The sequence below is a fragment of the Pyrgilauda ruficollis genome, unplaced genomic scaffold (genome assembly GCF_017590135.1).
Source record: "Pyrgilauda ruficollis isolate IOZ18807 unplaced genomic scaffold, ASM1759013v1 scaffold22, whole genome shotgun sequence".
Classification (NCBI taxonomy): Eukaryota; Metazoa; Chordata; class Aves; order Passeriformes; family Passeridae; genus Pyrgilauda; species Pyrgilauda ruficollis.
In genome coordinates, this window is record NW_024521428.1 from 7,652,205 (window position 1) to 7,772,978 (window position 120,774).

The 120,774-nt window shown below is 39.2% G+C and overlaps 5 protein-coding genes across 12 annotated transcripts; 2 read left to right on the forward strand and 3 right to left on the reverse strand.

Annotated features, from left to right (window-relative positions):
- Positions 1-4,941: 4,941 nt before the first annotated feature.
- LOC121354082 (interleukin-5 receptor subunit alpha-like) lies at positions 4,942-63,329 on the reverse strand. Of its 4 annotated transcripts, XM_041468435.1 has the most exons (14): positions 63,156-63,329; positions 49,749-49,844; positions 35,080-35,171; positions 22,570-22,663; positions 20,882-20,978; positions 18,548-18,702; positions 18,272-18,419; positions 17,609-17,717; positions 17,313-17,500; positions 15,161-15,297; positions 13,518-13,662; positions 9,646-9,733; positions 8,384-8,471; positions 4,942-6,165 (listed from the first exon to the last, which is right to left on the reverse strand). In XM_041468435.1, the coding sequence occupies exons 1-14, from the start codon at positions 63,327-63,329 to the stop codon at positions 6,043-6,045; spliced, it is 1,734 nt and encodes a 577-aa protein (XP_041324369.1). In that variant the 3' UTR covers positions 4,942-6,042. The 4 variants fall into 4 exon arrangements, with proteins under 4 accessions (XP_041324369.1, XP_041324371.1, XP_041324370.1 ...); XM_041468437.1 differs by lacking the exons at positions 20,882-20,978; positions 35,080-35,171; positions 63,156-63,329 and adding an exon at positions 19,040-19,239 and having other exon boundaries at positions 49,749-50,305; XM_041468436.1 differs by lacking the exons at positions 20,882-20,978; positions 35,080-35,171; positions 49,749-49,844; positions 63,156-63,329 and adding exons at positions 19,040-19,239; positions 48,836-48,948.
- LOC121354085 (granulocyte-macrophage colony-stimulating factor receptor subunit alpha-like) lies at positions 37,336-59,044 on the forward strand. Its single transcript, XM_041468444.1, has 13 exons — positions 37,336-37,463; positions 37,556-37,731; positions 38,456-38,595; positions 39,171-39,209; positions 39,948-40,089; positions 48,913-49,042; positions 49,134-49,309; positions 50,661-50,800; positions 53,677-53,715; positions 54,689-54,818; positions 56,033-56,129; positions 56,634-56,715; positions 57,505-59,044. Exons 1-13 carry the CDS (start codon positions 37,336-37,338, stop codon positions 57,577-57,579), a joined length of 1,494 nt encoding a protein of 497 aa, XP_041324378.1. The 3' UTR covers positions 57,580-59,044.
- Positions 59,165-77,944, forward strand: LOC121354083 (granulocyte-macrophage colony-stimulating factor receptor subunit alpha-like). 4 transcript variants are annotated; one of them, XM_041468441.1, is made up of 12 exons: positions 60,847-60,979; positions 65,370-65,467; positions 65,639-65,775; positions 66,731-66,851; positions 68,001-68,130; positions 68,222-68,400; positions 69,273-69,412; positions 71,093-71,125; positions 71,999-72,128; positions 72,772-72,865; positions 73,498-73,579; positions 76,311-77,944. In XM_041468441.1, the coding sequence occupies exons 2-12, from the start codon at positions 65,380-65,382 to the stop codon at positions 76,371-76,373; spliced, it is 1,197 nt and encodes a 398-aa protein (XP_041324375.1). In that variant the 5' UTR covers positions 60,847-60,979; positions 65,370-65,379; the 3' UTR covers positions 76,374-77,944. The 4 variants fall into 4 exon arrangements, 3 of the variants coding, with proteins under 3 accessions (XP_041324374.1, XP_041324375.1, XP_041324376.1); XM_041468440.1 differs by lacking the exon at positions 65,370-65,467 and having other exon boundaries at positions 59,165-60,979; XM_041468442.1 differs by lacking the exon at positions 60,847-60,979 and having other exon boundaries at positions 65,348-65,467; positions 65,642-65,775.
- Positions 77,945-78,986: 1,042 nt separating this feature from the next.
- SLC25A6 (solute carrier family 25 member 6) lies at positions 78,987-82,718 on the reverse strand. The gene is made up of 4 exons (XM_041468443.1): positions 82,533-82,718; positions 80,865-81,351; positions 80,039-80,179; positions 78,987-79,630 (listed from the first exon to the last, which is right to left on the reverse strand). Exons 1-4 carry the CDS (start codon positions 82,641-82,643, stop codon positions 79,473-79,475), a joined length of 897 nt encoding a protein of 298 aa, XP_041324377.1. The 5' UTR covers positions 82,644-82,718; the 3' UTR covers positions 78,987-79,472.
- Positions 82,719-85,237: 2,519 nt separating this feature from the next.
- Positions 85,238-111,376, reverse strand: ASMTL (acetylserotonin O-methyltransferase like). 2 transcript variants are annotated; one of them, XM_041468447.1, is made up of 13 exons: positions 111,227-111,375; positions 110,110-110,241; positions 108,338-108,385; positions 107,643-107,707; positions 106,594-106,655; positions 104,433-104,541; positions 100,223-100,649; positions 97,082-97,244; positions 95,163-95,347; positions 93,279-93,408; positions 92,044-92,187; positions 91,413-91,535; positions 85,238-86,149 (listed from the first exon to the last, which is right to left on the reverse strand). In XM_041468447.1, the coding sequence occupies exons 1-13, from the start codon at positions 111,317-111,319 to the stop codon at positions 85,935-85,937; spliced, it is 1,896 nt and encodes a 631-aa protein (XP_041324381.1). In that variant the 5' UTR covers positions 111,320-111,375; the 3' UTR covers positions 85,238-85,934. The 2 variants fall into 2 exon arrangements, with proteins under 2 accessions (XP_041324381.1, XP_041324379.1); XM_041468445.1 differs by lacking the exon at positions 85,238-86,149 and adding an exon at positions 88,247-89,278 and having other exon boundaries at positions 111,227-111,376.
- Positions 111,377-120,774: the final 9,398 nt, after the last annotated feature.

Sequence of the window (120,774 nt, forward strand, 5' to 3'; positions counted from 1 at the left end):
CAGTATAATGGGTATATGTTACTGTAAATTCTCCCCAGCCTGCAGAAAGTGGGCACAATTTTGCTTGTGTCCATCTCTTTCTATTGTTGCCAGATGTTGAAACAGTCCATGATATATATATATATCACTATTTTTTTTTTAATTTAATGTCCAAAAGGGATCAGGGATAAAGCTTTTCCATCCTCTGTGTTTTAAATAAAACTTTTTTTTCCTATAAAAACCACCTTGTGAATCAAGATGCTACTGAAATTATGGAAGTGGATAAAGACCCTTGCCAAACTATCACTGAGTCTGGGCAAATAAAGTTTTCCTGGAAGATGAAGTTCATTAGTGAAGATGAACTGGAAGACTTTATGAAGCCACACAGTTCTGCTGGTTTTGGGGTTTAGGTGTTAGCTGAGGGTTAAGTTTTGCTATTCTCCTGAAGACAGAGGTTGCATACTTGGTTTCAACATTAGCAGTGAGCTCCTTAATCCCTCAGTCTGGAAGCACACACAGTGCCTCAGCCATTCCTCCAACTGCTCCAAAAATATGTCTGACCTTGACCAGTGGTCCGTTTTCTCCCAGGTAGTGCCTGTAGCAGAAGCCCGATGAGAAGGCAACAAGAAGACAGCAGTATGCTCCCTGTGTCTTGCAACTTTTGAACAAATAACCACATGAGTCAGAAGAGTTGACATTGTATCTAAAAAGCCTTTGATGGATATTTTTTCATGGTTTTGTCAAGTTTTCTTTTGAGTGCATGTGCATTTTCAATATCCTGTAGCAAGTAGTCTAAAAACTGAAGAACAGCTTCCCCGCATAGTAGCCTTCTGCACAAAATCAAGGATGAAATGAATATTTGTTAGCTATTGTGGTCTAGAATATTTACATAATCATCCTATTTCTCATTTTTGCCATTGCTTAAAAAACCAAATGAAAGCCAGAAGCCAAAACAAGCTTTAAAATGTAATTATTTTTCATCCATATGAATGCGAAGTGACAGCTTGCTGAATCCAAACTTATTTTGTGAGTTAATGAATACATAATAATAGTGCTGTATGTTCTGGAATACTAATTCTTTTCATTCTTCCCCCCTACTTTCCTCTGTTCTTTCCTTCTTTATGAATGTCTTGCTTTGCCTATATATTGCACTTAGTATTTTTTAATCCTTGCATGTTTTGATTTCACTGGAGCTAGATACATATGATAGTGGTTTCTTTAGAAACTTTTACGAAATTAGAGAATATTAAGAGGAAAGCTGAGTAAAGCTATGGTAGTTTTTACTTGAAGATGTCAATTACTTTGCTGGTTCTGTGTCTCTCTAAGTGTCTTTCTGGACTAAATACCAATATCATATTCTCTAACTATTTATCCAATTGGTAGGGGTTTGATCACCTGCTAAGTTTCAGGAGAACCAGAGCATGGTGACAGGCTTTATATGCAATTGGCATTCAAAGCTGTGACCTGGAATTTTTTCTGAGATTAGCAAAAATAGGCTGATGTATATACTCTGACAAGATGCAGTATTGTAACTCTAAGAACAGCCCTGTGCTGCATCAGTCACCAAAATATTTTTATCTTCCAATGTCACCTTTATCTTTAAAGTTATTTTGTAGGAGCCATCTGGTTCCTTTCAATACAAGTAGACCAAGTTGTATCAGTCAGCTGGCACTGCCTAATGAAATGCCAACAGATAACTTGCACATCTGCAATGCAGAAATACAGGGCAGAATGGTAAGAACACCACACGGACCATAGACTTAGTCCTAAGGAATATTGGTGCTGTTTTCCATACAAACAACATTTCCTTGGCTATGCGTGTGTATCCACATACACACCCGCACATTCCCGTGCTCTTCATGTGATTGACACATTTAAGTTTTGCATCCTCCAGCTTCTCTACTTGATAATGATAAGAATAAAATTGTGAGCCCAGGCTTCAGACAAAACACTGTGGCCCAAGTTTCTCTGTCTTTGCTCTTGAGCATGGGTGTTTCTGATCAAAACTGCTATTGCTGGCTAAATAATGCTGGTCTGAAACATTATGAGATATGAACTATGACATCTTTAACTGTACTGGGAAGACTCCCAAATGCAAAGGCTGTAAATGCCAAGCTCTTCTTTGATCAAAATATCTCCTTTCACTAGGGCAGAGAAAGGCAGAATAACTTGGTCAAGAAAAGTGGGCATGTATTCTGAATCTGATCATCATCTAGTGTCTAATAAGAGGTGGTCATTCTGTCTTGGACACCTGTTCTAGACTGAGATTGCTGGAGATCTTCTCTCAAGATCCCAGAGCCATGGCTGGATCTGTTTGATTAGATATCCAAACCTGAGGAAGGAAAAATTAGAATCTTATATCTTGTGACGTGTCTTATCCCTAATAAAGGACATGTCTTCAAGTTAGAGCAGGAGGTGTATTTCTTCAATTCTTTCAGTGCAGTTAAAGCAACAGACTTGCTCCAAATTAAACCAATTGGAAAACTTGAGGAACATTTCTGACTGGAAGTAGGTTGTTTGTAGAGCAGGTAGCAGCTTTGGACAACCAGACAAGCCTTTGTGCTGAGTCCCAAGGTTGAAGGCTAATTTGATGACTCCCATCATCCTCTTGAAACTATTCTCCTTTAAAAACAAAGAGAATGGGCTATTTTTCCTTCAGGAGCTTCGGTAAGGTAAGTCTGATATCTACATAGTCACTGATGTTCAAGGAGAAACACGAGCACCAAATAATGCTCCTAGCCCTGAGTTCCTGTGTGCTATGTGTCCTTTACTGAAGTGGGGACGTGGAGTTGAAAGCATAAAACCAGACAGCCATGACATATAACTATATTTGATGACCTCAGCAAAGGGGTTGTGACTCTGTGCATGCATAAGTAGAGATGAAGAGCAATCTATGCGCAATGCACTGCCCAGTGTCTCATCAGGTCCCACTTCAGTACCAGAAGGTGAAATCTTATATATGAGAGTGTCATTCACTTGGAGAAAGAGCTTCATTGACAGGAGAAAGCAAGCCAAGCTGAGTAGGGGTTGGAAGGGACCCTTAAAGACCATCTACTTCCAACCCCCCCACCATGGACAAGGACACATTCCACTAGACCAGGTTGCTCAAAGCCCCATCTCACCTGGACTTGAACACCCCTAGGGATGAGGCATCCACAACCTCTCTGGGCAGCCTGTTCCACTGCCCCACCATACTCACAGTGATTTCGTCCTAATTGCTAATCTAAATCTGCCTCCATTCCCCCTTGTCCTACCACAGCATGCTCTTGTGAAAAGTCCCTCCTCAGCTCTCTGGTCAGCCCCCTTTAGGTATTGGAAAGTGCTATAAGGTCTCTCTGAAATCATCTCTTCTCCAGGCTGAACAACCCAAACCCTCTCAGCTTGTCTTCTTGGGAGAGGTTCTTCAGCTCCCTGATAATTCTGGTGGCACTCTTCTGGGCCTGCTCCAACAGGTCTGTGTCTTTCCTGTGCCAAGGACTTCAGAAGTGGACACGGGACTTCAGATAGGGTCTCATAGGAATGGAGTAGAGGGGGAAAATCCCATCCCTGCTGTAGTTTGCCTTCTTAATTCCCATAGGCCGGGTGCTAGAGCTTGACCAAGTCCTTCTGGATGGCATCCTGTCCCTCAGACGTGTCAACCATACCACTTCTCTTAGTCTTGTCAGCAAACTTGCTGAGTATTTTGTATAGACTGAGGTGTTTAATGCCAGCAATATATAAATTTTGCTCTCAGATCATTACCTTTCTTTATGCATGTATTGCAGATTAATCCACTATTGGAGAAGAAGTGTTGGATAGGTTTAGAATATTATTTTATTTTAAGGAAAAGTTATACCATTTGGGAATACACTGGTCAAATATTTCTTAGAAGGTTCCAGATCATGGGTTTTGTTTTATCAAATTTACACTTTAGAATTCATTTTCAATACAACTGATATTATCATAATGTTTTATGTGATGTGTCTCTGGAGGCTGTCATGTTCATGCGGGCAAGCTCTTTGTATTGACCAAGGCCTCTTGTAAAAAGAGCAATTTTAATCTGAAAGAATTCTATTTAGTTCTTCTATTTTCAGATAAAATAATAAAATTCCTTTAATCTTTATATTCCCTGTCTTATTTTAAATCCTGGCACTGCTTTAGGACTTCAAGCACTGCAAGACAAAACGATATAAAATATATGTATAAAAATATATATTTTAATGAACAATATAATATTCCCTGTGGCCTGATTTCACTCTATGAAGTCTGTGTTCCAGATGTGAGTGGCCAGTGTAGCTCTCCCCTGCCCCTCTTACCTCACTTATATTGTGATTTTTTTAATTTTATCCATTCTATATCCTCACCAAGAAAGGAATCTTTAAGTTCATGATGCTTTGTAAGTGTCTCCTCTAATGATTTTTATCAGAAAGAAGGAATCCTTTCCCCTCTTCTTGAGAAAACATGTCTGAACGTTGGACCATGGGATAAATCGTATCGTCTACCCACAGAGATGGTGTCTGATCATCCAAAAGAAAAGTTGCTATGTTGACTGAGGGTTTTCCCCTCAGCACACAAAACCGAGGAGATACTACAGGATTTGTCTCACTGAAACTTGACTCATTACCTGATATCTACAATTTACATCTGCCTGATGGTTTGTGTGAGCATCAGACTGACAGGTGTGGAGGGGGGAGCACTGATGTCCAAAGGTAAGAACACCCTTACCTTCTGTGAAAAGTACAGTGCAAGAGGAAATGTCACATTACCTACTAAAGCTGATTTTTCCTTTGAGGTCATTACCTGATCTTACAGCAAACAAGTAATTTATAGTCCTCTTATCGTTCAGACATTTCTAAATTGAGCTTTCCACGTGTCACCAGCCATTCTTAATAATAAAGGAGAAACAATGTAATCTTCTCTATTGTGAACCTTTTACCAAAACAAAACGCACATCTAGGTAAATGAAGGGTCAGCAACAAAGTGTATCTTAGAAACTTTATATTTCAAATGCACAATCAAAATATTTATATTGTTATTTCTTCCAATCCATATTATTCTGACATGGAAAAATATTACTAGTAATGAAAGCAAGTAATTTTTAAGTATCTTCCAAACCTTCCAGAAAATTATGTCCATCATTGATTTGGATTTCCCACTTTCAGAAAATAAACGCCTTCCTTGCAAAATCAATTAATTTTCTTCTAGTCAAATAAACACACTCCTAGCTAAGAGTTAGAATAATCTGCCCTGATTGTATACATGAAAGTGAACTAGCATAGCTCATCACCTCATGGAATCAGTAGGAAAGATTCTTTAATAGGATAGGAAAAAATAAATAGCAAAAATTTGTCAGTTCTGAACTTATAACTTCTCTGAATTAAACTTACTTTAAAAAATCACAATACAGCAGAAAACTTTGTTTTCTTTACCTCGTCTGAAGTTTTCTCTTCAAGTTTTACTTATTTTACTTATTTTACCAACTGCAAAGTCTACAACATTAAAAGACCTTGTCTTCACACGTGTCTCTCCTTTCTGGTTGATGTGTATTTACACAATTCAGTGACTCAGAAGGGGATTTTTTTTTGTTTGTTTTCAGTTTTAGAGAATACTTGTAAGTTTCTCTTGCTGTTTCCAGAAACATTTATTGCTTCTACCATTTCTCATGACCACTTCAATCAGATGTTGAATAGCAAGTATGAGATTTGTATGAACAGCCAGTCTTCAAAAGGTCTTGATCTATCAGACATTGCTTGGAAGCTATTGTAGCATCATGAAATATTCATTTCATTTTAACCCAAGTGGACCTCAATATTATGTGAACCCAAGTGGACCTCAATAACATGACCTCTCATGTTTTCTGAGATGCTCTAATTTTAGTGGTCTGAAGATCAGTTTTTTTGAGACAAACTGCAAAATACTGCTTTGTGTCTGTGATGCAAAGCAAATTTTAAGAGTTGCATGTTGTCAGAGCACAAGTTATTTGGCTCAGACAAACTCTCATATCAGGTGTTCTTTGATCTGTTAGAATATTTTCCACCTCATGGAAAGGTACACTTGCATGCAGATAAAAAAGGCATGTCATCTCTATAGATCTTCTAACACAAATTCCTTCAAATATTTCTGAAGTTGAATGTTCTCATCTCTGTTCTCTTCTGGTGTTTCCAGAGTAATCTCTGAGTTCATCTCCATTTGCATTGAAATATGTTGCTGTTGGATAAAAATTACATTATACACAAAATTTAAAAATTCTGTGCATTTTTACAAGCACTCAATTTATTGGGCATATATCTGGGATTAGTACAGATTACTTACTCTGTTGCAACTCTAATACAAAGGGTATATTAATTACTCCTTCAAACTAAGGTTGCTCACAGGAAAATTGGTTTAGTTTTTCTGAGCCTTAATGTTATTTCTTGGCACTCTCCAGGCCGATATGACCATTGTACCATCAACAATCTCTTGAATCAAAAGATCACAGTGTCATCCCAGTAACTTGTTGCTATCATGTAGACAATGACTCCCCAGCTATGCTGAAGTCTTCTGTCAAAGGTTTTGTAATAGTTTGGGGACAGAAAATGCTTCTTTCTCTGTCAGCAGCATTAAATATAGGGGGTTTTGTGTGATTATATATTGAATACAAAGACCCCTACACAGCAGTTTACACAGTATTAACGTGAAGGGAGATACAGAATATAAAGCTAATGGTGATGATTCTTTATTCTGCAGCCCATATTCATAGCCACAATGGGAATTATCTATAACTATATATTAAATTATAGTTAATTTGTTCACAATTACTGGTAAAAAAATGGGTGAGAAGGACTTTAGCATAGAAGATGTGATAAATACACTCTTTAACCAGCTGAGTTCAGGGTCAATATGTCACCTTTAGCACCAAATTTGGTCAAATTATATTGACCAGAAGTGTCATAGAAATTATTCTGAATCTTGAGAATAAGAGATTTGGCCTCAAGCCAGTTCTGAAGCTCTTGAGCTTTTCTGGGAATATGAGTGTAGTGAAGAAGAGGAGCACAGTCTGCTCTGGGACCCAGACAAAGGCTTGTGGAATGAGCTCCAGGTGCAAGTTCAAAACATTTCAATCTCTTAATTTGTCATTTGATTATGTAGAATATGCACATCATTTCCCTGATAAATTTGTTTTGAGAAAAAATAAACAAAACAACACATTCCTCTTGCCTCACAACTCAAATTATGATTCCTGGACTGAGATGATCTGTGGTTTCTGTCAGAGTTTGCAATCATTTAGATATATTATTAAGAAAATCCCCAAAACACAATATTGGAATGCATACATCTTTCTCTTGGGAAAGAAAACAGCAGAAAACAGCATAAGGGAACACAATGGAAATTCCTAGTTAAATTGCTGAATGCTTTACTAGAAGATATTTTGATATTGCAGCGTAAGTACAATAATATGGCAGGATAGAGTAAAATTTACAGAAATCCTGCAGAAGCTCTGAACAAATATTTTGAGCACACAAACCAGAGAAAATCCTCATTACAGTTTTCTATTTCAATGGTATTTTCCACCAAAAAACCCCTAATTTGGGCACACCTGTGCCTTCTCCTCCTGTGTTGCAGAACTAGGTAAGAAGCAATCTTACTGTGCCTTCTACCACACAGTTCTCTGTGTAGCTTTTCTGAAGTTACACAGGTCTAAACTACTGCCTGACTAGCACATTTTTCCCTGCAACTCACACAAGGACAGCAATAAGAAACGCTGAATGTGCAAGCCAAGGAGCTCCATTAACAACAGTCACTAAATACTGTAAATATTTAGTCCTTGTTTTGCCAAGCTGACTAAAGACTTGTAATCCGGCGTGAGATAAGCAAGCACCTGAGCTCATAGTGCATCAGCTCTTCCAAAGTAAACACCTCTGCTTGTGGCTTTGTCCTGAAGCAGGGGCACAGCTGGGGTAGGTTTTATTGCATGCATTGTGCAGCCTCCTCCTTCCTGCTATTAGAATGTGCACACTTACTGCTGCATAGCCAGTGACTTGCAGATCGCCACAGAAAATTCCCCTTGATAACTGGCTGACATGCTTACATTTACAACATCCCATAACTGACTATTCCTCAGAGACTCAGGGTGATCACTCCTTAAAATGTTGGCCCACTGAGTGTGGATACGCTGAAACACCTTGGAGCACACTAGGCATTTTAGTGGGGATTTAGTGAGGATTTTTTACTCCATCCTGTGTACTGACACCATTGGGCTGTAACCTCCACAAGGTATTCTGTTCTCTTCTGGCTTCACTACAAATGTTGTACACACCTTTTGTTTTTTGCTTTTTGTTTTGTTTTGTTTTGTTTTAATTACATGCTGCTCTAAATGCAATGTTGTACCGTTGATTGCAAGTAACATCATGCGTGTCAATGTGGTGAGAGAAAAAAGACACACTACCTGGTGGTGAGTCTCATCTGCTAACCACGTTTTGATATTATTTGAAGGATGTGGAACAGGTGTGGTTAAAACTTCCAGGCATCTGTACCTGCAAGACAGTGATACAGGCACGCGACTATTCTTGTCTGCAGGAACAGATCACACATTAATGCTTTGTAATATATATTCCAGTTCTAAGACAGGCATCTACTATTTCTAAAGCCATTTAAACTTTTTTTTTTGTTTCTTTTCACTGTAGACACTTTTCTCAACATTTTCCCTAGCTCTTCTTTAGTCTAACTGGTTTCTAACCTGCAAGAGATTTAAAAGGACTGGTTGTATATAAAAAACCCTATGATTTCTACTCAAATAATATTTCCAAGCAAAGTGATAACTTGTGGCATGCTACTGTGTCTATAGCTTAAAGAATTATTCCTATGCACTCTTTCCATAATTAAAAATTGATAATTTCTTTAATACAAATCAGGAATCATGATTAATTTCTAATTAAATAATAAGTTTACTTTTAATAGAGGCTCTACTTACATACTGCACCTTCCAAATATTAAGGTATCTTGAGTTATCATTCTATCCTGGACAAGTTTATTTCTCAGTTCAAGAAAGCCTTTGCTTCCATATGCAGATGTCAATAGGAAAGCTATGTTGCCAGACAAAAAAGTAGTAGCATAGAGAGAGTTAGCAGCATTAACTCTTCGTGGGTGTGGGGCCACTACTGTCACTTTGCTATACTGATGGTATTAATAGTACAGCAAAGGAAATTCATTCCACTAGCCTGACTTCCCTCTTTTATTTCTAGTAAACTCTCCAGCTTAGAGTGAAAGACTGCTTTCCTAACACCCGTGGATTATGAAATGAAATTGGGCAGCATGACACGCAGTTCATCTCTGGTCTGATTAATATAGGTGGCCTTGAATGCAGAACCTGTGAAAGCATGGGGTAAAGTCACACTGAAGATAGAAAGTCAGCTGTCAGAATAAGATTAAAAAATTTCATTTATAGTGGCAGAAATGCATCAGAGAGTAAGGTGTGAGACTGCATCTGTGGGGGACTGCGGTAGGAGCTGTAAGAGAAGAATTACAAGTGCCGGTGTCTTACACTAGGTCATAACATCAAGCACTAGTTTGTTAGAACAATAGTTGGAAAAGCACAATTAACTGCTTCCTGAGAAAATCTGTGTTTGAATTTTATCCATTTTATGGTTTGCTCTCATCCTGACCCCTCTTCCACCAGAATTTTATGCAATCATCAGAAATGTACACTACCTTCTACATGCATGTATCAGCAGACCTCCAAGGAAAGCCAGAGCACAAAACAACACGAGACTTAGCAGTAGGATATCCATTGTCTTTTCTTAAAAAAAAAAAAAAAAAAAAAAAAAAAAAAAAAAAGGAAAAAGAAGAGGGAAAAGTAATGTTAATTATATGGGAGAGACAAGGATAGTTAATAAATTGATGAAATTGATGAATTACATATGGACTCATAAATATTGCTCTATTCCTGAACTGTCACAGATTTAAAGAAACATTTCCTGGACATTTTTTAGAGGAAAAGGGCTTCAGCACTTTTCCTTCCTCCCCTTCTGCCTTTTAGCCCTCAGCCTTGCTGTCTTTGTCCAACACTTCCTCTTGCTTCATTCTGTTCCCTCCTTTTTCCTGGAATTCTGGTCTCATATCCTGGGCATGGCCTGTCCTGCCACTGGATGTTTCCACACAGCCTTGATTCCTCTGGATATGAAACCCTCTGTCTGTCTGCTATTGGTACTTCTGCTGCTGCTCCAGCTGCTCCTGAGTCCCTACTGCTGCCACCTCCCATCTCCACACACCATGGGTCCCCCATTTCTGCCTCCTCACCACTTCACACCTGTAACTGATTGAAGGCAAAATGAAAATAAAAGCATTTTGTCAAGCAAAATATTCTTTTTGATTCAAGAAGCAGCATTTGTTTTCTATTATACTTACCTTTTTAGCCCTGCTTGGCATAGTGCTAAAGAAATGCCATCAATACATATTTATATTGTTCAACAAATACTACTACTCTGTACCTTCCATTTCTTCCTCCAAAATACCCAAAATAGCAATGTATTTGGTTGACTCAGAAATGGTTTTCTGGGAAATTTTATTTCTTGTTTAATATCTAGCTTCAGAACCACAACTAGTTTGGACTGGTTTTAACTAAGTATTTTGAAGAAAACCAGGCAAGGACAGCTCTTAAAATATTTAAAGTCTGAGGCCAGTTAAACAATGGTTTTAGGATCAATCTAGATTAAAAATCCAAGTATAAAAAAGTTCTGAGTTTGAACCCATTTATTTCCACAATTTTCATAGGAAACCAAGAAAAAACTCAGAAACTTGTGGGCAGAACTTATAAGAATATGCCTTATTTAAAGTACAAAACCACTCTTTATTCACTTTAAGATCAAAAGGAAGTTACTTTCTTCTTGCTGTCTGAGATGAGGGCTCAGAAAACTTACTCTGAACCACCTCTGGACTGTGTAGTAGATTTTTTTTTTAGTTTGTGGTAATTTCTCTGCATCATTCTGCTAACCCTCTATCATGCACACACCCAGGAGAAGAGGAAGTCCTGTTCTTATCATCAGCTGAACCACAAAGAGGTTTGCTTCTCCTGCTTTCTTACTTCTTGCATTTTGGAAAGCAGCAAGAAAAAGAAGCACACATATTCTTTTGGGTAGACCATTTCATGGTGGGGTTTGTTCAGGTGTTTTTTTCAGATGCAAATGCTTTAAGTTTGACAGAAATAACAGAACTTTGAAACCAAAACAAGCGGCTTGGTTTGCAAAAATGCAGAACACTTCTGAATTACTACAAACTTCAAAGTGATCTATGAATGCTCATCAGCTCTAAAAATTAGACCAATTATTTCAAGTTTCTACATATGAATAAGCTGATTAAACATTTCTTTTTTTAGCAGAAAGTTTCTCTAGCAAACAGCTCAGTTCAGGTTAAATTGTGAAGGTTTTTTTTTGAGGGCATATGCTAATTCCAAAGGAGAATTAATGTTTTCCTCATGAGAAAATTAGCAAATTCTTTTCATGTCAAAGGAACATTTCAGAACAAATATTTTAGTTATGTTTTGAATTATGTTATTTCATTTTGATGTTTCAGCTTTTTTTAAATGAAGGCTAAAATGCCTTTTTAAAATGCCCTATTAAAGAAATGCTGCACATTTCCTAGATGAAACAATAGAATGTCAAGGAGATGCAAACAGAAAGCAGGTCATGCCATGCTTCTTCAAGACTTTCAGTAGAAAGAGATCCTGTAACACCAGAAAAATCGACACATTCCAAAACAAAAATATAGAATGGATGTTTTTCTTTTCCAGTTACGTGCACAATATCCATTTATACATGTTTCCAATTAGAAGCAAATAGAATAATTTCCACAGAATACAGAGTAAAATTGACAGAAAAATTTGTCTCAGAATGAAAGGAGGTATGTAAAGAGATTTAGCTGAGCACCTGACCCTCCAATGGAATATGTCCACAGATTCATTTTATAAAAACCACTGATCCTTCCTGAGTAGGAAGGAGGGAAATTGCTGCACCACATGTGCAGTATGCTCCTGGGTAAATCATCCTGCTGCACTGAACACATGCAGATATTACAGCTTATGTGCCATGGGGGTCTTGTTCATCATAAACTTTTCTGAAGTGGAGGAAACATGCTGTGATTCTGAAACCTCAACAACAGCTGTAAAGGAAGCTGGGAAGGCAGTAGTGTTGGAAACAGCTAAAGGAGACTGGCAGATGCTGAGAGCAAGGTTTGGTAGGCTGGAACCAGAGTGGGTGACTGCTTAACGCCATTTCCTTCTTCTGCTGAAAGGCTGGTTGGGAATGAGTAAATCTACATACCTCCTCCCAGAGGATCTCTTCTGATTTCCCCTGTCTACACATCAGATGTGTCTGGCCTGTTGCCAGGCACACAGACCAGGCAGCCCCCTTCCAGGCCATGCAGTGGTCCTAGGCTCTCTCAGTCTTTAGTGAGAAGAAAGGGAAATCTCTAAAGAGGAATTCAAGACTCTTATGGCCTGAAAATTTCTCTCCTTCAGCACAATGAAAATGAAGGGCAATTTCTTCAGATATTTCACAAGTGGAATGCTTTTGAAATTAAATGAATGAATTTAGGCCAAGAAAGGTTCCAGCAGACCAGTGGGATTCAATGAGGCATCTGACAGAGCAGGCATCCAGTATCCAGTAAACTCTATAAGTGAATTTACATTCAATCCATTCAAACATAATAATGTCTCGCCTGGTATTTCCTGTCCTCAGAAAAATATGTATTTGAAGCTCAAAGATCAAGAGGACATATTCCAAAATACAGTCTGTTGTATTAAATAATGAAACTCACCTTGTTTTGTTTTACCATCCATAGTATTATAGTTTGTTTTTTGGGGTTTTTTTTGTGTGTCGACACTCACTCACGACACACACTGTACTACTTCCCCTCTCCCTAATCTGATGGCAGGAAGCTTCTGCATGTGGAGGCTTTTTTCTCATCATGGAAAGCACACCAATGTTAGGGGTTTTCTTCATAGAGGTTGAAGGAAAAGTATTGCAAGGTTCTTGTTTACTTTGTGCTTGTGTGAGCTGTTGGGGCCAGAGCACATATATTTAAATGAGAGCTAAACCATTTCCCATCTCTGTCAGATATGAAATTATTCCATGGGTGTAATAAGGGACATTCTGGACTTAGTCCTTAAAGGCTGTATGGTTTGATGAATGGTAGGACTTTTGTGGATTTCTTGGCTTACTAACTCCAGTTGAAAGTATTTTTAGAGATGTGTGGGCTATCCTTTGCAGGGCAAGGCAACAGGGTGGAGGGATGATGGGGTTAGGACCTAGTCAGCTGCTGACCATTATTATTTCCTAAAGGCTGTCGAGAGTTGGGTGTAACTTAACTCAGGACAGCAGTTCTGTAAAGACCACAGAAGTAGAATTCAGACTAAGGACTCTCCTTACAGCAGAGCCGCGTGAGCCTGGTGTGTGCCATGGACCCCTAGGTACAGTTATGCCCCAATACCAGCCTGGAGAAGAAGAGAGGCAATAATGAAGTAAATACAGGGAATGGTAATAACATAAACCATGAAAACAGTTATGAGTAGTAAGTACATAACTTACCATCGTGAATAATTACTGGTTCACTCCATTCACTCCAGATCTTGTTTGCTATGCAAATCTCTTTCTTTACCCTCACTTGTGCTGCACATCTTTTTGCTGGTTTATGAAATGGATACTTATAGTTCTCTGCAGTGACATTTGCAATCTATCAAGAGAGGTTTAGGGGATTACTTTAAAATATTTTGCATTGCAGTTCAAACAGACATAAACTAGGGATGTCAAATACCACTATTTACATCTCTAACTAGTAGGAAGAGATTTTTCAGAACAAGTTCTTTTGTCCAGATACAATTTGACTCTCATCTGATGTGTGTTAAAACTCAGAACTGAACATGAAGAGAGACTGGAACTGATAAGATGCAAGGCGGTATCATTTATGGCAGGACATTAGGAATTTGAAAACACTGATTCCCCTTTCATTTTTTATCACACTACATATAGGATGAACACAGTAACTATGGAACTGCAAGTTTCAAGATTTTTGTGTGGGTAGTGTGCTACACTTGCTTCTTTGTTAGAATGAAATTCTTCTTTCAGCTGAAGAATCTCCACTGTTTTTGTGGCTATCCTGAAACATCTTTAATTGTCCTTATGAAAAAAAAGCACATCACTTCAAAAGATCAAGTCCAAACATGAAATGGTGGAATTTAAAGCAGAGGGATCTTTAAATAATCCCTAATCACTTTTAAATATTGAAGCAAACTTCTATAAATAAACAGTGTTAAAAAAAATTTTAGAGGTAACAAGAAAGAGAGAAAGTTCTTGCTTGTAGAAGTTAAAAGTGATGCTAGAAGGCTGCAAAGAAGTAGAAAGTATGAATCTCATACATGGAGAAGCATGGAATCTTTGCTTCTTTGGTGTTAGGAAAGTATGATCTGTTCTCTTCATACTGACTGATGTGGTGTGGATTTGACTCTGTGCACCATGTCACTTCTTTCTCTTCCCTTTAAGGCTTTTCCAGTTCTGGTGTCTATTAATATTTTGTGGTACCCAAAGCACAATATGAAACTTCAGGGGAAACAGCATCTAGATGGGCAACTTAGTCACAACCTGCATCTTACATGTGACATGCTGGTCATATACACTTGAATAACATTTGACCTTTGCCTAACACAGAATGATTGACTCAGTCTGTGGTTCCATGCAGTCCACAACCTTCTTTCTTCTGTGATGACTCCTATATTTTAATTCCTTATTTTGTGTTGACATATTTGACCTGTATTTCCTAATCATAGGATTTTCCTTATTACTGAGTTTTGCCTTGTTGATTTCAGACTTAACCAGAATTTCAAATTCTAATCTTGTTTTCCATGGTACTTGACAACCATTCCTAGCTTTCTGATGATACTTCTTTTTCTGTAAAAAAAAGTCAATACGATCTATATGATAATAATATACAATTCAAATTTAATATAGGAGACAAAAACTTCAAATTCACTTCAATGCAAGCCTGACTCTGAAAGATTTTATAAAATGTACTGATTTTTCATTTTTATCAGGAAGACAAATTGGATTATTCATTAAAGACAATGGGATTTCTTTAAAGTTTTTTTGAGATTAAATTCTGTTTAATTCGAAGGATGCCTTGTTTTTGTGGAAGTTATGTCGTATAGACTAAGTGTACTACCAGGGAAACTGATTACCTTGTGATCTGTTATTTTCACTTGGTACAAAAAACACTTTTTCCTTGCTGAACCAATAGTAGGTGGAGGTTTCCAATGAATTTTAATACTTGTGTTTTCAGTCAAAACTGAGACGTTGATTGGTGGGTTCAGCTTCTCTGAAAAATAAAGAGCACAGAGACCTTCTGTACCTCATGCTCTTTCTCCTATTTAAACAGATGTAAAACAAATGAAAGTACATCAGTTCTTAAAATACACAGCTGAGTGTTTCAGAGTTTGCCCCACCCAAAGAAGACATTCTAGTGAGTGACACATTTTCTTTGAAGTTGCTGCTCAGTAAGTGCCTCAAAACAAAGGGATGTAGTTGGGGTTTTTCACATATCTTTCTAGGAAAGGCAGAAAGAGTGGGAAGGAGAAGAAGACGCTCTCCAGAGCCAGTGTTGGTGTTGAGGAGACCTTGAGTCTGCTATTGGCTCCATGTCATGTAGGATACGTGGGTTTTGTCTACCCACAGTACTGGTATTATTACTTTAAAAAAATGGAATTTAATCTCTCACAAAGGGGTTACAGAAGGGGCACTTAGAAATTCTTCATAGAATCTTAGAAGGGTTTGGGAATGGACCTTAAGGACCATCTAGCTCCAAATCCCCTGCCCAGGGCAGGGCCGCCTCTCACTAGAGCAGGTTGCTCAAACCTCCATTGAACCTGTCCTTGAACACTTCCAGGGATGGGGCGTCCACAATTTCTCAGAACAACCTGTTGCCCAGAGAATTTCTCTGATTCAATACATGAAGATTTCTGCAGACACTTAAGAAATATCTCTCTCTCTCCTGTAGAGGAGCAAGCAAGCACTTGCTCTGGAGGAAATACAGTATTGGAAATAAGGGACGTTTGGGTTCCCAGGATTTCAGCCTTGGATTAATATAATAAAATCTATAGTTATTTTTTGCAATGGCAAGTTTTAGAGCACTGCTCCTGAGTGTGTGCTCAGTACTCAGGCCCCCTCAGTCTTTCTCAGCTGCTGCTGCATTTCTGTGAAAGGAGGAACTCCAGCTGGAGTTCTCTGAAAAATCCCTCCCAGCATAGGCAGAATTGCATGGCAAGTTTCTGCAGACAGGGTCAGTGAGGTCTGGGGGTGACAGGGCTGCAATATGAGAAAAGCCAGAGAGAGGCAGAGAGGGTGAGTGTCAGCACGACGGGTCCATGCAGCTGCTGTGCTTGCTCTAGCAGCCTTTGAGGGTGGGGACACACCACAGACCCTGAGGAGACATGAGCCATGAGAAGAGGAAGAAGCAGGGGTTTTGTTTAGTCTCTAAAAGACTGCTGCCAGACCATTCTCCCTTCTGTAAGGATGTCAAGTATAGGCAGCAATTTCATTTCATCCTTCTCTCATATGTCAGATTATAGCTGGCTCTGATTTCAGTGTAAAGATTTAGGTAAGCAAACAACTCTAATGTCTTAGAAAATGTTAGATGAGATCTAACTCAGAATAAATATTTAGAGTTTAAAATTATATTTTTGCAATCCCTTGAGCTATGACTAATTCCCAGGTTACAGGTCTGGAAGACGATCAACATGTTAAAGACTTAAAAGGCATTTAAATTTGCAATCTTTGCTAAATTTCAGGTGAATTTCTTACCCATGAGATTAATTCAAACTTACCAGAGAAGTTAGGAAAAGTAATTTTATATGATCATTCAAAACTCTCAATAATTAAAAATAACTGCCAAGTTATTTTTAACTTAAAAAATAAATAAAAATGCTACTAATGTTTGAGAATATTCATATTCTTAAATTCAGGTTATAAACGAGACTTGTAACTATTTATGTTCTTTTTCTTAATCACACTTGCTCAGCACTATAAAAAAAAGGATAGAAAAGAAAAAAAATGGAGAAACAAGGGTGCAATGCTTATAAATATTGTTTCCTCACATTAGCCTATATTTTTTAATTAAAATTATAGATAAACAATGTTATTAAATCAGGAAAAAAAATTAAAAATATTTCAGCCCTAATCCATTTTGTTTCATCTTTGTGCAAATTCACACTAAGATGAATGGCAAAATAGTTAGAATTAATATCATGATTTTGTCATGCCTATTTCCTTTTTTGCTTTTCATGAAGTAACCAATAAACAAACTTTTAATAATATAGAATAATAGACAATATTTACCTATTGTCTGAGGTGTGAAAGATTTGTAATAAGATGGTCCTCTTGAACTATTTGTCAGATTCCTCACAGTTATATTTAAATTTATTTTCCTTGATGGTTGGAAATGCATTTGTGTCATATAGCATCCAATATTTTTCTTCCTTGCATTTTTTATATATTGCTGGCATGCAAAAACCTTTCCTACATGTCTGTGAGAAGGAAATATATATATATATATATATATATTTTTTTTTTTTTTTAATCAAAGACTTAGTTCAAAATCATGGTTTCATATTTATTTTGCTAAACATCCTTACTTGTATGAGAAAAAGATCTGGATATCTTCAGGAGCTTCTGCTTTGATGTGCCAGGTGCAATTGAAAAATGAAATGTTATATATGATGCACGAAAGATTCTGAATGTAAACTGCAACAAAGAAATGGTAAAAAGAAAGTCATGTTTACTGTAAATTGATTTCCGAGTAACAACCTGATGGTTGCCTTTACAAATCCATTATATTGGCTTATTTCTAGAAGCATGAAAAATTACTATGTGAGAAAAAATAGGTATTTTTGCTTTTTAGACAGTGAAGACTGGGAAGCATATCAGCTACTAACGTCAAAACCTTACTAACCCACTTAAAAATAAATTAAAATCTCTGATCATTTAAGAATTGCTGAAATAATGGGATACAGAAGGCAATCTTTATGATACATTAGTTGCTAGGGAAAATGAAAGGAGTGTTTGGGTCATACTGACATCTTGCTCAGCAGAGCTGGAGTTTTCTGAATCTGAAGACATTTAATAAAGGAAATAATTCTGTAATACCTCAAGGTATTATGAATCATATTCTTAACATATCAGTACAAAAAAAAAAAAAGTAGCAGAAGATAATAATGAGATTTCAGAAATTCTCCAAGTAAGACAGGAAATTATCATAAGTGCTTGAATGTCCTAACAACAAGCAGGAAATAGCTGACCTGGAGGTGCCTTGTAAGTAAATTCTGTCCAGTCACTCTCCTCAATTGTGTCTTCTGTTTCTTTTGCAAAAAGTTGTGTCTTAACTTTAGCATTAAAACCAGAGTGTAATTGAAGACGTATTATCTTTTCCTTCTCCTGCAGTCTTTCCTAAGAGGAGGAAGAAGAAATTCCAGGAAGGCAGACAGTCCCAAGTATTGAAAGAGAAATTATGCAAACTCATCTACTGAATAATACAATATATTATTTTACTTTACTCTTTACTCTGAAGAACTTACTTTCCTTTCCTTAGCGGTATTGAAGAACTTATAACTCAAAATATACTTCACAGTGTATTTCTTGATTTCTTCATTTGTCAGGTTATTGTTCCAGGACAAAATAACTCTTGAATCATCCTTGGTGGCCCACAGAACATTACGTAGCCTAAGTGCATCTGCAATTACAATGATATTACATAGAGAGAGGATCCTCCACTGTGTACACTAAGGAATTGTCTCTCAGCAAGGCTTGCATGCCCGGTAGCTCTACCATGACCTCTGTTCGTGCATGAAGGAGGAATTTCTGAGCTTTGCTGAATATGACTTTCAGTGATGGGAATCATGCTGCTCTTTGCAGCTCTCAAAATTCATTGATTCACTTTGGCCTGTCTTGGACACCTGTCCTACTGCAGGTCTCTGTTTCTCTGTCTGGGCTGTAGAAAGTGCCTTGACAAGTTCAGATTAGACATCTGGGAAGGTTAGCATAGGGTGAACTGTTAATAGTCTACTTACCCTTTATGTCTTCTTTTCCACTTGCCAGGATTGTGGAAAACAGTGTCTTATGTTGGAAAAAGCTTAATATCAGCAGGACAGGAATGACTGCAACGCGTGCCATAGCAAATGTTTTGGGCCGCAGGTCTGAGGAAACTGAGACTCTTTACTTCCAAGTTTGGTTGAAAATGTACTTAGAACATGATGTTTTCATTTTGCATCTGTGAAATATTAGGAAACTGTCACCTAGATGCTTAAAAGGTGTCTAAAGTACAAAAGGTAAATATGAAATGACATCTATTTGACAGGTCTTGTTGACTGGTGCCTACTGTTGCCAGAATGTTTGTATTCAAGCCCACTCTTTGACTGGGTGCCAGGGCCAGAGAGAACATGTGCCACAGAGCACTGGCTCTGAGTGACAGCACAGCTTTGATTGCAAGCCAACAGCACAGATATGACACCACTGACACTGCAAGTGCTTAGGCAGTTCCCACCTGACATAACCATGACAAAACTTAAGCCCAGTTGCTCTACTTGTATGTGTTATCTGGCCTCTTGTGACCGTAGAGAACTGTCATTTCTAGATTGTGACCTGGTTTAGGAGGATATGAACCTTAAGAGATGAATCCTGCCATTTGAAAAAGTATCAGCAAGAGAATTTCAGGTGTTTGCTAAATTTGGAATACAGTAAGCAAACAGATTCAGACTGATCAAAGTTGGTTTTAGCAAGACAACATTGTTATTTCTCTGAAGAGTCTCATTCAGAGGTTGCTTTAATGTAAAACAATATTTGATATCTTCTGTGTTTATATGCCTCCATGTTCAGAGACTTTCACTAACTGATTTATCTTGGCTGTGATTGTTTTCACTTTTAAACTCTCAGACACAGTGTATCCAGGGATCAGCACCTGGAGCCATATCAAAAGGGTCACAATACATTGGCTAATAAGTGGCACTGGTCATGTAGAGGAAAATATGTGCATGTTCAGCACATCAGAAAAATCTACAATGAGGTTTCCTGGAGAAAAGAAATACACATACACCTAAAATTACATACATATACAGATTAATTTATAATGCTGTTTTATCACAATGCAGTGAAAAAGAGGCCACTTAACGAATGCTGCCTTTGTTTATGAAATGCTGTGAAAAAATCATAGCAGAAAGCTGTAAGGCAGAGGTTTCCCCATGCTGTTCATTCTGGAGTGATCTCAGCTATAGCACCTGCAGCAGCTAGAGTGTGCAAATCACACTACGCACATGGCCAGCCAAAAAAAGAGTAAATTCTCCTGCTTGGTGTGCCCTGGTAAGAAGACAGTTCTAATTGTCTGGAGAGGGAAGGGGTGAGCTGTGCCATTATTGCTGTGCTCCTAGAACAGTATGGTGTGTGGCAAGAGGAAAACGTCAGGAAAAATATAAAATAAAAACAAAAAAAATTTTGATAGTGGCTCATCCCTCTCCATGGAATGCAGCAATCAAAAACAGTCCTAGGAACACATAAGTACTTTATTTAAATAAGCAGAAATGGAAAAATGAGGATGGAAAACACTAAGCAAGTTAAGATACCTGTGGCTAATATTAACATGAATTTTTTGAAAAAACAAGTCAAAAGGGGATGTGGAACAGGAAAAGGAACAAAATAAATCTTACAGTAGTAACGTCTTTTGGTGTTAGAAACAAAAATTGACATAATTTGTGCAGCAGTATTAATGCATTTATAGTTGGACACACAGGGGCAGACAAGGAAGCCTTTTAAAGCAAGTCTGAACAAGCTTAGAAAAAAGCCAACCAAACTGAGTCAAAGAAAGGCATTTCAGGTGAGAGCAGTGCTGTTTCCCCAAGGTGAGTTGCTCCTAGGAGTACCTTTTGTGCAGGACTGAGGGGCACTTCTCCACTCAGTGTGCAGTGAGCACGTGCGCCTTCTCCCACCGACGCCGTGATGCTGGACAGTGTGAGCAGGCTGCAAATAGGAGCAGGCAAATGCATGGAAAGCAGGTATGTGGAAAACTACCAAAAAAACTATTAGAGGTGCATGCACAAGGTCTCATCCCTAATTCAGCAGCTGTAGGTGCTGGGGGAATACTTAGGGAATGGGCTGCAGGAGGTGGCCAGAGTTGGGGATTATTTCTGAGTAACATCTCCTGTTCTCACTGCTGCAGGCAGAACAGCAGAAGGACAGCTGGGCTGACCCCACAGGGTATTCCTTATGTTTATATACAATTAATTAGTCCACAAAAAACAGTAAAGTGAAAGCACTGCAGCATAATTACACCCAAAGTGACCAGGAGGGAACAAAACCTGTCTATACATAAAAAGCTTTTGATTCACAACTTGTCAAAGAACACATATTTTCATTTATGCCAGCATAGATGAGTTGAAAGACAGAACATTTCTTCTCAGATGTATGCAGACAGGACTTTGTGTTCCTCATCCTGTGCTACAAAGAGGTTTGAGTTAGTATTTGGTGCTGAAATTCAGTCCATGATGTGCAAAATAAAATTCATTGTCTGACAATTTTTTTCTAATAAGATTCTCTGGCTCTTTTGTCTCTGAAAAAATGCACACTGGCCAAATATACTTGCAGACAGTCCAGTTAATCTAGTGAGAAAGAAATTATCTCAACAATCTAAATCATATAAAAAATAACAATAATGCAAAACAACAAACAAACAAAAAACCCCAAATTCTATCCAAGCTGTGTCCTGTCAAAAATGGGGCTTTAAAAAATACTGCACATATTTTCCACTTTTTTTTAATTTTTTTTTTTAATTTGTCCCATCTCTTTCATTCCCGAGCTTCAACTACAGCTGATACCTGTTGGTTGGTGCCCAGCAATGTCTGGTTTACAGTAGTTCATTGCTGGAGTGAAAGAAAGGGAATAGAACTGACAGGAGCTGCCAGCTCATCCACCACTGCAGCTGCAGATGTTGTTTGTACAAAACCCACCTGGTTAATTTGGGAAGTAGACAGAGAAAGAAAAATGAAAATAACTAAACTAGCTTCATAAAACTTAAAAGCTGTTAATTCAGTGACAGACTATTAAACTATTTATTTTTAAATCTGCATTATACGTGTTTGAATAAAGCTATTTTTGAAAAGTTTCTGGGGCTGATTATTATATCATCCTAAATGCAAAAGTTTTTCTTTTTAAGAAATAGCTTTTATATACATTTTTTAAAATAAATAGTAAAATTGTCAAAAAAGACAATTTGAGGTGGTCTTGAAAATTACATTATGTCAAATTTGGAAAGTAAATGCAACCATTAAACAATGAAATCTTTTATTCATTGTTCTAATGCACAGTCTTAAGTGAAGTGAATCACTGGGACTGTTTGTCTGATTAAGACTACCTAAAACTTAGACTTCATTTAAGGATGTCAGGGCATACTTTTCAACACTTCCCAACCCAAACCCATATTTAGTAGCAGAAAATGTAGAAATTTGTCAATAAATTATTAAATAAGCAATATAGGTCAAATGAAGTTTAAGTGTCTTGGTAGCTGAAGAGTCAAAAGAGGAGTACCATTTACATTCTTTTTTTCAAAACTTACCTTGGTCTTAATGCTTGTTAAACCGTGGGCACCTCTGCATCGTTTGGCCTGAGAAGGGGGACAGATCAGCACTGGAGAGTGTCTTGATGTAGGACTACAATGAGAAATCGATTCAAGAGACTTCCCTTTTTTCAAGGCACTCCCTCAGAAAAGCCCATTGCAAGGGCCACTTCCCACTGAGGGGCTGAAACACTCAATAAAACAAACACTGCCTGGAACCTCACCCAAGGTCTTTAGACCTCTAAGGAGACATATCTCTGCATCACTAACTCAGAAGTCAGAGCTGTTACTATTTTCCCCTTTTTATGTATATGGAAGAGAAAGATTTCAAAACTTTTAATGTACTTTAATAAGCTTTTCTATTTTAAGAAGAAGTCAGATTAAAGAAGAAATTAAGTCACACAAGTTCAAGTGTGACCTATGAAATTAAAATCCCAGAAAGATCCTACCCTGCTTGCCATTGTTCTGCTGGTTTTTAGTGGCTAATATGCATCTTTCAGTGTGCACCAAATTAGACCAAAAAAAAAAAAAAGTCACAGAACTAATAAGGAAAAAGAACAAATAAATCTTGCATCTTGAACAGGTTAAACTGTCTGTTTAACTCTTCTTATCTGAAGGCTTGCCCGGCCTAGTCTCTGAAATTGTCCTTTTAACTGGCTTGCTTTATAAAGTAAGTTAATTTCCAGTTATCACAAATGCAATTGCGAGACACAATGACAACTTACAAATGTCATTCTGGGCGGAGTTGACTGACGATAATAAGTGGGCTTGAAATCAACAACTTTGTCCAGACACACTGATATTTTGCATTCCAGCTTTCCATGTTAAGTTGGATTTGGACGGGCAATAATGGATAAAAATTGTAGTGGTTTTTTGGGGTTTTTTTGTTTGGTTGGTTTTTTTGGGTTTTTTTTTTGTTTTTTTTTGTTTTTGTTGGAACAAATATGACTTGGAACAGATATGACTCATTGTTCACATTAAAAAGTTTATTCACTAAGGGTCTGACCCCAGGTTTTGGTGCAAAAATGAACTTAAGATGTCAAGACTGCATTATTTATTGCCTTTTCAAAAAACGCCAAATTTAGACAAAATATTTCACAATCCCTACTATAAACGGCTGAGAGATCAAGTAATATAGTTTTTATTATTTGCTAGCTGGTGTGAACTTTTCCAGAGCATAGAAACTAGCCCTTCTTTGCTTTTCCCCATCTATGGGTACTGGACACACAGCAGAGAAATGCTGAAAAAGGAAGAATTCCATAAAACACCTTTGGGGCTTATTCAGTGAAGTGCTAAAAACCTAAAGATCTTCACTCTCATCTCAGGCAGAGGCTGTTACAGTTATGTATGGAAACAGTTTTATCCTTTCAGTATGTGTGTTAAAAATACATGTTTCAAAGAAAACACAAACAAATAAACAAATAAACAAAAAATCTAACTATAGAAATGTTAAAGAGAAGATCAATTAAATGTTTTGCTTGTTAATAGTAAAATCTTAAAAACAGCTGCTTTGTCTTTTGGGTGCCTCTTTCTTTAAATAAAATATTTTTGACAATGATTACTCTGACTGACTTATATCTAGATTTTCCTGATACATGGGTCCAATAAGTTACTCTTGATCTTAGATTAGAAGAGGATATGTTTAGGTCCATGTGTTTTTTCATTTTTTTGTTAAAGCTAGATAGTACAATTCAAGGTAAGGCTAAACCAACTTTACCTCAAGTGCTTGAAGCCAATTGCTTGCTTGTTCTGGTGTTAATCAGACATGATCTTATGGTGGGGATGTACAAAACCCACATTTTTCTAATGATGAACTAAGATAAAGGAAGGTAAATGCTTCTGGAGAACTCTGACTATATTTAGAAGTATGTCTTATTTAAGTGAGAAGAGTGTGACTTGGAATTTCAAATCCAATGGTAATAGTGGCAAACCTGACCAAAAGTCCAGTACTCAAATTTTTAAATGTAGAAAACTTCATTTCCCTTTGTGTCTTCTGTTTATTAGAAAAACATGAAAATTTTGTCTGGTTAAGGCGTGGTTTGTACTTTGAATTAATGGTAGCACCTCCACAATTGCAGTATGTTTCTTCCTCTTCTCTTACACCATAACTCACTGCCATTACTGACTTCAGAGAAAATAAGTTAATTACCTTACACACATTTTCTGCAGCTCTCTTAAAATTTTAAATAATTAAAGATTTTTATTTTATTTTTGAAATCTTCATATGTTGTTGATTTATTCAGGAAAGTAGGAATGGTAGTAATTTAACACTTTTTTTCCATCCGTGATAGACTCTTACACTGAGTTGTGTTAGGGTTTCAGTCTATCAAAGCGATGCATTGGAACCACGTGTGGATTTGGGCTGATCAAAACAGCAAGTCTTGTAATGAAAAATATCCCTAAAGCCAGTGCACTCTGCAGTTACTTCAGCAGGGTTTAGGTGCCTGTGGAAAGGAATGACTGCAGTGTTTAGTACTTGATAGCCCTTTCTGTCTCAGTCCTCTGAGCCCTGTGTGGGGCCAGTGAAGTCCCATGCTTGTGACTAAAGGACAAGGTCTTTCCCTTCTCACAGTCCCTGCAGTCTAGTTTGTTCTGTCAACACAGCTAGTGCTTGCAATCACATGCTGGGGATATTTGGGGTGCTCTTGAGTTCCACCTCTGTTTACACCAAGGGAGGAAGAGGGGGAAAACTCATCTTTTGCTTTGTACTGAAGTGAAAATGAAGTTTCAGAAATTTGGGCTGTTAGTAACACATTTCACTGCAAAGGAGTAGTGAGGAAGGCTTGAAGGATAGCAATAAGATAGAGGGAGTTTCCTGAAAGTGATACGTGCTTATTAACAGAAGGGAATTTTGAAATCACAGTTTTCTACTGCAGTGACTAGATTTCCACCATCTGGGTCTGTTAGTTCTGTTTTAAATCTGATCTCATGTTTGTGTTTCATATAATAAGGATGGCAGTTTTCATGCAGCCTTCTGCTCTGCATCTGCAGTCTCAAAATGTAACATTTCTTTTGTCATGGATTATTTTGTAATGCTTGTCAAACTATGTGTATGTACATACACCAGTGCCAGGCTTGAGAAGAGATCTCCTGGAGGAGACATCTCTTTATTTTCTGAAAATTATCAGCTGCAAGAAATAGCCAGCTGTTGACAGTGAAAGCCAGCCCTAGAGACAATGCCTCTGTTCCAGTTTCTTCCAAATCCTACAGGCAGAGATTTATGAGAGAGCAATGTTCAGGTTTCGGGTACAATGTAGGGTGTGGTGGTCTTCCATCAGGGTGAGAAAGAGTCCTATAAAGGAGTGCAATATATAGCCATGTTTGGCCTTGGCTAATCAAGAGGAATCAGTGAAAGATTTCAACTATAAGAACAGTGCTGTTAGTGTTGTGAGTACAAAACCATTAGACTAGATCAGACCCATTTAACACCTGCCTTAGGATATCCATTGCATTTAATGGGAGAGATGGAGGAGGGCATGAATGCATTAAAAAAGATCCCTAATCTTTCCTGGATGAGGAACTGAAGCACAGAGAGATTATACAAGTTTTCGAAATCACACCAGCTATATCTGAAATAGCTGATTGCTACTATTCTTTCATTTCCATTTTAAATTTAATGAACTACATAAAAAAACCTCCTAACACTGGTCAGAAGCTGATGCCTCATTACGCACACAAATTTCCTCCGGGATGATGGTCAGACTACTGATGCATCACAATAGTTGTGACTACAAGCAGCCTAAGAGAATAAGGCTTGAAAGAATGATTTATCCTTTATCATTAAAAAAATAGCCATGAATCCTCAATATTTCTAGAAATATATCCTTCTGTATTATTTCAAGGGAACTGGTGAAACATAGCCTAATACAGAGAAAATTCCTACGCCCTTCAGAATATATATATCATCACCTGATTATTAATTTGTGCAACTATTCCTGATCAGATATTCAGGTGCTGACAGCAGAATAGTTAATGTCTGCTCCCCCTGTTAGGATAAAGCCTTTAAAATAAGAAAAATTTTCTCCATTCTACTCCTTTCATGAATTATTGTTAAATTATCTCCATGTTGCTTCTATACAATTAATATAAGGATGTCCTTCAGAATTATTAATTCTATTTTTGTCCCTTGTTGGTATGCAGAAAACATTTCAGGTACTCAAAAACACTCCCTACAACATTTTTAAGCTTTGGGTCCTAATTTTCCTAATAATGCCACCATCAAGAAGTAGGACTGGCACTGGCAAAACATCTATTGATTTACAAGTAGTTACCAAAAATCTGCTTCCTGTCTAGATTTCTGATATTAAATAAAACATGTTGTAGTGCTCATATAAGGTGCTTGTGGCCTAACCAAAGATGACAACATATATGAGCAGATGGCATTCTCAATGAAGACAAATATGTCAATGTTCATTATAGAACCAAACATGGAGACAAAAAAAAGTCTATCCACCTGCTATAGCCATCATTCTAGGAAAAATTTTCTTTCCCTTGTAACACTCCTCCCAACCAAACTCTATCTGCCCAAGAGCACAACAGTGAACACTTTGTTCAACATTTAACACTCAGTTGATAGAAAAACAGACTCTCAGCCAAACAGTCTGGTGATATAAAATTTATCAGAGTCAGGCAGAGGGAAAATGTCCATCCATCTGCCAAGTGAAAGTAAATAAACTACTTGTTTGTGGAACAACTTTTGCTCAGTTTCAAAATATGTCAGCTTCTTCACAACTGAACCATCTAAGAAAATAATTTCTCTTGGTCACTTCACCCAGAGATATTCAGAAATTCATTCTGTATTAGAGAAAGACACATTTCTAGGCACTCTGCTCATCAATATTAATTATTGGTCAACACTGATAGTTGTGCTTGTTCAAACTCCTTATTGCTAACCTGGAGCTCATTAATACAAATTCTTCCATTGAGGTCTGTAGTTATGATATTTTATGAAAAATCTTTTGTTAATATTTTTCCCTCTTGGGAAGCTGAAGAGCTTCAGGAAAGAAATGTAAACAATAACTATCTGCTGCTGTGGAATGCAACAGGTGCATCTGTGATTGGTGGATGTTAGTTGTTTCTAATTAAGGGCCAATCACAGATGCAGCTGGCTCAGACTCTAGAGGAGTCACAAGTCTTTGTTATTCATTTTATTCTTGTTCTTTCTAGCTTTCTAATGAATTTTTTTTCTGTCTGTTCTTTTAGTATAGTTTTAATGTATTATTTTAATATAATATATATAATAATGTAATAAACCAGCCTTCTGAAACATGGAGTCAGAGCTCACATCTCCACACATGGGGCACCAAGAACGACAGAGGTCTTGTGTTGTCTCAGCCTCTGCTCAGGCCAATACACTGAGAAAGAAAGCCCCGTGAAAGGCAGTTTTGAGAGACTCGAATATTAAAATGGTTGATGACTCAAAACAACAGGTCATTTGCAAAATCTTCAGGTGCTTTGACTACCTTGACCATGCCCAAGGTAATCATCCTGGTGCAGAGAATGTGAGCCACCACCCCCAGAGGCTACAAGCTGGGGTTTGAGCCAGGTAAGGGAAGAGGCCTGTAAGAAGCAGATGGTGTGAGGTGAGATAGTGCTTTTACCATGTCATGTGTCCTCCCTTACACAAAGGACTCCGTGAAAACTCCCTCCCAGGTACTGGGGCATTCAGATGTGGCCTGAAGATATTTATCCCATCTGATGGGCCATAATTGGCTCAACTAAGGTGAGACAGAGGCAGCTGAAATAAACCACCGAAGACCCCTTACTGCCTCCTGATCCACAGTCTTGCATCAGACAGTGGAAGACTCTGCCCCATGGGTGGTGTCTGAGCATTCTAACTGAGCCTGAGCATATATTGATGCACTGAGTTTTGTGGTTTTTGGGTTTCCACCATCCCCAATGGATCAAGACTGTGACCATCACTTTGAAAAATGCGCATGAGGGATATCAAAATTGCAACCATCAAGTCTTGTTTTGGGGTCCATAGGTGGTGATATCTTTCTACTCTTATCCTTTCTTTCTTTGCCCTTATACATTTTCTTAAGCGTTATTTTTATGCTTTTATATTACTATGGATAATAACCAAAACCTGCTTTCCATTGCAACCAAGAGAAAGAATAAACCCTGCCTATTTATATTTCTATTATTTATATTTCTGTTATTTATATTTCTATTATTTCTATTATTTATATTTATATTCACCTATCAGTCAATGTCATTTCACTCTAATCTCCCTGGATTGGATTGTAACAGCAGTGAGATTTGAAACAACTATATTCTCACCCAAAAGATTGACCTATCTACAGATGCTGTTGTTTGTCATCAGTAAAATAAAAAATAGCCAGGAAATATTTTGATAAAGTCCTAAAATGTTACATCATTAATAAATATGTTTTATTCTAAATTTTAGAAAGATTTGTAATGAGAGCCATTCTGCACCTGTGCCTCAAAATAGCTTGCGAGTGCAAAGTGGGAGTTATTTTTCAGTATCCCAGTGGAGGGAACTTGACTTTTCTGACTAAAATATAATTTTTTGCTTGAGGATTGATAAAAAGCAATGAGGGTGGAGGAGAAGCTGGGTTTAAATCTGTCAGACAGAGAAAGGCTGCTCCAGCACAGAGAAATGAGGGAGGGCTCCTGCCTCTGGAAACTTGAGAGAAGGGAGTGAATTGTGCTGACATTCTAAAAAGGAATGTTGTTAGGACTTACCTTTGGCAGAGGTTCACAGCGGTTTCAGTCCATCCATGGTTTTCAGTGCCCCAAGAAGGACACATGCTTTTCTGATGGAGAAGATGAGAGGATGCAGCCCTCTATGACGCTACTTCAACTGTGAAGCTTATATAATTCCCCATTTAGAGTTCTGGGAAGTCCCGATAAGACATACTTTTCATTCTGAGATGATTCCTCAAACCCACTATGGATCAAGCTTGCCTTAACATTTTCAAATCCTTTTCGGCATTCTGTCCAGTGTTACTTCCCTTTTCCCATAGATCAACTTACTCACCTCCTTGTGTGCAATCAGATCAGCCAATTGGTAAATCAGTCAGATCTCTGCCCTTTCAGTCACAGACGTTACTTTCTTTTCCCCCAGCCCTTGCCAGTGCACTTTATCATGCAAGCACTACCACCAGCTCTATTGACATCAGAGTTCGCACGTTTCCCCTGCTGATTCAGGATGGTCATCACTCTTTTAAACTGTTCCCTGCACTAGGCTGAGTCACACTAATTTAGCCACTTCCACTTAATTTTTATCTGGCAAGCGTGTGTGGCTAAACGTTTATCTTCCTTTTAAACCATTGCTCCTTAGTTTAACAAGATATTGTTTCTGAGGAAACATAGAATCATAGAATGGTTTGGGTTGGAAGGGCCCTCAAAGATCATCTCATTCCTCCCCCTGCCATGGGCAGGGACATCTTCCCCTAGACCAGGTTTCTTCAAACTCCAACAGAACCAGCCTTTAACACTTCCAGGGGTGGTGAGTCCATAACCTCTAAGGACAACACGTTACAGTGATTCACCACTCCCTCAGGAAAGAATTTCTTCAAACCTATCCATCTAAGTCTACCATCTTTCAATTTAAAGCCATTGCTTTGTCTCAGGTAGGTTTACCAATACCTTCAGGAGAACTTTCTAAAGAGGTGTTTTTCTCTTAGAGCCATCCCTTCTGCTGGGTGAAATACTAACATTGATTATCTCCCATTAGATCAGACCTATGATTATATGGCTGAGTTTTGTACGTGTCCTTTGAACAAAAATATTAGCCAAATCGGGAAAAATTGTGGTCAACAGGTCAGTAAATAAGGCTGCCAAACTTGAAAAGCACATGCCAATGTAGCAAAGATGGACTGCAGTCAGGGATCTTTTCTGCTTCCTTTACAGCTAAAAACTGAGATACTTTAATAGAGTGACTGCCCTCAATATGGGTGGAAAGCACACTAAGAGCTATTCAATATTTAGGGTTTTAAGAGCACTGTATCTTTTCTAAAAATCTCAGGAAAAATTAGATCAATTAGATCAATTAGAAAAATTAAGGGAAAATAGTTGTTTAAAAGACTTGGAAAAAAAAGAAAAGCAGAATTTGCTTGGATAGTGTATCTCACAAACTTCAACGATGAATCAACGAATGAGGTGCATCTAAGAATAAAAATAGCTCAAATGCAGAACATCACTACTAGAACATGATAAGCCCAAGTCTTCTACGAAATACAGAAAGGCAGAGGAAGCACATAATTGATTTACTTCCTTAATATTTTCTCACACAAAACTCAGAGTAGCCTAGACTGGAAGTGACTTTAGCAAAATTCTCTATGAGAAAGAGTACAATACGGAGTGGAAAAAAAATGCAAGTACCTATGTGCTGTAGAACCACAATTTCAGACTGATGCATATCATCTTTCTAGGAATAATCAGGTAAATGTCACTGTAACTTGAAAGGCAAAGGAATTCTGTAATAAAGAATTTTCAATCTTTTCTGTCAAGATATTTTTATCTACACAAATCAAATTCAGCTATCATTATTTTCAATTAAAATAAATACACTCTGATAAAACAGCACCCTCCTCACCCTGTTCATTTTCACCCAGAAAGAATACATTTCTGTTCACAGAGTTTAAAATTAGCACAGAATCTCGTAACTAAATTATAGGTGAATACAATATGCAGTTTTAATCTACACTTTAGAAATTAATCCCATCTTTGAAGTCTGCTGCTTTGAAGTCCATACAGCCACTGTACGGAGATTTAATTCTGGAAAAAAAATACTTAATATTAAAATAAAATCTAGGACTAGGAAATAATGATATTGGTAGCTCAAAACCTTTATTTATTCTGATACAGAAATTGGCTGGATAGAAACCTTCTAGTACAGTTTTGAGTAGTAGAAAACAGGAATTTTTATTGCAGCGTGCTGGTCACTGCGAGGATATTTCCTCTAATCAAATGTGCTGAGCATCAGATGGACAGAGATTGTACTGATTACATATTCATTAGCTATCCCCACCTCCTTGATTTTATTTTACATAATCACACCCCTTATGGGAAGCCCTTAGGCTGTTCTTTGGGCTATCTTCAATTCCTGGTGTCCTTTTTAGGTGGCTGTTCCTCAATCCCTGCATTTGAGTAAGCACAATATCATTGTTTTGCATAACTACTGCTCTGTCAGGCTTGCAGAGCTGAGCTGGCATCCTGCCTGCATTTTGCATGATTTCTGTCTGCCTAAGTTACATCCTTTATCTATTTCTTCAAGGCTGTGTTTTTCTGTTCTACTATCCTTGATAAGAGTAAGATGTTATTCTGTTCTACTGTCCTTATCAAGTGAGGAAAATGCTGTTCTGCCTCACTGTCCTTATCAAAACTATTTCAAATTTTCCACTTTTTAAACAATTTGTTGTACATCAAGAGGAAGCCTAAGGTGAAATGTTAACACCACAATAAATATCCACTTTGGCTGGAGGCTGGATTTAGGTTTCAAATTGTGGTAGACTCCAACTCCAGTGTGGATTATTGCCTGATAACAAATAAACCAGTTTGGTTCTGCAATGAATATATCAACCCTGTAGTTTCTTTCAAACTACTGTTCAATTACTATTTCTATCATTGCATGAATAAAAATGAGTCTACTATAAGTACCTTTACTTGGTGCAAAGTTTTCCTTCACAGTATAACCTTGTGTGACCTGGAGATCTCTGTTCCTACCCAGACAACTGCAAATATATAGAAATGGATGTTTCCATATCTGAGTCACAATCTGAAATACTAGTTCAGATGCATGAGCTTTGGAGAGTGTTTACTGCAATCACATTTTATAAAATACCAAAATCCAACACTGGTTTTGATTAGACGGGATATTCAAACATTGTCTAGTCCAACTCTGCACCCAACCTGATCTTGAACACTTCCAGTGAGGGAGCATCCACAGCTTCTCTGAGCAATTTGCTCACAGATGTTAGGGATTGCCCAAACCTGGGACAAGGACCTTGTTAATTCCATGAAGTTTACATGAGCCCGCTCCTCCAGGCTCCAAGCTGCCAGGCCTCAAGCCTCCCTCTGGATGACATCCCCTCCCTCTAATGCAACAACGGCACCACTCAGCCTGGTGCCATCCACAAACTCACTGAAGGGTGCCCGTGACCCCACTGCCTGTGGCACTGCTGAAGAGGTAATATGGTGCTCAACCAGGCATGGACCTTTGTGGGACACCACTTGTTACTGGTTTCCACTTGGGCATTGAGGCACTGACTCTAAGTCTTTGGATAAACCCATCCAGCCCATCCAGATCTAACCATCCATCTGTCAAACTGAAGTCTCTCCAACCTAGAGGCAAGGCTGTTGAGGGGGACAATATCAGAGGACTTACAGAAGGGATTTACTTCGGGGTGATTTGAAACTGAGTTTGAAATGTGTGGATAGAAACGTGTTTTAGACCCAAGGCTGCTACTTACAGAAAAATTTTCCTTCTGAAATAGGGTGTGTTTTTTCAGTATTTGTAGGGGGGAGAATAAAAGCAGAATAAAACAGACACGAACCAAAGAACAGAATGTCTAAATAAGGGATGACCGAGTACCACCAAGAAGGAAAATTATGCCCTCAGAAATCTCCAAGTGGCCTTCATCTTGTATGCAGGGAGTGCCTTGCTGCTTTCCAGGCTCAGTGAGTAATCAGCCTTTTTTTCTGTTACTAGGGGAGATTCTCAAAGTGGCCACATGATGGTAGCCTAGGATCAGGTACAAACAAGCTAAATCAAGAAAGTAAAGGAAATAAGGAGGAAAACTAATACTTGTAAACTAAAACAAATATCTGGATGCATCATCCCCACACAGTGAGAACCTAAGCTTTAATTCAGCTTTCAGGTATTGTAATATCCAGAATAGAACTGCCAAGTGTACCTACAGTGATAGCCCTGTACTGAGACCTGCTGTGTTTGGTGCTCTTTGGTCCTCTTACAGACAAATATATATCTAGCAAACTTCTGCTTACACTTTCCTTCCTGCTTCTACATACCTCACATAAAAGGTGACTAGTTTAAAATAGATTAAACCAGAGCAAAGAAATCAGAAATGAAGCAAAGATTCTATTTTGATTATTAACCTCTTCATTACTATAACTGCAATGTTCACACTTGGCATTACCTATGAAAAAGACTAAATTAAAATTGTGGAATTCTTATGTTTTAAATTAAAGGATACAAAACTATTCATATAAAAGTTGTACACTTATTCTGGTTTTAAAAAGAATACAGATTGACCCAAAAAGCCTGTGGTAAAATGTGCTGGTCTTGAAAAGGATGCCATTAGACTGCTCTGGCATGCAACTCCCCTCCCTTTCATTAAGCAAATCAAATCAAATCAAATCAAATCAAATCAAATCAAATCATCCTTCAGACTGCATAGCAGCTAAGAAGAACTTCATCATCAGGTTGCCTGGCTTAGTGAAGTCATCCATGTCTAGGTCAAACACTGCTATGAAACTCTAACTGACAAGACTGGGATGCTTGTGTTGTACCCCAAATCCTCTGCAGAGGTGAATTTGGGTATAACCATGAAGTCTTACATTCCATACAATTAATTAAATTGCCTACACTGAAGCTGATAGAATGTTGTTTACTGTGTATAAATATTGAAGATTCCACCTTTTCCAATCTATATTAAAAAATTTATTAAGAAAAATTACTTGAAAATAAATTAAGTCTTTTATTCCAGCTCAGCTCCTGGTAACCTCATTCCCTGTTGCAGTTACACCATCACCCAACTTCTCTAGTACTGGGACTCAGGGTTCCAAGAATAATACTGTTCTGAGAACAGAACAGCGTCCAGTTTCAAGAATTACAGAAACTGAGTAGTTACAAAAGTCTCGGCATTATCACGGTCCTCCAGCAGACCTCTTTCAATTCCTCTACAGAGCAGCAATCAGAAGTCTTTACTTCTGCAGGTCCTGAAATGAAATGTCATAGCAGGGTACATGATAGTGTCTTGCCGTTTACTCTATGAATAAAATTGAGGAATTGAGACCTAAAGAAGAGGAAATATCTCAAGAACCATCCCCTACCTATTCCTTCTCTGCCCAGTATAACAGCAAGAACAAAGACTGATGGGAATTAAGATGTACAACACACAGACAAACAGAAGGAAGACAGATTTTATATAGTTTACCTCTCTTCCAGTGAGATATAACACCAAAGAGTAGTACACTCAGTGAACATTATGAATAATGAGATTTAAATGCTGTTGTCTACTTTAATGACTTCATTTTTCTGTTAAAAATATTTAAAGATGAAGAAGGACAGAGGGCTCTGTACTCAGACTGTACTATGGAGTATATGAAAAGGCAGGTCCTGTGCTTCTCAGTTCTAGGACACCAGCACAGACAAGTGACATACTGTTGGTTTGGTACACTCAGGACATTTCATACATACAGAAGCTTTTCCTGATCTGTGCATTGAATTTACCCAACCCAGAAAAATGTGGACACAAAGCAGGAAGGCTGTTGAGACTGGTGACATGGTCTTTTACCCACCTCCAGGGAACGAAGCTGGCTAGTGCAAAGCTGGGAGCAGCTCTTCTGCAGGCCAGAGCAGTGGGCTGATACTCTTGTACATGGCAGTATCCCTAAGCAATAAGCAGAAAACAGTGGAATGGATTGAAGCAATGATAACTGGCCTTCACCCGAGCCAGAAGGAAGACCCATGTTCACCTGTCCTTCAGGTGGTGGTGCCCTGTACAAACATTTATATGAAAAATGTGTGACAGAAAAGACTGAAAATTATGTGAATGCAGTAATGAAGAGGCTGTCCCTCTATTCCGACCTTTGTCCCAAGGCCGGGAGGGACCCTGCTTCTCCCCATGGTTTAACGGAAGTAAGGATAAGGGAAATGAGTCAATGAAATCACATTGTCAAAACATGCAAAAATACACCAAGGCAAACTCATAGTTTCTATCCTTCTTGTTCTCCATTCCTGTAAACACCACAGGGAAACAGATCTCAAGGACAAGGTAGGTTTAATATTGTCTGGTTTTCTTTTCTATTTTCTTTTCTGTTTCTCCTTTATTTTACTCCAAAGAAGCTAGGAAGGAAATATTGAGTTTTGTCATTTCTGCTAGTCTTAATGTTAAAATAACTGTGAGGGTTGGATAGACACTACCTGATGGCAAATGCCTGCTTTCCTCTGATGAATGTCTTAGCCAATATTTTGATGGCGTATTTTTTCTACAATCTGAAAATAATAGTATAATTATATTTTAAAATTTGCAGTTTCCAATGTTACTGGTCTCATCCACATAGCAGTATTTTGTTTGTTAAGTTAAACATGAATTACAGAATTAGAGAGCCTGTGTTACTGTCTCTTGAAAACACAGTCAAATTGGAAATTTTGGATTTTAGGTCTTTGCATCCATAGAGCAAAATTACTAAATGGAGTGAACTCTTTTAGAAGTACTGCATTTAGGCACCAGTAGAATGTCAGTGTCTTTTCTCTTTCATGATTTTAATACTTTAGAAGATTTCATATACACAAATTCCCTGAAAATCCTGCAGGAACGCAGACATAATGTTAGCACATCCAACGTAGCACACCCTCATAGCACACCCAACATGGAAACAGTAATTCAGTTTCATATTTTCCAACTGACAATAATGTCTTTCAAAATCTTTCAGGAGCAAAGCTGGGAAATTAATCTCAGAGGTCTAGTTTAATGTACTATATTCAAAACAGACTTTCCCTTAACAAAAAAAATAGTCATATTAAAAACAAAGTATAAGTTTTGGGTTTGTTTTTTTTTTTCAGTTACAAACCTTCCTTTTCATTGGCTATAAAAATCATAGTGGGATGAAAATATGAAAAAATATATGGCTTTGTGTTACTTATATCAGCAGGTTACCGGACAGTTTTTATTCTCATCTAATCACCTCTAGAATCAACATAGATGAGACTGGACACTGCAGCAGCATTTCAGCTTTTGAATTCCTAACACAACTACCCCCTGTGCAAGGGTTCAGGCTTCTCTGAGAAATAACTTGTGCTGTAGCACAGAGTCTAGCAGTAGCCAATTTTCATAGAAAATTTATAAACTACGGTACAGGAAGGAAACAACTTCACACAGAAATACTTTGATTTTCCTAAAGATTTTCATCAATAATCTGCACAGGAACTATTTGAGATGTGGAAGGAAGTTTGAAATGTCTCTGAGGAAAATAGTACTGTTCTCCTGCAACTGTTTTCCTAAAGAGAAGCAGCACGTGATACTTGCATAGGTATAAGAATGAGGAGAAAAAGACATTTTCAATAATAAATTTTCAGTTGAGAAAATAATAGTGGCAGTATTTTTGTTTAGTAATTACATGTGAATTTCAGATGAGGTAAGAATGGAAAGGAACGAATCCTCTTGGATTTAGCTGATAGAGGTGGATAGCTCAGAATTAGAGAGATTCCTCTGAGCTATATTTTCAGTGAATGGAAAAAAGTAAATATGGTAAAGTCCTTATTCATCTTGTCCTAGAATGGATTGAATAAACTGGTCTAAAGTAGCTGGGTTTATTTTCCAGGCAGTGTTAAGGCAGTATAGAATTACTGGTTCCCTTATGAGCATCTGTACAGTTTTTTGGTAGGTTTAAGACAAACTCCACCTCACACCTAACAGCATCTTCAGAGTTAGGTTGAAAGGTTAAAGGTAGCTAAAAAATTGCTAAAAAAACTTGCAAAGACCTGTATTATTTGAGCAGTTATTCAGTCTTTCTGCAGAGTGGACATGGGGTATTATTTCTGTTTTTGCAGGCATGAATGGGACAGCCATTGAAAACTTTGCTTGTGTCATTTTTAATGTTTCCTTCATGAACTGCACCTGGCATGTGGGCAGGACTGCTACAGAAGACACCCAATATTTCCTGTACTGGAGGTCCTGGAAGTAAGTAGATCTGCTTGAATACTGGGAATTTTGATTTGTGGTTGAACATGTGACTTTGTCAATGTTTTATTGATACAATATTTCATGTGAAGGAAAGAAGATGTCACAGAATGCCAAAATTATATCAAAGATATCTATGGAAGGCACACAGGATGTCAATTTCAAAATGTGACAATAGAAAATAACAATGCTTATTTCCTGGTAAATGGATCCCGAAGTGGACAAAGCATTCAGTCATATGAGAAGAAGATACTGCTATACAAAATTGGTAAGCATTTTTTGTTGATTTAATTTCCAGTTATATGCTAAAAGAATGAAGATTTCATCCCTGGGAAAAAGTATGCATTTAAAAAATATTTCTCCCCATAATAGCTTCGGAGTTTTTTTCACTTTTTCTCAGCCCTAAAGTACAAGAATGGATAAAAACTAATGAATACAGAAACAACCCGGAATCATAGGTCAGAAAATTTTGAACGTTTCAGTTAAATATTTATTCTTTGAGAGAAAGGTGTCATTTTTATAATTAACTAGCTAAGAAGTCCTGAGTGGGGCTATCTAGATCTTGGTCTTATTATCTCATAATACTGTTCATCCACATAATGAAAAGAACCAGTTACCTTAATGCTGTGAGCAAAAACTCCCATTTTTTAAATGGAAGAATGTTAATTAAAAAAAAACTGTTTAATTTGAATACAAAAATACTTAAATCCAAGAAATAAAACCAAACCTGCAGAAATCATATGCTGAATACAGTAAAATGTAATAAACGTCTTGTGTTTTTTGTTTTCCTTACTGTTGCAGCTGGTGCTCCAGGCTCCTCAACTGAAATGTTAAATCAGGGGGTCCTGCTTCAGAATATGGGGACAATATAGAAATTCTGCTAAAGTTGCATCTTTTTAGATCAGTTGCTTGAACACCTATCTATATTTTTAAAATGGCAGAGTGAAGAGAGCTATTACTAATCAATAGTATTTCTGGTTATGTTATTGTAGAAAAACTCACCCCTCCATTAAATGTCACAGTGAACTGCACAGAAGCTTCTCATAGATGCAGTATTTGGTGGCAACCACCTCGTACAAGTCATGTGAAAAAAAAGAGTTGTTTCAAATATGAAATTGTCATAGAAAACAAGGTAAGAATAATTATGACATTTAACATCATTTTGTTTGTCTCTATTTCCACACATAACACCATAAACCCTGTTCTCATCCCCTCCTTTTGAAATCTTGAATGAATATGGAAAGTAATACTGTATCTTTCAAAAATAAAGTTCAAAATATTTGTGAGGTTATTGTTGTTCCAACAGTGAAAAATTAAAAAAAAAGAGACATAACTTAGCTAAATTAAATGTTTAAGACAAACAAACAACGGAAAAAACATTTTCCGAGTTGATTTATAAATTTTAGGTACTTTGTTTTAACAATTAAAATGTAAAGATTTTTGTCAACCTGAGCCTTCTTTTTCTTTTGTTTTGTGCTTTGATGTGCTCAATTCTGCAACCAAATTTAAATGGTGCAATATTTCAGAGCATCAGTGGAGAGGAAAAGCCACTTAGTGGAAGAACACCTTAAATTTCACAGTTTAAATGGCTTCTTTAAAAGAAGGCATTTAAAATATTACATACATCAAACATCCATGAGAGAAGACCCTTTATCATATAGTAACAAAAGAATAATTCTAAAAATTAAACTTTTCTCTTGCTGTTAGGCTGATGCTGAGAAAAACACCAAAACTACATCTCAAACAGTAAGTCTGTATTAATCTAAGATTTATGCTATATTGAAATTTCTTCTATCAGAGTGTCTTCCAAACTAATTGGTTTGGTTTCACACTACCTGTTTCAATGTACTGCACATGCCTTATTTTTGATAAGTTTTCTAAATCTGAAGTTTTAAACTGTTGTTTATAAAACTTGGTAGAAAAACACCTGCACATGTAAACATTGATATTACTTCACAAAATCTTCCATTTTACATTCTTTTTTATTTCCTAACAGACTCATATATATGTAAAACTATGGATCATGATTCTGTGTAACACAAAAAATGTGGGGATTTTTTTCTTTTTTAATACTCTCTGGAAAGGATTGAGATGTAAGAGGCCAGAAAATATTACCTCTAAGATTAGGCCAGTATAAAGATGGAAGAAAAAAAAAAATCTGGCTATCGAACTCTACTCTGATTCTGAAAATATCCACTGTAACAAAGTGCCAGATCTTTAAAGAATTTTTTCCTTTAAATCCCATTGCTTAGCAGAGTCTAAGGAGCCAGGGAAACATGTAGCAAATTTCATCTTCATATTACCCAATAATAAAAATATTCTAACAAGAGGAACTAAGATGAAACAAACTAACTAAGGGATAATTTTCTAATTATTTCACTCTAGTCTGTTCTTAGAAAGATTATATAAATATAAAATATAAAATTCTATCATAATTATATTAAAACAATGCAAAAATTCTCATTCTACTTATTTTGCATTTAGGCAGCAATCATTGAAAATAACTCCTACCTATATGAAAGCTTCAGCTCAGAAAAAAGGTACAGCATCAAAATCAGAGCAACAGATGCAGGCTTTTGTTTAGTAAGCCCAAACTGGGGAGAGTGGAGTACGCCTGTGGAGTTTGGTAAGAATAAAAATCCCTTCCTTGACCTTGTACAGTTATTATCTGTCTGCCTTATTTTTCCCTCATGCTTACAGATGGAACCACATTGGTAATTGCCCATTAATTTGCTAGGACAAAGAGAGTCGAAGAATGGCTGTGTCTCTTATTATTAGGGGGTTCTCCAATCATTTTTGGGAGACAGTGCTTCCTGCACAGGGATAATGAATGAAGCAGATCTTTTTGAAGTCTATTGCCAGCTGTTTTACTTCTTCTCTCTCTGCTCCTGATTTATAATCTCCTTTTTCCTGCTGTTGCTGTCTGCCACCTTGGATATTTAAATACTCAGTAGGACTCAGTTCCTCAGGTTTCAAGTTCCTGTGGACAGCCCATGTACTGTTCAGTAGTTCTATTTTTTTTGCATGCCACAGGGCAAAGAGGTGCTGTGCTAAAAATTTCATCCCTTCATACAGTGTTTGACACCCTGATGCAATGCACATAGCTGTGCAATCATTTGTGTCTTGTGATGCTAACCAACACTTTGATGATTGCTTGATTTTCAGGAACACAACAGCTTACATCTACTTCATCATATATGCTATTTCTCATACCAAGCCTGGCAGCAGGTCTCACACTTCTCCTTTGCATGACAGTGTAAGCCTTATTTCTTGTGCAAAATTTTTATTCTATAGTTAAAATAACACTTCCCCCAACAGAAAATTTCTGGCTTCTTTTTAAAGGAGACGAGGGGGGGAGAAAATTGACACTGAGCTATACTAGGAATCATCTCCTGGATGTTCCTCAAGTATGCTCTATACTTCTGATTCCCAACTTTCTTATGCACTTGATTAATATAACACAATGTTTTCCAATACTGGCCAATATTAATATTAATACCTTATATCAGTACCTCTTTCCTACCATCAGACCCTGCAATGTAGACAGGTGGTACATGAAATGTTTTCCATGTTTTGACAACATTTTCTTTTCACATACTTAAAAAAACCAACTTCTTATAAGGTCTTAGGAAGTCATAAAATAAATAACTGTCATCTAAATTCTGAACAACAAAATTATAACATTGTATTCAGCCTATGCAATTTTTAGCTACTTTTGAATTAGAAGAATACTGCTTATGTCTTAGAGAAATAAAATAGTAAGTCAGGAGCATTGTTATATAGTAAGTGTTCATGTGTTTGCAAACTGTCTTTTCTTCACCAAACCTTTTTGTCACTGTAGAAGGGCTTATTTGAAAAAAACATCTGCTACAGTACCACAGCCAAGAGACCCATTCCATGAGCTCTCTCCAATGGACTTCCAGGTACACTTTCTTTCCATTTGCCTGAAATTTAAAAATTTATTCTCAAAGGTATGACCTAACTGTCAGAAAGATGCACACAAGTAAGAATCAAATTTCTTTCTTTTTCTTGTTCTTGGGATATGGACAGAGAAAGTCCACACACAAATAACTGGTCTGTTTTACCTTTTCCATTATGAAATAATTGTCATCTGTCTACCTGGAGCATTGCAGAAAACCCTGCTCTCCCTATAAGCCATATGCTATCGCTAAAATAATGCTGAGCATAAGTTTCTCAGCACAATAATAATGCAGAATCAGGCAGGGAGAGAAGGGACAAAGAAATGTTCAGTAATTTTAGCATGCTAGTAGTTGGCAATGATGCTAAAGGAGGTAAAAGTTTCTACGGTACGGTAAGCAAGAAACTAGAGCAGAATGTTAGCAGAGGTGCTAACTTATGTGGAATGCTGGAATGACTCATGAGAAGGAACAGACACACAGACACTGCAGGAACTGCCCTTCTGGAGAGCATGTTGCAGTTTGCTGCAATTTGCAAAGTCTTTAGGTTGGCTTCAGGCAAGTCTGGAAGACAAAATTTGTCTGCAGAGATATGCTGAATCTTTATAGAGTGAGCCTTTATAAATACTTTTATTTTCTCTTCCTTGATCATGTTAACTTTTCTATGTTTTAAAAGATTATTTTCCCAGCTTTTTACTTGAAAAGTCTTTGCTCCTCTTTGGTAGCTATGTGGAGTGATCATCTAGACATGTCTACCTCGGTCTTCTAATTGACAGAGTCCTCCTACAGGCTTTATACAATAAATAACAAATTTGAATGACAGGAGATTCATAAATCATGACCATGTGACTAATCTCTAGCATGAAGCACTAACAAAATGTTATATTCTTTCTTTAATAGACAGAATATATGAATCTATTAAAAGAAAAAGAAACTGAAGAAATAACAGATATTGAAGAAGTGATGGAATGCAAGTGAAATGAGCAACTTGATTTTTTTCAAGCTCATATACCTCATTGGCAAAAATTAAGAGGTTTTTCATATTCTCTCACTCCTGGAAGGAGGGAGAAGAGCATTGGCTGTAAAGAGAATTCCCCAAGATCTTATCTCTAAAAGTCTCCTTGTATTTGGTTGCATTTTCTATGAACAGTTTGGACTATTTCTGGTTTTTATTATGATGAATACTGCAGTATTTCAGAAAAAAATATTTCAGTATTGCTTTGGAAGCTGTTTTACTGTTTTCAACAACATGCAAAAGAATAAGTAAGAACAACTAAACTTAAGGGGTTTATTCAGGATCTCCATTGGTTCAGTGTATCAAAAAAGGTGCAGCCATACGGAGATTGTAGATTTTAGGAATGAAATTTGACATCTGTATGAAAGCTCACTGTATGAAGACCATCCAAGATCAATCCTCTTAAGAAAGATCACTTGCTCATACAAAGTGAGTACTATTCAAGAGCTCTGGATGCCATCTTCCCGTAAGTCTATTTGTTGCCTTCCTTTATTCATCCCTTCCTATCTCTGTTAGATGAAAAAATTACTTAATATATTATTGCTAACAGGTAGCAGATGTACATATGTATATGTATTGAGTGGGAAATGTCATAAATTGAGCATTTGAACTCTCCAGCAGAAGCCTGTCACTTGCTAATTGTGGTACAGGCAAGTTGTGTGTTTTTATAACACTTGGAAGAAACAGAAGCATAGCAGCCTGAATCCTCCAACTAATAAGGAGATGTGAGAGAAAGCCCTCAATTTGGGTGCTAATCACATATTTTGACCTTCCATTTGCATGAAATTGAATATGAGTCAGTCCTGCCCTGGCAGCCAGGAGGGCCAACCTTGTTCTGGGCTATATCAGACATGGCATGGCCAGCCGGGCAAGGGAGGGGACTGTCCTGCTCTGCTCTGCTCTGCTCTGCTCTGCTCTGCTCTGCTCTGCTCTGGGGTGGCCTCACCTCGAGTGCTGGGGGCCACAACATAATAAAGATATAAAGCCATTAGAGGGGGTCCAAAGAAGGTCTACAGAGATGATGAGGGGCCTTGAGGAGAAGCTTCATGAGGAGTGGCTGAGGCCATTTGGTCTGCTCAGCCTGGAGCAGACTGAGGGGAGACCTCATTGCAGTTACAATTTCCTTGTGAGGGAAAGTAGAAGAGCAGGCACTGATGTCTTCTCTTTGATGACCAGTGACAGGACCCAGGGAATGGCCTGAAGCTGTGTCAAGAGAGGCTTATGTAGGGTATCAGGAAAATGTTCCTCACCCAGAAGGTGTTTAGGTACTGGAACAGGTTCCCCAGGGAAGTGGTGACAGCACCAGCCTGACAGAGTTTAAGAATTTGGAAAACACTCTCAGGCACATGGTGTGACTCTTGGGGCTCTCCTGAGCAGGGCCAAGAGTTGAACTCAATGACTTTTGTGGGTCATTTCCTACTCAGGGTATTCTATGATTCTATAATTCCAACAAGTCTCAAGATGGTTAAAGTCGTCTCAAGTAGCTGAAATCCTATCATGGAAAATAAAGTCCTCTCAGTGATAAAACTCCACTAGACTGGGTTACTGTCAAGAGATCATCTTTGGAAGTAAATTTCTAAATGAGCTTTCAATAAAAATTTTTTTAATGACTTTTTAAAACAGAACCAGAGAAGGATCTTTCTACTTAAGTTAAAATTGCCAAAAGATAAAAACACCTGCATTAAATGGGAAAACTAAAGCAAACACTCACTGTAACCTAAGGACAATTATACAGATACAGTCTGCTGGATCCTCTCCATCTTGCTTCACACAGAGTTGATCATGGCCATTGGTGCACCCCTTACATCCCCACTGCTTTCACTGTGAAAGCTGCTGAGACAGAAAAGTCATTAAGAAAACTTGTTCACTACCAGCACATTAGCAAGAAAACTATAAACCATGAAACAGTGGCAGTGGTAGTAGGTGTGGGACTAAGGTATCACTTTACCATCCCTGGGCAAAGACCCCAAAATCAGTGGGAAAGGATGGTCAGGCTTTAGAATCTTTTAACTAAGTGCCTTGGATGGTCTCCTATGGCTATTTCTCTCTTCTGTGCTAAAAACTAGAAAGTTCTTGCTGCAAGGAAAAAATTAATGGTCTTGTCTATCATTTGCATTTTTGTGACATATGCAAAAGCTGCAACACACCAGTACAGTGAAACACCAGACAGCTCTTGAGAACACTGCTGGTTTTGTTGGAGCCATAAATTATTCTTCAAGCTTTTGTGAGTTTTGAGAAACATTTGGTTTGATACTCTTTCTGCAATGATTTCGCTCCCTGTAGAGCCAAAAGTCTCTAAACAGCCCTAGTGTCTCTGCCCAGTTTTCTCTTCTCTCCTTTATTCTTTTTTGTCTTTTTCTCCTTCTCATTTTGCTTCCAATTCCTGGGTGATATCAAGGCCACTCAAGTTGTCTTTGACAGACTTTGGTAGCACCCTTAGTAGCACCCTCTTTGCTTGGGAATTTTTAAAATGTGTTTAATTTGTTTGCATTTTTGAAAGCCTTAGGTAAGGAGTTTGCTTAAATATAGACAAGAAAAGAAATCCCCTGGGTAGAACAGTTCCCTTTTCTGCAAAAACACCACTGTCCTTCTGGGTTGTTTGGATTGTTCTGCTGCAGTAATTCCAGTTTAAAGACAAAGTAGCCAAATCAAAACCTCAAACTCCACTCTTCCTCACTGTGTTTCAGAGATACATAATCTGAGAGAGCACACAAAAACACACTGCTTCCCTGCTGCCTTCTCTGCAGGCTCAAGAGATCTGCAGAGTGGGAGCATGGAAAAGCAGGCAAACAAAAATTCTGACTTCCTTAATTTTCCAGAGTCCCATTTGACTCTCCATGACATTTCTTACTGCTCTGATTTTATTACTTGGTTACTCGTCACTCCCTTTCTCCATGAAATGCAATAGGTTACCACCTCAAAATTGAGTGCTTTCTTCCAAAGATGAGGACACAATAAACTGTGGGGTTTTGCATTTTTTGAGATCAGAAGTCCTTTCTTCTCTCTTTACAGCACAGTCAGTGTTCAAAAAAAAAAAAAAAAAAAAAAAGTACATGGTTATGTTTGGAATTTATTTAATCTAGAAGTACAGCGAACCTTCTGAAAATGGACTTCTTTTTTCTCTGAACAACTATAATGGGCTCAGACCTGATGTCCAAGGTTTCATTTACTTTGTCTGTTGACATCTATAATGTGATAGGAGCAGTCATAGTGATTCTCACCAAAATGAGCCACTTATTTGACTAAATCTGCTTTTTGGTAGAATATCCATCAATACATACAATCTTGTCATTCCCACCCTTTGTCTCTTAGATATGCTTCAGAAAAACTTTGCCACATTTTTATTCTGTACTAGCATGAATAGAGTGAGTGCCCATGAATTGGTCCCTATAGAGCCAACATTGTTTTAGGTCTTTCCCTCTGAAACCACAAAAGACCAGGCAAAGCTCTGTCGATTCTCTCATGGTTCTTGATTCTACGGATGACTGGAGTTTTTGAAGGTCTGGATGCTCAAAGTGAGTTGTTCATCTCCTCAGTTAACACCGAGTTACTAACAGATGCGATTAAATGCATGAACACAACCATAGAGTGCCACTTAATACTTCAGTTCCTTTTTCATGCCTTGCTCTGTGCTTTTAGTACTGCATGTGAGCAGAAGTGAGGTAGTGAGGTAGGGGTTTTTTGGGGTTTTTTTTTTTGGTGGTTTTTTGTTTGTTCGTTTTTTTTTGTTTGTTTTTTGGTAGAAAATAATTTTGCAGTTAAAAATTTCCAATATGATGAATAGACTTGCTTCACTACACCTGTTCACTTTAAACCACACGTGTTGAGGAGAAGAAAACATGTCAGATATCCTCTTTGTGGTGTTGGCTGGCCTCAGCAACAACTCAGTATGACTAATATTTACAATCAACATGCGATAATGAATCCAGAAAATGACTGCCCACTTCTAGCTCATCAGTCAACAATCTCACACTCTAGCCAGAATCCAGAAAGAAGAAATACTCATGAGCCTGGGCATTTCTGGATCTCTAGAAGGTAAGCCCTCTTTGTCTCCAAGGAAAGACAGCACTGAGCTACCCTTGGCTTCCACTCTTGGACATAATTTTATCCCAGTCATCTGTGAATAGCTGGTACGTAAGAACTACTGCTGATAAGGTTAAATCATTCCAATAAAGAATAAAGAAGCTTTAGGATTGGAATGACTTTGGCATTTTGATAAAGGCAATTCCTGGACTGCCCTGGAAAACTGTTGAGCAACAGGTGAATTTTTCCATATATAGTAGCCAAGAAACGGGAGTGTTAGAGAAGTACATGGACTGTATTCTTTCCTACAAGTTTTTAACTCCAAGCAGAAAGGATCTGCATGTTTTTAAGAGGAAAATGTTGACATATCTTGATGTTTGAAGAATGTCATATTTTCTAGTGATGCTTCAATTTCAATGTGAAGAAATTAAATTACTTTACATGCATTTTAAATCTCCATATTAAACAAATTATATTGCCTTCTGTGAAACAAAACCTTTCATGGTTTAAAGGAGCTTTTGATGTCTTATACTGTTTATAATAACTCTCTTCTTTAGAAAATGCATGGCTGTGACCCAAAAAGGTAATAAATGCTCAACAGCGGGGCCTGGAGCCACTGATTGTAGTTGGATGCTTACTACCTGCAATTTTTTTCTGTTTTAGTGGCAGTTTGTAGTTTGGCTATTTTCACATGGGGAGGAATGAAATGCGGACAAACACACATGACACTTTCTAGTAGTGATATATCTTATCTGAAGACATCATATCCAAGATTTGAAATCCCCTGTTCCCATCTGCTTAAAGAACATTTACAGTTTACATTGTCACTTCCCTGGGAACCCCCACAGACCTGGTTATCCCTGCCCAGTCCCTGGAGCTTTCCCCATCATGCCTAGAGCCCAGGACCCCACATCAGCCCCCCAGACCCATCAGCCCCTGCCCATTGGTACCACAGCAGAGCCATTCTCCAGGTTCCCACAGCCCTGCCCTGCCTGGACATGCTTGGTGGTCAGGGCTGGGGCTGCCCTGGGTCCACAGCTGCCCTGATCTGGGCTGGAGGTGCCAGCTGGGACTGCCAGGCCTCACCCTGATGGTAAGGACCATGGAGAACCCCCATCTTCCGTCCCCCAGAGGTGGTTTGTATGGAGAGATGGTTTGTACTTGTCAGTATTGTTTAGAGCTAGAGAGAAATACCTGTAAAAGTAAATTTAAGCACATTCTGGAGTCCCAAACCGCCATACTCTGGTGCAACAAAAGGGGAAATTTAACCAGCTAACTTCTTGTTCATGTTATAAGAAATCCTGAGTTGGGCAATTACAAAATTTGCTATGAATCAGGGGGGAAGTGATGAACATTTATTTTGCAACACTTCCGACACTAAGATGGTTCCCCAAAACACAAGCAGCGAGGGAAACAGCCCTATTTATAGATATACAGTCTTTTAAAATACAGTCTTTCCATCTTCTCTGAACCTGAAGATTATAACAGAAAAATAAACAAGGTAAAGACATTTTGAAATAAAAGGTAGGTCCATCTTTTTCTTTCCAGCTGTTTTGTTTGCTGAGGTATTTACTGAGTCTCTAGACTGGAGGGGTGTCTGGATGTCTGAGACAAAACCTAAAAAGTTGTCAGAGGAATATATGGTACTAAGTTGAATGAAGGTTTTTTTACAAGTAAAGTACCTGCTGCATGCTAAGAAAGATCCTGGACACAATTTTGGTTTTTTTTACTGGGTTTGATACTGAATTTTTAGAAGTGAGTGTTCCTCTGTTATAGAATCATATTTACAGAATTATTTGGGTTGGAAAGGACCTTGAAGGTCACTTAGTTCAAACTCCTTCAGGGAGGTATTCCCTGAAGTACACCTGGTTGCTCAATGCCCCAACAAAACAGCCTCGAATACTTCCAAGGATGGTGCATCCAAGCTTCTCTGGGCAACGTGTTCCATTGCCTCACTGCCCACACAGTAAAAGTTTTCTTCCTTCTGTCTGATCGACATCCTTGAAAACACGTGAGCTAACACCCTCAGCAAACTTACCACATTCACATTGGGTAACTTGAGTTGATGGATATTACTGTGACCTATTTTGATATTTTCTCCTCACAGCTATTTACCCACTGCCTTACATCTACTCATCCTTAACTTTATACATAGCAGGTAGAAAAACAATCTTTAGACCTTAAAATAGCAGCCATCCAAGGTATGTCTATAACGTTTATGCAGTGCTCCTGACATCACCAGCTTTTTTTTCTACACAAATTGTTTTGTTGCAGCTATAATCACATCTTTGGGGGATTTATCCATAAAAAAATTCTTCATTGAATCTATCAGGGCAAATATCTTTCAGTGTTAGCAAAAAAAAAAATAAAATAAGTCATTCCTAAACCAAGCAATAACCACTTGGAGTCTAACATACCTAAGTGTGTGCCATGATCCTCCAGCTTGTAGGAGTCACATGATTTTTCCTCATCATGGATATTCCTGTGTTTGCAGGCATGAAGGGGTCAGCCATTGGAAACTTCTCCTGTGTGCTTTATAACATCTTCCTCATGAACTGCACTTGGCAAGCAGGCAGGGATGCTCCAGCAGACACACAGTATTTTCTCTACTGGCAGAAATCAAGGTAAGTAAGTCTGCTTGAGACAGAGAAGTCTGAATTCTCATTCAACACATCACAGTGCCCATGTTTAACTGAAATATTTTGCTGTATGCAGAGTGGACAATCAGATGGAATGTGAGCTTTACATTAAAGATGAAAATTGCAGAAATGTGGGATGTATCTTCCAAAACGTGAGCATAGGGATTGAAAAAGCTTACTTCCTGGTGAATGGGTCTAGCAAAGACTCTCTGATCCAGTTCTATGATGAGTACATTGATCTGTATAAAATTGGTAAGTAACTAATTTATTTTAGCTTTATTTCAATTATTGTATGAAAATAGTAGGGCATTTATCCCTGAGGAGGAACCATGTATCTTGTCTCACCTAGAGTTGAGAGTGAGAGACTGTGGCTTCCTCAAGAAAACCTATTCCTCAAGCAAAAGACAAAGAGGGGAATTAAACAGGAAAGCTCCACAGCTGCATTCTATCTCAGATTCTGTAGCAATCTACCCTTATGAGTTTTAGGTTTTTCTCAAGCAAGGTCCACAAGACTTTAAAAACTACTTTCTCCTGCTGCCCTTTCAGTGGTGGCCAAAAACCTCTCAATAGAAGAGAGAGGAGACTTTTTAGAAGTTTATCTGAGCACTAATTTCTGCTTTTCTTTGCCAGTGGGGATGACATACCGGACACCATACCCTGTAGTAAATGAATTAAGACATGTACAACATACCTTAGGCATGTGGTGCTGTACTTGAAAGCATCCTGTGCATTTTCTGTTACTGCAGCAAAGTCTCACTGGAAATGTCACACTGCTTCTGGTATTGTGCTAAAAGATTGAACAGAAAAGGTTTTGTTCTATAAGAAGAATCTGAGCTGTAATGTCACTCATGGCAGATAAAATAAGATTGTTCTTTGACCAAGTAAGCCCATCACAAGCAGGTCAGTCCTGTCCCTAAAGACTGATGTAAAGTAGTATTCTAGCTGGTACTAAACTTTCCTCTATCAGCCTTTTGTCACCCTTTCTGCCATAAGTGACTGTCTTCTGCTTCTGCTGTTCCAATAATCAAGTCATTGGCAATGATCAAAATATAAAGATCCTCATACTTTTGCTTACATCTATGAAGTGGGGGGCAACACATGAAGAGGTTGGCTAGACTATTAAAAATTTAGTGTCTTGTGTGAATTTTGTATGGCTATTTCTTTTGCAAGGAGGGAATAAGCTGCATAGTTCACAACAGATTGAAAGCAAAACCTTCATGCCGCAGAAGCATCATGAGGAGGCTTAGAGAAAAAAAAAAAATAATTTTTACTTCAGGGATAGCAACAGCTAGTTCATGCACAGTAATAAATTCTCTTAAAAAGAAGACAGTGTTTTACCTTACTCCTCTAGAAAAACAAATGGAGGGGATTATTTCTTTGTATGCTCCTATATCATGCTTCCTGTCTTAGTCCCTTTTCTTTTGTTTTGTGATCCTGTGTACATGATTTAGAAAACTTTGGTCTTTAAACTATTTCTAATAGGTCCTAAGAAAAACAGGTGTCTTTCTTCATAGAGGTGTTACTTGCAATTTCACTCTCTTTCATCAAATAAAAAAGAGATCAAGTGATTTTAATTAATGAATTCTTGGTTATATCATTTCAGAAAAGCTCATGTCTCCATCAAATATCACAGTCAACTGTGATGAAATTAAAAATTATTGCATAATTCAATGGCAACGACCCCAGATAAGTCATTCTAACAAGGACATGTGCTTTAAATATGAAATTAGCATAAAGTATAAGGTAAGAATGTCTTCATTTACACTTAACATTAATTCATATATTTGCAATTACCAATACACATGAGTGAAAAATAAATAAGCCTCTCTTCTATGGTGCAGCCTTCCCCATACATAGCACCTTATTCCTTTGTGACTGCATTTTTCCAGCCCATAACAAATCCTGCTCTGTCATACTGCCCCATTTTTATTTTTTTTAATCCCTGCCTTCTTGAGTAAGACACTGCTGGAGATACACTAGATGTCTGGGACAGTCCCAGAGAAGAAGCATGGTAAATCAAGATTCAAATACAACACATCTTTTTCTCTGACAGCACTTAGAAAAAGTAGTTCTTTCACTGAAACTTGTTGGAGTTGCCCTGGATTGGGAGTATTTCCAATGGAACTGGATCTCTGTGGAAGGCCATAGCTGGGCTATAAAAGTGAAAATAGAAATGGGCATTCACTTAACAATTGAATTAATAGAAATTAATTAATTTCTCCATGTATTAAATGCTTACTCAGATATAAGCATCACACCTGTTGGTCCAAAAGTTGAAGATTTAAAATGATAAACAAAAGGAAAATAAATGTGAGAGAAAGCAGAAAGGCAGCGTGATTAAGGACGGGTTAGTGGTGGGTGACCTTGGCTTTACAAGTCATTTGGCAGCAAGAGGGAAGGAATGGGATTGCTGCGCTCCACTGCGGCAGAGCTGCACCTAAAGGCCACAGGGTGGCAGACAGAGACTGCAAAGGAAATATCTTCCCGAGCTACAACCAGATTTGGACACCCACTTAGTGACTGATTGAAGGCATTCAGGAGTTTGGAATTTCTTAGTCTGGGTTGGGTTTACTATTTCACAGACGAGGCTTTTTGCAAAGCCCAGCTAACTGCCGTGAAACAGCATTACTTCTCTGAATCACTTGGCTGTTGTAACAAAGAAGCATTATTGAAAACTCTGTCTGACATTGGAATAAAATCTATTGCAGTAATGCAATACCTACTTTCTAATAACTTTTAATATATGTAATATTCATTTTATAAAGAATACTCAATTCATACTTTGTCTGAAATTTCTAGCTATTTTTTCATCATCATTAGCAGTTTTCACCAAGCTAATTATGTCAAGGTACAGCAATTATTCCAGCAATTGAGCGGTGTAGGCTCCTTTGACACTTATCAGATGCAGCTATAATCATATCTTTGGAAGATTTACCCATAAAAATGTCTTCGGTAAATGCCAAATGTATTGCTTTATCACTGACAACTCTGCTGGTCTGTCCCGTCATGCCTACGCACAAGTTCTCTTACTGGTCCATTATTTATCCCAAGACAGAGCTCTGTGCACACAAGGCACTCCTTCATACACAGTAGAAGGCCCAGTTGCCCAAACCTGTTTGCAGGGATGCAATCACCCTCCTTGGTGAGATGTATCCCATTCCTGCCCAGTAGCCCCTCTTTCTCGGAAAGGATCCCAAGGTCATAGAAGACGAAGCCCTGCCTGTGGCAGCAGTTATTCAGCCAGGTGTTGACCTGCTGGATGACTACAGTTCTGCTCAAGCCTTTCCCTCTCACTGGAAGGCCTGAGGAGACACCATCTGGACTTCCTGCCCTTCACCATCTCCCCCAGTGCTCTGTAATCACTTCACTGAAAACTTTCAGGTTACTCCTGCATCAATAAAGAACAAGGGGTTCATTGGCCAGATATTTCTCCTAGATTGATCCCTGTGCATAATTTAGCTTGACAGCAGACACTAGAAGGTGTCCTGGACAGCAGCTTGCTTTATAAGATCTTAGAATGGTTTGGGGTGGAAGTGACCTCAAAGGCCATCTAATTCAATCCCCCTGCCATGGCAGGAACACCTTTCACTAGACAAGTTACCCAGAGTCCCATCCAGTCTGTCCTTGAACACTTCCAGACACATCCACAACTTCTCTGTAGTCTATCCCAGTGCCTCACCACCAGTGCAGTAATGAATTTCTTTCTAACATCTAATCTAAACCTACCCTCCTTCATCTTAAGGCCATCCCCCCATGTGCTATCAGCACATACCCTTGTGAAAAATCCCTCTCCAGCCTTCTTGTCGGACCCTTTAGGTGCTGGAATGTGCTGGAAGCTCTCCCAAGTGCCTTTTCTTCTCCAGGCTGAACAGCCTCCTGTTCAGATGCCACATGAGCAGGCATGCAGTTATTTGAAAAAATAAGTCTGGATTAATTGAGTTTTGTTCTAAAATGGTGTATCGCAAAATAATTACAAAAATACCTAACTAGTTGTCTAATGGAGAGGATATATTCTGCAGTCATCAGTTGTGTGTGGTCAGTACATTATGTGGTAGTTATTATGGCTATTCAAATAAGATGAACAAATTTTATTCTATCTATCAAAAATGTAGTGGAGGGCAACCTAAAATATCTGTCAGTCCATGCTAGTGGCAAATATTTTCATCTAAAAGAAAACAAAATATTATTTACATAATATTTGCAATTACATACAGTGACATTTATTGCAATATTAAAACATTAGATGTAAATGAAAAATTTTATTTCACAGATTATTTCTTTCTTTTTTTCTTTTTTTCTAGTGTGTATAAGATTAAGTTTATAATTTTCATTTAGGCCTGGTTTGCTTTGTGTTTCAATCTGAAATAAAATTTATATCTCAGCTGTGATGACAAGGAAAACAAATATCTTTCCATAGCAGAATTAATTACTATATAAACTTGGATGAATTACTATATAAACTGTAGATGAATTAGATATTAGATACTAAGTGTTATACAAATCACTAATTTGAGAATGCAGAAAAATGGAACAGGAGATAAAATTAATTATTATTGAAACATAAAACAAGGAATGATAAAAATAAAGTCAATTACTTTTCTTTTTCATTCAATTTACAGGATAATCCTAAAGGAAAACCCATATATACTTCCATACAAGTGAGTCTGTTTGTTTATTATTCAGCAATACATGTTCATTTCATTGTCAGCTGTGAATAGTATTTGTATGCAAATACCTTTAAATCAGTATGTGCTCAGTGTCCTATGCTTTATGGGAACCTTATTTATGGATTTCATGAATGCATCAAACTGCTGAATCATCATGGCATGTTTACTTATGTAATTTACCATACATTCAGGGGCAGAACTTTATTGCTTTTCTGCAAGTATTTTGAAAAATCTCCCAATTTTTCATTATATTGTCCACTCTCCTTCTCAAATACTTGGAACAGACTTTGAACTTACACATCACTGACTACAGAGAAAAGATAAAGTATCTCCTAGGAATTCAATTCTGTTTATGAAAAACATAGACCAAAAAAGTCCTTTTGGGATGGAGGTTGTCATCCAGGCATGCTGCACCTCCTTTTAACCAGTGCAGCTTGCACAACCCACCTCTATGCAAAAACCACGAATAGAAAAAGTATTACATTAAATTCTGGTGACACTGAGTATTGCAGTCATCTACTTATTTTACAGGTTTGTCTGGAAAGTTATGCTTTTTCTGAAAATTCATAATGCAGACACTGAGGCAGGTTCACAGACACCTTATTCCTCAAATCACTCAGTTCTAGCAGTACTAAAATGAATGTTAAATATGTTTTTATACCTCTCTGTGTGCTTAGGGAAGTTATCAATAACACAAGAAATCACAGGTTATACTTTTATAGTGTAAAAAATTAAATGCTTCTAAATGTAAAAAGTTACATGAGTGTCAGGTTATTTTTGAGATACATATTTGTGTATATATTATATAAATAATAATAATGATTTTTTTCTCTATTAAAGCAGTCTTCTTTAATAAGCAATGCTTTCACAGCCTCTTAAAAGTTTCACTGGTGAACAGCACATGCATATTGTCAACACAGGCATGGAACAAAGAAAAGCAACTCATTTTTTGGGTTTTTTTTAGGAAGGGGAAAATAGTAACATATTTCTAAGATCAAACACAAGAAAGAAATACGTCTTGAAAATGAGAGCAGCTGGCAGTGCCTGCTTTGTGAACCCAGCCTGGGGGGAATGGAGTGCACCTGTTGAGTTTGGTAAGAACAAACCCATGCCCTGGGCTACAGACAGGGATGTCCTTTCTGCCTCACACATTGTCACACACCTATGGACACACACAGGTAAAAAGGATTGGCAAATGTTTTGTTTCACACCACACTACAGAGAAGAGTGGGAAGAGACTTAATCGATTTCTTAACTTTCTAACACTGGAAATAACATTAAAAATTACACCTTTGCAGCTGTAGTGAGCTCCTGCTTACTCCAGGGGGTGGACAAACAGGATCAATGTTAATTCTTCCCATCAGACATTTCTGCTAAAGAGATAAATGACAGAATTCATCTTTATACCGAGTGAAACCTTTCAGGCATTCACCACAGTCAGTCACCACAGCAGATGTTTGACACAGCATGAAGTTCAACAAGACTGAGTTCAAGGTGCTGCACCTGGGTCAGGGCAGCTGCTGATACAGTCTGGGGAATGAAGGAATTGACAGGAGCTTTGCTGAGAAGGACTTGGAGGTGCTGGTGGGTGAGAGGCTGGACATGACCCAGCCATGGGCACTCACAGCCCAGAAAGCCAAACGTGTCCTGGGCTGCATCCAAAGCAGCGTGGGCAGCAGGACCAGGGAGGGGATTCTGCCCCTCTGCTCTGCTGAGACCCCACCTGCAGTGCTGCATCCAGCTCTGGGGTCCCCAGCACAGGAGGGACATTGACTTGCTGGAGCAAGTCCAGAGGAGGGTCACAAGAAGGATCAGAGGGCTGGAGCACCTCTCACAGTCTGAGAAAGTTTGGGTTTTTCTACCTGGAAAAGAGAAGGCTCCAGAGACACCCTGTTGCACTCATCTAGTACCTAAAGGGGCTACAAGAGAGCTGCAGAGGGGCTTGGTGCAAGGACAGGTAGTTATAGTTCAAGAGGGAATGGCTTGAAACTGAAAGAGTGTAAATTTAGGTTAGATTTTAGGAAGAAATTCGTCCTTTGAGGGTGATGAGGCACTGGTTACCCAGATAGGTTGTGGATGCCCCATCCCTTAAAGTGCTCCAAGCCAGGCTGGGGCTCTAAGCAATCTGCTTTAGTGGAAGGCATCCCTGCCTATGGCAGAGTGGCTGGAATTAGATGATCTCTAAAGGTCACTTCCAACCCAAACTATTCCATGTTCTGTAACTATTCCTCATATGACTACTACTACTACTACTCCTACTACTACTACTACTACTACTACTTTTAATTTATTAATGTTCCGCTTCCAGGAAATGAGGAAATTATATCTTCTTCACTATGGATTTTACTTGGGGTAGCAGTTGCAACACCCTTAATGGCAATCATCACATTTTTTTTCTGCAAGAGGTAATATTTAATTTATGCATTTATTTTATTTTCTCTGTGTGTGTGTGTGTAACACCTAAAGTTTTTAAACAAATAAGGTGGAGGTGTCTGTAGGGTAGGTAAACACCATAAGTGAAACAGAAATGGAAAGAAAAAGTATATTCTCCTGTATCATGCACTTTACATAGAAATATACAGTAATTCAGAGAAGATACAGCTCTCTCAACTTGTTAAGACTTTTACCCCCACTTTTCACTGTTTGTAGTGACGTAGCAGGAGAAATTTCTTTCTCTGTCAAAGAAGGAAATTTACTACTAGTAAATCTTCAATCAGAAATTAATCTATTACCTTCTAAATTATTAATGTTTTCCTGATATATGTTCATTCTGTGTTGAGATTATGTATATTTTTCAGTTTACTTCTAAGAGTGGAGAGGAAGATAAGAGCTAGTTCAAGGATGCAATAGTGTTGTCACATTATGGTTATTCAATTTTAATTTTTTATTCAATACATTTTGATTCCCAGGACTGGCTGTTGGAAGGCAGCATTTCCACAGATCCCAGGACCAAAACCTGCTTTTTTTACACTGGCTGATACAAATCCAGAGGTATGCTCTCTTTCTATTTTTATATTAAATGTGTGAAATAAATACAAGGCTCTACTGGCTGAATTTTTAAATGATAAGTAACTTATTACTGAGGATCATTCTTCTCTTTGCCATATTCTGAAGAAAAAGAAAAGAAAATCAGCAGGAGAATTTTTTAAGGGAAATCAAATGCAGTGCTCTTTCAGAACCACGGGGTTTCTCCCATTCCAGTCTCACAGGTGCACAGGCTGATGCTCCCATTGGTAGATCCGGGCAGCAGGAAGGGCTGTTCACTGTCCCAACACAAGGACATGGACAATGACACAACAGAGTGAGGCAGTCAGAAACAAAACCAGCACAGCTGCTTCTACCAGCACCTCATCAACACCAGCAGCAGTCTCTAAAATAGGGTTCTAGACATCACAGTCCTCCTGCTACTCCCCAGCCGAGCAGGGCTGAATTTGCCAGTGAGATTAGCACATCTCCTTGCTCTCTTCATCTACAACCACCATAAAGTTCCTCACACCTGACCCCAGTGTCTGAGCCCTGTGTCCCCCCAGGTCCCCCCCTCCAGGCCTGAATCCCTCCAGGTGCACACCTTGCCTACTTACCCACTTGCAAGTTACACACGCAGGAAAGAAAAGAAGGTGACACAGAAAACAGTTCAAAATAGGATTTTGTAAGGAAACAGGACAGACTGTGGTGGTCACACACAGCAAAAATAGGTGAAATACTCTCAGAATTGTGCATTAGTAGAGACTGACCAAACATTATGTATAAAACTGATGGAAGTTTTTATTTTCCTTTCAGCTGATGGAGAGCAAAATACAGTCAATAACATCTGAAAATGAAGAGATATTATTAGTTGCTGACATCGTGAGTTAACCAAGAAAAATGAAGGAGTCTGAAAGTGCATTTCTCAGACAACTGTGTATCCCTGTGGAAAGTCTTTATTTCTTTACTTTGTTTACTTTCTTTACTTTCTTTAATTTCTTTACTTTGTTCTTTTTCTCACATATAAGCATGTTGGAGCCAAGAGAGAATGATACCTCATATGCAATCTTTTTAAATGCCATTGTATTTGCTTTTATTTTTAGCTAATTTTAACTGTTTGGGTAAGTTGTCCTTATTGGATATCTTCTATTTTGTAAATATGTTTGGAATATTTTATTCAAGAAGTTTTAGTTACGTTTTAATCTTAAGGAAAAATAACTGTCTTTCTATTTCATATTAAAAAGATTAATTATTAATTTATTGAGTTTAATAAAATTTTTAAAATTCTAATGCCTGAATTTCACTGTTCTACTGCCAAAAATGGGTCATCTCATACTAGAAGTTTCTTTGGAGCTCTTCAAGTACACATGGGCAACTAGAAAAATGAGATTCGCTCAGATTTTTACACTAGACATTTGAACATCGCTATTTGATTATTAGACTAATTTTAAAATGGTACTAGATGTTTTATTATTAGACTAAATATTCCTGGGACTCTTTTCTTGCACAGGCGCCAATTCACATACAAGAGTCCAGACACACTTTCTTAAACCCCTAAATAAAGTGGACACATGCAAACTACCTTTAGAAATTAGCCCTGGCCTGAGCTAACCTCTGGACTATGTCCAGGAGCTGTTCAGGACATTACTTGTAAATCCTGGCTGAACTAATGCTGGGAACAGTTGTTCCTGGACATGTTCCAGTGCTGGGGCGCCTTCCAGTGCTGTACTTTCTGCAGCTTATACCGTGGCTGAACACAAACAGCTCTTGGCACACCTATTGCCTTTGACACAGTTAATGATTACCTTTTGGTCAAAGACTCACCTGGGAAGCTTTTTGCAGCAGGTCAGAACAAAAAAGCAAATTTCTAAAAGAGGCTGAATTCATGCTGGACACAATTGTAAACCATCTTTGTATTTTTCCCAGTATGCAGCAGTGGTCAGAATGGAAATGCTCACAATAACTTGCTAAAAGGCTGGTGGGGTTCTAACAGACTGGTTTACATAACCTTGCACAGTAACTCTCCTCTTGGGCAAAATTGCCAGAGTGAGGCATAGTTTGGCTCCAGTCCACCAAAACCTAACCATGAGCTATGAACAACCATCCAGTGGCTCAACCTGATGAAGGGAATAGTAAAATATAATAAAGACAGTATCGAGACAATCAAGAGATGGCATGGGGGTCTTGTTAAGTAGAACTTAAACAAACTGTTCCTTTGTTTTCTGTTTTCTCCTGGAGAGGGATAACATATTCAACTGATGCAGGAAAGGTGTTACAGACAGAACCCTGATGAAGGGTTCCAGGATACAATGTAAAATCATTGAATCACAGAATGATCAAGGTTGAAATATACCTCCAAGATCATGGAGTCCAACCCTTGACCTAGCACCACCACCTTTCCAACAAAGCCATGCAATTCAGTGCCACATACTGAGTGCCAAAGTGTCATTTCCTGAACACTTTCAGGGATGGTGAGCCACTCCTCATATGGCTTACAAATGGATCAGTTAAAACTAATTCAACCACTGTTTGGCCAGCCTGAAGGTCAGGTGATACTGTAATACCACCTTCACATCACCTAGAGCCTCCCCAGACATGCCATCACAGCAGCATGCAAATCCCTCATCAAAATTAATCAGGCACCCTGACACACACCTTGCATCACAAATATGTGTGACATGGAAGGTCAAGGTGGCAGTGGTGGCACCCATGCAGAGCACATTTGATGAATAAACAATTTCAGATCACACTGAACTGGGACTACACATGTACTGGACGTGTTTCTTTTAGGCTAAAATAAGTAAATTAAGTCCTTTAGTGAGTAGAAGATTTGAAACACTCATGTCTTGTTCCCAAGGTACTGAAAAGCTGACAAAGACCAAGCCAATGCCAGTATGTGGTTATCTAGACAAAATTCTGCAGCTGAGCTCTGCCTCACACATGCTGTGACTAAACTGTTACTCATTTCACTTACCTAGTTTTTTCACTCAAGGATTTGAAAAGGAAAATAATGTTAACATGTCCTTTTAGTGGGAATCACTGGGTAAAGGTGGGCAAGACGAGCAATGTGAACTGAAAGGCAAAGAGGTTTAATATTTGAAGTCTCTAGTTTGCTGTTGGTGGATCTGGGTACATACACTAGGAAAACAAACAAACAAACAATCAAACCCGCCTACAATTTTTGTTCAATTATAGCAGGGTTAAGAACAGTTCTTCCTTTAGCAGACTGACTACTAAGGATCTTCCCTCACTCCTTAGAAAGCTGGGGAATTCTTCACCTTCCTGCTATTGTGCCTCTGTTGGGAGTGGAAGGCAGGGGTTAAATGAACTCCTGTTTGCTAAAAGCATCCAAGAACAACAGAAAATAATAATAAAAAACCCCATTACATGCAGATTATATAACTACATGTCAGATGTCATGCAAAACAAATGGGGAAGTGACTAACAGTCAGAGCCACATCTGAAGCTGCTGAAAGTTAAAGCAAATAAATTGGATTATGCCTCTCATGGCTGCAAAGATTTTTGCAAATGTAACATTATGATATTCAGTAAATGCTTTGGAAATTTAATTTCTGCAGTCAGACACTTTTTCACCTAACATGATATTGCAGCCTAAGATGAACCAAAAAAAACCAGCCCATAGTTGGCAGTGAGAAAGTTCAGAAATTTGAGTCTGGTATTTTCCTTGGTATTTCTTTGCCTGCAAATTTGCAATACAGAAATTTCTCGGCTGTTTGTATATACCTGCTAAGGACTGATCTGCCTAGAAATAGAACCTGAGCTTGTGCAGGGACCATAACCAACACAGGAAGGCAGTCACTTTAAACATGGACTAGTGACACAACACTGCTGTTATTTCCAGAACATACTATTTATGAAAATCTGATTATTTACAGAGGTGGAATTTCTATGAGCATGTTGATATACTGTGACCCTACTGAGTACTTATGTATTTTTGGGTAATGTGTTTGCATATTGTGACATTAATGCTTAGTTCATCTGACATAACAGGAAGGAAGAGTTATTTGCATGATCTCTTCACGTGAAGTTGTTAACATCTGCCAATCAGGAAACTTAAGGAAGCTCAAAAGCAGTAAGGGAAATGATAAAGTAAGCAGCTTTCTAACTTGCAGCATTTTTTACTTAGTACTGTCATGCAGTAAAACAAAGCTAACTGGCAGAGCAAAACATTTTCAGATTTCTGCATGTGACTACTACTACACGTTAAAGCGTCCTTGTTGCTGCAAACCAAAACCAAACAAGGTAAAAGAGGAGAGTTTTCCAAGAGGAGGTACGTCTCTCTGTGTTGTGTGTTGATTTTTTTGTGCCACAGAAGATCTTTTGCAGGATACAAATATTTTCCAGGGATTAAGTTAGGTACAGTCATATTTTCACATGTACAAAATATGGATTAGTGTCCTTTGAGTTTAAGGAATTCTAGATAATATTTTCAGGATTCTTTTACCTATTTGATTAAAAGTAGAAATGTGTAAATACAAAATTTCTAAAGATTTCTGCAAGATCCAAGGAAAACTATGAAATGTCTGTGATATCTATTGCACTATTTGACATTTTTTGTCTGACATCTATTTTTCAATAACTGAAAGAAATGCTATTTTCTGTACCCTTTCTATGAATTAACCAGAAATATGTAGATTTCTATTTCTTGGGGGAGGGAAAGCAGATCACAAAATCATGGGAGGATTGAGGCTGGAAGGCACTTCTGGAAATTGTCCTATCCTGAGCCTTGCTTAGAGCAGGGGCAGCTACAGCAGGTTGCTCAGGGCTTTGTCCAGTCAGTATCTCCAACACTGGAGACTTCAAAGCTTTCCTGGAAAACCTGTTCAAGTAGTTGACTACCTCACAGTAAAAGGTGATTTCTTGTGTTTAAATTGAATTTCCATTGTTTCAGTTTTTGCCCATTGCTTCTTGTCCAGTCAGTTGTCACCACTGAGCAGAGCCTGGCTCTTTCTCATTCCCCACAGCTGCTGGGTCTTCGTCTCCCCAGGATGAACAACCCCAGATTTCTCAGCCTATTCTCATGTGTCAGAGCCCTTTTGTTGGATTCCCTCCAGTAGCTCCGTATCTTTCTTCTTCTGAGGATCCCAGAACAAGACCTAGCACTTCAGGAACACCCCCCTTGACCTGCTGGCAACACTCTGCCTCATGCAGCCCAGGGTGCTTTGATCTTCTGTTCTGCAAGGGCACATCACTGGCCCGTGGTCAGCCTGTGCTCTTTGCTTTCCAGGTGGATCTCAGCCTCTGCTGGTTGTTCCTCCCCAAGCAGAGGACTCAGCATCTTCCTTTGCTAAATTCCAAAAGATTCTTGTCATCCCATTTCTCCAGCTTCTCCAGGTCCCTCTGAAGCAAAAATAGTTGCATGGCACCCACTTCTCCCAGTTTTGTATCAGCTACTGGAAGCAGAATACTGATCTAAAAACTGAAATAGTTGTATTTAGGCAGCAGCTTGACAATAATATGTCATTGCTTGGTATGCATTGTAAGGTTTCTATTCCTATTTCAATGATTCCAGGAAGGCTTAGCCAGGGTATGATATTCTCCATATCTCAGCAATGTATAAGTGTCAGTTTATCCTCATGTGACCCTATAAGAAAAATACAAAGTCTCATTTCTGGAAGTGTGTCAAGGGCAGGAGTAATTTTCCCGGAGACACTGAAGCAAATAAGTGACTGGTCTCAGGTGACATTTTCTGGTACCATCCTGCACTCGCAGCCTAAGAGCAAAGACAATAGACTAAAAGGGTAAGAATTGACAGTGCTTAAGTCAGTATTTAGTGCATGCTTTCTGTAGAAACCACTACAGGCTACCTGACAGTATTTTACTTCTGACACATTGATAAGGCGGATAGACTGGGCTTATAACAAACTGCCCTGGAGAGAGCTAGGGAGTGAGCTAAGAGTTGAGGTTTCTGGAAAACAGGTGCTTGAGTACCCCCTGGGGCTCTTCCCTGTGTAGCAGGATAGACACACACTTCTGAGGCTGGCCAGGGGAGAAAGAGGAAAGAAGAAAGGCAGAAAAAATAATCCAGTTTGGGCATTTTCATCCCAATAAATTGTATTTTGATGAAATACGAGGAAATACTGCTTACACCAGAATATGTATGGTTCTTCTGGTCTGATCCTCCAAATAACACCCACAATCATTTTGACACAAGTGTTCTTTCTGGCACCTTCAAAACTGAGGTGACTTCAGACCAGAGGGACCACACCTCTCTGAAGAAGATCAGTCTGGGAGAGGGTAGAGGTCCTGAAGACAGAAAATTCCTAAAAATATGATGCTGGAGCCACTTGTTTGGCCACTGTACAGAAGGTCTGGATTGCTCAGCTGAATGGCTCAGGGCTCACCACAGCTCCTACGTCGCCTATGCTGCCTGTGGGCAGAGAAAAAACAGAACCTGGGGAATTCAGCTGGAATGGTCATTTCTTATGAGGAAAGGGAATGCTTACAGGCCCTGCTATTCCCACTGCATGTCCAATGAAATGTCTAGAGAGTGGAGACAATGATGCCAGCAAACACTTCTCTAAGCAGACAGGGCTGTGGATGATTCCTATGGCAGTGTCCCAGATGAGCATTTCCATGAAAAAGCATGAAGGGCACTTGCAGCATGGGGCTGCAGTCATGTGTAGGAAACCTGAGGGAGATTTTGAGAGAACAGGAGTAATCAGAACAGAGTGAGGGAGATCTCAAGAAAAATGAAAAAAAAGAAAATAAAGGAAAGGTGAGCAGACAGTTGCCAAAGAATAGGAAAACAAATGCCTAGAAAAGGAACATGGGGAAAGGAAGGGGGAAGTGCTGAGTGACTGAACAGAAGGGACAAAACAGAGAAAACATTATTAAGAGGCTAACTAGAAGGACAACAGGTCTCAAGGTTCTCATGTGCATTACCGGGGAGGTCCCTGAGACCATGGGAAAGTGGAAATAACTCTTGAGACAATATCTCATAGAAAATTCAATGGCCAGTCCTCCATACTGTTTGTACTTGAGATTCTTCAGTATCACTTCCCAGCAGCCTTGGCCACATCCTTACTGTAGTATGGTGATTTACAAATATGGATGCTGCAAGAGATAAGCAGGTTGCAGTGAAGAGTCTGTGTCTGTTGCAACCCCAGGGTGGTGTCCTGGCCCAGCTTGAATCTTGGGGATCATGATGGAAATGTCACATCAAGCCAATTTCCAGGAAATGTGACATGCCTTCTGAAAATATTCAAGATTACAGAATGACTTACTTGGAACAGCAGGGTGGGTTTTTGCTTTCGCCACAAGTGGAGTCAGTTTGAAATCAGCATTCTGAGATGACCATAAAAATTAATATAAAAGGGCTGACTAGTAATAAAATATTACCACGTTTCTCTTTTTTCCTGAGCTTGTATGAATTTAATTCAGTTTTAGAATTGTCCTTAGTATTATCTGTAATCAAGAAAATTGCTGCTATGAAGTTGCACTGCTAGACAATGCTAAAGCAAACAAAAATTTAACCAGAGTTGCTTCTTTATGTAGGGAAAAAAACAAAAAAAAAAAAAAAAAACTGGAAATAGAGAAATATTTTCTAAAATGTTTTCACCTCCTTGGAGAAAAAGAAAATTGTACATAAGATGAGAAATGTTTGACAAGACCTGTTGCCAGTGTTTGACTAGCTTTGCTCAGCCCTCCATACAACATGAATGAATGTGGAGTCGTCCTTTGCAGGTGCTCACACTTCCTTAGTAATTTCAATTGCCTACAGTGATCTGGAACTCATTTGACTCCTTGGTTTCTGACACTGAAGCAAGAAAAATTTGAAGGAGACTCTTCTGTATGGATGCAAACCTCTAAGAACAGTGAGAGTTATGTAGTTTGAAAGTGGAGACCCATTTGTGACAGCAAACAGGAAGAAATACTGTGGTGCCCTGGCCTTGGCTGGCCACCAGCTGCCTACCAAGCTGCTCTCTCATTCCCCCTCTTCCTTATTTTCTACTTCCTCTCAGCAGACAATATTCAGCCACTCCCTGAGACAGGGGGCTGCAGTACACATAGCAGCTGCTTTGGAAGTCAAACATCTGGACAAGAAATGCCTCATCCTTCCATCTCCCTGGTTTTATTGCTGAATATGCTGCCGTATGATATGGGCTACCTCTATCAGTTGGGGTTAGCTGTCCTGGCCGTGTTCCCTCCCAGCCTCTGGCTCATGCCTGTCCCACTGGCCTCTGCAGAGTTGTTGGGATGGGGCTGGAGAGACAGCCCTGATGCTGTGCCAGCACTGCTCAGCAGCAGCCAAAACACTGGTGGGTTATCAACACCATTCTAGCTGCTAGTACAAAGCATTGTGGTGTTCACAGGATCAGAAAGCAAGAAAGCCTGACTCTCTGATGGTACAGTTAGGATAGATATGTGGGAAAAAGTAACTCTCAGTCATGGTCTCTGCACTGAATACAGTGAGTGTGTTTATCATCATGAGAGTCTGTGGCTTCTTTATCTCAAGCTACGTTGTTTTAGGCAGTATCATGGCTATTCAGTTAGTTCAAAGAAGAGGTGCCTGAAGCTCATCCTCTGATTGGCTTTTCTAAAGAACATTTTTTAAAAATTAAGTTTTGCAAAACCAAAATACTCCTCAACATGATTTTCCTTTCATTTTTAAAAATATTTTCCTTTTTCTTACTGAAGGTTTAATTATCTCTTTCCAGAGAAGGAAATATGTTTGATACTCTTGGACTCATTTGTATGATTTTGTGGTATATGATGCTATTTCATCCCTTGCATGCTGACATCCAGTGTATGGAGTGTAAGTATGTTTTTGCAAATATAATCTGAGAAACAAGGTTTAACTCTTCATTTATCAGAGATGCTTGCAATGAAACTGGCAATTGCTATCTTAAGCCTGACAGATACTATCCTCTGTATTCAACAAAAGCAATAGCATATCCTTACTGAACTTATGCTGCTACATTTTCAGCAGATGCACAGGAATCACCTATTACAAATGTGAATGTGGACTGGAGAAAAATTGAACTGTCCTGGGAGAGCAGCAGGAATTTCTCTGAGTACAAATGTATCATCATGGGCAGAGACATGGACTATATGGACACAGAGGTAAACTTGCTATTCATTGAGATAAAAAATTGTACCTTTTATCAGCTTCACTTATTTTGAAAAAAATGAATGTCGCAGATAACATCTGACTTGTGGCTGTTTGCAGCCCACAGCTTGATCTCTTAGGGGCTGTGGAAAATCATCAGCAATGCCAGGGTGCATTTACTGTGAGATGAGCACCCAATGCTTACTAAAGAATTGAAATTCTGACACCAAAGTAGAAAGAAAAGTGATAGCCTGAACTGCAGCTATGTTGAGTCGTAAGTAGGGATGTAGCTGCTAAAAAATGGGGGGCTGTGAGATTAAGTGAGACTTCTAGAGACTTTAAAGAGACATAGGAAGAGACCCCCCCACATACAAAAACCCCAGAAACACTGCTATGGATTATGGTTATCTCAAGTTCTTCACTTGTTTCCCAGTAAACCATGTCTGTTGCACAGGCTATGCTATAAACCCACATTATCCAAAGAGGAAAATAGGAAGCTCGACAAATAGAGATAGGAAGCTCGACAAATAGAGATGGCTTGTTTAGCCTGGCAAAACAGGTGCCCTAGAAATACACAGTACAAAATAGATCACACCTTTTGACATTTATGTGTATAACACCATAGACACTTTTTAACCTCTGGGCAGGTCAGCAGAGGACTTTTGCTTAATCCTTTGGTTAAACTCCTTTGTGGCTCCCCTATGTATTTGCCATCTTCTGTTGTGCCGTTGGGCTACTATTAGTCTCATAAAATAGTGGCACATTAGTCTAGCATCCAACTCCTGAGCTGCAAAGCTTTTTATGTAGTTATGTTTTTGATTGCTTGAGTGTTAAAGGAGAGAGATATTTTTTGAACCAAAAACATACATATACATGGAATTGCATTCCTGAGTTGCACTTCCATAGCCAGCCTCATCTAAAATCAGAAGAACAAAAGCAGAGAAATAAAATATCAGGTTCTCTTTACAGGTGGATAGTCCACTATGCAGCTTTCCAGTGGAGCTACACATGCCTATGCACAAAGGGGTAACCTTTATCATTGAAGTGCCAAACACAAACATCTCAAAACAATGCAGCTTTCTTCCTGGAGGTAATGTATCTGGTCTAAAGTTTTATGCTTTTGCAATCTTTTAAAGGTAAACATTGCCTTAGAAAACAGTTACTTACACAGTAGGTAACTGCTATATTTTCTATTAAAAGCTTTTTATTTTCAGATCTGTTAAAATTATTTGCTCTGTAATAAATGTCTCCATCATTCTGCAAGAGAAGTATTACAACAAATGTATCAAAAATTGGATTATTCTCCTTTATACTAAGGCTCAAAAATGCTAATAAATCACAGTAGTTTAAAGGTGGATACAAATAACTCTTCTGGCTGTCACAAATTAAGATGTTAGTACTTATTTATTGAATGCTTTTCTACTGGGCCGTTGGGGAGTTTGTTGTGACCCATTTTTCCCTTCCTTCTCAGCTCAGACTTCTCCATTAAAATTCCCCAGCCACCAGGGGTGCAGCAGCTGTGTGTAACTGGGGTATTTCAGATATGACAGAGGTGATGGATTAGCAGATTTCTCATGTCTGAGCAGAGAAAATGCACGCTGCTCTTCTCTTCCTGTAGACTTGCCAGCAGAAACATTCATGGTGACCCTCAAAATATAAGCCAGAATGCACAAAACTTTGTTGCATCTCCCCTGCTGGCGTTACCTTCCATGTGTGAAGCTTCCCCAGAGGATTCCCCTGTTCTTCCATAAGGTTGCCCTCTTTATTGGGCACTGGAGAGGGCTGGGGTCAGTAGCAGAGGAAACCTCCATGCATTCACTGAATTTAGGGCATAGCACAGTAAGAAGCAGAAAACTGGTTGAAGAAGAGAGGAAGAGGCTGAGCATGCCTGCACAGCCCAGCCATGAGGGACCTTGCAAAGAAACGAGGTTCCCATTTCAATGTGCTCCAGAAAAGCAAAAGAACAAGTTGCTGTCACCCACATGAAGGTAGAAAGATCTAAAGAGGAGCCTGCTTGATTGGAGAGCAGGAAAAAGTCCAACCTTAAAAAAAAAGTATCTGCTTTTTTAATCCTCTGTGTAAACCTGTCAGGAGTGGTTTCTTGGGCATTAATCGGAAAAGGAGAAATACTTATCTTTGTAGCAGCATGGACGGTATTAAACGGCAATGTGCCTTCCTTTACTTGTGGAATGCTTCACTGACATGATTTTCCTCATCATGGATATTCCTGTGTTTGCAGGCATGAAGGGGTCAGCCATTGAAAACTTCTCCTGTGTGCTTTATAACATCTTCCTCATGAACTGCACTTGGCAAGCAGGCAGGGATGCTCCAGCAGACACACAGTATTTTCTCTACTGGCAGAAATCAAGGTAAGTAAGTCTGCTTGAGACAGAGAAGTCTGAATTCTCATTCAACACATCACAGTGCCCATGTTTAACTGAAATATTTTGCTGTATGCAGAGTGGACAATCAGATGGAATGTGAGCTTTACATTAAAGATGAAAATTGCAGAAATGTGGGATGTATCTTCCAAAACGTGAGCATAGGGATTGAAAAAGCTTACTACTTCCTGGTGAATGGGTCCAGCAAAGACTCTCTGATCCAGTTCTATGATGAGTACATTGACCTGTATGAAATTGGTAAGTAATTTAATATTTTATTTTATTACTGTTTTATTAAATAAGGAAGTGGGGATTTTTTTTCTCTGAAAAGCATATTAAAAAAAACCAAAGTCTGTAGCTGTTGCAGCATGCTGCACTGCAGGGCATTCTTTGCTTCCAACAGCTGGCAGAATACAGCTCCAAAACTTGACCAAAACAAGCAGAGGCAGAGGCAGCCTGAAAAAAACTGCTAAGACAAGAGGTGTGGATATAGTCATGGATTCCAAGTAATGAAACACAATGGTTAGATTTTCAAGGCCACCTTTCTTAAGGGCCTATTTTACCATGCCTTAATTTCACACCTGAGAGCCACAAGAGCTACATGTCCTAAAACCAGAGTTTGGGCTCAGTTTCCAAATTAGTACTGTGTTAGTTAAATATGTGGGTACCTCTGTGAGTTAGGTGTTTAAGCCCCAAGAGAAATCAGGTCTCACTGAGTCAGCTATATTATAGGCACTCCAATGCAGATGTCTCGAATGCATCATGAATAATACTACATATACAAAAACTTCCTTCCTTTTTCCTACGGAAACTAGCACTGTCCATGTGAGGTTGGAAAACAGATGTAGAAGAAAATGGCACTCTGCTGATTGCACTGCTGAATTACACAAAATCTTTCATACCTTTTCTTTACATGAACTTCATTTACTTCAGATGTCCAAAAACTTCAGTGATATATTCTCAAGTTTTGGTTAGGTATTTTATTGCTCTTTGCCGGATAACTTCAGTTAGCACCAGCAGCACACAGTTGTACATCAGCTGCCTCACCTTCACATGCATTTTGCTGTGAAGGCATGAATTGTAGCTGTTTACTAACTATGCCTATATTAATTATTCCATTTTTTCCCCAGAAATACTCACTGCTCCATTAAATGTCACTGCCCATTGTACCAGAGATCCAACGGGCTGCATAATTACATGGCATCCACCCCTTACAAGTCATGTAGAAAATACAAAGTGTTTTCAGTATGAAATTAGCATACAAAATAAGGTAAAAACAATTTCTTGGTTTGTGTTTGGCACAGTACCTATGCTCATTAAAATCTATAATATGTACATTTCTGATTTCTTTATTTGTTAATTTTTCTCTCATAAGCTGTAGTAACCTCCTGTAACAGTTTTCCTGGTTGCATATCCCATGTGTCATGAACTTCCGCAGCTCAGAGGCTCACCATGGTAGCAATTGCTCAGCCACAAGACCATTATAGGAAAGATCAGCTAAGGGTTAAACATAAATATACAACTGCAATAAAGCAACACATCATTAAATGTCGTTTGTTTATTAAAACTGAGATCAGCGCCTTGCAAGCTGATTGGAATATCTGGATTTTGGATCTTTCATGCATTAATAGTATCTACCTTGGTACCTACTGGTACAAGGAGCAATTGCAGCAATGTAGCTTTCCAGCTGGTTGGTATAATTTGACAATAATATCTTGTGTGAAATACTTACAAAGTTCTACATAAAGATGTAGATCACAATATAGCAATATTGTGAAAACATTTATTTGAAAAAAATACGTGTTAAATCTTGTTTCCTGTGCCACAGTCAGAATTGGGTGGGGGTCAGTGTAGATTTCTACATTTGGGTAGGAAATTCATCTCCTAGACTGAGACACCTTAATGTAGGTGTCTGCACAGGAGCACAAATATCTCCTAAGGGTCAGTGCACATCAGGGCTCCCTGCTGTGGAGCAGTAGGTGCCTCACAGCTCTTGAGGTGCTGAAGGTACCAGCAGTACTGACACGGAGAGGGCAGCTAGAACCTTTCAGGAGGGGCCAACAGAGGTAAGAGAGCTGAAGCAGCACTACACATCTGTTCAAGCAACTCTTTTACACCCTGCTCATTCCCAGCACAGGCTGATGACTTCCATCATGTCCTAAGCAAGTGCATTGAAAGCACTCAGCTGACAATGAGTGATGGGGACAGTCTGCTTTACAGTAAAAGACACACTGTGGGTGCGTTTTCTGTAATGAGACATTCCTTCCAGTTATACCTTTCTGACTTTTCCATAATGCTGGCTATCCTGATATTACATGTGATAGATGTTTCCAGGACCTCAGCTTTTCAATCCTTTCTGAGATCATTGCTAAAAGTCACTGCTGTTGAATTTGTTCACTCATTTTTGAAACTATCCTTTTCTTCGAAATTTTCAGGTTCTTTGATCCAGGTCAATGTTTGATTCCAGTTAATTAAATTTTGATTTTATAGGCTGTGTAAGCAGCTCTTCACAGAAAGCCCCTGAGCATGGATAAGTCTAACAGAGACTTGAACTGGAAGGAGGGTAAATTTGCTATTCACATCAATTTTCACAAACTACTGTGAGATTGCATCTTCCAGATCTGCTGTGTTTGTAGGATGATGTGATTGCTTGTGTAATATGGATATGGATGAGAATGCATAGCATGCATAAAAATACCCTTAGTGGCAAATGCAGCTTCTCACATCTACTGATAAATAATGTTTCCTTCCTTTTCTAAAAGAAAATGTAGAAAGACAAAACTCTGAATAAAGTGCTGTTATTCTGGGACATTACTGGAGAATACTATCCAATTGATTTTTCAGTTTAAAATAACATATGATCTTCAAAAGCAGGAAAATGAGAACAATATAGAGAAATATTTGATTGATAAGAAAATAATAAAAATTAAGATTTGTCTTTGTTTTGCAGGATGAGCCCAAAGAAGAGAAAAATCTTCCTTGTGTAAGTATTCTTGTCAAAATTTGTCACATACAAATTTGTGCTTTTGCCTACTTAAGCATATAAATACCATCACAGAAAATACACTTACTTATAGAACTACAGGTTTTGTATCAATGCACCAATGAGAATTCAGAAAAATATGTTCCTGTGATATCTTTAAATGTAAACTTGATATACCCCTTTTGGATGGCATAGGCAAAATTTTCCACGCATTTCACAAAACTTCATACATTCCATCTATTGCACAAATAGATTTTGTTCCTGACAGAGGAAAAATCTGAAACACTCTTTCTCATTGGAATAATACCACTGTTAGCTCAGGACAGCTAGGCAAAGGGAGTACAGCAATCTTCAAAACCTGGGGAATTTAATAAATACTGTCAGTCTTCCCTTGACAAATGAGTGGTCTTGTAAGCCTTGGAAGGGCTTGACAGATTCCAGACTTTGTATAAAGTATCATGATGCCAAATATTACATATCTGTTATCGTATTATCTCAAGAACATTAAATCAATGACAGACACCATCCATACCTGTTTAATCCCCATGAAGGTTGCAAGGTGAGTTCACAGGGTACTTCTCCAATTTCTGCTTTGTGTCTTTCAGATTTCTTTAGGGTCCACAAACAAGGACAAAAAGAAAAGAAAAGGAAAAAAAAAAAGTGTCCATAAAGCATAATAAAAGAAATCAAAGAAAAAATAAACTTAAAAATATTTTTGCCTTCAAAAACCAGTTTTGCTGCAAGATAGTACATACCTAAAAAAACCAAACATACAAATAATTTTTTTAGAAACTGTACCAGGAAATTTACCCACAAACTTTGTTAATAGTTACCTATGAGGTGAAATGCAGAGCTTGATCACTTTCCTTTTAGGTAAGGAATGATAGATATGAATTCCAAAATTACAATGAGAAAAAAAGATACACTCTGAAAATCAGAGCACGTGGAAAAAACTGTCTTGTAAGCTCAAACTGGGGGGAATGGAGTGAACCCATTGAGTTTGGTAAGACCATGATTTTTTTTTTTTTTCAGTATTACCTTGTTTGCTTCCCTTTCTTCCTCACAGTCACAGAAATGAATAAAATCCTAATTTTTACCCAATTGCAGAAGAACTGGGGGGATTATATTAATGTGGAGGAGTAGCTCCAATACTCTGGCAGCAGAGCCTTTGATTAGCTGGGATTGTGAAGGCAGCAGTTACTCAGAGCCAGGGCTACAGGAACAGACTGAGACAGACCCATCCTTGTCTTTGGTCGGCTGTGATGAGGCTGCTTCTCTGTTCTCTTAAGTTTTTACATGAATATCATCCCCTTCCTCCTCCATCTTTCTTTTCACACTTTACACTAATTTTGCTCTATTAATTGTTCTGTAAGTCTGTTTATTCCTCTCCTTTTCCAGAATTTTTTTTTTTAATTCTCCAAATCTTGCTTCTCTAAATTTTAAATTTGAAAATGTTTAAAATGTTTATTTGAAAATGTTTAAAATGTATCAAGTCTATCTGCATTTTTGGACAAAATTCTATAATGACGTCAAGTTGAAGTCCTTTAGAACATTCAAGAAATGTAGTGAAATTCACATTCATTGCATCATACAGTCACAAAGGCAGCTTTTTAACATTCTAAAATATTTCTCTCTCGCTGTTTCAGGTCAAGGGAAAGATTACTTTATTTTTGTGATTTTATTTCTGATTGCACTTGGAACAATCTCAATTACACTTCTACTGTATTGTCTTTTCAAAAGGTAAATCAACATTTTTTCTGTAGACACTACTGACAGAGTATTATCTATATGAAACACATTCCTCCAACCTCCCACTTTCCTACCTGCAAATTAAAATAATCTGATTATCAATGTCAAGAACTATTACCACCAGGATTGCTGTGGAGGGCCCTTTGGCATGCAAAATCACTAAGTAGAAAAGGGGGAAAGGATGTTGAAGTTATTAACTGATTGATTCTACCAGCTCCTACAAAAGCTGTTTTGTTCTTACTTTTAAGCATTTAACATCCAGGTAGCTTTGAAGCATACAGTACCAGACAAGAGGGAATCCAAATTAACATATTGTTGTTTTGAGAAAACTTCTCACTCAGTGGTGAAAGTTATGTCATGTGATTTATTCAAAGTAATTTACTAATCACTTATTTACTGTGATTCTAGTCACAAAATAAATTTTAATAACCCAAATGCTAAGTGTAATAATACTTACCCACCAGTTACCCCACGGAAAATATTTTATTTCTCATTTAATTTGTAGAGCAATAGATATTCAATCTTGAAAGTAAAAAATGTCCTTAAGTTACAGCACAAAATGTTTGTGTAAGTTATATTAGCAGTATTTTCAAATTCTCCGCTATCCCATTTTCTACCCAAAGGTACTGCAGTTTCAAGAACCTATTTCCTCCCATACCACAGCCAAGAGACAAATTCAATGCATTAACTGATGAAGATATCCAGGTATGATTTCTTTTCAATTCAGTCAAATTTGTTAACTACAAACCACAACAGGCCAAAGACTAGAAGAACTGACTTAAAAAGTAAGTGTTAACATTTGGTCCAAAACTAATTTCTGTCACACAAGCTATTCTGCTTGGAAACCTGAAATGCTCTATGCCAGTACTAAAACAAAAGATTGTCCTGGAGGTATTTGTAGACATATTTTAAGACCAGAATTTACACTTTTACTGAGTTTAAATTTACTTTAATTTCTGTGTGTACCAGCTTTGCAAGGTTGCTGTTCATACTTTAAAAAGAACCAAAGTGAGGATGCATTCCATTAGCATTTTCAAACATCAATGGTCATAATATAAGGTGGATATATATTTCACAAGCCTGACCCGTACCCATATAAAAATCCTGCCACACTTAGTGCAAATCAACAGGGCTGGAAAGACTTAACAGTGAAACTAACCTTCCTCTTGCATCAACACAGGATTTGCAATTTCAGTGTTTTGTTGAAATTGTATTTGACCAGTATCCTGTAGCAGCCCTGTGCAGCCTATTCTGTGTGTTTATTTAGCCTAGCTTTTAAAAAGCCTTTTTAATAGCTTGGTTTAACACACTTAAAATCCATTACTTTTTACCCTTATTCCTTTCCCGTTTACAGTATCTTACACACCTGCACACTGTCAACAGCAAGTAACTCTTCTGTCTGTCTGCACACATCATGACAACCAGGCTTCAAACCATTCATGCTTCCCAAATCCATCCATTTGAGCAGTGGTTTGTATGGTGACTGCATAGTGAAGGGATGCTTTCCCTCAGCTGGCTAAAGCAAAGACATACTTGAAATCAGTAAATCAGGCTAGTCATTAATTGCTTAAAATTCAGTGGGCAAACCACACGTTCAATGAGGATGCCTAAAGTGACACATAAATTTTCCTTCAATCATTTACAAAGAATCCCCAAATCTCTGAATACTGAAACTCTCTAGTTTTCGTAACTATATACCAGCTTGTCCTGATTAATTTGTGTTTGGTCCTACCACCTTTGGCTTTCACAGAAAGTAGGTAGGAGTGTGACTTAGACAGGTTTCCTCATACACCTTGTCATAAATACATGGTTTCTCACTTCCTACCAGGCTGCCAGAGCTAAGGCTACAGAGCAGCAGCAGTCTACAGCCCATCATATTAAATAATAATAGCTAGGAAAGTAACAAGCAGTTTTTGGAAAATTGCATACTGATTGCTTGCTTTTCCTGAACTTGAGTGGATTCCAAATTCCTGTGCATATACAGTACCAAACACACTCAAACCACTCCACTACAACCCAGAGGTCTTTGTGGATGAGGTCCAAACTGTGGCACAGGAACTTCCATGCAGGGAGCAATGCAGCAGCAGCAGTTGCCAGAGTTAAATGAAGCCCTCATGTTACCTCACGCCTGCCAACCACTGCTGTGAAGATAATTCATATGATTTTGACATGTTTAAACAGTTTGATCTGCTCCTAAAACCTAATTTTATTTTGCCTCTTCTCTCCAAACTCAGTACCTTTAACACTGATTGAATGTTGTAATTCTTCAAAGTTATTAAAATAACACAGTACAAAAAGTACATTTTCAAAAGCTCTCCTCCACTGAATACCACTCTCCCTGACATTTAGTGCTAATGGATTTTTGAGCTGTTTTGAAACCTGCAATATCCTTTGCTAATCACACCTTTTTAAAGCTTGCATTTTCTCATTTTCCCTCTATTTACTCAATGACCTTTCACATTTTCTAATTATTTTCTCTGATTACACAATGCTTTTCCTGAGATCGCTGGAAAAGCTCATGATCAAAAAAACCTAACTTTCTGCACTGCATCCTTAAAACACTCATGTTAAAGAACTGCCAATTTTATTTGCTTTAAGATCCTACCAACCAAATCATCCAGTGCATCAGACAAATTGCACTCCTCCAATCCATTTTATTTTACTCATCTTACTACAGACCAATGATTTTCTAGTCATTCTCCCCATATGCTTTCCTCACCATTACTGAGTTTTGTTGCCTCTTGCCTGGAGTTAAATATATTCCAAGGAACTTTGTAAGACACTCTTTGCGCATTTTCCTTGGAGAACAGTAAAGTAGCCCAAAACACCATGACCACAAAGCCTTGCAGTGCTTTACTCATTCTTCAGCTTTCCTAGAAGTCTCTAGAACACCCTGGTTTGATGTTCTGCAGCATACCCTCAGTATGACAGTAAGCTTGTTTTTTTAACCTGTTTTCCCCACCAGTACTAGCTCTCCTTTTTTTTTTTTTTTTTAATTATTTATCTTCCCGCAAAACTTGAAACTCCAAGTGCTCTGACTACTACAACCTTACCTAGCAGCAGGCACTCTCCAAGAACTCCAGGTTAGCCAATGTAAAAATGTTTGATAGCAACCAAAATATTTTATCTACATGCCTAGCCAATACCTAATATGGAAAACCCAGCCAATAGTAACTGAATAAATTCCTTCTGTTGTCTCAGCTAAGGCTGTCCAGCATCTAAACCAGCTTCTATTCTTCCTCCTGCTAACAGTTAGTACTGCTCAGTCATACTGATACATTCATTAACTGTCCTTAAACTGTTTTCTCCTGCCTTGCAATCATTTATTACCTATTAAAAGACTAAGATGGGATGCCTTTGGTACCGCAGAAACTAACGTTCAGAATGGTATCAACTTGTAGCTTACTGCATGATACAGCTTTTTCTTTCCCTTTAGACAGAGTATGTAAATCTACCAACAAAAAGTCATGCTGAGAAAATAACTACAATTGAAGAATGATCCAACATTCCAAAAACACACCTGACTCCCCAACATGAAAATTATGGATCTGCTGACAAGTACTTCAAACCAGCCTATAAAAGGACACAATCACCTACAGAACTGTTTGTCGCCTTAAAATCCACTTAAACGGAGATGAAAAAAAGGGAGAAAAATCACTGAAATTTGTTCTTTCTCCCTTGTTCAAACCCACAATGACTGGCAACTAAGCTTTTCTGCAAGCATCTACTCTGAAGTGCCTAAACCTTGCTAAGAGGTTCTTCACAACGTGAGACAAGCCCTCTTAACCAGAATAAAGCTGTTATTTCCTGACATCATTGCTATGAAGCTTCTTCCATTATAATGATTTCCTGTAGGCTGACAGCCTTGCTGCATAATGCCACAGCAATTTTACTGTAATTTTTATATGCCCAGTTATTTTCTAAAACACAAACCAGATATTTGGAATGTGTTTAAATTTGGTCTTTGATCTTCCAACCAGTACCACCAAGCTATCCCAGTATGTGCAATTAACTTTATGCAAGACAAGAACAGAAAATATAATTATTAATACTGATCTCAGTCAGCCATTTCATGAGCTCAGTATTGCAACTGTCAAGAGACCTCCGCAACACCATGATCCTGTGCAGTTTTAGTATGCACTTAAGTAACACAAATAGCATTGAAAGCCTTCAAAGAAATTCCAATAATTGTGAGAAATGAAATAAAATCTAATATTTAATAGCTAGATATTAAATGCAAAAATTCCTCACAACTGTATTTTAGTTTCTCCCTTCAAAGGGTGCAAATGCTATTTCCAATGCCTTTTAAAAATAATATAGGCTTTAGATGCCAGTATTTTCTTTCACAAATGCTAGATAGTTTCCTGTTCATACTTCTCAAAATGAATGAAATTCAGTGTTTCAATAAGACAGAGAACAAATGTTTTTTTTAAAAGTCTCATTTATTGTTTGCCTCTTACATCCCTAAACTGCATCACACATTGGAAATTGCTGCTGCATGACTAAGGGAAGCCATATATTAAAAAAAACAACAGACCTGAACACCACAAATTAGTTCATATTGAATGTACAGCATAGGGAAATTGCAGTTTGACTTGAACTCTTTGTCCTGGTTTAGGGCAAATTTGGGAGGATTTGCTTCTTTTCCCATTTCTTTTGGTTAAACCTTGTTCTGAAGGGGAGATTGGATGTAAAAGCCCTATCCCTGTCAGGGGCTGCTGAAGTAACTACATTTGGTTTTTCCCACAAAGATTAAGCTCTCTCACAGGGAGGTATCCCACCATGATCTCTACCCTTGCAAGGCACTGATACAGAAAGAAACCTGATTAATATGTTTATGTAGACAAAATGTTTTCCCCTGCTCCCCAGCACATTGACCGGCAGGGTTAACACCAAATAACCTGCCTGCACCACAGGGAGCTGCTACTGCCACACAGGATGTAAGAACCATTTGCAGCAGGTACATGAAGTTTGCCAGCAGCCTGTGTACAAAGTAGCTGTGTGATGTCCTTACATTCACATAAAGATGTTGAAAGCAGTGCTTGTGCAACAGTGAAAGGAAAAAGGTAAAGTACACTCAAGAGGAAGGTAATAACCAGCCAAAGCCAAGCAGGTAATTTAAATACTTCATCCGGAATAGCAATCTCAGAAGGCACACAGAAGAACTCAAGACAGCTCAGTCAGCCTTCAATGAGTCATACAATGACACAATTTTCCTTTCTCAAGATATAGGGAGAGCTCTTAAAACATGAAGATTAACACCTTGTTTTCCTCTACTGGTCCCTCCATGATGTCTTTGCAGATTACAAAGTACAAAAGATTATATACATATGCAGAACGGCACATTATCTCAAATATTATTACATTATCTCAAAGAGCAGTTATGAGAAATGACTCAATCTGGTCTTCTGACCATCCCTAAACATTAATCAGTTAATACTGAAGGCTGACCTACTTTGATGTTTTGTTTTACAGCTACATAGAAGCACACATTCCCTCCCCCACAACTCTTCAACTTCACCCATTAGACTGCAACTCATTTCAGATTAAATTCAACCTTCCAGAGCTACTGTCCACTGCTACAGATGAGGCCAAACAGTATCCTGAATGGCACCATCAACATTTCCAACCAGCAGCAACAATACAATACATAGGACACTCAGAAGTTGAAGGCATTTACTGGGTTCCTGGGTTTTTGCATGAATGCCATGATGCTTTCCATACCGATTTGACAAAAAAAATTATTTATTTTAGGCTGTTTTACCAAGGGCAAGAGCATGACTTTTTAACAGTCCTTGGTACTTTGGGTTTTCCTAGCACTACAGCTGAACCGCACCCCATAATTTTAAATCATAATAGAAGTTGTAAATCAATCTCTAAGAATCATGCAAAAAGCCACTTGCAGCAGCCCATCATACACTATCAGGCACAAAGAATGGGAGTGGTTTCTATTAGTACAACCCATGCTTCCCCACCCCTCCTCCTAAAGATATCACATTTATTTTTTTAAAAAGCTTATTTGTGTAAAGGTATCAGAGGACCCATTACCTGAAACAAGTTTTCAAATACAAGAGGCTTTTCCAAAGCTTTTATGTAATAATTTCAACACAGACCGAGTAAGTATGTTTATTGTTTTACAGCAGAATGCCCCAATTTAAGAACAAAGTTGCTAGATGTTCAGCTGTGCAAAATGGTACATAGTGCTTCAGTACAAGTGGAAAAAAACATGATTTGTTAGCAAATGCTTTCAAATACAATTTTATGGTCCTATAAGATAGGACTTGAAACTGAAGACTGATCCACAGGCAAATGTTTTTTTTCCTGCCTCAATTGGACCTAACAACTTTGGACCCAGAACCAACGCCACTCATTCCTTACTGCTGTAAAGAAAAACTCACACTGAATTGCCAGATTCAGTGTTTTCATGCATGTTACAGAGAAGTGGATCAGTCCTCTATGTCAGTTTCTAGCCCCATCTAGAAGTATCATCTGGCTCCGATAAATAAGACTCACAGGAATTTCTTGAAGGTCAATGGTCCATAATGGTAGTTATTCTACATGATCTGCTCAACTTGATTTCCAATTCTATTTAGGCTGTTTAAATTACTTTCTTGAATTCATCGTACAGCACAAGCACGAAAGCACCCCCCATGCCTCTGAGAACATTAGACCATGCACCCTTGAAGAAGGCCTTTCCTCCTTCATCCCTTGCAATCTTCCGCCAGCAGTCAATTGTTCCAGAGTACATGATATCAGCTGCAGGAAAAGAGCAAACAGTTATTCTTCATTCCCGTTTCATTTCAAATGATTTTAACAACTGCCCTGTTTCATCTAACTGCTTTGTGATGTCCCAAACCACAATTTCAAAATGTAACACAATACTTACTAAAAATATTATGCCTCCTTTTTAACCTTTGTTTAATCTAACAATGCAAACAAGCAGTCCATTTTTTCAATGTCATGTTCCATAATGAAAAGTTCTCAGTACACATCCTGACAATCTCAGGTTGAGCCTTACTGCATTTCCTCATTTGAGTACAATATAATAAACCAGATTTATGGAACAATGAACTGTAATTCTGAGAATGGCTATTAGTAAAAAAGAACTCCATCTTGTTAATGCTGTTTCAACAGCATGAACAGCTCTATGGATTTACAGCCTACCTCCTTTGCGTCCTGACTGCATCATCATCCTACGCCGCACTGTGTCGAAAGGATAGGAGACCACGCCAGCCACAGCAGTCACTGTCTGGGCGATCATCCAGCTGATAACAATGTGAGTGTTTCTGGGATCTGGGAGCATGCCTGCAGTAAAACAAAAATGGCAATTAGCTTTTTAACGTGCACATCCTCCTCTGGCTCACTGACTGCATGACAGCTATTCTACTACATGAACTAGTATGAAACACTGTAGATCCATACTCTAAATAAAATTGCAGCATAACATTTCACAAACTTTAAACATAGTGAAGGCATATTAATAAGATTTTTCTTCTCAGTAATCACAGTGAGTTACAATTTAAGCATTCTTTTTAGACTGGCATGAAAAGACTTGACTATTCACTATGCTTTTAGTAAAGAAACATCACTAAATTTAAGTCACTGTCCCTGGGGATAACACTACATTACAAACTAGCATCAATGGCTTATTTCCCCTGACGTCAAACTCAAAAATTACTTTGCAAAATCACTGCTCAATCCCATTCTGCTTAACACACTTGGACTGGTCCAGTGCAACTTCAGTATGCACTGAACAAAAAAGAAATTATTCTAATTGTGTCTGGTCACCAACATACTCTCCTGGCATTAGGAGCAACTGCTTGAAGTACAAAACCAGTACTTGCAGGCAGGCTGCTGCCATTAACACGCTTCCCCTTGTATACAGCACAGTCACAGACGTAGCACTGATATCCCCCTTCACCTTCACATATCCAAAACCAGACAATACAATTCTAAAACTAGGTTTTTCAGATCCCCTCTGAAATATTACCTTTTGCTGTATCATAGATCCCAAAGTAGGCAGCTCTATAGATGATGATGCCTTGGACAGAGACATTGAACCCTTGGTACAAGCCACGCACACCATCAGACTTGGTGATTTTCACTAGACAGTCCCCGAGACCAGAGAATTCTCTGTCTGCGCCAGCTTTTCCAACATCAGCAGCCAAACGGGTTCTTGCAAAATCCAAGGGGTAGACAAAGCAGAGGGAAGTGGCTCCAGCTGCACCACCAGATGCCAGGTTACCAGCAAAATACCTCCAGAACTGAGTGTGCTTGTCTACACCTCCCAAAAACACCTGCTTATACTTATCCTTGAAGGCAAAATTAAGAGCTTGAGTTGGGAAGTATCTGATGACATTTGCCAAGTTTCCTCGCCAGAAAGACAGCACTCCTTGTTCTTTTGGAATACGCACAACACAATCGATGATGCCCTTGTACTGCTTATCAGCAGCGATCTGTTTACTCGCATGTTGCACCTGCAAATAAAAATACAAATATTGATCACTTGCCTTGACAGGTCTATGCTGCAGTTAGGCTTAAACCTGCTTCTACTATAAAAGAAAGTTGTTAATTCTGAGTGGCCATTGTTGGTATCATAAAGAAAAAGACTTAAAATTGCTTCCAAGCTTTTTCAGAAATCAGGACATGGCAAAACAAGAACAGAAAACTGCGAGCAATTCCTCTACAACTTCCTCAAGGGAGACTAGCAAGATGGGGGCCAGCGTCTTCTCCAAGGCAATCAGTAACAGGACAAGGGAACACAACCTCAAGCTGTGCCAAGGAACATTTAGAGGGAACTAGGGGAGGAATTTCTTCAGACAAAAAGTGGTTAGACTTTGGAATGGACTGCTTAGGGACTGGTGAAGCAACCATCCCTAGAGGTGTTAAAGACTGGACATGGCACTTAGTGCCACAGTCTACTTTAAACTAGACTACGTGGCATTAGGTTGGGCTTTATGATCTCTCTGAGGTCTTTACCCAACTGATTCTGGGAAGTACAAGGGCAGGTATAGAACAAATACACCACGGCAAATACATCGGGCACACATAAAGGTGAGAGCCTTTACTGACAAAGACAGGCCTGCGGTGGGAATCGCCTGAGAGAGCCGCGTCAGGCCGACAGAGCAGCCAGCCAGAGGGGCAGGGCCTGGGGGCGAGGGAGGCTCCGCCAGCCCCGCGGCCGGGGCCGGGCCGCCGCGAAGGTCACTCGAGTCACCTTGGGGCGCCGCCGGGTCACGCCGGGCCGCGCGCGCCGGCCGCGCCCCGACTCCGCCCCGCCCGCGGCCCAATCGCGGCCCGGGCGCGCATCACGTGAAGGCCGCCAAGATGGCGGCGGAGAGCGGCCGCCCTCCCCTCCCTGCCGTGCCCTCGGCGCCGGGAGCGGGGGCGGCAGGAAGTGACACCAGCAGCGGCCGCCCCCCTCGGCCCGGCCCGGCCCTACCTCCCCTCCCCGCCCCGCATGGCGGAACCGGCTTCGGCTTCCCCGCCGCCGTTCACGTGACCTTCCCGCCAGCCGCCGCCGCCTCGCTCGCGCCCTTTGTCCCGTGCTGGCCGCGGCTCCCGCCCCCGTCCGTCCCTCTGTCCTCGCCCGGCCCCGCGCCCGTGGGAGCAGAGACGGGCGCCGCCCGCGCTACCCGTTCTCGCCCGCACCGCTGACCTGGAGCAAGAGCTTGACCCGCTCGATGGGCGCCACCGCAGTCTTGCTGATGGCGGCGGCGACGCCGCCCGCCAGAAAGTCCTTGAGGAAGGAGATGGCCTGGTCCGCCATGTTCGCGCCGCGCCGGAGCCGCCGGGAGGGAAACGCTGCTGCCGCTCAAGCCGAAAGGGCGGGAGCGCCCCCGCGCATGGGCTTAATGCCGGGCCGCGCCGGCCACGCCCCCGTGCCCCATTGGTCAGCTCGCCGTGGGGGCGGGGCTTGCGAGGAATGGGCCCCGCCCCCTCCCCTCGCCCTCCGCCCCGCTGCGGCGCCAGTGTCGCAGCGCCGCGTCACCCGGGCCGGCCCCGCCACCGCCACCGCCCCGGGCCGGCCCCCGCGGGGCAGCCTGTGGGTCCGCCCGCTGCTCACACCATTGTCCCCACTTCGGTCGCCTTCCCAAGCGCTCTCCGCGATCGCTGCCTGACACAGCCAGTAGCGCCCGCAGCAGCCTGCACAGCCCGGCGGGTCCCCGTACCGCCCGGCACGCAGGCTCTGCAGAGGGATCTGGACGGGCTGGATCGGTGGGCGCTACTTGTATGAGGTTCCACAAGACTAAATGCCAAATGCACTTGGGTGACGACAGCCCCGTGCAGCGCTACAGACTGGAAAACTGGCTGGAAAACTGCCCCGCGTAAAAGGGACGGGGGTGCTGGTGACAGCATCGGAAAATGAGCCAGCGTGTGCCCAGGTGGCCTGGAAAGTCAATGGTATCCTGGATAAGAGGACCAGGGCAGTAATCCTGCCCCTGCACTCAGCACTGGTGAAGCCACTCCTCGAGTACTGTGCCCAGTTCTGGGCCCTTTAATCCAGGAAAGACATTGAGGGGTTGGAGTGGATCCAGATAAGGGGAATGAAGCTGGTGAAGGCTCTGAAGCACAAGTCCTGTGGAAGTGACTGAGGGAGCTGGAGCTGGTCAGCCTGGAGAAAAGGAGGCTCAGGGGTGTCCTTATTGCTCTCTAGAACCAGCCAAAAGGAGGCTGTAGCCAGGTGAGAGTTGGCCTCTTCTCCCAGGCAACCAGCAACAGGAGAAGAGGAAACAAGCTGTGCCAGGGGAGGGTTAGGTTGAACGTTAGGAGGAATTTTTTCACAGAAGGGGTGGTGAGACATTGGAATGGACTGTCCAGGGAAGTGGGGTAGTCAAAGTCCCTTGGTGTCTCTAAGGAAAGAGTAGATGTGGCACTTGGTGCCATGATCTGCTGACCTGGTTTTGGGTCAGAGGCTGTACTGATGATCTGAGATTTCTTTTCCTACATAACTGATTCTATGAAGCTGAGTGTGAGCTGCTGGAGCACTGGCTTTGGGATGTAGGTCTGTGGGCCCAGGCAGTAGTCAATGAGCAGCACAAGCAAGTGAACTGAGAGACTCTTTCTGCAGCAACTGCTGGAAGCCAGTCTAGGAGGGAGGCACAGCTTTCTGCAGGGGGTCCCCGTGGGGCAGCAGCAGCTGTGGAGGTGGAGGGGAGCAGATTTCAGGCACTGTCCAGGCACTGTCAGTTTTGCTCCACACTCACCACCCTCTGGGTAATGCTGATCCATGGCATATCCTTGTTCCCAAGTTCTGTTCCCACCTCCTCCTTAGCACTGCCAGTGCCAAGGGTCACATCATGGGGCTTTTCTGTATGTCACTGAACTGATCCAGAACAATGGAATACCAAAGGTCTTAGCTGCAGTTTCCTGTGGGACAATAGGACAGGGTGGTTCCAGCTTCTTGTATGGGCACTGAAGTTAGATGCTGTGAAAACCTCCTCTGCAGGCTGTCAGAGCAAGCACTCATGGCAGGGACTCAGGCCCTACCAAGACAGGCCTGGTTTCCACCAGTAACTTTGTTAATTTTACTGTATGCTGAAATTGATATTTTGAACCTTTCAAACTTCTGTCTGAAATTATACCTATTCTTTCTAAAATGTGTTGAAATTGTTCTAGCTGGAGGACATTAGTTCACATCACCTGCTTTCACTTTTATGGGTGTTTCCAACCAAAGTAAATAAGGCCAAACCTTTCTTTTAAACAGATGACTGGTGAACCACAAAGTTGCAGTAGCTGAGGTGCCAGTAACCACTGCTTACACATGTATGTACTTTGCAGGATTTCAAAATGAGAGCATGTCTCTCCAGAGGGCATGTTGTGAGAAGAAAAGGTGCCAGGAATAGTTTTTGTCTCTGTTCTCACGCAAGACATGTCATATACTTTCTTTTTGCACACCAGAAGATCAAAAGTAAACTGTGTGCTCTTCTGAAGCACAATAGATTGACTGAAGTGACTCCTGTGCTCACAGAGGGTTATGCACAGAGGGTGTTAGAAGATCATATTCTGAACATAATTTATGCAATGCTGTGGTACATTCATTCAGGGAGGCACACACAGTGTGGTAATTTTTCCTTTTAAAAAAGCTCATAACTGAATGTTAATACTCTCTTAGCACAATACCTTGTCTGGTATTTTGTTCACCATAAACTTTTATATTGATTTAAAAAGAACTTCATATTCTAAGACTCTCGAGTATTATCAGTGTGAAAAATGAAGGTAAAAGGCACATAACTTGTAATGGGGAACTTGTTCAGTCTGTAGTTGTCATGTTCTGTTCAGCTTGGGAGCTCACCTGCATATGACTGGGGGAAATCCTTTTTATACATCATCATGCTTTTTCTTCTGTTTCTTCACCTGTTTTTCCCTCCTTATCTCATATTCTGCTATCTACTTTTGTAACAGCTCACAAATTAAGTAGGGCTAAAAAGGTGTAGGATGATGTTCTTGAAACAAACTCGGTGCCCTCACATTTAATATCAAATTACAATCACAGAGGAAACTTGTGCTTTTATATAACTGCCTTTTTTTTGGAAGCCTCTCTCAAAGCAGAGCAGTCTGTCTTGACTCTCTCAGGAAGCTGCTGCTCCAGTTCTTGTTTCCAATCTTACACCATTGCAGTAGCAGTTTCCAGACTTGATTAGAGGGTGTTTATTTACAGCAGAGGGTGTGACATAAAATGATATTAAAATGGATGGAGCATTAAAATGATACCAGCATTAACCTCCTGGAACAGGGGAAAAGCAATGTGTGCTGGTCTAAAAACTCTACTAATTGCACCAACTATGAAGAAAGTGATTTCTCAGCAGTGAAGGGCTGATGACACCATTTATGTCCCACATGTGTTGTGCAGCCACACAACCTCCTGCATCATTCTATTGAAGTCTAAAATAAATGTAATTAATCTTTCTCCCTTTTTAAAAGCAATACCACAACGCTGGCATTTCTTGTTACATTTCTTGTTTATGGTATTGATGGGAAGTTGAGAATGTAGTTGGATAATTACAAAACATCAAACACAAGTATAAGGCATCCAGACTACTGCTTAGTGCATTTTTTTCTAGGTCTTAACACAGAGAATGACATCTAACAAATTTCCTGTTATTCTGATTTTGACATTTGTGAATCCATGTTGTTCCAGCAAAGCTTGATATTCAGAGCCACTTCTCTCCTTTCCCTCTGTCTGCACAAGCATGTTCAAAGACTGCAGCAAAGCTTTGCTTCTCTTCTTCTTCTCATCATCCAACACCATTTCAGCCAGCAAAATTGCACAGCCTAATTTAAAAACAAACACATGCAACAGTTCTAATCCATTATCAGGCAAGAAAATTTCTGCTGCCATATAGAGGGGTGCAAACTACAAGACCTGGGTGATTTCCTTTATCATTTATGGATTTGCTCTCCTATTAAATGACTAATCCACTATTAAATGAATAATCCACTCCTCTCACAAACCGCAGGAAATTCCCTTTCCCAGTATGGACTGATCAAACACTCACAAGTCAAATCACGTTTTCAGGGGAAAAGGGGATGACTTCTGTAGACTTGGCATGAGGACTATAGAAAACAGTAAGACAGTAATAGAGTTGCATCTCTTTGGGATATATTGCTGCTTCACATTCATATTGAAATGATGCCAAACAGAGAGAAGAGTGGATGGCAAGCATTACAGAAGCAGCGAAGTCTTCAGAAACAGAATATTTCTGTTTCTGTTCAATACATTCTGTATGTTATTTCTGTAGGACCCGAATTCTCTGTGGTGGGACTGACCTAAGGATGAAAGCAGAACTTAAATTATCTGATTTACAGTCTTCTTCTCCATACTCAGACCTGTGAGAGGAAAGGGAAGCCAAGAGAGGGCTACTGACAAAAGCATTGCGATACATACTTGCCTTTTGGCCTGACACCAACTCAGATCAAAATAGCAGCAGTTCAGAGTGATTTTATTATGAAGTGCAGCATAACATTCATACCTTTCTGACCTTTAAGACAATCTTCTCAGAGCCATTCCAACTTGTACAGCTCAGATATTCAATAATCATCAAAATGTTTTAAAACTTAATTCCCCTCATTCTTCATGTCAGGAATATTTTCCTCAGTTATGCATATTGCTTAGAATCTTTTCAGTGTTAGACTATTAAACCCACTACTTCTACCAGTCAGCAAAAGTTATTCAGAGCAAGTGAAAAACTTAATTTGTATATTAGTAAGATGAGCTTATAATTCCTCAGGTGACTGGGCTGCATCACATGATTGCAGAGCACCTGAGCCTGAAACAGACCACAGGAGATCTCTAGTCCAGCCTCCCACTCAGAGCAGGGCAGCTCTGCAATCAGCTCAGCTTTTTCAGGACTGGCTTCACACATAGAAGCCTCCAAGGACAGAGATTCCACAACCTCCCTGGACCATCTGCTCCAACACTTAATTATCCTGAGAGCGCAAAGCTGTGATGTATGACCACAGACACCATGCCCAAGGGCCTAGTGCTTAGTGTTGTGCATTAATCACAGAGTAAATGAAGGCTGGGTGGTAGCCAAACACATTCTATTAAAATTTTACAGTCAGAGACACAGTACTTAGGGGCACAGTTTTAAAGTCTGTGACAGTTACAGGTGTGCCAGCTTTAGGATTTGTCTGTTTCTGACTCAAGCAGCTTAGAGCAGCTTAAGGAACAGCATTATGAACTTCATGAGTAACTATGAGACACATCTGATTGACAGGGTGAGTCTCTCTCAACATACAAAGCTGTTAAGCTAAGAGCAAGCTTCATGTCAATGTGGAAAAGAAACATTTTAAATTTATTAATTTGTTGAATATTCAGCCTCATCTATTTTAAATGTCTGTACAGATGAGATCAGCCAAAATTCCATTAATAGAAACCTTCTGCTAAGAATTAAAAACCCCAGTGTGGTAATGTTTGACACTTCCCTGATTTTGTACACCTGAAATGCTCTGTAGGAAGCCTGTTTCTCCTAATGAGTTGAGCCACTGTGGCACTTTTTCTTTACCCATTGGTCAAGGAGCAAAGTAACTCCTGATTAACTAACATCCGGGCAGATGCAACTCTTAACCTTCCTCATCAACCCTCTCTAATTTGCTGAGGTTGGCAATTCAGTATTGGCACAGCCTCTTGCACACTGGCTTACTGGGACTACTGCTGTACAAGTGACAGGCAAAAACCACACAACTGGTAGAAAGAAAGCTAGTTTGGAAGTGTAACTCTAATTTCCAGAGAGGCTTCCATTACACCTTAAAAAGAAAAAATAAATATCAATAAATATCAATAAATATCGGGAAAGAAATAAACATTAGGAGAGGTGACATTAGTGAAAAATTTCTTGAAGAGATTGGATACAGCATGCACTTTTCCAATTAAAGACTGAAGCATGAAGAAACTTTTATTTTTTTAATTTTCATACAAGGTTTTATACATAAATCCTAAAACTCATCTCAATTAATGAGACAGAAAGCATATATGGCCATTCAACCATATTCAGAAAACCCCAGAAGTGACAGTAAGCAATATGAACAGCTCTCAACTGCAGCCTGTGCAGGTACATACTGTGGCTGAGGGCCAGAGGCTGCTGAAATTTCACTGTGACACTACAGCTGTTGTAGGAACATGTTTGAGGTTTGTTCTGTTTTCACTTTTGCTTGTAGAAGAAGTGCTTTAAAAGACTATATATGAGATGTTTTGGAGTAAAGTCCCACACAGCAGTGAAAAAGAGGACTATCATCCCCAAATTCAGGCAGATGGTACAATATTAATTTTTAATTTCTGATAAAAATTAGTAGTAACCACTGAACACACTACAGAGGAAGAATTCTCTTTAGTTTTATGGTCCAAGAAAACTAAGGTATTAATGTAGCTCAGTACAAGCAGTACTTGCATTTTTAACCTGATGTGCTATACACAGCTATGCCAGTCTAAGTTTAATACAGTATGCAGAAGAATTGGACATTAAGGTATTTCACATGCAGGAATGTCAGCCTGCCCCAGATGCTTTTTAAAATGCACAGAATTCACTCTGGCAGAAGCTGCACTCCAACTTGTATCCAAGGCCTGCAACAACTATGCTTCAGACAGAGGGCCAGAATGATCCTCAACTGCCAATACGAGCTGGTTGATGATGGGTATATTGCACAAGGGGTGAAAATTCAGCATCCCAGATTGCTTCTGGGCCCACTACAGTGACAGATTCTTCTTGAAGCACAGAACAGCATCTAATAAGTTTCCTGTGATCTTAATTTGTACATCTGTGAATCCGTATTTCTCCAATAGCTGTTTATATTCTGAGCTGCTTCTCTGCTTGCCTTCAGTCATACTGAGGGATTGTAGCACAGCTACAGAAGGGTGCGTCTTCTGTTCATCAAGCACAGTTTCTGCCACTAGCAAGGCACTTCCTGCATTTCCAAAACAACCAAAAGTGGTTCTGTGTAAGTATTTTTAGCTTCAACTTTAAAGTGCTTTTTCAGAGACAATTACAGAATCCCCTCAGGTTGATTTTTTAAATGGTCTTAGTGGAAATCAGTAAAAGAAGTTTATTTTCAGTCCTCTCTTCCTGGAAGCAACCATTTAATTGTTAAAAAGAAGGGAGAGTTTAGAGCACTGTCTGCAGAAGTTCAGATCACTTCCTGCCTATGCTCTTAAACTCCGCCTTGCTTTCATTTGAACCGAACAACTCCTGTAAGCATCTGTCATAACCCAAACTTTGCATAAGATTAAGACAGTCACCCAAAATTTTCTTTCATAATTTATAATCAGGATTATAGTTTATGGCCTAGGTCTTATTTTGCATCCTCTCCTCTGAAACAAATGTCAGACCTACACTTGCATTAAGGCATCAGATGATCTTAGTGGTCAGGCTTTTCTGCTTTTTGTCTTCTTTGATCTTTAATACTGCCTGAATACGAGTCAGCAGTGTGCCTTGGCAGTCTAAAGGGACAACCATGTTCTGCGGTGCATCCAAGCACAGGATCAGTAAATTCTGTGATTTAGTCAGGTGATCACTAAACAGGTGACTGTCTCACTCTACTCTGTGCTGCTACAGCCTTGCCTTGAGTATTGTGTCCAGTTTTGGGCAGCATAATATTAAAAAAAAAAAATCAGACTATTAGAAACCATTCAAAGGAGGGCACAAAGATGGAGAAGGGTCTAAAGGGAAAGCCTTATAAGGAGAAGCTGAGGTCACTTGCTTTGTTCAGCCTGGAGGAGACTGATGGAAGACCTCTTTGTGGTCCTCAACATCCTCACGAGGGATAATGGAGGGCAAGTACTGATCTTTTCACTCTTGTGATCAGTGACATGACTCAAGGAAACAGCATGAAGCTGGGTCAGGGGAGGTTTAATTTGGGTATCAGGAAAAGGCTTTTCACCCAGAGGATGGCTGGGCACTTGGACAGGCTCCCCAGGGAAGTGATCACAGCACCAAGACTGTCTTGAGTTCAAGGGGTGTTTGAACAATGTTCTCAGGCACATGGTGTGACCCTTGGGTAATCCTGCATAGGGCTAGAAGTTAGACTTGAGATCCTGATGGGTCCCTTTCAACCCAGCATATTGTTTGATTTGGTGTGTAATTTTGGGTGCCTCAGTGTATGTGACCAAGATGGTGAAGGGCCATGGCCAAGATTCATGAGGTGCAGCTGAGGTCCCCTGATCTGTTCAGACTGGAGAACAGAAGGCTGAGGTGTGACTTCATCACCATGTACAACTTCCTCAAAGGGAGCAGTAGAGGGGAGGGTGCTGCTCTCCTCTCTCTGGTGCACCAGTGACAGGACACAAAGAAATTGAATGAAGCATCTGGGAAAGTTCAGACTGGACATTTGGAAAAGATTTTTCACCCAGAGGGTGGTAGGCATTGGAACAGGCTCCCCAGGGAAGTGGTCACAGCACCAAACCTGCTGGAGTTCAAGGACCATCTGGATGACATTCTTAGTCATATGAACTAGTTTTAGTTAAGCCTTCGAGAAGCAAGGAGTTCAATTTGATGGCCTTATGGGTCACTTCCAACTTGAGAGAATCTGATGATTCTATGATTCAAATGTAGTAGAAAGTCAAAGATGCTGCATATTTCTTAGGGTATGTGTGCATAAAGTAGTACTGAACTTTAGCCAGTTTACCATATTCTGGACACTACTGAGATAGCAAAACAACAGCAAAACAAACTGCTGCTTCTTGATTTACCCAAAGGAACTTTAGTTAGGCGAATTTTATGTATAGAAATAAGCACATGCTTCCTTAATTGACGATACAGGGCTTAGTAAGAAAGCCTGGACATGACAGAGACTGTGGATATGATACAACTGTATGTGAAGCCTGGAACTATAGTAAAAGCTTATTATATATAGTTTTATTTGCAGTTTTGTTTCCTTCTTTTTCTTAGTAGGTATTATTATAATGCAAGCCCACACATTCAAGGAAAGGCTACTATGACTGAACAAAAAATATAGTAAGTTCATTCTAGAAAAGCATTAGTCAGTGCTTATTAAAGGTACATTAACATGCACCTTTAAGTTCACAAGATGAAAAAAAACATACCTGGTCTGCAAACAGCTGATATCTTACTTAACAGCACATGTATCTTTTCATCAGGCCAGTCATGAAGAACACGTGAAAGGATGTAAAGATCTGCTTCTGGAAGATTATCCTTGAAGAAGTCACCTGTTGGAAAACAGAGTTAGTACATTCCTAGAGAAACCACAGAGTACTTACTGCAAAAACAAGGCACTTCAGCAGAGTACAAAAGTAACAAGAATGAACAGGTACAGGTATGCCCTGATTTGCAGATAAAGAAAGTGTAGTTAAAGAGCAGATCATAGGCAAGAATTGTCTAACAAAAAAATGGAGAGCAAACATAAAGCAAGGAAGGAGACAAAGTTCTTTGTAGTCACCATTTTGATCTTGTCTAGAAATAAAATACCTCAGACAAGCACATGCAGCCTCTGCTTCCAGTGGTATTCAAAAAAATGACTAATTAATACCTATTTAGTCACATTCTCCAACCATTTTTTATCCCCACAGTCTTGAAAAATATTATGTCCCCATTTAGCATGGGTGAACCTATAATTGCCTTGTACTAAACTATGTTTGGGGTTAGAGCAGCAGCAAAAGAGCCTGTTTGTGCTCAAGGATAACAGAAACCAGAAGAATCATCATGTGCTACATTTACCTGACACAAATGTCACTGGAGCAGTGTGCTGTCCTGAAGGCTGAAAGTAAGAGGTGTTCGCAATGACTTCTGGAAGGTCAAATACTGTGACCTTGAGATTTGGGTATACTTGTACTAATTCATGAGCCAGAGCTCCAGTGCAACCTGTTAAGAGTTTAAAGGAATCAATTCAAGTATTTTCTCCCAGACTTTGCAGGCACTTTTAAAGACAAGGCTGTATGTAACACTGTGAAATAGAGACATCCAATCAGAACCAGAGGTAGACAGCTCAACAATGAACACAGGCAACAAGATTTCCTGGTTGATAGAGCAAGGTTTTAAAGCTTATGGAATGCAGGCATGACTCCTTACTGACACAGAACTGCAAATGTGACCTTTGATATCAGTACCTCAGGGTTTTTCTGGGGAGTATCAAAATGTAAATGAAAAAGCAAATACTTCTATTTGTTGAAGAAGAACACCTCTAACTGTTTAGCATATACAAAGCACCGATACACCAAATTTGACAAACACTCCCCAGCATAGTAAAGATTATCAAGTTCTGGAGTCTCTGCACAAGTGGCAATGGTTGTACTAGTATTGGGTTAATTCCTCCGAGACGCTGTCCACCTCCTCAGGCACTAAATAAAGTATTCTTCCTTCAGTGGATCTTTCCCTATATAATAACACTTTCTCTCTGCAGCTCTAAACACAGAATTTCCTTTAAAAAAAAGAATGCTAAAAAGCAGAGTTTCTTCAGGTATATCATTGGTCTTCAACATTTTGATGGACATATTTGCTATTAATAACTACAACAATACACAAAACAAACCCATTAGAAAAGAATCAGAACTCTTGTATTAGCAGTGCAGTGTTTGACACCCCAGTAGTGGTGATTCACTACTTGCATTACTTCTGAAGATCTTGGATGTGCCTAAGGAGAGCAGCAACACTGCTGAAAATGGCACTCCCTGCCCAATGCTGTATCACCTGAGCCACTATCTTATTTTCAGCCTTGAATTGTGTAACTGATTGAGACAACCATTCACTTATCTTTAAGCTATTCTAATACCATTTAGGTAACTCTGCTTTCAATTAGCTGCACTGTTCTTTTATCCTGACATTGCAATATCAGAAAAACAACAGTAAATAATATTACTGCAGTTCTAGTAAAAATGTCTTTTAAGTAATAAAATGTGGAACTGAAATCAAGCTTTTCTCTTAAATTTGTATGCAAGTTCAATTACAAGCAATACCTCCTAAATCACAAGCAGATTTAAACTGTGAAAGATCAAACGCTGTAGCCACATCTCTTGCTGTCAGGTGAGCAATGCTGTGCATGGCAGCCATAAAACGTTGCTTGGCCTCCTGGCTGTGATAATAGTCCTAAAAAGGGGGAAAAGCAGTGTAATTAAAGTTTATTTTCATAGTTAATTAAAAGTACGTACAACCAAGGCAGTTCGTTGTACGTACAAGGCAACTGCCTTGGCACTGTCAAACCAAGGCAGTAGGTGAACAGGGTGAACATCATAACTCCCAAAATGAAAAGGTCCATTAAAAGTGCCACTGACTATTTGTTCATCCAAATCCTTTGCCACAGTGATAAGCAGATTTTTGCATCCCCTCAAGAATTCTGATCACATAGACATCTTGAAAGGACAGATTTAGGAGAATGAAAGAAAAATTCTAGTGCTCCTTCTTGATATCCTCACAAATTGCTTTTATTTCACGCAAACATTTATTTTCCCATGACAGAAAAATAACTAGCTAATTGGACCATACCATAAATCAGAAACATTAAAGATCGTTCTGTTTTTTTTTGATTAGGGAACAAGCAAGCATTCAGTAGCAGAATGTTATGCCTTTACCTTTTCAAGGACACATACACACAAATCCCTTTACCTTTCACCTTTATACAGATTTCACCAGTTATGGCTGGCTTTGCAACAACCACGAAGTGGAAGTATCTCCAGGCTGTGGTGTGCATAGTGCCATAGGCAGCCCACAGATTCTCCTCAAGCACATCATCCAGTACACATATGGAGCCCAGGTCCAAACTGGACACAAGCATCACCCAAGCAAAGTTAATAAGCCAGATGTTTAACAAAGGATGAGCTCCAGTGGTTAATTAAACCACTTAATTGTATATAAATGTAGACATCTACTGCAACAGCTATCCTAAAGCAAAGTATCTTAACTCCCTTTAAAGGCACTTTGAATTATTTCCAATGGAGTTTTTGCTCTCCAGTTATTTAAGTACTAAAATGAAGCTAGCAGAGCTTTTAAGTCTCCAGAAGTCCTTATTTTGTTCCATTGACTATACATGAGGGATGTAGACATCTCCTTCAGGAGACTGCCTTCATCACCATCTTGAAGTTTAATACGAATTAAGGACCTCAGGAGGTAGTCTGAAGTACAGTTTAAGCCAGCAGTGCTGTCAAAGACATTCTCCTGCTCACACTACCAGCTCTCTGCTTACACAGGCACAAATATTTATGCCTCTCAACCTGCTTCACCAGATGGGTAATTGAGAAGTTAGGCTAGTTACACCCCCAAGTGATTCTCCAGTCTGATCACATTGACTTGGGATAGCATTAGGAAAGGAATACCACAGATTGAAACAGATGGTAGAAGGATGACAATTTTATCAGTAATAGATACCAGCTTGAAGCTTATACAAAACTTCATAAAGGAGATTAGATCCCTTCTCCACTGCATCAACACAAACCAGCTTTGACCACACAGCACAGCCTAAACTGGACGCACATCACTATGAACTGACTGGCATCCAATATGGAAGGAGTGCATGTGTGGTAAGGTATTATCTAGCGTTATAAAAGGGACAAATGTAAATTAAGCAGGCACAGAGATTGTTCTGAGAGTGTGCCACTGGGATGGGCAACACTTCATCTGGAGAACTTTTGTCAGCACTCAAATTTCCCAATATATTCTGTGATCGCTCCACTACTTCACAGCCTAAAGTTGAAGGGAACAGAAACCTGGGACTAGTGAATTGCATTGTGTTTCTACCATTTCTGAGGCTGACAAAACTTTCTTCAGACAGCTCTGTCTCCATTTGTCCCTAGATCAGTTCTGGGCTCCTCACAGCTGGTTTTGATTCTAGTAAGAGTTTATATTACCTTAAATAGATCATCTGCTTTCTTTCCAAAGGCTCGATGATTCTGCCTGCTCCCTTCTTTGACAGCAGACTCCAAGTTTGTGAAGAGAGGCCAAAGGTGGTCATTAGAATGGATAATGTAGCCATGAAGTGAGTATTTGCCATCTGAGGTCAGGTAGGTATTTGCTGAGTCTGTATTACTGTAACCTTACGGGATGAACACAGTTTTAACCAGTTTTGTTTCAGTACTTTGCAACTGTTGTTGAAAATATGAAGGCATGTTTCACTGCATAAAAACTAGTAAATCCTGATCTTATGATCTATTACAAACAATTTTGCACAAAAAGTAATTCTGGAAGTCTTGTCATTCTTAAAGGAGCAAGTACTTAGCTTCAAAAAAAGACTTTAGATGCTGGAAGATATAGATACACACTGATTTTTATTTTTTTTTAAACCAGAGTACCTCAGTTAGATACCTAATATTCAAGGGACAGTATTAGAAATTCCTCATTATTGACTGTACTTTTGTTTAGACTATGGCTGCTTCTTCCCTGAATTCAAGCTTTCTCCATTTTGTATTTATGTCTTTGTCTTTTCCTCTAACGAGAGTTAAAAAGACTCCTTTATTTTCTTTTCTTCACACCTAATCATTTCAAGTCTTACTATGTAAATTATACACATGGAAACTGAGAACTACATAGTGTTGATTGAAAAAGTTAGTCCTAATATTGACTCCCTCATTTACATACACATTCATGGACGGCTCCAGTTAGGAGCACTAAAATTTAAGTTGTCCATAAAGACGGACAGATTGCAGAACTTTCCCTATTAAAAGCTTGATCCTCTGCTGAAAACTGTTGGCACTGCTGCAGCAGGAAATGGAATTTTGACAATCACTTTAGATAGATTTAGATCACTTCAATGGAAAAGCCTTCTAAGGTTATCAAGTACAACCTTTAGCCCAGCACTAAGTCCACCACTTAACCAGGTTCCCAAGTACCACATCTACACACCTTTTAAATACCTCCAGGGATGGTGAGACAGCCACTTCCCTGGACAGCCTGTTCCAATGCTTGGCCATCCTTTCAGGGAAGAAATTTTTCCTAATATTCAATCTAAATCTCCCCTGGCATACCTTGAGGCAGTTTCCTGCTGTTAGTTACTTTTAAAAAGAGACCATCTCCCACCTGGCTAAGTCCTCACACATAATTGTGGAGAACAATAAGGTCTCTTCTGACTCTCCTTTGCTTCAGGTTTAACACCCCCAGCTTCCTCAGCCACTCCTCACCAGACTTATGCTGCAGACCTTTCATCAGCTCCATTAGCCTTCTCTGGACATGCTGCAGCACCTCAGTGTCTTTCTTGTCATGAGGGGCTCAAAACTGAACACAGGATTCAAGCTGTGGCCTCACCAGTGCTGAGCACAGGGGCACAGTCACTGCCCTGGTCCTGCTGGCCACACTACTGCTGATATTGGCCAGGATGCTCATTGGCCACCTGGGCACACAGTGGCTCATCTTCAGCTGCTCTTGAACACCACCAGGTCCCTTTCCACTGGGCAGCTTTCCAGCCACCTTCCCCCCAGCCTGTAGTGCTGCATGGGGTTGTTGTGACTCAAGTACAGGTGACTGAGCTATCAGACTATTCCCTGGGAATGTCCATGCAACCTTTTCTTAGAAATTTGGTCATTATTATGTCCAGAGAGCAAAAACAATCTAAGGTTTCCATAAAGGAGACTTGAATGTGTTCATTCCATAAAGCCTTCCCCCACATGAAACAATTCCAGCTACTAATAATGAAAGCAAAGGAATCCATTCCCCTCTGCCCCAAATACAAGTTACCCACAATATCAAGTCAGAACCTGTGACCTTAAAAGCATCTCTTCCAGTCCTACCTGTCTTTTAGTACCATATACAGTTGCAGGGAGGGTAAATTAATCACCTTGTGGTGTTTTCTCCAGTAATCCAAGAGAAGCACATGCATCAAGGAGTCTTTCAGTTCCACATACAGAGGCTCCAACATCATTTGCAATATCCACAGCCTTCACTGGACCTTTATCTTTCAGATGATCAAATATCTTCAGCTTAGAGGCTACAAACAGAGCCTATGTGTAGGTAAGAAATTGTTATCATGCTGTGTTTAAAAGACTGCAATCAGAAAACAGAAGAATGGTATTGTTTGCCTAGAATTATTCTATACAACTACTGTTAAACTACCACAACACAATTTAACAAACCTCCTAAAAACTGCTCCCTTCCTTCTCAGAGGGTTTCAGTATCTTGGCCAAGTAACAGAACCTTTAACAACAGTGTTTGGGAGAGGAGGGAACTCACAGTATTCTGGAATGCAGCCTACAAATTTTGTATGAAGACCCGCTTCCTTATTGAGGTATTTAGCACTTGCCCATCTACATGGCTATTTGACATAATGGAACATTCTTAAGCATATGAACCAATACCAACATTTGATAAAGAAATTACTATTAACTAATTATTAAAAATTAAATTTGATATACCCAAAGCATAAGGAACTCAAAACTCTCCACTAAGATAGTGTAACAGCTTCAACTGCTAAAATGCAAGTCTTTATTTTATTAAAATTAAGGAAAAACCCAAAAATATTAAGAACAAGAAGAGTAAAACTTCATAGGACAACTGTACTACAGGCACCCCTTAACAGGATGTGTACACATGGAATGGGGACAACAGAACAGCTAGTGCTTGATGGTGAAAAAAGCCCATGGGCAATGGCTGCCTTAAATTGAAAACCTTAGCTGAACTTTTTTAAAGACATGCTAAACAAACTAGAGAGTAAAGTTAATGAGGTATGGTAATATATACCTTTCCATTCAAAATTAATTTGCAATTCTATAGTTTCTGTATTCTGAAGCAGGTAAAACACCTAAAACCAAGGAACTTATGGAGATCATGACAGCAGAGTCAAGTGCAGCAATTACAGAATCCACTTATTTACAACTGCAAGCAACTATAACGAAATTTAAATCTCAAGGTAATCAAGAAAAGAAGGGCCTTGACATTCTGCTTAATAGAAATCAAAGGGAGAAAAAGAGATTAATTTTGAGAGGTAGGTCTGCTACTGCATGTATTTATATTCTACCATCTTCGCATATTTTTATTCTATTTTGTAACATCTTTGTTATTCTAGTAAGAACATATAGCTGGGATTTATTATAATTCAGGCTTTCACAATACTGAGCCAATTACATATAGCTGGGATTTATTATAATTCAGGCTTTCACAACACTGAGCCAATTACACCCAGTTTACAACCAGATGGCTTCCGAGACCTGCCCAGTCTTTGGACTGATACCAACTGGAAACTATTAGAACAGGAAAAAGAAGGTGAGAAGATAAGGCAGAAAACTTGGCTGACCAACCCATTCAGTAATTCTCAGTTCCAAAAAAAAAAAAAAAAGGAATTAAAGAAAAATGTAAAATATCTAAGTACAGATCAGACTATGTATATTTGGAACACAATAAACTTCAAAGTTTTTCAACTTGTAAGTACTTAACCCTGATCTCCTCCTGTTCTGCAACAGAGCGGTTCAGAGGAAAATAGGCAGCAATACCTTCACCTGCATGAGATTTTACTCTGCTTTATAAAGTTCTTGAGTGACACCCAAGAATCAAAATGAAAAAACTTGAGTTTTTGTGGAAATAAATGCTTTTGTGTACTTATACCTATTCTGCAAATGGAAACATGATGAGTTTTATCAGATCGCGATATATCACTACTGGTCATTAATTTTACAAAGATCCATTTAGTGGGGAAAAAAATCCCACTAGCTCAACACGTGATTCAGTATTTCATACTATGGCTTTACACTAGAGTAGTGAGAAAGTTGTTCCTTTTGTTTCCAGCCTCCACTGTCTTTCACTGCACAAAACTATTCAGCATCACATCACTGTAAACAGTGTAGGTAATGTACAGCCACATGCTGATGATTCTCCATATTTATTTTTACTTAAATTGAAGAAATGCTAAGCATCATCTCACCCATTCAAATATGTCACTCCCTATAGGTACACAAGAAGTTCACAAATGCAGCACCCTCAAAGCCACTTTATTCCAAACCTCTCAGGACAGCTTTGTATGCCTACAAAGCAGCACACCCACAGAACCACACCACATGATCACACTACAGTCTTCCTTCAGAGCTGAGCACAACTCTCCACTGTTTCAGCAAAACTATTGCTCACTGTCTGGCGTGCCCCCCTCCATTCACCTCTAAGCTGCTGATCCAAGTTTGCATTTCACTGCCACTTTAGCACTTTTTTCCCCATATCTTCCTAAAACACAAATAACTTGGAGACCAGTGATCTATTACAATGATCACTGTTCACTTCTTCTTTCTCTTCTTCACTATTGTCTTTGCGACACTGGAACCATGTAGAAAATCTGCGAGTAATTAAAATGTCCAGCTATGCATTTCTCATCACAACTGGCTGAAACACAGAGCATGTGACCTTGTTTGTGAGCTGTTGTGAGTATATGCCTCCATCAGATACAGCATGGATATTATCAGTTAAACACATCCAGAACTTGAAACAGGTTATTAAAAAATAATATTCTGAAGAGGCAATAAAAAATTAAGATCTTCCACGGAATTCTAATGCAAAGCATTAAAAGTTACAAAGGAAATATAATACATACAATTCTTGTCACAGTTTTAAGTCAGGTGAGTTAACCACATTAAATGGGTTTTTTTTGAAGAGTATATAATTCCAGCTTGGTTGTGTTCTTCTGATCAGTAAAAAAAAAAAGAAAAATCTGAAACTTCTTTTCCCTCTCAACTCAAGGGATAAAATTATCCAATAGGTAACTGAAATTTCATAGAACACATAAGAATAAATACAAAAAGACAAACCCAGCAATATTTGCACTGCACGAAAAGTTTCAGCTATCTTAAGATTCTCCAGAACATCTGTGGTCCTTTTTTACTAATTAGTAATACATTCTTTCCCCAGCTGAAGTATTTCACAATGCCTGTTACATAGTGAAGTGTAGTGAAACAAATGTATCAGACAACAATGTAATGAGTAGTTTTATTTTTTCCCTTACCTTTGAAGCTCTAAAACCATCCATCAGCTCTAGAATTTTGGATGGAAGCTTTGATGCGCTCTGTGACACTCCATTCTGATTTTCCAAAGGTACTGTAAAACCAGTTCTGACAGCAGAAGTCTTTTCAGAAGTGTAAGCAGGTCCTGAGGAATGCATCCCACTGTGGTCCAACTTACTAGAAACTTTGTGCTCTGTGAAATTTGAAGATTCACTTTCTCCATCACTTAGGTTCTCAAAAGTGTCCACAGAAGGGATAGAGTCATACTTTTTATGCTGTATGTTATGTTTAGAGGGGGGATAGTACAATTCTGCTAGCTTTTTGCAGAAGTGATTCAGAGGAAATCCCACCACATTCAAGAAGTCTCCATGGACATACTCAACTAACATTCCACCAAGGGCTTGGATACCATATCCACCAGCCTTGTCCCTGAGGAAGAGAAAGCAAAACCAGCATAGATCTCATTAAGGTTAAGAGTAGAGATATCACAGAATACTAATGATACACCAGTACTGCAGAGGCTGGAATAAAGACTGGTGTACCTAAGTTACAGGCAGATTAAATCTATTAGGTAGGCTCAATGCTTCAATTTGTAAATTACAAGATAAATATAAGGATCAGTATTTCTACTAAGGGTGAGGAGCCAAAAGTCTTGATGCTTCAGACAGTGCAAGTGCAGCAGTCACCTAAGCAGCAGGTGACTGCAGAGTGTGTTGTCATAGGTTACCAAGTTGTGGCTACCAAAAAGGTAACAGTGTTACCAAGAGCAACATTGCCACTGATGCATACTGACCCTCACCCAATTCCACAAGAGTCTGAAAAACCTTCAGGAATGTTAGGTCCCAAAGGAGCTCAACAAAGATGACCTTTTAGAACTCAAACAACTGAGTTCTAAAGTCAGAGATTGCAGATTGCGTAGATTGCAGATCTCAGTCACAGGAATATCTGAAACAAGAATTGGGAAGACAGGACTTTCTTGGAGAAGAGCAACCTATTCAGCTAAGATCCACTACTCTATTTAGCCCTATCCATCCATCTCTTGGTGCAACCATCTGAGACAGAATAGAGTTGTGGTTCACAAGACTGTGCTCTTAGATGTCATGGTAATACTGGTAATTTGGCACAGGAATGTACATGCACAGAAACTAAGCTTGGAAATCTAATTTATCTTTAGGCGTAATTATGCAAATTCCACAGATTGGAATGGAAATATATACAAGTCAGATAAGCTGCAGCAGACCCAACAATTTTACTGCTCTCATACAAGGAACAAGGCAGTTAAAAGTATGTTTCCTACATAACAGCACAATCTGAAAGCCTACGTCAGCAAGCTTAGAAACCAAAGGTCAGTCAGTCTCAGATCTATTAACTTAAGGTAGTATGGAATTACACAAACTGCTTGAGAAAGAATGTTACTACACAAAAAAATTACTGCTAATGTTTTCATCTAATATTTGATCAGAAATAGCTCTTTATTTTTAGTACTTACCTCTGGATTATCTTTCTAATAGCATGCTAAAACAAACAGAGGAATCAGTATACAGCAAGTAGGATTTTCTGAATTGCTATAAATTGTGGAATAGGAATTTTCCTTTAATCTTGCATTGTAAGCACTACCTTATGACTTTGTCATTGTTTAAATTATTTCTTCTTTTATAACATTCTTATGATTTACATAAACTAAATTAGGAATATTATAATGACTAAAATGTCTTCACATTTTTCAATGAAGCTATAGTTATTTTGGTATATGCTTACAGGTAGGCAAAAAACATTATAACCATCAAAAGCAGCAGTGTCACACTCCCAGCAAGAACATTAATAGAAATGGCTACATATTTATTTTTCTACAACACTTCATGTTCTGGGATTGGATCCTGAAGAGAACATTTATATTCTTCATTTTATTCCTTCACAGTAAAGTGTGAAACTGTACAGCTTCCAGCTGTAGAGCTGGAAGGTGTCATCACCTCCTTCCCAGACTGCAGTAGAGTCCTTTGGTTTCACTGCCATCAGAGGACAGCTACTAAAACCACACAGGATTTTCAGGCCAGCAGTTGTAAGCAGAGACAGATAAAGTTGTTCATAAGGGAAAGATTACAAAATAAAAAGCTGGGTCAAAGTCTACTCATTATACAAGCCCAAAACAGTTAGGATTACTGTGGCACAGCCTTCTTTCTACAGACACAGAGGAAAAAAAAGGAAAGAAGCAGTACCGGCAAGGAGAAAATCCTTGGTTAGGAAGAGGAACAGGAATAAACCGAAAAGCAAAGCATCTTTCTGAAGCCAAAATTTGAGGGTTTTTATAGCCTCATCACAGACTACCTTGAGACAACAATTTCTGCTCCTTCCTTACCCATACTTCATGTCAGCTATGTATTTCTCGTATTACTCTCTGTCAGCAGTGATCGACTTAAATATATATACAATTTTCCTCTTGCTAGAAAAAGAACTCAATTTAATACTCAACAGAACCAGTAATTTTTCTTTTATTTTTTTCCATGTGATTATTAAGTCTTGTATTATTTCAGAAAAATATTTTGCCATGGAATTTTTTTAAAAAAACAAGGAATGGTCACTTTTTGTTTAGAAAAACCTGTATGCATAGAATTGTGTAACCTGTATGAGTGCACACGGAGGAGGGAACAAAAATAACCAGAAAAAAAGTGCTGTGAGATACTTCTCCTTACTGAATTTTGCAAAACTTACAGGACACTGTGTTTAGTAGTTCCTTTACAAAGTCAGAACAAGTGCTTCCTATTATATACACGTAATAGGAAGATATATAAACAGGGTTATATAAACAAAGATCAATTAGCTTCTGCCTCAGAGTAATAAAATACATTCTCTGAACCTTTGGTCCCTGAGAAACCCTTGATGTTACACACCTTTTTTTAGGAGGATGAACAGAACAACCCAGCACTGCTTACGAGCTGTTTTGGTGCAGCAAAGTACTGCTAAAGCTATTTGCTTCCAGAGGAAATATTCAGAATATTCCAAAATAATTTTCAACCTCACATTCTTCCTAAAAATCCATGGTCATTTCTCCTTCAAACTGCAACTTTATGGCCCACTAAATCTAAACATCACACCAACTAGCATAGTAAACATCATCTTCCAAAAAGCATATGTAGGAATTTATTGCAAGCTGTAGTCTTGCCAAAACATTCTCTCCATATAATCCAATTTAAAATCAGTCTATTCAATAAGCTGTGAACCTCACATGTTCACAGAGTATGCCTCATTTACACATAAGCATTGAAGTATATCCGAAGTCTACACTGGTTTCTTCTCCCCAGTAAAACGTGGCTTTATTGTTTTATAGCACAAATGAGTTTAAAAACCACCACAATTTCTTACATGGTCAGAATTGAAGCTACAGGGACAAAAGTTCACATCAGATCACCTGATATGCAGTCCATAGGGCTAACTATGCCTTCCGGCAGGTCCAGCTAACACAAAGGGAAGACAAACTCCTTTCCCTTGTTGTCGCCAAATAAGTACTCTTTTTTTTTTTTTTCCTTTTTTTTTTAGCAATCTAGTGAACTTCACCTTAGAAGTAGTAATCAAGCCTTCTGTTCTCATCCTATTTCTTCCATGGAACTGTTGGCTGGTATATTGTTTTTGCAGATGTTGCCTATGTAGATCACTAACAGTATTACCAGTGTAGCAGAAACACAAACTGAAGGACAATTTTGACACAGCAACACGCACAAACTGTGTTTTCACTTTTCCCAGGATAAGTAAGAATTAAGCTGGTGTTCCTTGCATTAGAGCAGTGCATTTGATAAACTAAATACACCAAGTTCTAGCTTTCTCCCAATGCAGTTCCATGATGCCCTGATTATCCAACACTAACTCTTTTCACCTGTTTGTAATGAACTATGCATTTTCTTGGGCATCCTGATCCCTGAATGCCTCTGCTAACAGAAAGATAATTGTATATTGCACAAGTGCTTTTCCTAATCCAGCGTATTTCAAGTCTTCACTTTTCAAATTAGTTAGGGTTCTAAAAAGGTAGTTCACTTTCACTGGAGAAATGACAGCTTTACACAAGAACAAAAGAATAGTGCCCTTGCATCACCCATACTATCATTTCTCATAAACAGAACAAAATTTCACAGAACACAAGACAATGTTTTACACTGTCTTAATAACGTACCCTAAGTCCTAGTCTCAAGTGTTGTGTGGTGGCATCAGGGTCTTACTTACATTGGCTCCCCACTGTGAATGTACTCCCATAAGAGCTCTTCAGACAGCTCAGAAAATTTTACTTTAGTCTCTTCATAGAAATCGGTAATTTCCATCTCTAGCTGACTGTCTACAGAAAGAAAAAGGTTTTATTAGAAACAGGAATTGTAGTTTAGAGAGCGTAACATCTAGGCTGTGTTTCTTAATCATTTGACAATTTTGCTTGAGAAAAATTAAATATATTGCACAGATGTATGAAATGACTAATAATGTTCTTCAGGGACAGTGGACTCAACTTTCCCAAAACAGTATGAGTTTGCATTTTAAACCTCTGCAGTCCTGTCTCAGGAATAAAAGACTACTCTTCCTGTGTGGAATATACTCTTAAATTAACAGTGCTTACACAAAGCTATTTATGGATGCTGGCACACACATCCAGCACTGAGCACAAAGCAGGCTACAGCCACCCTTCCAACTTTATGAGTGTGGTCAAAGAACTCTTAACAACATATCAGAGTTCAACATGTAGCTGCCATAAAAGTGGGTATGTGCAGCTGCACCTGCACTTCAGACTTGGGTATCCAGCAGTCCCATCAAGAACCATCACCGTCATCTTCCTATCACCTCTGAAGCGATGACAATATTATTTCAGACTTCTGTAGCTGGAAGTGGATGAGGGAAGGTGCAATAACGTACTGCAGACCTGGGTATGGACCCTGCTGCACGTGGTACACTGTGACCCTGTTGTCACCGCAGACAGAGGCTTTTCCGAAACATGTTCAAAAAGTAACAGCCTTGCAGAAAAGGGTGTGCACATTGCAGATTATTAGCTCTCTCTACTCTTTTCTATGAACATCAAGCATCTCCTATTACCACAGTTCTGTAGTAGTGGAAATGCTTGAGGAGGAGTAAGAAATAGCTACAGCACATTCCAAAGGAAGAATGCTAAGCAATTTCTAATGGTGATAGTGTGAAGCCCAAACAAAATAACATTTGTGCATATGAAGACATTACCAGGTCTTTCAGTATTGATAACAAATTCTAGTCAGCTCAAAATAAAAACTTCATCTTTAACAAGTTTATAAACACATTGTAATTATAAACTAGCATAGTAAACATCACCTTCCAAAAAGCATATGTAGGAATTTATTGCAAGCTGTAGTCTTGCCAAAACATTCTCTCCATATATTAATTTTGTAGAATTACTATAAACTGTAAATACAGTTTATAGTAATTCTACAAAACTGTTCTATTGGTTGCATCTCTTGGGGAATCTGCAGACTAAAGCTATATTGTTATTCATCCGACTGTGATGCAGTTCAAGTTTGTACACTTCGAATGAGATGTGCTGTTATAGTATCACTACTACAGTTGGGTGCACTTAATTTTCTTCCTAGAGTAAACAGTTAAAGGTGTTATTTACATTGCTCAGATGCTCACAGGAACCCCGTGGTAACATGTTTTATTTCTTTTGCAGCAGCTCTCCCTCTACTGTACTAGCATATTAGCAGTACTGCATCACTAAATTTAATTCTATTTCACAAGAGTTAAGAGCAATCATTCCAGAAAAGATTAAAAACTGTTAATTTGTGTACAGAAAGATTATGCCCATTGAAACGTCTGCAAAAGCTCTACTAAAAGACTACTGGCACAATTATCAAAAAATGCCCTTCAAGCACTCCTCAAATTTTATTAATGGTACAGTTTCCACAAAAACAACTCACTTTCTCTACAAATGATGTGATAAAGAACATTGGTGTATTGCTCCCTACAGCTTCTTAACAGTCTGAGGCATTAATCCTCAACTGGTGTAAGCACAACACAGACTGAAGTTGATATGGATCACATTCAGCTCAGTCTCACAGTCTGTAGTACCTTACTTGAATTTAATTTAGAATATTCCACAACTTACACTGGCCTTTCAATTAGTCTCATAACTTTGAGACAGTATTTCTGAACTCTATTGTGTCTTGTTGCTTTCCTTTCTGTGTGAAAACTGAATACAGGAAGAAGGTTGGCTTTTGTGGGGAGTCTTTAATTTATATTTTGATAAGGTAGTTCTTGAGTAGAAAACCAATTCAGACTGTACATGAAACATTTTCATCCTGTTTCTTTACTTGTACAAGTTACCATGAGAGTAATTTTTAAAACAAATATTGAGTTGTAATAAGATGATGCGTACCTTTACTGCGGCAGTGTATAATAGCCACCCCTGTGAAAACACTGTGCTCTTTCCCATTTAACCTGTCAGGCAAAAAATGTCAATTAAGCAACAATTATGAAATGTTCCACATTAATAAATTGCTACAGCCTGAGAAGCAGACCATTACATTAATGTATCACTCAATGGATCGCACACGCATCCTAAACAAATTTTATTTCAGTATCACTGAAAAGATGTTGGCAAAACAAACAAAAAAATAACCACATAAAAAACACTACCAAAAGTAATTTCAAGTCTCCAAAATACCACTTGTATAAGAGAGTCCATGGTATCAGCTCATTCACTGTACATCAAAAAAGTGACTATTCCAAATGCATTAGAAAAGGCCAGCTGGCATAAATCCTACTGTTAGGGCCATCTTCACTGAAAGCTGGCAATAAATAGCTAGGTGATGTAACTCAGACTAAACATGTAATAGGGGACTAAAGCATATGTTCTCATTTCATCCAGACTGGCTCCCAGAGATCCCATGGCAAGCCAGAGAGCAGAGGAAGAGCCCAGATTCCCTTACCCGTGGCTCTCTCTTGCAGCGGCTCCAGACTGCCACGCTGTGGCCAATTAGCTCTGAGGACTTTATTTATCTGCTGTGTAAGCAACAGATGTGTAATATCAAGGGATTGTGAATCTTTGAAGAGACTATTTAAGGAATAATCTCATAAAGATTACCCAGGATATTTCTGAATGAGATCAGAAGCATCTCATGCTCTGTCCCCGACAAGATTCCACACAAAATTGTAAGGTGAAACAGTGCATGAAAATTTTCATTTGACACCTTGGATATATGCAAAGATGCATCATCTTGTCTGCCCTTTTTCCTGGAGTTCTAAAAAGTTAAATATTTAAGCGCTTTTCATATCCCTAATTAAGAGATTAACCTACTAAACTTATAACAAACAAAACAAAACCCCCAAAAATTTGCATGTATGCCTTCTGTGGAACCCTTTTGAGAATCTAAGTGATGGAGAAATTGCATCTTCAAATTTTGTATCTTACTTGAAACTACAGACCTTGATAGCATCCTGTAGGCATCTTGCTTATCAGCTGGTTTCTCCAGGATCTGCTCATCTACAGACTAAAACAGAAAAACAGAGTGAGTATGCTGCTTTTTCTCATTTCTCAAAAATTGAGGTCAGAAATTATGTTCATATCATGATTTCAGCCAGGGCTTCAGACTTGAGTCTATTGAGTGGAGCAAGAAGTACAGATACTTTGGTAGAACAGGTAATTTAATGTCAAGCACAGGAGTGCCACTCTACCCTCCAATGGCTGCACCTCCCAAACAAAAGGATAATTCAACTTTTTCTGTCCTTAACAGTTCACTGTCTCTGTGAAGATGTCAGGTACAAAGTGACCTCCTCCTACAAGGCGCAACACAGAACTGTTCACATGATCTGGACTTCTCAACAGACAAATCACCTGAGAACAGAATTTCCATTACATATTAGAAGATCCAAGGCAATATTTATTAAATGGCAGTATTAAGTGTCCCCAAAACCAGGGCTTCTAGCTCTCAAGATTTCAAAAATTACCTTGTTGGGAAAAAACCCCCTAAAAGCCACATCAACAAACCGAAAAAAAAATGTATCATAATGCAGGTATAACTTCACAGTGAAGGCAGTTTTCAAACTTTAACCTAAAGCTACAAATATTTTCTACACTTGTCTTAAATTAAAATAATGCTAAATCACGAAAGGCTTCTTACCACAATAGTGTCTGCTCCTATGACAATATCAGGTGTTCTCATATGCTTCTGCAAAAGCAAAAGAAGGCATTTGTCAGAAGATGCAAAGAGAACAAAATCTTTTAAGACATAAGGTGAGAAAATAGTAGTTTACTGGTTTAGAAGGAGGGCTCTACACTGGCCTGAAAACAAAACAGTATTTCCCCTTTTGCACTGTTCGCAAAAGAGTAAACATTTATACCAACATAAAATTGAGGCTTGAACACACCATTCTCAAGCCACAAATTTGCCCAAATACATTACTGATAAATAAATGCATCCAGGAAATAAAGTGCATTCTCAAAAGTCAATCTGGTCTTCAAGGTGGCAAGCAATTCCTTTAAAGGAAGTCCCTAGTACTTGGAAGCCAGAGAATACATCCCTTGAGGACCATTTCTCCAAGCAAAGCTTTACTGAAAAATAAATCCCTTTTTTTTTAGCTACACTTCATGTTTTTCTCTTAAAAGGGAACACAATCTATTTTTTTAAAATATGAGAGGTAGTGATATATAAAAATTCCTTGTAAACCTTTCTTGACTTTAAACAGTATCTGTCCTTACAGTTAAGTTTTGATTTACCTGCATATTTTAAGGTATACCACTGTTACTTATCACAGCATGACATAAAACCTGTCTGTAAGGGTGACTATTATAATAAAACATTTATAGGGAGGCAATTCTAGACAAAGACTTGCTGTGCTCAAAATTGTTTAATGATGTCTAGAATTAGTTCTACTAACTCCTGTATGAAGAAGCATTTTGAAATCCACTGAACTAGCATTATCACCAGCACAGTGTTTTGCAATGAAAGCCCAAAGTAATTTAGTGAGGTTAGGTTTAAAATCCATTCTCCTATGTTGTACCATTGTCTGGAAGGTAGTTGACAGAAAACTGGGTAACGATTTACACTGGAGATCATGCAATATTTGCTTTGAAGAATGGTGACATCTGGCAACACTGTTAATTTAAAGTTTTCAACATGCCTTTTCTGCTGCTAGAATAGGATCAGCAAACACCCCTCTCTTTCAGAGCTATATTATTAAGGAAATATTATGGTTCATTTTGTGAGATTTAATTCACTCAATTTTTAAAGAGGTTCTGGTAGCAAAGAGCCTTATGTGTTCAAGCAGTGATCACAGCCAAGGGCATAAGTCAAACACCACTGAGAATGTAAGTTGCATCACTAGTTTTGATAAAATTTAGGATACAAAATGGATGCCTTGTGTAACAGAATCTGAAATAATATCAACTTCTCCCTTCTTAAAATTAGATAGACAAATTCTGTTTTAAAACATTCTAGGCAAAAAAAAAGTAATTTTTTTTTCTGCTTTCCTCCAGTACACACAATTTCTGAGCTATTCTTGTCACTCCTTCAGTGAAAGCTACAGCAAAGCACTGGAATCAGTGTTTTTCTGTGGAGTCTGTCTCCACAATCAACAAATATGTGGAATGAAGTTAGCCATACACCTGACTGTTGAAAGAAACTGTGGAATATATATCCTGCACAAGAGTAGGTATGATGCTGACAAAAGATGCAGGCCACTTCAGTTTGTGGAAAGCCTGAACTGCAGGGAGGAGACTTTTGATTAGGCAATTTCAAGACACCATCTTCACAAATGACAGGAAAACATCCATTAGCCTTCAGTGGAGAAAAAAAGATTCAGGGATTACTTAAGCAGTGCAAACAAATTAAATCACAGTAACATGCACCACCTAAAGACAAAAAACTCAATGCTGTAATAGCTAGTAACTTACTACATGCATTCTGTTTGCTACTTCAAGAGCTTTCTGTTTTGCTGTTTCCACAGCATACTCATAAGGGGCTGTAAAAGATGACTTTTCTAGTGTCTCCTTAAACCAGGATGGAACCACCTCAAACCGCAGGCCCTGTAACACAGGAAAGTGATGCAGTCAATCTGACTCCATTATTAAACATTGCTCTCAAGGCATATTAAGCAAATAGTAAATTTGACATCTGCTTTTTACAGGTTAACACATCTCTCCCACCCCCCCACGCCCCCAAACACACGGAAAAAAAACCCCAGTGCTTCTATCAGTGTTTAGTGCATAAATATCCTTTACACGCAATCTAAAACAAAATAATCAGAACTTTGAAATTAATGTGTATAATTGATTTTGCCCTTATTTATTAGAACCTAATCACATCAAAAATTTCATTATTCTTTTCGTATAATAACTAACAGTATAAGCTTACACACTTCATAAACACAAGACTATACTACTGGATTTTTTTTTATTGAATCCATCCATAGCACTTTACTCATGCAACAGCAGTGCATATTCTTACAGGAGCTTTACTGCACCTTACACACATGATAAATAGAAAACAAAACCATTCAGTTTCTGATTGGTTTCGTCAAACAATGCCCAACTATTCTTCCAACCTTTTGCCTCCAGCTTACACTTGTGCATTTACTACACCCAGCAGGCATGCTATGTTTCTGATAACTTAGTGCATGACTGAACCGCGGTGCTTCTGCACACATTCGTATTTTGAAGTTAATTTGAACTAACGTGGAAGAAATATCAGTTGAATTATTAAGAATGGTAACACCAAGTCGAATAGGTAATACTCAAGTGCTATTCAAAAGCCTCCGCAGCCCGCCCAGCGAGGCCGACACGTTCCTCCGCAGGGGCTGAACGGTCTGAATGACAGCTTACGGCCTCCTTTGCTCTGCACTAGTGCATTTCAGAAAGGACGTCTCTCCTTTATTGCCCCGCTCCCCTCCCACTGGTCTCATGGAGCGGGCGGGCCGGGAGGCGTCGGGCCCCGCAGGCCCGGCGGGCGCTTGCGGCCGCCGCCTCCCGGCCCCGGGCCCGTGCGAGGCCAGCGGCCGCCGGCCGCACTCACCACGTTGGTGAGGATCTCCCGCCGGCGCGGCGAGGCGCTGGCCAGCACCACCCGCTTGCTGACCAGCTTCCCCAGCACCGGGTTCAACACCATGGCGGCGGCCGGCTGCCCTCAGCCTCTACTCGGCGCTGGTCGGGGGCGGGGAGGCGGCGGCGGCGGCCTTATGCGGCGGGGCCGCGGGGGATAGCCGGGCCGGGCCGGGCCGGGCCGGGGCGGAGCGGAGGAGAAGCTCGGGGCCATATCCCTGGGGCACGGGGCGGCCGCGTGTGGGGAAAGTGGCTTGGTAGCTGTCCTGTCGTGAGGGAAGGGTTGTAGCTGTCACTGTCATCCCCTGCGCACCAGCTGACGGCAGCCTTGAAACAGAATCGGTCAGATTGGAAAGGACCTCGGAGATCGAGTCCAGCTTATGGCTGAACGCCACCAATAGACCATAGCACTGGTCCAGCTTTTCCTTAAACACCTCAAGGGACAGTGACTCCACCTCCTCCTTGGGCATTCCATTCCAATATCCCATCACCCCATCTGTGAAGAGATTCTTCCCACTGTCCAACCTAAACCTTCCCTGGCACAGCTTGAGCCTGTCTCCGGCTACAGGCTCCTTTCAAGTGGTTCCAGAGAGTGATAAAGTTCCCCCTGAGCGTCCTTTTTTTCCCAGGCTTAATAACCCCAGCTCCCTCAGTCGCTCCTCACAGGACTTGTGCTCCAGACCCTTCAGCAGCTCCATTGCCCTTATCTGGATGCACTCGATCACCTCTATGTCCCTCCTGAATGGAGGGGCACAGAACTGGACACAGTACTTGAGAGGTGGCCTCACCAGTGCTGGGTACAGGACATGCATCATGTTTAGCATCTCATCCTTTCTGCTCCCCTAAAGCTGGCATGAAGTGTTTGCAACAGAGGTGTTACCACTTTTTCTTAGCTCAGAAGGAACCCTAACCTAAGAAGAGCATAGTGTTGGAGCAAGTCCTTAGTAGGCCATGAAGTTGATCATAGCCCTCTGCTGTGAAGAGGGCTGGGAAAGCTGGGGCTGTTGGAGAAGATTTCATGGAGACCTCATAACAACCTTTTAGCACCTGAAGGGTGAAAACAGGGAAGTCAGAGAGGGACTTTTCACAAGGGCGTGGAGTGATAGGATGGGACATAATGGGTACAAACTGAAGGAGGGGAATTTAGGTTAGGCATTCAGAAGAATCTTTGAGGTCCCTTCCAGCCTGTACCATTCTATGATGCTGTGACTCTATTTTCAATATCATCTGTTGCATTTTCTTCAAACTTTAAATATCCCCTATTTGGCCTTTTAAGTGAAAAAGTAGAAAAAGTAGTAGAAAAAGAATATGAAAACTCAGATTACTTTCAAATAGTGTGATACTGCATGCTTTCTCAGTTGGCTTGGCCAAAGTGACATGTATCCTCTAGCATTAAAAATATGTCCAGTCATTAAAACAGCAGTTTGCATGGCATATTTGGATCTTTTGACGCCTGTCTCAGGGACCATGTGTCTCATTGGTGGAGCCAGGCTCTTCTTGGTGGTGCCAAGCAATAGATAAGAGGCAATAGGCAGAAGCTGATGCTCAGGAATTTTCACCCAAGTATGGGGAAGAAGTTTAATGTGCGGTTGACCATGCACTGGGACAGGCTGCCCAGAGCGATTGTGGTGTTTCCCACATTGGAGATATTCAAGAACCACCTGGACACATGCTCTGGAATGGCCCTGGAGCAAGAAAATTGGACCAGATGATCCCTTCCAACCTTTCCCATTCTGTGATTCCATGGTTTGTGTTAAGGGTTCCCAAATCTGACAGCCCAGTGGAGGTGAGGCTGCCACAGCCCCATGCCCCAGGTGCAGGGCTGAGCGTGAGTTCCATTGCCAGCAGGCAGGCATGCACACACTGTATGGCACGTGTACTTGGAGACATGGAAAACCACCCGAAGCAACACGGACAGGGATACCAAGAACTCACACAGGCACAAACACCACCAGGAGTCTCTTTGTTCCCCTCTGGCTGATCAGGATGAAAAACTTTTCTGTATACACACACATTCCCCCACCTACCTGTCGTATATGTGGACCCCCACTAGAACAACTTGGACAGGGCTCCTGTGGCACCCGGAGGGGCTGGGCTCTGTTGGCCTCGTGTGGCTGCTGGGGCTCCCCTCAGGCTTGGCCCTCCTGCTCCTGTCATGGTGCACGGGGATCAGCCATGTATCACCATAACCTGACAGGTTGTATATCATCCTGGGTACCAGGATTTAAGGTTTCAACTTCGATTTTTAATTTTTTTTTTTTTTTTTTTGAGTCGTGATGGTGACTTGAGAGCAGAATTGAAAATTTAAAGACATTTTTTTCTCAAGTTATTACAAAATGCAAAGAACCTAAGGAAATTATGCTGAATTGAAAACAGAAATTAAAAACTTAGATTAAGTACAACTATGAACATAGGCAGCTGTGCTCTGCATATCCATAATACTGAATATAGTCTTGGAATATCTGGAGAGTCAGCAAGGAAAATAGGGCTTGTGTGAAAAAGAAATAGTGTACGCTTGTCAGGACAAATTCACTGTTCCTTTTTCAGGGCTGTAAAGTGTGACACTGCTCCTTGCAAATGACAGGTCTGAAAGATATTGCAGAAATGAAAGCCATGGTATCTTTCTTATGATACCAGTATAATTTTTAATAGAATAAAAGGACAAGGATCTCATCAAGTGACAGAAGCTTATATTTCCTGGCACACACCAGAAAAGAGTTATTCCTCTGGCAAAAAATATTACCACCCTGCAAGTATAAAGTAAATGTAAATCCTAATATATGTACATCTTAAATGTGACTGCATTACTAACCAAAGAAAGGGAAATTGCAATTGTATGGGTGTTCCTAGAATCTGGGACGTATTTCTTATCTAGTCGTCTTTCTATACTATGCCTTGCTTTGTGCTGAATATAAGCAAGCATAGTAAACTAAAATCAGACACTCCAGAGGACTAAGATGATAATGCAAAGGTTTATATATCAAATCAACAGGCCAAATTTTCTTTTCCTCATTTTATTCAGTCTTCCAATATTGTTTGGCTGTCATAGCAACAGAGCAGTGAAGCTGTGACTGCATCCCAATCTGTGTGTATGAATAAAGGAAAGATTTGAGATGAAAGAACACCTGGTCCTGGCAGCTTCTTTTGAGAGAGAGGAACAAAGACAGACCTGTCTCTAGACACCTGTAGAGCCTTTAGAGATGCACCCAACATAACTCCTTTTTCTTAGGTGTGGCATCCCCTTAACTGAAGAGTAAAACAAGCCTGATTTGTTTCCCTTAACTGAATTCTGCTTTGCACAACAGATGTTTTGAAACTTAAACAAATAAATGGGTAATGTGTGGAATTTCTATATATTTTCCATGAAAGTTAAGAAAATGCCCAAAACGAGAGACCACCAAAAGAGTTTTTTACTTGAAGAAAGTGAGATGTGGCTCTTGGATTATTATTTTTAAGGAGTGGTAATTACTAAATCTGTTATTCTGTTAAACTGACATGGCAAATGATGATTTTCTTTATTTAAAAGACAAAACCACAAACCTGTTAAAATACATATTTTCATTTACCATGTTTATATGTTATTTCTGCTGGTCCAAATGTCAAGCTAAAGAACCCCGTGAGAAAAGCTAAACCACACCACATAAGCTGCCACGGTGGGGAGAGGTTTGGTGGTGAGCCGTTAGCTGCTCCACGGTGGCCTCACAAGCCAGGCACAGCAAGTGTGAGGCTGCAGCGAGCTGACCGAGGGGAGATCAATGACACCAGCAGTTATCAGAAAAGTTTTTGTCGTGGCTGACTGTGCTAGTCAAAGATTAGCTTGTCCAAGGTTGGTTATGAAACTATTGACTTTTTCAAATATCCAAGGTATTTTGAGCAGAAACAAAACAGCAGTTAAAGCTCTGAACTGCAGAGACCTCGATATTTTGTTCTGGACTTCTCTGCTTTTCTGTCTATGCATTGACTTGGTGGCCATGACAGTAACACCTTCAAGCATGTAAAGAACACTGTGATCATTAAGTTCTTGTGCCTACTTTTGTGTGTATTGTGATGAGTGTATGTATTTCAACCCAGATGTATAATTTACCTGAGCCACCTGTGCAAGCACAGGATCATCCTGTTTGGGGAACAATGCACTTCCATTGTGAGGAAATTAGTGAACCCTGGGCAGTTTGACTTTTCTAGGGTAACCTCATCAATTCAAAGAGCTCACACTTATGTTTTTCAAGGAACCTTTTTCTGCCACCAAAATCCAAAATCCTTGCCATAGTATAATGTGTCTGCCTAACTTGTGAATTAATTAATACATCTTGTTTCTGTTACTGTAGGGGGAAAGATCTTTAGTTGTTTGCTGATGGATTCTATTTCATCAGCTAATGATAAGTAACTGTTTAAAATCATGGTGTTATTTAATGTTCCCCATCCTGTGTTTTATTTTTGTCTTTTTATATACAGTTTGTATTTAGCTAGCAGCCTTCTGAGCAGAGTTACTTGCTTCATACAGCACTCCATCTCCTTGATATGTTAAGACTGCTTTACATGTTCCACTAGATCTTTGGTTTATGAAGGGGTATTCTAAATTTTTCCAGACTCAGGGAGTGCTTTCAGAGCAGATGGCCTAGATTTCTTTCACAGTCTTTTTGCTTAGCTCTGTGATCTCATAGGCCATTTTTAAGAATCCCTATCAATTTGTCAGCTCAGGTACAAATGTTCCTTCCTCCTCTTCTGTCCAGATTGGAAGGCTTGTAATATCTTAATGTCTCTAGGTGACCATATCCCAGAATTTCCTTGCTATTTGAAGCAGAGTGGTATTACAATCATATAGAGACATTTTGTGGAGACCACAGGAAGAAATAAGATTTAAATACACTGTAGGATAAAGGCTGTAGGAAATATAATGTCCCTGTAAATGTTTTTACACATACTTAATTTGAAGACCTTTGTCTTCACAGTATAGTTATCAAAAGACGTCATACCTTGGGAAGAAACTTTACAACTGCTGAGGCAGTGCAGTATAACTAGTACCAGAAGAATACGAGCCCATTTGTCTGTCAGCTCCATGCCCATCTCCTGGGACAAGGAAAGCAGCTACATCAAACATGGATGTAGCAATGCCCAGCGGGAGGACATGGCCATTCACAAAGCAACTTTTAACAATACAGAAATCATTATCCAAGCCCTAAAGAGTCATCCTTGGCCAGCACATTTAAATAGTGTAAAAAGTGTCATTCCAAGAATAATTGAAGAAAAAATGTTAGGAATTCAAACTAACTTTGCTTTGGCTCTGCCACAGAGGCTCTAGGCTTCTTCAATTGTAAATTGGAGAAGCCTAGAGCCTTGAAAAAATTTCAGTGTGAAGACAGCTAAGTCCTAGTAAGAGGAGCACAGAATGGCAGATTTTGTGCCTGTGCTGGCCAAGATGATGAGCTGCCAGGTCCACAGCAGCAACACAAGATAAAAGAAAGAAAAGAATGCTTCCTTCCTGCTAGTTTCTACCTGATATCAAATAAGTGCTATATCATCCTCCAGTATAAATTAGAGTGCTGCAAGCACATCCCAATTTACACGACATAGAAATAGCATTACAGTTACACACAGTGCCAGTGCTGACTTTCCCAGCTGTTGCCACAGCCAGTGTCCGCTGCTGAGAGCAACTTCTGCTCTGCAGCTTTGTTTCTCTGTGCTTCTGAGCTTCCCTCAGAAGGGAAGACTGAGCAGAGTCTAATAACCCTGTAGTCTCTGGGACAGGAGGATGTTTGCTGACAATGTTTGATATCCCTAGATATCTGTGTGTTTGTGTGTTTGACAGGCAGTGGATTGTATTGAAGCCATGAGCCTCTCTTGAAGTCATATGTCTGTTTTTTGCTGCATGTGCAGGTTCCACCTCTAATCTCAGCATTGCCCTAGTCTCACTTCAATTAGCACTTACATAGCTTCTAGACAAAAAGAAGCTGTGTATCAGACTATAAAAAACACTGGTTCTGTGTTATTTAAGTTTGAAAAATACATTGAAAAGTACATTAAAAAGTACATTAAATATTTTGGGGGAAATGTGCATATACATAATATATATATTGTATATGCAGCATGCACATGTTATCTATGTGTGTGTGTGCTTATTAGAAAAATATATGTACACAAATATGATGTAAGATACAAATATAGAGTTGCCTAAGCCTGGAAAATAAGTCTTCCATCTTTTTCTACAGTGTAATGATAGCTGCAAAGACAACGGCATGAAATTAGGGAAACTTAAAACAAAGTGCAGAGAAGAGAATATTAATAAGCTCACCCTATTAATAGGATCACCCTAGTAATCCCAGCTTTTCCAGAAAATAACTTCCAAGGCTCTGAGGTCAAGAGTATCTTGGAGCTCTTATGTTTATTGTGTGAATCTCCACCGGAGGGCAGTGCATCCCGTCTTTTTCCTACGTATTCGATCAGGAGCCCTAACTTTCAAGTACCTCTAAAATGCTGTAACTTCTAAGAACTAAAGACCACACACCCCAAACGCTCACAATCCTAGTTTTAATTTTAAGGATTACATAACAGAACAGCTTCAGGCCAATCCCTCGGGTCCTGTCACTGGGGACCACAGAGAAGAGGTCAGTGCCTGCCCCTCCTCTTGACCTCGAGAGGAAGGCGAGAGGACCTCTGAACTGCCATGAGGTCTCTCCTCAGCATCCTCTTCTCTTCTCCAGGCTGAGCAATGGATGCACATGTGTGTGTGTGGATGTGTACCTTTAGGGACAGTCAGTGCTGATGTGAATGGCAATATGTCTAGCAATATCTTTAAAGAGATGCATTGAGATTAGAGGGATAAAGAGACACCATAAGCGCACTAAGTGCCAAGATATGATTGCTACAGATCTTAAGGCTTCTTCGGCAAATTTTCATGTTTGTAAGAAAAGGAATAATTCTACCTTATGAAACGAATACCTTTATTGAATATGGAAATAAACACTGTCAGACTTCTGTCCTCTATCATCTCAATTTTATCAGAAGAATCAAATGAAGAAAAACTAAAGGTTGTATTTTAACTTATTTTTGTACTTGTTTAGTGGTTTAAAAAAGCTCAAACATATGGACACTTTATGTGAAAGTGTACAGAGAAATTTACATTTCTCATCAAAATGCAAAATGGGGCGGCATACCAATGTGTTCAGCATATACTATGGAATGCAAGATGAAATAGGGAAAGGAAAAAATAGCAGCATGTTGACAATAATAAGGAACTGGGGAAACCAAGTCAGAGGTGTTGTGGTGTTGAAACTTTTTGAGGGAGAAAAAGCCATTGCACTTCATAGAGAGTTTCTAATTGAGAAGATGGACAGACTCTTTTTAGAGGTAAATGATGGGAAGAGACTTTAATTTATACAGTAACTTATATATTTTCCTTCATTTTCTGAAGCCATGTGAGTTTGGGGAGATAAGAAAGACCTACAGCCTATTGGAGTGTTTGCTGGCATCCTCAGGAATATTATTGTAACCTGCTGTTACAAGCATGAAGATGGTAAAATTCAAAAACAGCTGTCAAGAAGAAGATGGTAACAGCTGTGGGATACCAATATTTCTTTTCCAGTGTTTGTCTACAGAGAGATCTACTGACATCTGGATGTCTGATTGCAATAAAAAACCAAAGCGGGTATTGTTTAGGAAATGAAGGAGACAGTCACCAGTCATCATGAGTGCTGCCAAGCAATAAGATGCTTAGGGCAACACTTGATCAGGTAAGTTACACCTTTTGTGCATGGCAAGCCCACATTTCCAGAAGTTTGAGTCACTCTGTGAGTTGTTGTGTATCTTGATACTGTTTATTTGTCTGCTAATCACATACCTTTCCTTACAGCAGAGATCTGAGATTTACTGCTGCTCCCAGCTTTTATGCTGAAAAGGCGCCATGTTTCTAAAATGAAAGTGGCTGTTTATGAAAAAAAACTATTTACAGACATTCTCTAGCTGCAGATAGCCTATTGCAGAAACTAACTTCCTGTGTCTCTCTGCAGACACTTAAAGTATTTGCCCAGCTGCCACAGAAGTTTCTTCTTTAACCCTTCTTCCATCTCTAGCTTGAATCTGTTTATACTTCATATAAGTCTGTTATCCTTTCTCCTTTGATAAAACTACTCAGGTACACAGCAGAGGAGAAAAACCTTTTGATTTCCTCAGATTTAAACCATTCAACAAAACACTTCTCCATTTTCCTGGTACTTCACCATACCCAACAACAGCAGTTAAGATTGTGGACATACTAGGAAAAGCTCCAAAGGACAATAAGCCTGGGAAGCTCTCAGTAGGGCAATGGCACTTTTCCTTCTGCAGACTGGGGCATGCCAGAGCCAGGTCATGTGGGTGGTGGTGCAGAAACTGAGGAAAGAGAACCATCAGTGTCCCTGTGCTGAAAATTTCTGCAGAAGAAAAAGTCTGACTGCAAGACATCATCCTGAGATAAGATAGTCAAGAAGGGAGTTGAGGTACTTATTTATGCTAAAAGCTAGAAAGATAATCTGTCTGGCAGCTCTGAACTTCATGTTTTATAATTAAAGATGCTTGAGAGTCTGCTAATTTGATAACATATTCTAGTTGTTTAGACTTCAAGGAAAAATACTAGAAGACCTGCAACTAAGTCATGAAAGACCAGGAGTTCAGTGGCTGTCCAGACTTCAGTTATGCAGGGTTGTGGGTTTTTTGTCAAATAAAAAAAGAAAGCTTTAAAAAAGATATTTCAAATAAGCATTATGCTGTACTCTATTATGCACTACATAATTACACTTTATATTTTCAAGAAGAAAACAATTACCTGCAAAAACTTAATCCAGAATGAAAGTAATCCAAACATATCAAAATTAATAGTATGACTTAAATTTTGCTCTCAGTAACTCATTTTGACGCTATGAACTGTGGCATAAATGAGGAAAGTACATTTATTCCTATAAAAGATTCCAGGTTGTTTTTTTTTTTTTTCCCAGGATGGATTTAATTACTAAGAACAATAACCAAGTCTTATATCCTAATCATTCTTGTAAGAGTTATTTTATATTAGAATTTTCATTTGGGGCACTTAAAAGAACTGTGACTAATACATCTAAAAATTTTACCACTAAAACTGATTATTTTAATGGACTTTGCCAGGTCATAGCATCCTAAATTAGCTTTTTCAATGACTTGTCAGGTCATTGAAAAATATTTTTGTTACCTTTATTTTTTTCTTTTCTTTTTGCAGAAAAGGTACCCTTGAGTGTATTTGCTAATGTATTGATGACAATTCATGCCAGAGAATTGTACTCTTCCCTAATACAGCTGTGAGCTTTAAAGAGTAGACTAGGCTGCTGAGAAGTTTAAAAAAAACCCAGCAACCGTGAATTGCCCTGCCCCAAATGCACAAGCTGGTGTGCTGCTGGTCAGCTCCAACAGCAGCAGCCTTTGGGAGAGATAGGTGATGGAAAAAATGAGACCAGAGGTGAGACACTATGTCAGAAATGGAATTAATAATTATGTGTTTTGAAGCAAAATGGATGAACTGTT

What these genes read in the sequence shown, in the direction of transcription:
- LOC121354085 (XM_041468444.1), top strand. Translation starts at nt 37,336, where the DNA reads ATGAATGGGACAGCCATTGAAAACTTTGCTTGTGTCATTTTTAATGTT. An exon ending in GATACTGCTATACAAAATTG is followed by an intron (nt 37,732 to 38,455) that starts GTAAGCATTTTT and finishes ATGTTATTGTAG; the next exon opens with AAAAACTCACCCCTCCATTA. An exon ending in AAATTAGCATAAAGTATAAG is followed by an intron (nt 50,801 to 53,676) that starts GTAAGAATGTCT and finishes TTCAATTTACAG; the next exon opens with GATAATCCTAAAGGAAAACC.
- SLC25A6 (XM_041468443.1), bottom strand. Translation starts at nt 82,643, where the DNA reads ATGGCGGACCAGGCCATCTCCTTCCTCAAGGACTTTCTGGCGGGCGGC. An exon ending in GGGTCAAGCTCTTGCTCCAG is followed by an intron (nt 81,352 to 82,532) that starts GTCAGCGGTGCG and finishes TTTTATTTGCAG; the next exon opens with GTGCAACATGCGAGTAAACA. An exon ending in GATCTATGATACAGCAAAAG is followed by an intron (nt 80,180 to 80,864) that starts GTAATATTTCAG and finishes GTTTTACTGCAG; the next exon opens with GCATGCTCCCAGATCCCAGA.
- LOC121354082 (XM_041468435.1), bottom strand. Translation starts at nt 63,329, where the DNA reads ATGACTGCAGCCCCATGCTGCAAGTGCCCTTCATGCTTTTTCATGGAA. An exon ending in GCCAGCTTCGTTCCCTGGAG is followed by an intron (nt 22,664 to 35,079) that starts GTGGGTAAAAGA and finishes TTCTCATTGTAG; the next exon opens with TCCTACATCAAGACACTCTC. An exon ending in TAACAAGCATTAAGACCAAG is followed by an intron (nt 20,979 to 22,569) that starts GTAAGTTTTGAA and finishes TCCTATTTGCAG; the next exon opens with CCTGCTCACACTGTCCAGCA.
- ASMTL (XM_041468445.1), bottom strand. Translation starts at nt 111,319, where the DNA reads ATGGTGTTGAACCCGGTGCTGGGGAAGCTGGTCAGCAAGCGGGTGGTG. An exon ending in ATGGTTTTAGAGCTTCAAAG is followed by an intron (nt 97,245 to 100,222) that starts GTAAGGGAAAAA and finishes ACCTACACATAG; the next exon opens with GCTCTGTTTGTAGCCTCTAA. An exon ending in ATCAGCTGTTTGCAGACCAG is followed by an intron (nt 89,279 to 91,412) that starts GTATGTTTTTTT and finishes TTGGAAATGCAG; the next exon opens with GAAGTGCCTTGCTAGTGGCA.
- LOC121354083 (XM_041468440.1), top strand. Translation starts at nt 60,718, where the DNA reads ATGATCTCTTCACGTGAAGTTGTTAACATCTGCCAATCAGGAAACTTA. An exon ending in AAGAGAAAAATCTTCCTTGT is followed by an intron (nt 71,126 to 71,998) that starts GTAAGTATTCTT and finishes CTTTCCTTTTAG; the next exon opens with GTAAGGAATGATAGATATGA. An exon ending in CTGTATTGTCTTTTCAAAAG is followed by an intron (nt 72,866 to 73,497) that starts GTAAATCAACAT and finishes TTCTACCCAAAG; the next exon opens with GTACTGCAGTTTCAAGAACC.